This window comes from Ambystoma mexicanum, chromosome 4p, assembly GCF_040938575.1.
Source record: "Ambystoma mexicanum isolate Mex_15411 chromosome 4p, UKY_AmexF1_1, whole genome shotgun sequence".
NCBI lineage: Eukaryota > Metazoa > Chordata > Amphibia > Caudata > Ambystomatidae > Ambystoma > Ambystoma mexicanum.
The window spans coordinates 829,378,207-829,522,385 of NC_090927.1; positions in this window are offsets into that span (position 1 = coordinate 829,378,207).

The following is a 144,179-nucleotide window of genomic DNA, read 5'->3' on the forward strand; positions in this document are numbered from 1 at the left end:
CTAATCTGATCAATAAAAATAATTTCCCTTCCTGCTAAAGCATTTTCCGTCACACGGGGTATATCATCATAAAATTCAACATTATTAGTCCAGTCATGCACATGATCACCTTCTTATATTGGCTCAGCTATAAATGTGGCAGGATTCACTATTTTACATCTTACAGTCTTAATAATTGGGTTAGAAATCATTACCTCATAAGCCGAAGCTCTTTTGGATGTCAATGTGCCTTTGGGTTTTTCTAAAATAGCAAACAGAGCATGCTCCCCAAAGAGAGTCATGGAGCAGCCCATGCCAATACTTGTAGATTTCTCAATCGCGAACGCAGCAGCAGCCAATGATTGTTTGCAAAGGAAGTGTCCTCTCATAATTGGGTCCAAAATTCCACTGTAATGTGCTAAATGTTTGTATGCCAATGTAGTTCTCTGCATAAGCACTGCTGCCATGACTGTCCCATTTGTGTGCAAAAACAAACAAAATTCCTCAGCATAATTGGGAATTCCTAAAACAGGAGCTGTACAAATAGCTTTTTTCAGCTCCTCGAACACTTCCTCCATTTCTTCAGTCCATTCTATTTTTATTTTTTCCAACTGTGCCTTCTTCAAAGCTAGCAGAAGTGGTCTTGTGTACGTGCTATAATCAAACTCCCAGGCTCTGACATAGTTGCATAACCCCAAAAACTGTGGCATCTGTTTCACTGTGTTTGGTTTTGACGTTTATCCTTTCCTTTTTGTTCATCCTTGTCTTCTCTTTGCCTAACTTCCTCGATACTCTTCCCATCTATTGTATGTAATATCTGTCCTCCCATCCATTCGTTCTGCACAAGCGTTATCTCGTCAGCTTTATCCTTCTCTCCTTTCAATCTCTTAATCTCCCTGTCTATTTCTGTCAACAGTTTCAACCATTGACTCCTTTCTTCTTTATCTTGTATGATTTTACAGATCTCTCCTTTTCTTATTCTCCTCTGGACAATCATCACTATTGTAAGCTTGGGGTTGGTACATCGAATTAGCATACCCCGTTACTGCTTTCAACTCCTTTAAAGGATATAAGCCCATTTCTTCCGTACTAACGTCTTTTACTTCAGGCGACTAAGAATCCACTCCACCAGTGGCGGATCTTCCCTTTCTTCTTGGTACATCTTCCAGAGATCTAAAATCGCTAATATTTTCTAAAATTTCTTCCCCATGTACGCAGTGTGCAAGTATGTGATCATGTGTTGCAATACCGCTTTTTACAATGATCCCCCTTGTGGCCATGGCATGAATATTTTATCTGCGTGACTTTCACCCATTCTACACTATACTGTTTGTGCTTGGGCATGTGCTCTGGTAATATTTTACAAATGTGCATCAGGGGAATATCTCCCATAATGACAAGTCTCAATTGACTGTCAATACTTACCAGACTTTATTAAATAACCTATATACTTTTGCTTAAATCACAACTTTTAAACCTCTTTAAAACAACAAATATGAGCATGCACCATCAATCGCTGCTCAGGCCTCTGATTTCTTGATTGGCAATATCTACCTTTTGATTGGCACCAATCACTTCGCTATGCTCGATCATAGTTGCCCCTCAACTTTTTCAATTTTTTCACAACCTCTATCGTTCTTCGATATTTTTACTGAACAAACAACATTCACTAGTCGACATTGCACATTTATAAACACAGTGCTCACCTTTTTCTCTCTCGCTTTTATTTTGTACCCTATACAGGGTTTGAGATGTCACCTTACCTAATTCTATTTATGCATTTTATGTTTCTGCTCTACCCCCGTTGGCATTTGAGACGTCGCCTTCTGAAACTCGGTTGAGTCAGGACTCATAGGCGCTACCTTTTCTTCACAATATTTCCTGTTACTGAAAAATTATCACAATCCCATCCCCTTCATTTGCCATTCCCCTTAGTCTACTCACCATTCATTCATTAATCGACTCAAGGCCATCAGTATCAACTCCTCCTTCAATCCGCCCTCTTTGCCTTCTGTCCCCAGAGTGCCAGGGGAAAACCGGGCAGGGATTTCATCAAAGGGGGACCTGCCCACCATCTCGGTTCTTCTTGCAAGTTTATTTCCATTGGCTGCTCTCCACAGGAAATCCTGCGATCTTCCGGCTAATGGCGGAGGATGCCCGATCGTTCCAAAGACTGGGCAGAAAGTAGTTTGGATCTTTCCAACCATCCGCAGCACTACCACGTGAACTTATGGTTCTTTAGTTATGTGCATGCAATGGATGGGGTTGCAGAATAACTTTGAGTCCAAATGATCTAACCAACTCAGGAAGATGGCAAAGGTTGCTGTTTTATTAACAAATATCTAAAACAGGGAGGTTACAACGAACATCAACGGATGTTCGCTCAGCTCTGAACAATTTTCTCATTAAACATTGACTTTATACTAATAATTTTTCAGAGGTGACGTCATACTACGTGGCAAATAAGAAAAACCTACAAGAGATTATGATTGGTTCAAGGCGAACATCTAAGTATACTTTCTATAAGGACTAGGATTGTGATTGGCTGCCCTACTGTCAGGTGGACAATTTATGCCTACCTCTATAGCATGTCGTCTCCAACAGTATTAAGCACATGGTTTATATATAAGGCCCTTCATTATACAGCCCTCTACAATTGGTTGGCATGCTCGTGCCAGGTTTGGAACATTCTGTTTACTTACCAGCACGTAAGCTGGTAAGTGACCCAGGTGCCAGAAGGTGGACTTGACTTTACCGCCCCACCCAGTTAGCCCAAAATCTCTCATCACCCATGCCTTCTGCCATGAAGATTCTCTTTGAACTTGGCCTTGCAAAGTATCCTTGTCTGTGGGAATATATGGGAGTACAGGCTCTCACTATCATTGTTCCAGGACTTGAAGCTCAACTCTATTTCCATCCTCAGCTCAAGTGATAGGAGACCACAGTTCAGGTCCATTTTGCAGCATTTTAATGTCTTAAATGAATAAAACATGGCACTCTTGGTGTTCTTTCTTTGCCCGTTAATAAGGCATGATTCATCCTTTGCACGTTAACTACTTTCAAGAATAGATAATCAACCTTGGCTGCTTCAGTTTTGATGGCAGGCCAGACAGCCTTGCCAGGCGCTTCCACAATCTCAACTTATTTTTGCTGCGACACAGTTTTCAGCCTTTCTTCTCCATGGGTCCGGGTTTACTAAATTCATGACACTGATGTCCAGTTCCTATATAATGCCGGCTTCGACAGCAAAATCTATTCACTATGTATAGCGAGCTTCTATGAAGACTTATGGGGTCATTACGACCCTGGTGGTAGGGGGTTAACGAAACCGGTAAGGATGCCGGTGCCGTTAACCCCCTACCGCCTTATTACGAGGTCCCTTAGCGGGTCCCACCAGGACCGGCTGGTTTTACCAGCCTGTTTTAGCGGGACCCGTTGAGGGACCACGGAGCTAATAATGGGCCCGCAAATTGCGGGCTCGTTAATAGCTCCTTCCCCATTCCCATTGAGCCCTATGGAGGCTCAAATGGGAATCGGGAATGGTTTTCGAAATGGGGATTTACCGGGTCCGCATAGGTCGGAATGTCCCGTAAAGTCCCCATTCCGACACCACGGACCCGGACCCGAGTTTGGAGGCAGCTCATTTTGGCTGCTCTAGTCTGAGGTTATCCAGGGCTTTCTAGTCCTGGACTAGTGGAAAGGTATCAAGTGAAAATCCCTTTTTCACGTGACCAGGAAAGAAAATCGCTTTAGAAAAGGCCGCACCAAAATCGGCTGAAAAGAAAGAGTCTTTTTTGTGTGCGACCTTCAATATTCGGATATTTCACATAGAACCAGTGGAGCAGGTGGACTGAGGTGACAGCAACATACATTCTGGAGAATGTGTATAGGTGCATCTCAACACTCTCCACTTAGCTCGCAATCCTCGCCTGTCCAGCCCATTACGGCACTCCCTCCTTCTCCCTATCAGTTCCTAAGATCTCTTCCTCCTACTCCTCCACCACCCTGCTTGTTACTTTCCCTCTCTATTTCTTGCTCCCTATTTCTCACTTCCCACTTTTGTATGCCTTCTTTCTCCTATATATTCCTGTGTGCTACCATCTCCTCATTTCGGCACTCTTCTTCTAGTTTTACAGCCTATTTTTACTTCTACCCTTTTCTTTCATCCCCTCCATCCCTGATCTCCTTCCTATTTTTTCTTCCACTCCATTTCTAAGTTATAATGGACTAACTACAGAATATAAGATGCCATGTCCTATCCCAATGGGGAGAGAAGATAGCCTGTTCCCAGTTCTGGTCAAGCCTCTCTATCTGTACTAAACAAAGACGAAACATGCTTCACTCCGTGTTGTTCCCACAGTCCCCAATCTGTTTGTTTGACAATTTATTGGTATTTGCGTTGTAAATGAAGTAGGTACCTGATTTAATGGACACATTTTGGGACTCATTACTAGGTCGGCGGTAAAGGGTTAACGGTGCCAGTAAGGATGCCGGTGCCATTAACCCCTTACCGCCGCATTACGAGGTCCCTTAGCGGGTCCCGGTAAGGCCGGCTGGTAAAACCAGCCGCCCTTCGCTGGAGCCTCTAAAGATCCAGGGAGCTAACAACGGGCCTGTTATTAACGGGCCCGTTGTTAGCTCCCTCCCCATTCCCATTGAGCCCTATGGGGGCTCAAATGGGAATGGGGATGGGTTCCCTGAATGGGGAAATACCGGGTCCTCCAAGCTTGGAATGACCCGGTAAGTCTCCATTCAGGGACCCGGACCCAGTATGCGGTATGGGGGTAGCCATGGCGCTAATAGCACCATGGCTACCTCCATACTCATAATGAGGCCCATTGTGTTGGAGGCAATCCCATTCCAAAGCCCCATCATGTCCCGTCAATGAACGTCTTCCATTATATGGCACTCTTCAAACCCATTGCCTGTCAGCACCCAGAATGGCGCGAGGACGAGCCTCTGTAGACATTTGCTGCTGTGGTAGAATCCAGTGAGATGTTCAGTACATAGGCTGGCAGCCTGTTGTGGTTCCTTCACCCCATTCTGATTCCCAACATATAACTTTACCATTCTGTTCAGGTATTTTAAGTAGCTTCGGTTCACTTTTGCAGAGTAATACGGACTGCCAGGGGGAGCAAATGTTAGAACACATAAGTATCCCTGCCACTTCTTTGGTTAGATCATCCAGCTGGAAGGGAGTTTTATGCCCGCACAAAACATGACACATTTGGTCAGTCCAAATGTGATGTAAACATTGTAAATCAGTGACAATTTCTGATATATATATCGTGCCTACAGCTCCAGGGCCCCAAAGACGCACACAGTATTTAAGGGGTGCAACTCCCTCTGTGGACGACAGTGTTTCCTATTCAGTGCACAATGATAACACAAGCAATAATAACATCACGTGCACTACTTCCCTCGTGTTGATGTTTTGAAATTATGGGCACATGGTCCTAGAATGTCTGAGGGCCTCATTACACGGAAGGCGGTGAGCCATGGCGCTATTAGCGCCATGGCTCATGCCGGTAAAATACCGGCACCGCCTTGGCGGAAAGGAGATTTACCGCCCCATTCCAAGGTTGGTGGGGCGGTAAATCCCCCTTCCGCCATTGCCCCATGGGGCTCTATGGGAATGGGGAAGGCGCTAATTACGGCACCGCAATTTTGCGGTGCCGTAATTAGCTCCCTGGTCCCTTTGCAGGTTGGTTTTTAACGCCTGCAAAAAGCAGGCGTTAAAGCACCAACCCGCTAAGGGACCTCGTAGTAAGGCGGTACTGGTTAACGGTCACCGTTACCATTAACGGTGGCCGTTAACCATTACCGCCTTCCGTGTAATGAGGCCCTGAGTCTCCAATTGCAGGGAATCAAGAAGACTCGGTGAATATGGAAAGCTGTGTTTCAATTCTTAATCGCCGTTTTCTTTTCCTTTTCATCATATTTCTAAAACAGCAACACATGCTAATACAAAAAGAATACAATCTCTTATTTTCAACATGTGTTTGATGTTAGGTATCACAGGAAATTAGCCACACTGATGCTACACCAAATAACCTAATATTTCTAAATACTCTCAAGTAACCCAGGCATTTCAACTGCATTACAACTAATTGATGCAAATAAATACACAATGGTAATTTAAAAAGCAACATTGTAAGTATTGCAAACAAACGTAAACACCATATTGTCAATTGATCGTGCAGCATATTACATCAAAAAGTTATTCCCTGTCACAGATACTGAAACTGATTTTTCCAAATAGACCAACTAAAACAGAATGTGAATAAATTGGCCGGCTATATTTTAAACATTGTGTTTATTTCTATCTAATCATTTATGAACAAATATAGTTTGCAAGCTGTTATTATACTTTCTACTATGGCACCAGCGAGGATGGCAGTGCTGTACATGTTTTGGTGCCATTTCCGTTACCTCCACTTTTTTGGCAGTACCGGATTTACCTCCAGTTTTACTGCACCATGAAATTCCGACTTGGGAGGTGACGTGGAGGATTTATTTCCAGTTATATGCTGGAGATCAATCTCCCACTTTATTACCAACAACAACCCAATTTACCACATGTGAATTACCGCTTGTGGTAAGTCCAACAAAATCCCCACTGAGTCCTATTTAGCCCAAGAATGGAGATTAACGCCTATGTTGCGCCCCCTTGTAATTCAATTGTAAATTCATGGCACCAGGTGGTGATAACAGTAAACGTGCTTGAAGGTAATACCGCCACGCTCATAATAAGGCCCACAGACTTTAGTGGATGGCATCTTACGTCAACACGGGAATTCTCGTTTTCCTGATTCTAAAGCAAAACATGAGGGGATATAGTACTGGTAAGGTGTCCTCCTGCAAACATGGCATAAAGCAGAGAGAACAATGGAATGTGAAGAGCTCCCTAACAGCAAATGAATGAGTGGCTGACCTGGGCTTTCAAAGGGAATTTCTTATTTGAGCTTCCAGCAACATAGATCTTGCGATCCCATGCAATATTCCGTTTGAACGTTTAGAGAGGATGCTTGGCTATCCGTGTTGCTTTTGCGTACTACTTGATTTAGTCATATTACCTCTGGAAGCCACGGCACCCGCAGCATGGTGAACAGCTTGCATTCCGGGATTCCACGTGTAGCAAAGGGACACTTTTTGGATAGGGGAAACATACATATAGAATAATTTACATATGGTGATGCCAGGGAATACTTGTATGAAAGTGATAGGTAGGTTAGTTGGGTTAATAATAGCAATGCGTGCTATTTCCCAGCTTTATTAAAAAGTCATATTGTGCACAGCTTGTGGTGGCCAGATCCTGACATGTGCCTGTCCAAAGCAACAAACATCCCCAGTCTGCGACATTGCAGGATGAAGAAACAGGAATATGTTCTGCATGCAGGTCCAATACATAAGACAATGCCTGGTTTGGAATGTGGGCTCTTGTATGTCCCTCCTTTAAGTTACAAGTGGAGTTACCTGTCTCTTTTCCTCCTATCTGTCCACTTAACATCTTCTAACAGTGCATGCCAACAGGTCCTGCCTCAATTCTTACAACATGCTTTGTTGGTCTCTTCGTAAGCAATATTAAGTCTTTCTACTTCTTTTTCCTTTTGCTTTTTGTCCTTACCACAAGTACCACTGAGTCCTCCCACATTCTCTATCCCCACCTTACCCTATGCATGGGTTTGCCCTCCAACACCCTATTGCATTTAATATCGCAACAATTTAAAGAATTGCTCCCAAAAATGAATGCCTCTGCTTTCGTGACACTATTCTCTCATCTACATACATAAACATTTGTAGAACCGGTGCCTGGAAGCACACACCTATATTTGAAGTAAATGCTTGTTCCAATTCTTTTAGTATACTACAGACCCTATTTTGCCCCAAACTGTATCTGCTGTGTATTGGCTATAGTAGAATAAAAATAAAAAAAAAACACAATAAAGTGAAGGAGGTGTAGGGACACTTAATATTGCAGAATAACAAGTGCTATGTTGCTGTGACACTTAACATGAACACTTTTCATTTGTGATTGCTCCACTGTTTATTTCAAGAAGACAAGCTTGTCTGTGAGCTATTGCACGTCTGACAGGCAGATGCATCCCTCTGGAGTCTGTGAGGTGGGACGAATCTGTACATGTTGTCACTTCTCCCCGGGGGGGAGCCTCTTCCCGTAAGGCTAGGGAGGTGAGGCCACTACCCGATAGTCCTCCTGGGGATGGTACTCAGCGAGAAGATCTCACAGGAAGAGACTCTCCTTCTAGGGACAAAGACAACCATCCAAGGGAAACACAGTTTGCCAACCCATCCTCCTCTCCCTTCACTCAATCCTATGTAGCCCACACTTTTATTTGTGTCTGTAGCATTACAAACCAAAGATTAACTGGGATGAGGAAGAGTTGGGATGACCTTAGAAAGACTTCCTTGAAAGGTACTGGGATGAGGAGAAGTAGGGATGCCTTTAGAAAGACTTGCCTGGAAGGTACTGGGATGAGGAGAACATGCAGAGCAATGAAGAGTCCACAAGAGAACGTACATCAGTGCCTTAAGTGGCACTACAAATCGTGCCGGGGCTCATTGAGGGGGCGTGGCCTAACAGCGGGGGCCCTAATGGCCCATTAGGCCACGCCCCCTTGACGAGCCCCGGCTCAATGGGCTACTGGCACCCCTGCCAGGCAGCCTTTTGTAGAGATTATCGCCCTCTCCCCTATGGGGGAGAGGGTGCTGATCTCTGCATTTATATTCTATAGGCTTGCCTGGCAGGGGACAGCGCCTCCCTATTCAGCCTTAATGGTGGTGCTGCCCCTCGCCAGCTGGGGAGGGGCAGCGTCACCATCAAGGCTGAAAGGGTGAGGCCACTGGAAGCAGAGGCCTTTTTCCTAAAGACTGAAACTCCCGCCAATCCGCGGGAGCTTCAGTATTTAGAAAGCAAGGCCTCTGCTTCCAGCGGCCTCACGTTTTCTCCATAATGGTGGCACCGGCCCACGTGCATCACTTGATTAAAGGGATGCCTCGCAGGTGCTGTGCCACCATTGTGGCTGAAAGGCATTTTTTTCTGAAGCCTGAAGCTCTCGCACACGAGCGAGAGCTTCAGGCTGTAGAATAAAATGCCTTTTCGTGTAGTGGCCGGGGCTGCCAGGGGAGATTAGTGGGCCCCGGCAGGGCCCCGCCTCAAAACGAAATTTCGGAGCCTGCCGGGGCTGAGCCCCGGCAGGCCCCAGCCCACTTAAAGCCCTGACGTACATACACATTCTAGTTGTTTTGCTAGATTCAAAATTAAAACAGACAAAGGACTTACCAAGGAGAGAAGCCCTCCCTGTAGGAACCACGAGCGAGGAAGCAGTTCGGCAGAGCACTTGGATGATGCCTGTGTGAGTGGCAAGAGCGAGAGAACCGAGACGTCTGTAGAGGTACAGTCAGACATTCTCATTCCAAGCTCCGCCCCTATGTTGCCTATATGTGGGGAACCAGAGATGACGACATGTGCAGTCCCAGTCAGTATACCAATACAGCAGAGAACCTTCCAGACAAGATATTCATTGAGGAAACCCTACCTAAATGCACAGAGACATAGCATTCTTTTGGATGAAGTACCAGAAGAAATGTGCATTTAAACAAAGAAAGGAGCCTGATGACGTCACATGAAATAGGAGTTGATGTATCTAGAGGCTGGATGGAAAGAAGGAACGTAACAATATTCTCTAAGAGTTGAAGAACTGATGGTTCAGATGAGCAACATTTCAGGCTCGAGATGAAGATGGTCATGCTACAGAAACGCAGAAAAATATGTAAATCAGTTTACACGTGTACAGTGCTAAAAAGCAAGTAGGGAAAAGTATTCATAAGGCTTGCTATGGAGTGAATTAGATTGTGACGATGCACCATTGTATATACATAGCAATGTATATAACCTGGATTATTCCACAACACACTTTAGCAGGCCTGAACCCCAATGAACAAGAACAAGACTTTCAAAATAAATAGTGCAGTTGGAAATTACTGATGCTGAGGCAAGTTTCAGAGAAGATGGGGCTGGGCCAGAACCAAGGAAATAAGACCACAGTGAAACTGATGCCTGTCAAGAAGGCTACAAGGAATGTGAAAAAGGAACACTTGTCTGTTTAAAGCAGCATGAAAAAACAATAAAGGTTTCTACAGTTCATCATTTAACAGGATTAAATGCTGCAAAAGCTCGAAAAGAGTCGTCTTTAAGTCACATGGGTGAGATCGAAATAGCTTGGGTCAGGCTGTACCGAAACTAAAAGATAGAGTGAAGTTATACTCCCTTTGTCACCCAGACGAAGTCAACAGTTAAAAGGCCAAGTTCAAAAGCTTAATTGTCTGATAGACTGAAGGAGTGTTGATGGATAGTTGGTTAATTGGAGGGGAGGCATGATCACATCGAGCTTCCATGCACCTGGGATGGTAGCCTGTGTGCTGCTAGCATGTGGAAGATTCTAGAGGGGTACAAGGGTGCCAAACCAATCATAGTGGGCCGTGTAATGACGAGCCCTATAATTTGAGGAACCAATTGATCACTGTGTATTTAGTGGCGACAATGATCACCAGTTATTGGGGGTGGGTTTTGATGCCAACCTGACTTAGGTACCCAATCATAGCCAGTGGCTATATAGAATGTGTACGTAGATGTTCACTGAAATCCAACCACAGATTCGTTTTGAAGTTTGCCACGTAGTATGACATCAGAAGTGACACATTTTTGTTATAAAAGAGCTGTTTGTTATGAAATGTTTCAAGATCGAGCTGTGTGGTGTCGGATGATGCCTGTTTTAGATAATTGATAGTAAAACAGAAACACACTTTGCCAAACTTCCTGAGTTGTTTTGATTACTGAGGTTTGAGTAACTTCTGCATCCCTATCTGCCTCTGATTATTGCTATCTTGTCTTAAAGGGCTCTTAGGAGTAAGAGTTCACGTCCCTGTTCAGTCCAGAATGGGGACACTGCAGCCTGTCGGAAAGCCAGAGAAGCCGGGGGAAGATCGAAGCCAAAGCTCTGAGAGCCCCAGACCAACCAGAGGAAGCCAGCAAGAACCCAAAATGTATCTGCGTTGCTGGGAAGGTTGGTGGGGTGTAAGGGAATTGGGGAAATGTCCAAGACTACGGAGCAGGGGCGAGGACAAGGAGGAAAAGCCTGGGAAGGAAATACAAATGCGGGTCTGACACCCACAACCAAATCGGAAGGAGGGGCATCCAAGTCATCCTCTTCGTGGCAGTACCTGGATGGAGAGTGAACCAGGTCTGCCAAAGCCAAACGCTAAAGGAAAGGAACATTTGCAAGCCATCCTCTGTGGAGCAGTGCCTGGCAGGAGAGTGAACCAGGCCTGTCAAAGCCAAACACTTAAGGAATGTTTGCAAGCCATCCTCTTTGGGGCAGTGCCTGACAGGAGAGTGAACCAGGTATGCCAAAGCCAAATACCAAAAGGAAGGTTTGCAAGCCATCTTCTTCGCAGCAGTACATGAATAAGAAAGGGCCAGGGGTAGAGAGTTATTCCTCGTGGTATTGTGAACTGTGCCAAAAGTGTAGTAAGCCTGAGAAAAGATCAGGGTAAGGGAGACATCATTCCCCTGGTGTTATGAACTGCTGGGTAAGCCTGAGAAAAGGCCAAAGGAAGGGAGCCATTCCCTATGGTGCTGTGATCTGTGGAGTAAGCCTGAAAAATGGCTAGGGGGGTCATTGCCCTGGCATTGTGAAAACACTGAGAGAAAGATACCTGGATAAGGAAGTCATTCTCCAGGAACCCAGTAGTGAAGAACCAACTATGGGCAATAAGGAATGTTGATGTTTAAATTGGAACTTTACCTTTTGAGTTTGAACTGAGAAATGTACTGCTTTTAGCATTTCAAACCTGGAACATTTATTTGTGCCTTGGAAAGGGATTGAGATCTGGGTAAAGGAGTCATCCCTCAGGTAAAGCCCAAGAAGCAGCATTTCTTCATTAGTTTAGTTATAAGTGCAAGAAACAGAAGTATGTTTTTTGACACAGTGGTGGACTCTATGTACGTGCACATCCTGACTGAACCTTTAGTATTTTAGATGAGCTAGGGAAACCCCTCTTAGAGTTAGGGAAAGATAGGTTTTCTCTTCATTTCTGGTATAATAGAAGTGTATGCCAACAACCATGCACCTGTGTGTCAGTCTCCTCCTTCTGCACCCTTACACAGGTTAGACTAACACCTAATGAACAAACAAGTTTCCACTCTTCAAGAGTATTCTGTAGCATATATCAAGCCAGTCACAAAAATACTCACATACTTATTTTAGTGCTTCCATGTAAGTACTAGAAACTGCCCACAAGGGTATGAGTTCATCCACAGAAGCATTTAGAGCTTGCCTTTTTCTGATAAGCGATATGCTTTGGCCATCACACACTGACACTATGTGCATGCTAACTATCACAAATTCCATCCCTACCCCTTAATCCCTTTTCTTGTATGTTAAAATCTTGCATGTGAATTTGCCCTTTTGTCCCGTTTGCCCTCTCGCTTCCTCTGGTGCGCTTTTCTATACTCTTGCGGACTAGGGCCTGGATATCCCTGGCAGTTGCACCACACTCCACTCCATGGACTTGTTTACTTGATTTATATCCTGCTAATTGGCATCATAAGTGTTATAAGTTAAGTTTGCTGGGTGAAAGCATCTGTATTTTCATTGTTTATCTCTATACTGATAACAGATGGTTCATTTTCTTGCCCTTTCCAATCGCCTTCAGTGATCAGAATACAATGCATAACAGATAACATTTTAGCCTGGGAAATGCAACCTTTGAAGTGATGTTTGATGGAACAATCAATGAATACAGTGGAGAGCAATTCGTAATCTTTATTGAGCAATTGCTTCTCAAATCTCAGCTTGAATTAAGCTGCTTAATACTTTAAGCAAGAGTTGTGAAGTAGCGGTGTAGTGTAATCTAAGGGTTAATTTGTGAAGTGGTAAACTTTAACATTGGCATTTCTAATATTTGCAGACTTTACCTTTTTATGCGTAGAAAACTTAACATTCCAACTAAAAAACTCAAAGAAAGTTCTCCTTTGTGTGTGTGTGTTTCACTTTGTGTGCCTGTGTTTTCTTGAATGTGAATGGTCCAGTGTGTTTGTGCCTATGTGTCTATCTGTGTGTGTGTGTGTGTATACATGATGCAGGAACAAGCATCGCAGTGTTTAATATATATGTACAGACCGTAGAAGAGGGTACAAGGTTTATGAATGCTAGTGTGTGCACATCTGTCTTTTTGCCTATTTGAGTGTGTGTGTGCTGCTGAATCTCATGTCTCTGTTTCCCAGTGCTGCTGATGATTGTGTGTGTCAAAATGAGAGTGTTTATGCTAATGGGTCTTTGTTTTGCTGAGTGTGCATACAAGATCCCACTGCTGTTGCTGAGTGTGTGCACATGTGTGTGTATGTGTGGGTGTTGTATGTGCACTTGATACAGACATCACACTCAAAAGAGGAGGAAGATTATAAAAGGTTGGCTTTTGTCCGACCATGCGCATATCTGTGTTGTTGTGTGAGTGCGTGTGTGTGCATGTTTCACATTGCTATTGCAGAGAATATGTTTGTGCAAGAGTGTTTGCCAGTGATAAAAGTGCTTTTGTGTTGCCGAAAGTGTGTGTGGATTTCCCAATTCTGCTGTTAATTATGGTTGTGCTGTGTGTGTGTGTGTGTGTTTGCCAATGGTAACTATGTGTTAATGTGTGTGTTTTTGTGGGTTTGTGAGCCTGCTTCTTTTTGTGTGTGTATGTCTGCGTGTGCATGCATGGATGCAGATGCATTTTCCATGTGTGTGAGCGTTTCTGGGGGTATGTGAGTGTTCATTATGTGATTGCTCATGCATGCATGATCTGCAGTGGCGGCTGGTGGATTCTTTAATTGGAGAGGAGTACATGTTTCCCACCATAAATAGCTTACAGAGCCAGACAGATTGCAATCAGTTATGCAGGGTACCTCATGAAAAAATCCAATAGATGAAGTGCACGGTATATGCCAGTATAAATACATTTTCACCCAGGTGATGGCCATACATTTCCATGCAGTGTGGCGGCCCAGTAAAAGGAGTGAGACTCAAGGACATCACTTCAAGGGTGTTTATTTAAGTTAAAAGGAAAACAAACGCCTATATGATCCTATTGCTAAGAAGGCTTTCCCTACCTATAAACTAAACTAAAGATGCTTGTCTTTTATCAAAACAAAAATAGCCCTCGGTCCACAAAACTATTCACTATCTGGCCCATCAATTTAAGTACACAACAAAAAAGTTAAGCCAGAGCATTATTCCCTCAGTTCAAGCTTTATCAAACCCGTATTACTTAGATCTCTCCGGGTTTCTCCCAGAGTTCAGGTGACAGTTCCAATGTTTGTTCATCAAATAAACTTTACTGTGACTTTCTTTAGGTTCCCCAAGGAAAAAGTTCAACACTTCATACAAATCACACGTCTTAAGTTTTTTTTAAGTGAAGGCATGATTCCCCTAAACTGTCTCCAGCAATTTGGCTGTTTTCGTTCGTCGGATTTTATGCAAAGGTAGCCTCTAATTTCCACTGGGTCCTGTTCTTCATTTGACTGATTGAACCCATCCAGGTTCCCCTTTTACTTGTGTACTGCAAAGATCTACCTATCTCAATAGAGCTCTCCAGACCCCTCGGCCCTCCATCTTCCTCGGCTCCTGGGGCTGTCTCTTGCGTTTCTGCCAATGTCCAACACTCAGATTTCTAGGGCTCCCATAGCCCTCCTGTATATTATCTCTCTGCGAGTCTGACTGATCCGCATAGAGCTTCTTCTCCACCAACTGGGTCACTCTCTGTTCACTTGGTTTATACAAAGGAAACCTCCAAGTTTCCCTTGTTTACGTTCTTTGTTTGACTGATTGAACCCTCCAGGTTCCCTTTTTTATATGTTGTAAATCTCCACTTATCCCGTTGGGGCTCTCCAGACCCCTATGTCTTTCTTAGCTCTTGGGGCTCCCATCGCAACCCTCCTGGATATTATCTCTTTGGGGCTCTGACTGACCCGTATGTGGCTTTATTCAACTTCCTCTTCTTTCTCCTTCCTTGCTCTGATCAGCTCGCTTCCCTCCACCCTGGGCAACCCTGATACCTTTACCACTTTTGGGTGTGCTCTCTCTCTTTGGTATCACTGTCATATAAGCATTTGTTTTCCTTATCCTTCCCGTCTCAGCACTTTCTTCAGTTCTTGGACTAGGAGTGGAGGATTTGTTCCTCCGTCACACCCTCGTCATGCAGTTTGTTCGCAGGCCCGAGGCCCACCACAGCTTCTGCGGGTCATGCCAGCAGGTAAGGTGGTCGTTCTCCCATATTCATCTTTCACGGTGCCTCCTCTTACGCCTCTTTGTCTCTCGACACCACTGCTAGCTCTGCCCCTCCAGGACGATGTCACGGCAAAGGCTTCTCTCTGCGTAAGATTCCTCTCTCCATACTTCAAGTAGGCGTGTTGCTCCCCCTCAGCTGTTGTGTCTCAGATAATTTCAGCATTTTCCTGAACCAAAGGTGCAGGAGCAATGCCAGCATGTTTCGAGTTTCTATCGACTGGTATAAGTTCAGTCTCTTCTACTCCATTTAGGCAGTCAATGTACTTCTTATAGAGATTTCCAGGTAGGTATAGGAGTCCTTGTCCCCTTGAGGGGAGTCACTCCCAGTGAGGTCCTTCTTTCCCAAACCTCCAGGGAGGGCTTTTCTGAGCGGATACACCTCCTTAGCCTCAAAGGGAGTGGCTCCCCCTAGAGAGAAATGATGAATTCTCCTAATTTGTCACATATGGCAGCACCAATATTGGCCACCATACCCATATAAAAACATACCCATGTTTGCTTTCCACATAATGCCAGTATCCCCTCATAACAACATACTACTGTTGACTTTGCCATTAAAAATGCAATGTCAAAATAAAAATAAATCAACATTTTCTGCCCGAAAGCAAGGCAGTCTAGGCATGTAATAACACTTACCATGCATGCTTTACAAATGATGGACATAAAAAAATGCCACAATAAGAAATAATAGCTAGACTGGCTGCAGCAACATATGTCAGTCTAGCCTCATTGCAACATTTGTCAGGCTTACTTCTACATTGATATCTAGAAACAAAGTCCATGCCATAGTAAGAAAACATGCCCTTGCTAACTGTGGGCACTGCATGCAGCAGCGAAAACATGTTTTCTTACCTCGGTATTTTCCTGTACTAATGCCTCCACAAGGCCCCAGCCTTTACACATACACACACATGCACAAACACACACACGCACACATACATTCACACACAAACACACACACACACACACATCTCTCAATCATTCACAAGGCACCGACCAGAACACTTACCCATTTGAACACATTCACATTCATATTCATACACATACCCACCATTTATGTACACATTCAGATATATGCATCCATATACACATGCACACCATCCATATACAAATTCAGATACATAGATTCAAATACAAATTCATACCATACATATACACACATTAACACAATTTTCACAAGCAGTCAGTCACCCATAGAGCTTTTTTTATCATTCACACAGCAGCCACCAGAAAATTTACTCACACAGAAACACATATTCAGGGCCTCATTGCAAGATCCATGTAAAATAATGGCAAAGTACCTGAAGTACCACTGTGCCTCCCACGCTGTTCTGGACTCCTGCAACTATCCTTGCTCAACTTCATCTAACGTGTGAAAATAGCCATTATGCGGCTTTAACAATTGAAGCCCCGCCCCCCTGGGCGACAAGGAGTTAAATATGTCATCCCGCTGTTCTGGACTCCTGCAACTATCCTTGCTTAATTTGATCTTACAGTATTTTAACGAGAAGGATTGTAGTGACTTGAGACTCAGGCTCATTGTATACATAATTGGACCCAGTTACAACTTTGTTTCTCTTTCTTTAGTGTACAAATAGCCATTATATGGCTTTAACAATTGAAGCCCCGCCCCCTGGGCGACAAAGAGTTAAATACGTCATCCTGCGCGCACCAGCACGTGCGCACCAGGCGAAGTACCTGAAGTACCTCTTTGCTTCCCACGCTGTTCTGGACTCCTGCAACTATCCTTGCTTAACTTCATCTAATGGTTTTTTCACAAGGATTGTAGTGACTTGAGACTCAGGATCATTGTATACATAATTGGACCCAGTTACAACTTTGTTTCTCTTTCTTTAGTGTACAAATAGCCGTTATACGGCTTTAACAATTGAAGCCCCGTCCCGCTGGGTGACGAGGAGTTAAATACGTCATCCAGCGCGCACCAGGCGAAGTACCTGAAGTACCTCTTCGCCGCTTCGTCGTGTGGGCGCGCATTGAGGTCCTTCTTTGGTGCTTCGAACTTGTGCAGTTTGTCCGTGATGCAGTTGCGATTCCTGAGGACTGGGTTGCCCCTCCCACTTAGTAGTTCTCATTTTTTTCGAGAAAGAGGCATGTCGGCTCCCAGTGGGTGCGCATGCACGGCCCTCCCTCTCAGCTCTACCCTGGCTGCCCATGATGTGCGTAAACTGCCCAAACCAGCCTCTAAAGCACTCAGGAACTCCGACATAAGTGCGTTCTGAAAGAACACTACTGGATCTCTGCCCAGAACAACACTATCCTCATCAAGAGGGATATTTTCAAACACGGCTGTGGGTACAACGGAGACATCATCTGTGCAACCAACTGACATAGTAATTCAAATGGACAACAAATCTGCTCAAGTAGATCTGTCAGAACGATGTAAGTTTTTTACCCCATTTATGATTGTTGTAGATAGTGTGGCCAGCTGTGTTCGTCCCTCGAATCCTAAATCCACCATGGTAAATGCCTCCCTAAGTGATAGCATCATGCTGAATGCACTCCCCCCAACGGCTAAAGTAATTACATCCAGGCAAGCACCAGAAATTGCCATGCATGATGTGGCAGTAATTGATTTGGATGCTGAAGGCTCAGGCTTTTCAGGCCAAACTTTACCCGATAACTTGTCAGAGTCACCTATATTATTCGAAACACCAGAGACTAGTTATACTAGCTCAGTCTCAAGTGTATCCTTTATTAATCCAACTCCTAGGAGGCCTGCTGTTCCGTCAAGTAATGTGAGTCCACCCGTAGCATGCTTACAAAACGATAGGTTATTAGAAGTAACATTACAAGCCATCAATTTTGTGATACAGACACTGGGCAAATTATTTAAGACTTTAGATTTAAAATGATACAAACAGGCTGATATGCTGGAGCGCATGTAAACCTGGCAAAACACCATTGGTCCATCAATTGGTAGTACACCTTGTTTGCCGAGTGTGTGTAAAGATAATTCAAATTGTAACCCCTATAACAATGCCCAATTTGGCTTCTGTTATTCCATGTATTGACAGGATCATCCTGGACACCCAAGAGCTACTTGAAACTCTGCCTACTGCAGACTGCAGACATTTCAAATACGCTAAGCTCTCGATCGGTTGTTACCACTCTCCCAAAAAAAGGCATATACCATATTCAATCCAGGAAGGTTCAAATCTAGTAAAAACACCTCCACTGGGAGATTAGCCAACATTCAGAGTGCAGCAAATGCCTTTCCCAATTCAAGTTCCAAGCAATTCTTCAAGGCCATAACGTTACCAAAGAAAAGTACAATAACTATCTCTCAGGCCATCAAAAAAGTATAAACAACAATCCCAAGTATAAAGCATTGGGTGCAAGTTAACTCATGGCTCACAGATACCTGAGTATGCCCCTCTGGATGCTCTAGTAAAAGAAGTGAATCAATGTAAGACACTCCATCAACAAAAAATAAGGGTAAAGGATGCAACCGAGCTCCCTAAACCATCCAATATTACTCTAGCAACCATGAGAAATGAGGAAGCAATTCAGTCACATAGACAAGAAATTCGGAAGGCATGGATGCTTATATGGCTGGCCATTTAATGGCAATCCTGTGTAGTTTGGGAAATCGAAATGAACAACTCCCACCACCCTTAGCATTAATTAGAGTGCAGGCACCCAAGGCATTAGTAGATGTGCAAGAAAGAAAACCATCTAAGCAAACATGGAGGCCCAGTATAAGGGTGCATGTGGGACATCCATGATCATACCTCCAGTTGTATTGTCCTCACCTGCTATTCCTTTGACAGCAACAGCCAGTACCATGCCGACGGAAGGATCGAGCAAGAAATCAGAGTCTCGAGATTCTCATCAGCAGGGTACGGATATATCAGCTGAAGTGCTGTGTCTAGTAGAAACTGCTTTGAGAAACATACAGACTAAAAGTTAATGCACCTAGTGCAAGGGAAATCATTACTCAAACTGTTCAGCCCAATCCGCCACAGTTGGAAGGGCAAAGAAGACCAGCGCCCTATTCCCTACTGTAGACCGTTACCCTGTAGACAATATGATCTCAACAGAAGATCTGTAATGGCCATATTCTCAGAAGTCTTACAGTTGGAGGACATTAATTCTGCCGACATTGAATATGTTGAATTCACGAAGGATGATAATCTTAACTCAGTGAGATTGTGGTTAAATTCCTGGTTAAATTCCTGTGTTGTCCAAAATCTCATTTGGTCAACAAAACGTTACCTCCACAAATTGGGTTTTGAACTTATAGCTCAGTCACTTCTGCTAGAGTGCTCCATCAGGGGCCCACAACCTTATCCATCACAAAAAACAAGGGGGGCTCACAACCCAGAGGGAAGCATGGCCAATCCAAAATCCAGCAAATGCCAGTGCAAATGCTCTCACAATCAACACTAACTAGACAACACTGACACATATGGGCTGCTTTTGTTGCTGAGCTGGAACACTAGAGGCTTCACTCACCTGCTCAACAATCATCAAAGTCATATTGGAGCTTTTGAACTGGTATTACTTCAAGAGACTTGGCTTACAGTACCACCAGTATGGAATGGATATGATATTTATCTAACCCCTGCTTTTAAGTCCCCTTGTGGAAGACCATTTTCTAGCCTGTTGACCGCCATCAAAATCCTAAAGGGAACTTCATCTAAATTATGGGCTTGCCCAAATAATCATATGCTGTTGGTAAGGGTCATGATTCATAAGATTGGTTATGCCATACTTGACGTATATTGGAATCCAGTTGCAATAGAGGACAGTGTGTTCTATGAGGACTTAATAATCCTTTTAGATATGGTTGCCTTCGATCACACAGTGTCCCATCTAGTAGTAGCTGGGGATTTGAACATCAATGCATTGGATAAAGACAATTCACTCCATGAGGGAAGAGCATACCGTTGGAACATGTTTACAAAGTCTCGTAATCTATACATGTTGAATGGCATGTTCAAAGAAGACACACCTCCACGAGCAACATGGCGCAGTGGTCACAGGGCGTCAGTAATTGATTATATCTATGTGAACAATTTCTTACTGCATCAGGTAAAAGGTTTTGCGGTCATCGACTCTAAGCAAAGCAACCACAACATCTTGTCAATGAAATGGTGGCATGGGGATCAAACTCTCATTGGTGGAGAAGCCAAACGAGATTGCTGTTTACTTGTTAATCCTGGGTTGAATCGACTTTGATGGTCGTAAGATGCATTGCAACATTTTAATCAATATCTGGCAAATTCGCCTATTCATAATATCAGTGCTGTAGGCCATCTAGGCATTGAATATAGCAACACAATGAAATTATTTTAGCATTCAACAACCTAATCTCAAAATAAACCAAAACATCGTCATAGATATAATCAAGTGGTAAAAACAAGAAAAGCATTATATTGTGCCGAATTGAGGCAAGCATCTAAGCATCCTCATGACCTCAAGATCTTTTTCTCAGGAAAAATTTAAACCAATTATGTAAATTCGGTGAAAAGCTATCGTTCACAGATGTACCAGAATGACGGTGCCATCAATTTGAGTACTTTGGTGACAAAGAATACTGCCAAAATGTGGAACATTATTAACCAAGCATTTGGGGGTTCACAGATCACACTTCAGTGTAATGCGGTCGCTGAACAGACCTGGATACAATACTTCACCCATTTATATTCTGTGCTTCAAGGCAGCATAAGTTTGGAATCTCTTGAATTGACACCTCATTTTCATCTCACTTTTGAGTATGAAGACATATTATTACTCATTAAAACAGCAAGCAATTCGAAGGTGTCAGGACCTGTCAAATTACACTTTAAAATCTCATCCCGACTTGTGGGCCTTGATATTGTATACCATATTTTCAGCAATCAATGCTGCACAAGCACTACCAAAAACCTGGAGTCACTCAATCGCTCTAGCAAACTATAAGAAGGGTGACGGGCAAGTTCCAAGTAGCTACCGACCCATCTCGCTCTTGAACGTACCAAGTAAGATCTATGGTAGACTTCTCCTAAAGGAATTTATGTATCACGCAACAACATCTAAAAGATCCTTACCAATCTGGTTTTGTTTCTGGTTTAGGACAGTTTCCAAACATTTTATGCTTAAACAAGATGCAATGTGCTGCCCGAGGTCACTCACTCTATCTAGCATTTATAGACTTCCGGGCAGCGTTCGATTCAATTGATCGTGTATTGCTTTATAACAAACTCCAAAAACATAATTGTCCGAACTCTCTATTAACATTACTCATGTTAGTTCACTCAGAAAATACAATGCAGGTGCGCTTGACGTTTGAGGGCACCCTCTCGGCACCAATTGTCATCAAGAGAGGGTTAAAACAGGGGTGTATGTTAGCGTCATTTTTATTTAATTTCTTTATACTTCACATGGGATAGATCTTTGCCAACACCATTGGGGATCCCCCAAAACAGGGGAATCATACAATTTGATATTTATTGTATGCAGACGATTTGGTTTTGATATCTCAGACTCTATCTGGTGTACAAAATATGTTACATACACTTGACGATTACATCAAAGAAAACAATCTGATAATAAACACAGTAAATCGCAAGTTGTAGTCTGCAATAACATTTCCAAGTGTTGGCAAAAGAGCTTTACATGGTCACTCCAGGAAAAGGTACTGTCAGTGGTTGATCGATACAAATATTTAGGGGCCACCTTTACAAATGCTAACACTCAAACACTGTACAAGTGGGAATTGAAATGTAAATTACAAGCTCTAACTTCCCAAGCCAAATTACTTGCTTTCAGATTTGGTAACTTCTCACTTAAACATACATTATTATTCTTTCAAATGTAAGTAGCTCCTATACTGTTATCTGGGGTGGAGGCAGAATGTCCAAGAAATCAAGCACACTGGGACAAATTGGAGTCCAAATTTTGGAAACAGGTTTTGCACTTACCCAACTGTACCCCTCTACCAATGATACGTTTCGAGTTAGACTCATTCGGCCTCATTCCGAGATTGGAGGTAGCCAAGGCACTATTAGCGCCATGGCTGCCTCCAATACCGGGTCCGGTCTGGTTGCATGGGGACTTACCCGGTCATTCCGACCTTGGAGGACCCGGTAAGTCCCCATTCAACCAACCATTCCACATTCCCATTGAGCCCCCATACGGCTCAATGGGAATGGGGAAGGCGATAATAACGGGCCCGCAAATAGCAGGCCCGTTATTAGTGCCCTGGTCCCTTAGCGGGACTTGTAAATGACGTGTGGTCAGACCAATACGTTCTTTGCGGCTCCCGCTAAGGGACCTCAGAATTGGGCGGTAAGGGTTTACCAGCACCTGTCTCCTTACCAGAACCCGGTATCCCTTGCCGCCCAACTCAGAATGAGGCCCATTGTCTTTGTATGAGCATAATAGCGCATCATCTTTTGTTGGCTACAAGTGGCTTCCCTAATAAGTGGTGCAAATGTCTATTAAGTGCCATGGCAGATGCTTCTATAGACATTGAGCTCTTAATCTCTAACCCTGAGCGAGCTAAAAAAAATATCTTTGAAAACGATTGGATAAACAACTTAGCTGCTTGTGGAACCTATAGAGATTTTGATGTCTTACTGTTCGGGACAAAAAGGTACAGAGTCATGACAGAATATCTAATCAAGTGCCCCTCAGCTCATATTCGAAGGCAGTACATATGCAATTTAGGTTGCACCTATGGCATACACGAGAAGTGTTACATAGGAGGAAACAAATTCCGACAAATCAAAACGTTTGTCATTATTGTTTAAACGAACAACAAAAAGAATATCTACAACACTTGATAGTATCATGTACCAGCTTGAGTTTGCTTTGCAAGAGGTTTTTTCAACACGTCTTTAATTTAAATAGTGAGTGAGATGAGGTGTAAATTTGGCAACTAATCTTCTGGAGCCCAAGATTGGCCGTAAAAGTTGCAATAGTACACTTCCTTGAAGCAACAGTGACTGGTTTTGAGTCTGATGGAGGCAGAGGCAGGCCTTAAAAAAATTATAATAAATAAATAACAAAAAATATCCCTCTGGAAACATAAACTCTGATTGTAAATCTCTATAAAGGGAAATACATAATTAATGGTTTGGAATGAGTTATGCTTACTCATATTTCTCTGTATCTTTGTGAAATAATGTCAAGAGATATTCTTACTTTAAATGGTGCTTATCCATGTATTTTATTCTGTTTATGTATGATAATTCATTAAGATTGCACAATTTGTTTGTATATTGCGATAAATATTTGTTGTAATTGTGAATGTCAAAAATTTGAAAAGTTGATTTTATCAACTAGCCAAATAAAACAAAATAAGAAAAGTGTTATTCCACGCTTTAAAGACGTTTTTGTTATTTGGTCTATGTTCTGATCTTCATAACTAAGCACAGGATAAGGAGCAAATAGGAAACTTGTCTTTCCATCACTCAATTACACTTTTCTAATTTTACATGGCGCTCAGAATCAGGCCATCATATACACATTCACACCAGTCACACAAGCAATCACGCACCCATACAGCTTTTTTCAATGATTGCCAGGGCACCCACTGGAACTCTTACTGTCACGGACAGACACATTCATGAACACATTCAGACAGGAAGTCACACACCCATACAACTTATTTCATTCATTCACTCAGCACCCACCAGAACACCTACTCATTGAGATAAACTCTGTCACTCACATGTACACACCCTTTACAACTAAAATCTCTCTCTCACACATATACTCACAAATGCACATTTATTTTTTTCATTTTAAAAGCTTACTTGTGCTGCAACGGGGATCCTCTCTTGGGCTTCCCTCTTTCTCCATATTTCATCAGGTTGAGAGAAGAGGGTCAGGGGCCAGGAGGCGCCCTTCACCCCTCCTCCTGCCTATTGTTTTATCAGGCAGAGGGCAGAGTCAGCTTCTGACCTCGCCCCCGGCCTGAGGCCGGTAGAGGGAGGGGTCATGAGCCTTCAGGGTGTCTCATGCTCCAGATGTTCAAGCACCCTAAAAGGATCCTAAACTGCGTGAGGTCACCCGGGTTCTCCCTAATACCTTTCACAGAGCTCTACATGAGTGAAGGCATGAGCATTTTATCCGCCGACCTTCACGTGTGTAAAAGTGCTGTGCAGGGCATAAGGGACATCACCGCTCTTTTCATTGGTAAAGCATTTAAATGTTTTTAGATTCTTTGCCTTGCATTAATTTGGAGCCAGTTCAATCCCTCCTCAATGCAAATGCATTTTTTGCTGGTTTTCTACAGAGTGTCTGGCGGGTTTAGAAAAAGAAAGTGGGGCACTGCCCTAGCACCCACTATGGGCAAGCACCCACTAATGATCTGTACTTACAGGATTGCAAAGAAACGTATCCAGCTGGATATTGCATGCATAGTTGCGCATATGTTATTTGTATCAAAGGCATGTGTATGAGCGCGATATAAATAAAATATCAAATCACATCATATACATGGATGTGTTTGGAGTTATCCAGATTGTAGTTTTGTGGTGTGGATGTGTGCCCATTTTCTGTATCCACATCCATGCCTGGAACTGTCCAGTTGACTAATGTGGTCCGCATCTGCAGGAATGTCTATGGATATCTGGGTTAGGAATTAGTGTGTGTTTTGCAAGTTCACTAAATTTAGAATGTGGCCAGACAATTTTCCACATTTGGTAAACCTATATCTACCCAATCTACCCATCAGCTGCAAAGAAGGACCATCAACAGTCAAGATAGAAGTTCCCTGGATCCCTTTAAACCACCAGGGACTGTGAGTCACTTCCTTACATCACTAGGGAGTTATGGCCCTGGCCAAGAGCTAGGGATGGACTTCAGACCTTGCTTCTTCAGAAGCCCAGAACCAATGATGTATTTGAACTCTTGACCAGCTTACTGTTTTGTTTAGATTACTCTGCTGTTTATTTCTCTCCCATAAGGAGCCCTGGAGACTTTACTACCAAACTATATTGGTTGTAACCCTCATAAAAAGGGAGAAAGAAAAGAAACGATTCATATCGGGCTGTCTGTAGACCCCATTGCCATTACACTACATTTCACAAGCTCGAATCTGGGCAGGTCTGATTCATCCCTTCATCAATGCAAAATCGATAGAGCACTTAAAAGTGGGAGGAATCTGGCAAGAAGCAGCATATCAACAACAAAAATACTTTATTTTGGAATCACAACAGATATGAGTGAGATCCAGCTTATCAATGTGCTGTCCCAAGAAATAATCCCATCTGTGTATGATATGCTATGATATGATATGATATGATATGGCATTTATAACACGCCTCTACACAAGTGTTTCAAGGCGTGACGAGGCAAGGGAGGGGGAACAAAGGGAAGACAGACAACGATCCTACTAGGCCAGTTGTCATTCAGATCGCGCAAGTGCATGGGGAGGGGGAAAGGGAAAAGTGTGTGGGGGAAGGGAGAGGGGAAGTGCAGTACATGGGATAGTAGAATAAATAAGATAAATAAAACGGCCAGCTGGTGGCAAGTGCAAGGTAAGTGCAGACATAAGTGCTGGTAGCGGGACTGTAAGGATACAGAAAACAGTCCCCAGGTGCAGGGGTTGCCAGGGAGGCAGTGCAGGTCGGCAACGGGCGGGGCCTGGGCCCGAGATCAGAAAGGGTGGCCAGGTAACCAGTGCAGTTTCTGCCAGGAATTTAGCAGGGGAGAGGGGGAGAGGGGGAGAGAAAGCAGAAGCAAAGAGGAAGGTTTTTGGCGCTTCTGAAGTCCCTTTTGGCCACCATTTCAGAGTGCTCCTATATAGATAAAATGTTTAGCAGGAGAAACCAATTTCTTAATTGTCAAAACCAAGGGAGTGCTGCTTCCATCACGTGTTTCTCATGGGCCCTCACCATGGTATTCAATAACAACCTCACCCAATACTCCAGTGGATTTAACTTGGTAATCACGTTTATTAGTGGTATTTTCAATTCATTCCAATTTAAGAGGGAGCATGGATGTGCTGCCTCTCAAGGTGTCATAGATGTTACGGTGCGAGTTATGTGTACACATGCGCGAGCCTCGTTTGGCTCACGCATACATGTGAGGAATAAAGGCGTCCCGAATGGCAGTTGCCGCCGGGACTTCACCAGCATCAGACGCGTCTCCGCGTATCATTGGTGTGCATGTGTGTATGCATGAGTGAGGCGTCTCGAGGCGCTCGCAGACCATCACATTGGCGACGAGGACGGTCGCTGGAGGGAGGATTAACATTGCGTGTGCGAGCGCATGTATCATTTATCTTTCCCCGACGCGGCCCGAATCCGATGCTGACACGATCGTCGGCCATCTTGAATTGACTTGTGACGCAGTTGGGGCCCGTGAGGGTGCTCGTGCGCTGCCCACAAGTTCATTAAGGAACAATTTTTGGAACTTTTGTGGTTCTCCCAGGAGGGGGGGGCACGATCTTGGCCTGAGGGGCACATCTCTTCAAGACAGCCATAAAAGACAGCCATAATGTGCCAACATCCCATACCTGATGGCCCTGCATTAAAGGGCCACTGAAGGAAGAGCAAAATCGATAATGCACTTAAAAGTGGGAGGAATCTGGCAAGAAGCAGCATATCAACAACAAAAATACTTTATTACTTTATTTTGGAATCACAACAGATATGAGTGAGATCCAGTTTATCAATGTGCTGTCCCAAGAAATAATCCCATCTGTGTATGATATGATATGATATGATATGGCATTTATAACGCGCCTATACACGTGTTTCAAGGCGTGATGAGGCAAGGGAGGGGGAACAAAGGGAAGACAGACAACGATCCTTGTCATTCAGACCGCGCAAGTGCATGGGGAGGGGGAAAGGGAAAAGTGTGTGGGGGAAGGGAGAGGGGAAGTGCAGTACATGGAATAGTAGAATAAATGAGATAAATAAAACGGCCAGCTGGTGGCAAGTGCAAGGTAAGTGCAGACATAAGTGCTGGTAGGGGGACTGTAGGGATACAGAAAACAGTCCCCAGGTGCAGGGGTTGCCAGGGAGGCAGTGCAAGTCGGCAACTGGCGGGGCCTGGGCCTGAGATCGGAAAGGGTGGCCAGGTAACCAGTGCAGTTTCTGCCAGGAATTTAGCAGGGGAGAGGGGGAGAGGGGGAGAGAAAGCAGAAGCAAAGAGGAAGGTTTTTGGCGCTTCTGAAGTCCCTTTTGGCCACCATTTCAGAGTGCTCCTATATAGATAAAAGGTTTAGCAGGAGAAACCAATTTCTTAATTGTCAAAACCAAGGGAGTGCTGCTTCCATCACGTATTTCTCATGGGCCCTCACCATGGTATTCAATAACAACCTCACCCAATACTCCAGTGGATTTAACTTGGTAATCACGTTTATTAGTGGTATTTACAATTCATTCCAATTTAAGAGGGAGCATGGATGTGCTGCCTCTCAAGGTGTCATAGATGTTACGGTGCGAGTTATGTGTACACATGCGCGAGCCTCGTTTGGCTCAAGCATACATGTGAGAAATAAAGGTGTCCCAAACGGCAGTTGCCTCCGGGACTTCACCAGCATCAAACGCGTCTCCGCGTATCATTGGTGTGCATGTGTGTATGCATGAGTGAGGCAGCTCGAGGCGCTCGCAGACCATCACATTGGCGACGAGGACGGTCGCTGGAGGGAGGATTAACATTGCGTGTGCGAGCACATGTATCATTTATCTTTCCCCAACGCTGACACGATCGTCGACATCTTGAATTCATTTGTGATGCATTTGGGGCCCTCGAGGGTGGCCGTGTGCTGCCCGCATGTTCATTAAGGAACAATTTTTGGAACTTTTGTGGTTCTCCCAGGAGGGCGGGCCACGATCTTGGCCTGAGGGGCACATCTCTTCAAGACAGCCATAAAAGACAGCCATAATGTGCCAACATCCCATACCTGATGGCCCTACATTAAAGGACCCCTGAAGGAAGAGCCTGCTATATACACAACCAGGACATCCAGGTCAGTGGTTAGCAATGAGGGGTCTGACCCGAAGAACAGGTTTACAGCCTCAGCCACGTGTGTGGGGTGCTTGTGCAACCTGCAACAGTGAGTGGCACAGAAGAGGAGAAGGCAACACCCGCACGAGGAGCGCGGCGGCAGCATGGCACTCTGGTGCCCATGCCCGAGTTCGACACAACTGGTCCGCCCTCGAAGTTGGGGCCCAAGTGGCTCGTATGTATTAATAAGTTGCACATGTTTTTCAGAGCGACTGGGGAAGATGACGACTACGCCAAAGTTGCCACGCTGCTATATTCTGCAGGAACTGAGGTGCTACGCATCTATGAGTCACTAAACATCCAGGTGACAACGTATGCTGCCGTCAAGACTGCGCTTCAGAACCATTTCATTCCACTTTCGAATGTTGACTTTGACAGGTTTGTGATGTTTGAGGAAAAACAACACGACTATGAGTCCCTTGACCAGTTCTGTGCACTGCTACGTCAGCTATCGAGCACGTGCAGGTGGGACAATGAGGAGGTGATGATCAGGAACCAGCTGATACAAGGATGCAGCTCAAGTAAGTTATGGCGGCAGATCTTACAAGAACCCGGGATGACCTTAGTCCAGATATTAGACAATGGCAGAATATATGAGCTAGCAGAAAGCAGGGGGGCGAAAATGGATGCTGCCGTACGCCTGAGCAGAGGGGAAGAGGCATTCACCCTAGGGAAATCCACTCCGTCGAAGAACCGCTGGAGTCAGAAGCGCCAGGAGGTGCCTCCTGCCCAAGGATCCCCGGCGGTGTGTGAATATTGTGGGTAGGACCTGCCGCAAGCCGAGGACTGCCCTGCGAAGTCGAGGGTATGTGGGAGGTGCAACACACCAGGGCACTACGCAAGAATATGCCGAGCTGCAGCTCCAGTGATGACACACTCGGGTCCTGCAAGGGCGACCAACTGCAGGAGCCTGCGGAGCGTAGCCACATTAGAGCAGGACACACAGAGACTAAATATTGCCGAGGAGGAGGAAGATGACGAAGAAGTCTTCTCCATATCGAACATTGCCACGGGAGCCAAGAAAAGGAGGCAACCCACCTGTGTAGTGGACATTAAAGGCGCCCCTACACCAGTTCTCATAGACACAGGGGCATGGATGTGTGTTCTAGCCACGGAGCACTACATGGCCATCCCAGGCCCACCACAGCTGGGCCAGTCAAAAGCTAGGATTTACACATTCGGAGGCGACATGCCACTGCCAATTCAAGGGGTATTCCTGGCACCAGTCACACATGGCCCCAATGCGATCAAGGCTTGGTTTTATGTAACAAACGTCAGTCCCCACTCTCTCCTGAGCTGCGCAGCATCAGAGGCCCTCAACATCGTGCACTGTACGCTGGCAGTCTACCAGGTGGACATCGAACAGCTCCTGAGCAAGTTTGAGAACATTTTTCAAGGGTTGGGCAAATTCAAAGCTGCGCCGGTTCGTCTACACATCGACGAGACTATAAAACCAACCGCACTCAAACACAGGAGAATACCCTTTCACCTCCGACCGCAGGTGGAAAAAGAAATGCAAACCCTTATCAAGATGGATATCATCAAGAAAGTTGAGGGGCCCACGCCCTGGTTATCACCAATTGTGGTGGCGCCGAAACCAAAACAACCGGGTATCGTCCGCATCTGTGTGGACATGCTGCTGCCAAACGCGGCGATAAAGAGGGAGCGCCACATTACACCAACACTGGATGATATTGTAAGTGAGTTTCAGGGGGCCAAAGTCTTTTCAACATTAGACCTACGGTCCGGGTACCATCAGCTTGAGCTTCACCTGGAATCACGATACATAATGACGTTCACCACCCACGAAGGGCTTTATCAATTCAAGCGACTCAGCTTTGGCGTGTCCTCTGCCGCCGAAGTGTTTCAGAACACAATAAGGGGTGCGCTGGTGGGCCTATGTGGGGTGCTCAACATGAGCGATGACATTCTGGTGTTCGCGTCGTCGGAGATGGAGCATATGAAGCGGCTAGAACTGACCCTGCAGAGACTGAAGGAGCTAGGCCTGACGCTGCACCGCAGTAAGTGCAAATTCTTCAGGGATCGCATAGAGTTTTTCGGATTCATCTTTCATGCTGGGTGTATCTCACCCAACCCAGAAAAAGTCTGAGACATTTGCGAGGCCGCTGCTCCTGAATCACCAGCAGAAGTACGCTGCTTCCTCGGAAGGGTGAACTACTGCGGCCGCTTTATAAAAGGACTAGCGTCACTCTCGGAACCCCTCCGTGCTCTAACTAAGAACGGTGTGCCATGGACGTGGTGTGGAAAAGAACAGGAAGCATTCCATGACATCCAGAAGGCATTATCTGATAAGGACACTATGGCGTACTTAGATCCCACAGTTGAGTTCGAAATCGTAGTGGATGCCAGCCCCGTGGGGCTGCGAGCTGTACTGATGCAGGCGGATGCTCAAGGAAGTATGCGCCCAATCGCATATGCAAGCAAGGCACTGTCAGAGACTGAGAGGAGATATTACCAAATTGAGAGAGAGGCGTTGGTGATCTTGTGGGGCTGCCGGCATTTCCGACTCTCCATCCTTGGGAAGCCGGTGGTCGTTGTCACCGATCACAAACCGCTGATCCCGATCATGGCCGGGGCGTCATTGAAACCCTCTGCTGTCACTCATAGAATATGGGTTGAAGCTGCTCTACAGGCCCGGAACTAACAACCCCGCAGATTACCTCTCCCACCACCCGAATAGCAAGCAGGAGCAGGGCCAAGGGGAAATTGTAGCATGCCAGGAAATCATAAATAACATTGTGGAAGTGGCCATGCCAGTGGCACTGTCGAGGGAGCTCGTCGCCGGAGCGTCCAACGAAGATGAAATCTTCAAGGTAATTCAGTCAGCCATACGGAGTGGGGAGTGGAAAGAGGTCCTGAACAACACCGTGGGAAGGGAGGCAAGAGCCCGGAGAGATCTGCAGGCGCTGTGGAAGGTGAGAGACGAGCTATCCATCTCGGAAGAAGGCATACTCCTACGAGGCAGACAGATAGTAATTCCCCACGCACTGGTTCACAGAGTTCTCAAACTGGCCCATACAGGGCATCAGGGCTCCGCGAAAATGAAGGCGAGACTTAGGCGAAAGGTATGGTTTCCCGACCTTGAGGACCGCGTGGAAGGACATGTGCGGAGATGTCTACCGCACCAAGCTGCAAGCCCGGCAGAAAGGGCCCCGTCCATAAAATCTATGGACAGGAGCGAACTCCCCTGGGGGACAGTACACGCAGACTTTGGCTCTACTGGCAGAGGGATGTATTTCCTGGCCGTTGTCGACCAGAGGTCGAGGTACCCTAAAGCAGCGCTGGTGGACTCCACGGCATGCGACCACACTCTTTTGGCCCTCGAGAAAATGTTTGCGACCCATGGGTTCCCGACCGTCCTGTGTTCAGACAACGGTCCCCCGTTCATGGGGACCAGTTTGCAAGATACCTGGAAGAAAGGGGGATACAACACAGGAAGGTGACACCATTATTGCCCAGGGCGAACGGGGAGGCGGAGTGATTTATGAGGACATTGAACAAGGTATTTTGCATCTCGGCGAATGGAGGGGACGAACTGAGAAGAAACCTGTTTGAGTTCCTAAGGGAATACAGGAACACTCCCCACCAATCAACCGGAGTGTCTCCAGCAGAAGCCCTGTTTGGACGCTGCCCAAGAGGGCTGATTCCAGAAATGGAAGGACGTGCGCCAGGCGTCATTGACAACGACAGGGTACTACAAGAAAGAGTGACGAGGAATGCGAAGGAAAGTGAGATGAGAGGCCTGCAGGAAAAAGTGGTCTCTGTGGGTGACCTTGTGCTGGTCAAGAACCGCCGCCCAGACGGGAAGCTGTCGCTGACATATGAGCCACAACCCTGGACAGTCACTCACGTCAAAGGAGCGATGGTAACAGCAGTCAGCGAAAAAGGAACTGTAACCCGAAACAAATCCTTCTTCAAAAAAGTGGATTTGAGTCCCAGGGAAATGACACCGGAGGAGACGTCAAGAGCAGAAGCAAGTGGAGGGGTCCTCGAGGCCGACACGCAGGCAGAACAACTGCCAAGTGAGGTCGCACCGCTGCCGACCCACGGGAGCAGCAGCCGGTACCCGGTGAGACAGGGGCGACAAGCCCCGGTGCGATTCAAGGACTACATAATGGACTCGGGAGACTGAGCCTGGAGTAAACTGAAGTGAACGACTCACGTTGAGTCCTGTTTCAGTTACATGTGGTTAATTGTTTCTGTTTAAACAAAAGGAGGGATGTTACGGTGCGAGTTATGTGTACGCATGCGCGAGCCTCGTTTGGGCTCACGCATGCGTGTGAGGAATAAAGGCGTCCCGAACGGCAGTTGCCGCCGGGACTTCACCAGCATCAGACGCGTCTCCGCATATCATTGGTGTGCGTGTGTGTATGCATGAGTGAGGCGGCCTGAGGCGCTCGCAGACCATCACAATAATGATCTCAGGAAATTATTCTAAGCTACCAAAAACCTAAGGAAGGACACATTAACTCATAGATCTGCATCAAATAAGGCCACACACACACCAATTTAGCTCAATACGCTTTTGCGGGAGCTCCAACAGACCTATCTGCAAAGTGCACACTTAAGTGACATATTTCTTCCCCACACTTGGGCAACGGTAAGAGCAGATTTATGCAACTGGTCCCCTCACCTACCAGAGGTGGAAAATGTTGCCCGCGGATAGTCAACCGAAGACACATCTCCACTTCCTTCTCTCGCATCTTCAGGCACATTCTAAAGCTTTGGTTTTGGTCTTAGCAACAATAACTATGAGGCTTTTTAGCACTACAATACTTCTTAAATGACAAATGCATTGTCTTTCCTGGCCGGGTGAAGAAATGTCTGCAAAAAGAATAACTGGCACTGGTGTCCTCTGCTCTAAGATGGAAGTCAGAGCCAGAAACCTTCAACCGGAGATCCAAGTCATAGATAAGCAATGAGAAAAGATTTGGCACAAGGACACAATCCTGTCTGACTGCCACCTCCACTGGGAAATCAGACATTGCCATGTCACACACGGGCATAATTATCCTTGTAGGCAGGTAAAATAGCCTTCAGCAGCTATGGGGCACCCCAAGCTGGATCAACGAGCATCAAAGGAGTTATCTGTCTGCAGAATCAAAAGACATCTTCAAATCAATGAGGTGACATACAGAGTCCTCTTCATCAAATCAACATATTAATTTTAATTGGGGTCAACTGGAAGCATTGCTAAATAGTCCAGACCATGTTACTAAAGTCTGCTTGAACCTGAGAGATGACATCAGGGCTGCACAGCCAACCCTGGACCCCATGAAGAATCATCTTCACATATGATTTTGTAGTGGCGTTAATTAGCGGGAGGAGTATGTAATTTGCAGGAACACACAGATGGCCCTTTTTATAAATCAAGATAATGTAAGCCCCTTTCCAGGAAAAGTGGAACAAATTAGCCACAAGACATGCATTCAAGACTTCTACGAACATGGATGCCCATACCTCTGGATTTGAGTCAAAGAGACTCCCTGGGACTGTATCCAGCCGCAGGGTTTTTATGGAGCTCTTCGGTTTTAATAGCAAGTGCGACCTTCCTCACTGAACATCCCGGGTTGCATTCCCTGCAGGGTACTAGCACACCTGACTAAAGTAACCTTTCCACCTTTCAGCACTATTTACCATCCCTCTTTTTGAGCATAATCCTTCTATGCCACCAACTCCCAGAAGGCATTTCAGTATTTACTAGCAGTGACCTTCTCTAATTTTAAGCCATGGCTACTGAGCCACGTCCTTCTTCTTCTGCCTGACCAAGGTTGTATACCCTCTTCTAGACACCCTAAAATGTGTCACCCCATATACCTCGGGTTTTGCTCAGTGACTGCTTTTAAGAGGCGTCGATTGGCAGTCCAGCATTCTTTGTCAAACCACTGATCGTTAACCTTTGGGCCCCTATGTTTTCTCTTTATGAGGCATGGAGGAATAGTAGCCAGTAGGTAGCCAAAGGCCATAATAGCATCCATTCCTGCCACATCAGCTGATATGATAGGTTTCAGTGCTGGGAGACCCTCAAACCTCAGGAAAGCCCCCACCTAATTGCTACACAGTTTCCACGTCCTCGGACAGATCTGACTCTTTGTCACATCCAACCTCATGCCCCTCTGTAGTGTCACCACAAAAAAGGTTATGGTCGCTTTTCACACGCAGGACCACCCTCATGTCCACTACAATCTCCCAGAACTGTACATTGAAGCAGTATATCAAAATGTGATATTTGATATGTATATTTATATAATATAGTGTTGCAATATCAGCACTATAGTCAAGGGTACATGATTCTTTTAATAGGAAAATGGAATAATGGTTTCATATGTAATGTTTGACATCATTCATGCAAGTTCACCAATCAACAGATCTGTCCATATCCAAATGCTCATGCCAAATTTGGCGAAGTTTTCCCAAACAAAAAACAACGCTACAAAAATCAGTGTTTTTTGCAAAGAGGCTCTACATACAACTACAAAAAACTTATTTTTGAAGCGCACATCTCAAAATTGCCTGCTTTCATTTTTCAGGATTTTGGTGTGCATATCTAACCTTTACATTGAACCATCAAGCTGCAAACATTTCAAAAATCAAATCAGCCAATGTCGAAAAGCAATATATATCGATACTAGCCGTTCCTCATAGGTCTGTCCCCCTTCTAAAATATTGGAATTACCACTGTTGCTTCCAGGAAGGGGGCGTAGATCCCTGTGACTTTTTAATGGTCATTGAAAAGACAAATGTATAGGTGACTGTCTTCTTTTGGATTTGAAAGACATATTTGTATCAGATGGAGTGAGAATTATGCACGGTATAAGAACAGTACCTAAGTTCCACTGATTACACAGGCCTCTATGATGTGTCTTTGTAGACGCGTAATTGGCAACCTTGTTCCATTGCAGAGTCCCCGTGATGGCATAAGATTGCGTAGTAGCATAATTACAGCATCTACCTTCAGTTTTAGCTTGTAAGGAGGCATTCGTCCTACAGTCTTTCGCTCTTTAGAGATTGCAGCGTTGAGCTGGTAATTAACTGTGTCTGGTATTCATCTTACTCGAACATTGACTCTTTTTTACCTTGTACAATTTATTCAACAAAAACCTTAAATTTGCATAAAGAGTTTTGCATGATAACCACACCTAAACGTGCCTTCTGCACAGTGACTGCATGATACCTGTGTTAGAAATATGATTCTTCTACATACGCTACCCTAAACAAAATAACATACATCATTATATACCACTCAGACAATAAACAATGGTTTGTAATATGTCTGATTCTAACTCACGCATTCATAAGCTATCACTGTTACTCTGTCCCTCATATGCAGAGCTTTCGGTTTCAGGTTGGCACCCCCCTGCAAGTCTACAAATACTACTCTTGAGCCAAGGATCCCTCTTTCCCCTACCTCATAAGCAACACAGGTGATTTATTCTGTGGCGCTTCAAGCGACTGGCTGTGATTGTGAATTGGAGGGACCTGCATTCCATTCAAAAGATGTAAAATGAAGGCTTCTAAGGTAATGAGAAGTCGTCCCCTACTGCAGCAGGACAGCCCAAACATCACACCTGAAAACTGTGTCTATGGTTTGTGTTTTGCAGACATTTTACTTTGCAGGGTGAATGTGGTGTGGCAGAGGGCAACCTAACACTGATGAATTGCATCATCTGTGTACAGAAACATACCTAGGCTTTTTATATATAGAGATATTTTCAAATGTACAATATATCCAAAGTAGCAGCAACATGTGGATGAGGCCTACTGAGATAAAAGTTTAGACCACTACAGACCACTTTCAAAGTGAAAGAGAACACTGATCTCCAGATTTAAATAATGAAAACCCCACAAACATACGTTGACATTCCGTTGATGCTAGTGAAAAAGCACAGAAACACACAATTAACGCCTCTAAATATCACACATACATAAAAATGTCTACATGCGGCTGGAGGCATATGCATACAGAGTATGCATGGATCATCAAGGAGACCCACCACAAGAAGACTTTTTGAAGACCCTCTACTTTAATCAGGGCAGAAAACACGCCGTAAAACAAATATGTATCTACTTAATCAAAGGGCACAACACTTAAGAGTGTTATCAAAAAAAAGATGAGGTCCCATCAGACAAATGTGCATCATATCTCTGAAAATAATGCAGATTGTTGTTGCAGATGTTAAACTATCTAATGTGTACTATAAAATATAAAGCACACATGCCTTCATTTATGTTTTGCTTGTACCTATCTAGTGTATGTTGCACACTTGGCCCCTCATCCAGGATTCCGTGGCAAAACTGAAGAAACTATTAGGTGGCACAATAGAAATATTGTGAACAGAGAGAGACGTCTCTCAAGTCATGTATGTGGCCAGTGCCCTTGTGGTAGCCAAAATCACAAAAATGCAGAACAAGCACATATGGACTGGAGAAATTGCATAATCATGCCCATTTTGCACCATGGCGTCCATGCCAAGTGACATTAATATTTTCAAATTAACTTGCCCAGTCCAGGCTCATTTTGGAAATAAAGCATTGGAGTCAAATCACCCACTAATCCCTGACTAGCCACAAGTTTCATGCCGCAGGTGCAACAAATAAACAGAACAAACGTTAAACATTGAACATATACATTCAACATGTACCTTGACTGCAAATGGACACCTTCACAAAAAATAATTTACAAAAAAAATGCATGTCATTCTTAACATACTATCTGTTACACAGAAAGACGATCTGGAAAAATCATCTGCATAGACACACAAACAACAACAAGCACGTTGCTCTACAAATGATTGCTACATTCATTCAGGATTATGGTGCACATAATATTCAGGCTTTCAAGCCAATGAACTGAGCACGTGCATAAGCAGACAGCAGTGCATGCACTTCCCCTTCAACACCGCTCTGGACCCGACAGGTCAGTTTCATTCTTTACTAATCTCAGTGTATGTTTCCTTTACTGAACATGCTTAACTGTACATATGCTTGTTTATGCTTAGATGATTTGGTTTTTAGATCATCCCATATCAATAGTAATGCTGTTTCCCTTCTTCTCATTGGTCTGAAGCCGACTTGTGCCTGGTCTAGTGTCCGATTGTTTTCTACATGCGCCAGAATTAGTTCGTAGGTGTAGTTTTTTAGGAGATTCGACCGGTATGGGATGTTTGAGATTCGTCGGTAGTTGGTTAGGTCTTCAGTGTTTCTGAATGGGTCTTTAAAGAAAGGCCTGATGTATGCCATGTTGAAGGCTCATGGCACAGTTCCTGTTGCTAGTGAGTGGTTGAAGAGGTTGAGGAGATATTCTCCAGGTGTTTTCTGTGTGGGGATGGTCTTGCATATGTCTGGTGGGCAGGGGTCTGCAGGAGAGCCAGATGTGTTGCTTTTGCTTCCTAGGCTGTTGAATTGTTCTGTTGTGATTGGTGGGAAGTTGTTTAGTCTTTTAGATGGTACCTGCATTAGCTGGATTTGGGGGTTGTTGGTGTTTATAGGCATGCTCCTAATGATTTGCTGGATGTTTATGATTTTGTTTTTGAAGTGGTCTGCCAGGTCATGACATACTTTTTGTGATGGTGTGGGTGTGCTGGTGCATGGTTTTAGGTTTCTTAGCTCGTTATTGATGTTGAACATCTCTTTCTGGGTGTTGCTTGAGTTTTTTATCCATTCGTTGTAGTATGTCTTTTTTGCTTTGAGTATTACAGCTTTGTAGAGTCATGTCTGTCTTTGGTATGTGTTTTTTTCTGTTGATTGTAGTTTTTCCTCCATTCTGGTTCCAGTTTCCTGTTCATTCTTTTCAGTGATTTTAGGTGTCCTGCAGATAAGAAGGAATGATAGGCTAGTTTGGTGATCTAAGTCTAGGTGAAGGAGGCGTGAATCTCAATTTGTGATGCTTAGTGGCAGTGGTGGTGTCATCTTTAGGTGTCCCTTGTATGCAACAATTCATCTCTAGTCATTCAGTAGACTAGGTACAATAGTCCTATTGACACATTAATGTAGTATATACAGGAGAAAAAAATATCGGTCAATGACGACCCAAATACACAGACCAGTAGATTTAATCCCTGGTAGTATGCCTCGACATGTTTCAGTTCATGTGATTTCTTGAGAACTTTCTTCAGGAGGAAGTATTTTGATCTGTCACTTTCTTTTTAGCATTCACTGCAGCACTTCATAATTCTAAAGTGCTAAAAGGAGGTGCTGCTAGCCTTTGGGGTCGAAGTAGTATAGGGGAAAGCTGGACAATGTTCTGTCTTCAAGCACTTTGTGACGGAACATTGTCCAGCTTTCCCCTATACTACTTGTGGGAAGAGAACACCTAGAGTCCAATATAGCGAAGGGTCAGGTACTAGCGGGTGTGAGAGAAAAGAGAGTGAGACTGGGTGTAAGAAGGCACCATCCCTACCTCCCTGAGTCTACTAAGCTGGTTAGGCTAGGGAACGGCTAGCAAACCCCAGGGGAGTGAGTCAGCCATCGAATCAGGGACAACACACTATTAACCTATTAACCTGGGACCTGGTCGAGTTCTTGGGGAACTGTCGCTAGCGCAGTGCCTCTCCTGCGTGACTTCCCCAGTCTTGTCCACCTCCCTAACCCAGGCATCCTTATCAGGATGTTAGTGCTATTCAAAGGCAAAACCTGTCTGTTTGTTCTGATTTAGGTTAATACACGGGCACACAGCAGTTTCAAGGGACGGCCCAGCGCAGATCCCAGCCCCCTGAGACCGGAAGCACGATTGTGTTTCCCTGCCTGCACACTATCGACCAGGCACCTTGAACAAGGGACTGGTCCCCTGCTGCATACAGCCCAGAACTCTCTACAGGCTGGACACCACTGTGCCCCAGGTAATTCTTGGTCCCGTTTCCGGGACAATAATCAGCTTTGGGTTTTTTACTTAATTCTCAGCATCACTGAGACACACATTGTTGTCTTCTCTCTCTATTTCCTTTTTTTCCATCCAGTACTGTCAGTGGATTTACCATCTACATTCAACTTCCTCCCTGTTGAGACTCGATGTCCAACAGTTCTACAGAACTCCCCGTCTTTAACAACGAGAAGTTAATTTGAAGCCCGGACTTCTGTCCAGGTTAGTAACTAAGTGCCAGCAAACGACAGGACAACTCTACTGTTGTACCCCCAATTGCTCCTAATTAGTTTTTAATGCATGCAGGCCACACTAGCACTAGACTCATCTCTCTATTCAGATGAACTCTACAGCAAGTATGCCCCGCCATTTTTACTCAAATCTTTTTTACTTTTTCCCTTTCTGCTACACACAGGGGAGACCAAGTCGAGGCCCATGAAGAAGGCTCATTGCCGAAACGTCACGGGACTACATAACTATGAGGGCTTCACTCCCACAATCCCGTTCCATTACTTGATCTCATTCCTGATGTTGACCAACGACTAGGTCCCTGTCTCTTCAAGAGCTCACAGACACCATGCTGTCTTGCACATATTATCCACTCAAGACAAAAAAACATTATTGATGGTGGTTCAGTTTACTATATTTGTTAGATTTTTTGTATTTGTTAAACCTTTGCTACAACTATGTTTGTTACCCCCTCTTTTCCAATGCATTTCTAAAATAAGATGAATGTATTTTGATCCAAGACCAGGTCCCAGAATACCTGAGCACTCTTGGCCCAAGCTGTTTGTAAAATCCCAAATAAACACCCTTGGCCTTCAGATGCGAGTCAGTGTGGTTCTTTCACAATACATAGTTTGCGCGTTCACTACAACAACTGCTGTAACATTCTCACCTTTCTGTGGGAATTATATTGATCATGTGCATTAGCCAAAGTTGAAATACATGCTGATAAATTTGAAAGCTGGCATGGTTCAGAAGATAGCTCTGTGTTTTGAGTGTAATTAAAGCTTTAAAATACAAACGAGATACCCAGGTGAAATCTTTTGCAGTCGCATAAATCAGTATGCTGGTACTTAGACACTTCCCCTGATGATGGAGACAATGAAGCTAGAATCATTCCCATTTTGCATTTTTCCACTTCAGTCACATTTTGTTTTTTTAAATTGTTATGTTAGGTTATGTGATTTTTGTACTTTCCAAATCAGTTCTATAAAATGTGATTATTTTATTTCATGGTAAAATCTGAAAAGAAAAGTGTTAAAGTGCATGAATTGCAGTGGGCACACATTCCAGCTTTATCGCTTAACTGATGTGTGATCCTGGGCATCTCATTTAATCTTGTATTGCCTAACCTGTCAAAATTGTCATTACCTAAATCTTGTAAAATTGTCACCCTTCAAAGTGATTTTATTCTCAGGGTATGATCCTCAAAAAAAGGCTCACTGATGGCTTCACTTTCTATAGGGTTTGATTCCTCCATAACATGGCTCTGAAAACTTTGACTCTCCAGATATTTCGGATTATACCTCCCATTAGCCCAAGCTTGAATGTTCATTGATGAGAGATCATGGGGATTGTAGTCCAACATAGTAAGTATTGATGAAGATGAAGATGAGGATGATCTCCATCCGAGTTTAAGGTATGTACAACTTGCACCACATCTGTGAACACATGCCACAGGCACGGCCACCCATCCATGCATTATAGAATGCAGCTACGGCTATGCAAATCTAGTCTAGTAGCTTGCATAGCTATCCACACTGAAAGCCCTGACATGCCTCAACACCTCTGGCATTAGTATACTTCAACAACCTACGAAACAAGTTAGTCTAGCTGAACACACATCGAGTCTCCTGAACTAGCACTTTATCCTAAACCACCGACAGCACTCGCCCACATGCCTGACCTCTGGGCTGGGTATGACATGATATGATATGATATGATATGGCATTTATAACGCGCCTACACATAAGTGTTTCAAGGCACGACGAGGCAAGGGAGGGGGAACAGAGGGAATACAGAGGACGATCCTACTAGGCCAGGTGACATTCAGATCGTGCAAGTGCATGGGAAGGGGAAGTGGAAAGTGTGAGGGGAAGTGTGGTACAAGGGATAATAGAATAAATAACAATAAGTAAAGTATGGCCAGCAGCTGGCAAGTGCAAGGGTAAAGGGTAAGTGCAAGCATCAAGTATCAAGTGCTGGTAAAGGGACTGTAGGGATACCGAAAAACAGTCCCAAATTGTTGGGTTACAAGGAAGGTAGTGCAGGTGTGCAACTGGCGGGGGAGGGGACCTAGGCCAGAGGTGAGAGGGTGGCCAGGTAGCCAGTGCAGTGTCAGGTTCAGCCAGGAAATCAGCAGGGGAGAGGAGTAGAGAAAGCGGAAATAAAGAGAAAGGTTTTGAGGTGCTTCCGGAGACGGTTCTCCTCAAGTTTCAGGGGGGCAGGAAGGCTGTTCCAAAGGGAGGCCCCAGCCTAAGAAAGAGATCTACCACCAACTCGTTGCTTGGAGAAGTGACTGACTCTGAGGGAATTGGAGGCAGAAGTGCGAAGAGCTCGAGAAGGAAGACATTTAGGAAGAGAGAGTTGAAGGTGTTGAGGCCCAAAGCCTCAGAAGGCCTTGTGGACAATGCACAGGGTTTTGAACTTAATCCTTGCAGCCACTGGGAGCCAGTGCAGATATTTCAGTCCTGGAGAGATACGATCCCTGGGCTTGAGGCCAAGTACAAGTCTTGCAGTCCTGTTCTGGATGAATTAAAGAGGGTGAAAGGCAGAAGCAGGCAGATTTAGAAGAAGGCTGTTGCAATAGTCCAGCCTAGAGAGAACCAGAGCACTGGCGACAGTGAGCTTCTGGACGAAGGAGAGGAAAGGAAGAATACCTCTGAGGAGGTGCACCCGGTAGTGTGACTTCTTAGAGACGTTGGAGATGTGAGGAGAGAAGGAGAGTGTGGAGTCGAAGATGACCAAAGGTTTTTTGCCTGACAGGTGGGAGGAGGAAGAGGGCCAAGAGTGGCCAGCCAGAGAGTGACAGGAAAGGAGGGTGTGGGTGTGCCGATGAGGAGAATCTCGGTCTTACTGGCATTAAGGCAGAGATCATTGGCTGCACACCACTCCTGGATGGCGGACCGACAGTCAGAAATGAGAGAGAGAGAGGAGGTGGTACCGGAGCCTAGTCAGCCTTCCTAAGCCCTAGCCTGGCAGAATACACATACGCATCTTAAAGTTAACTCTTAGAATCTTCCATAAATGGACTTCGGTCCCTGAGGGCATTCCAACCACAAAGTGCATTGAGGCCATATAAATGGGGAAATGCGCTATATAAATGACAAATATAATGCTTATATATTGCACAGCACAGACACTTGTTTCTTTGCTCTCTAATGGTACCAATATTTGAAAACCATGTCCCTCTTCTAATCGCAGTCTGTCTGGATGTGGACACATACCTGGTAGCCTCTACTCTAATCTGCATCCACTACCTATACTATGGTATGTATAGCTTTCTCCTTGCTTCCAGTTGGTCTCCTCTATCCATGCTTGGACACTTTTGCATTCTGGGTCTCTTCTAGACTATGGGCCTGATCACAACTTTGGCGGTAACGCCGGCGGTATTACCGCCGGCGGAATTAGCCCTACCGCCAAACTCCCCGGCGCTAATAGTGCCGGATCACGAGTTCGGCGGTAATGTAATTCCCCATTCCCCATTGAGCCCATTCGGGAATGCCCCATTCCCCATTGGGCTCAATGGTGAAAATTTGCGCTCTTACCGCCGGCGGATTTCCCAATGGCGGTAATAGCGCAAATTTTCGGCAGATTTCCCCCCAGCCAAGAGCTGGGGCGAAATACGCCGAAGTCCTGATTTGGCAGACCCTTAAATCCGGCGGTAATAATGCAACCACCGAAATGTTCGCTCACTCAACGCCCACGCTTTAGAAGTCAATTATATTATTACCAGCCAAGACTTAGATATGTTAGCCATAACAGAAACATGGTTGCATTCTGCATCTAGCCCTACTATCAGCCTAGCTGTACCGTCAGGTTACTCGATCTTAAGACAGGACAGACTAGCTAAAACGGGAGGTGGGGTCGCACTAATTTTTAGAGACACCCTAGCCTTAAAACAGAATCCCACCACCGGGGAAGACACCACTGACATCCTCTCAGCCAAACTCACCCTCTCCCCTAAAGATACAGTAAACATTCATGTCATATATAGACCCCCAGGCCCTGTCAATAACTTCACAGGCATAGTCAACCATCTCCTTGGAAAAACCATCAAACAAACTTCCAAAACACTGCTTCTAGGAGACCTAAACCTTGGATACAATGATACACTTGACAAAGCAGCTACCACTCTCGCCAGAAACCTCACAGATCTAGGATTCACACAGATAGTTACTGCCCCGACCCATAATAAAGGCCGTATCTTAGATTGGGTGGCAGATCACAACTGTGGCTCCACCCTCAACTCCAACACAGCCCTTCCATGGTCTGATCACAACTGCCTTCAATTCTGCATCCCCATATCCCCATACTCCAAACCACTTATACCCGCACCGGCCAAGCTAGCCAGAAGTGCCAAAAAACGTACAGCAGACAATATACGTCCATTTCTCAACAACCCCTGCCTAGCACCTCCTTTCTCCTCTGACCCCAACATTCTAGCAGAGATCTTAAAAGACACCCTCACCCATGCCATCAACGCCGCAGCTCCTCTTGAAAACAAAAAAGAAAAAAAATCGTTTCACTCCAACTCATGGTTCACGGAGGACTTATTAAATCTACGCCAATGCAAGCGCCCAGCCCTCAAAACATGGCAGACCAATCCCTGTGATGCCACCAAAGTAGACTTTCTTTGTATTTCCAAAAAATACAAAAGTGCCATATTTAAGGCGAAGTCAGAAACCTACAATAAACGTATCATGGAAGCCAACTCCCACTCAAAAGAACTTTTCACCATCTTTAAAGAGCTCACCATCCCCCCAATCTGTACAGATGAGATTGTTAAGAATGAAGCCTGGTTCAATAGCATCCAAACAGAGATGTTAAATACAATAGACCTTCTTCAAAATAAAATAGCAGCACACTTCAAGGCTCTGCACCCCCAACGGACCCTCTCCGCCAATACCGCTAAAGATAAGCACACCTCCAAATTCAATATTTCTCCAATCACCGAATCAGATGGTCTCCACATCCTCAAACAGCTCAAACCATCTCAATGCAAAGGCAATATATGCCCCCCCAACATCATTAAAGAGTGTGCGGCACCCCTCACACCGATCATCACAGCATTCATTAACGCCTCATTCAAGACGGGCAAAGTCCCTGACAGCCTTAAAGAGGCGTGGGTGCGCCCGCTCTTAAAGAAACCAACCCTGGACCCTGCCCAACCTAACAACTACCGGCCCATTACAACGGTTCCATTTCTTCTAAAAATCTTAGATAAAGCTGCACACATGCAGATACAGTCATACCTGGAAAACAACTCTGTCCTAGGTAAAAGGCAGTCCGGATTCCGCAAAGGTCATGGCACTGAAACCGCTTTACTAGATCTGAAGAACCAAATTACCCTCATTTTAGATAAAGGCAAGCCGGCCCTTCTGCTCCTCCTAGACCTCATGGCGGCATTTGATTTAGTCGATCATGCCATCCTCACGAACCATCTCACTCAGGCTGCACATTTCTCCAAACAAGCCACAAACTGGATCACCTCCTTCCTCGAAGGAAGAGTGATGAAAGTGTTTTCCAATATAGCTAATGCAGAGCCTACCACCATCAGGTATGGAGTCCCTCAGGGCTCATGTACAGCTCCTACCCTCTATAATCTTTTTACCAAACCTCTCTTTGATAAACTGGACACACTTGGGATCACATACACCAATTACGCTGACAATACCCAAGTACTCCTCCCGCTCACAGGACTCTACCATCAGGACGCAGCCACCCTCCAGAATATATACGCCACCATCCAAGCATGGATGGCCACGAACGGCCTATGTCTTAACGGAGATAAGACCGAAATTCTCATCCTTGGTCAAAAATCCACTCTTACAAACCTCGACCCACTCTACACCAACTTTTGCATAGACAATTGTGTCATCCCAGTTCTACCTTCTGTCAGAACACTAGGAGTCCACATTGACGCCTCACTCTCCATGGACAAGCAAGTCAACTCCATTGTTTCTGCCTCTGCCCTGAGCACTAAGCTCATTAATGCCATCAAACCTTTCCTAACCAAAGATAATTGCCTTTCTATTGCCAGAGCCACCATTGGAGCCAAACTAGATTATTGTAATGCGCTATTGGCTGGCCCCTCCAACTACAATCTCAATAAACTCCAAACAACACAGAATAATGCACTAAGAGCAGCTCTCAATATACCAAGAAGGGACCACATCGTGCAAGCCAGAAAGGCAGTACACTGGCTACCTGTCAAAGAACGCATTACATTTAAAATACCACCGCACACAAATGGATCAATCTGTCTGCACCCTCATACCTGTCTGATACGCTAGCCAGATCTCACTCCACCAGACCAACTAGGCAATGCCACACCAACCAACTTAGGGTCCCACGCATCAAACGAGCTAGAGCAGGTGGAATAAGTTTCCCCTACATTGCCCCTAAGCTATGGAACGCACTACCTAGCACGCTCAGAGCAGAAACCTCTCTCACTGCCTTCTGAAAAAAACTGAAAACCACCTTGTTTAACTAATTCCTCTTCCTTCGTGTAGTTTACTCTATCCTCCTCCTCTCCTCTCTTCTCCTCCTTTCCTGTAGCTACTACTCTTCTTTTGCAACTAAGTAATGACTGTATGTACAACAAGTCATTTTCATATTTGTAACAAGCGCCACGATGCCCTCTGGGCTGCCTGTGCGCTAAACAAATGCGAATAAGTAAATAGATAAATAAATAAATTCAAGGGTTACCGCCAAAGCCGTGATGAGGCCCTATGTGTACCTTTTTCATACAATCTGTGTCCTGCATTTATATTTTTGCCGGTATATCTTCCTCATGGCTGCTATTAATAAAAATTGTCCCATACCTATGTTATAACACAAGTTCCTTTGTCATGGACTGCTAATGTTGCTCGTGAAATGCTTCTTCCCTTTCTTTCTGATTAGAGCAAGAATGAAGATGGTGAGTGAATTGAAAGGGAGTACCCATGCTTATTTTGATTGCAGTGAAGCAACATATGAAGCTAGGTGTTTCGAGTGTGACAAGGGGGTGTGACCAGATATTCTGGATCCCTTAATTCCTTTGGTTCGGTGGATGGGAGGCTGCAAAGGTGTCTGTGCCCCAAAAGTACTTAAAATGGCCCTGATTTGTCTATATCTTTGACATGTGAGCAATTCTGGTAATGTTAAAAATATACAAATAAGATAAATACTCATTATGCTACAAGCACAAACACAGAACACTGGTAATGTGTAATATTACAACCAACCAAAAGGATATGAAATTGCAGAAGACCCGTAATGTGTAATTTTATGGGCTTGCATTAGCATACATAAATTGTGAAGTTTAATATTATGAACATAAATGGGCAAAGGAATAGGCTGAGCACTCATAAGGTGTAAAACACGAACACGAACAAGCACATTTATGAGCAGAACACTAGTAATGTGCTCTATTATGAACAGGAAGACAGATACAAATAATCAAAACCCGTCTTATGTGTAATATTATATACAAACATGCTAAGGTTACCAAAAAGGGTCATTGCCCATACCACTGCATTCCTACTCCTCCTCTGCCCAGTACGTCATTACCCTTCCCGAGTATCTCCCATCCTCATCACAGTCTCTCATAACCCCCCACATGCCCCATCCTCATCACAGCCCCCATGATCACTGCCTCCTATTCCAGTTCTGCATCAACCTTACCCAGTTATCCACACTCCTCACCACAGTTCCTTGATATCCTGGCATCCACCAATGAGCACATAGCAGGAAGATACAGACAACGTGGTACCAACTTTCTGTCCTGTGGAAAATTAACACCTTTATCACAGCAAACAATGCCCAAACTGTTTCCCAAGCCTTATTCCTCTACTATCTGGATGGTGGCAATGCCTTCTAGAAGGTCTTCTGCTGGCCACCCTGGCATCCATGCGATCTGTGCTATGTCCTGCAGCATGGCTTATTAAAGGACACATTTGGCCACATCACCCTGACTATCATCAAAATGGCACTGGCTCCCCCTGTAAGCACATATCACTGTCAAACTGTGCTGCATTCATAAGGGTGCCATCCGCAAGTCCCCAAGTAACCTCAATGAGAAGCTCAGCATTTACTGAGGACTACGATCCACCAGAAGAAAGAGATGTGCAGGCTTGAACTCTGCCATTGCAGAAGGGAAAAAAACAGAAGGTAGGCCTTCTCTGTCTATGCCCCCAGACTCTGGAACCTCCTCCCTGTCAACCCAAAACTCAGCTGTTCACTTCTACGGAAGGATCTCAAGACTCTCCTCTTCAAAAATGTCTCCTCCCTAACACCTAGGTCCAGACCTACTCTCCACTCCCTACCTAACCTGCGACTGGGTGATCTGCCTCCCTATGTTTCCTCCCCTGGTTGCTTGTAGAGACCTTGCTGAAAATGTGCCTGCTCTCCCGCCCTTTTCCTACCTCCCCTCTGCCTTGCATCGCTGCTGTTCTTACTGTGTACTTTCCTTTTGACTTGTAAAGGGCTCCCTTTCTTCTTGAAACTAGGTCCACACTCATTAAATGTCCCAATTATTATAATAATAACAATAGTAAATAAATGATATTCAACCATCCTCCTCGTCACAGTCCCTACTTGCCCCCGCCAGAACACTTGCAATATTTAATGTCATGAGTGTACATACAAAGGATACCTGAAAATAAGATATTTTGTCTGTGCCATGAAAAGCACATTGCTTCCTATTGTAGAGCATAGGAACATGTGTAATGTGTGATGTGTAATATGAACTACCGCAATCACACGAATAAGGAGACCACTTCCACGTGTAACATTGCGAGTGAGCATAAGCAAAACACTTTAAATGTGTAATATTTTGAACAAGCACATGAACAAGCTGAATGTTAGTAGTGTGTAATATTATGAGCAAATATAAGCATATGAATAAGCCGAAAATGTGCAATATTATAAACAGAAATGGGAAACTGAATGAGCAGAACACTCGTAATGTGTGATGTGATGAACCACAATCAAGATGCAGAACAGTGTTTATTATTATGAAAAAAATGAAAGCATACCAATAAGCAAAATACTCGTATTAATGTGTAGCTTCATGTGCAAAACATTCAAAGGCTACCCGAAAAGGATAATTGTAGCCTGACATCCCACCTCATCTTAGTTCCTCATTATTTTTTCTATTTCTATTTCTATTTGTTTATAACGTGCCGAAAGCCTGCGGGCATCAGGGCGCGGTGGACTGAAGAGCTCAGAACTTACACTGGTCAACTGAAACAAACTCGCAGATCTCCAAGGTGCGAGTAAAGGCGTTGAGATTAGATATTCTAATGGAATAAGAGGGTTTTCAGCTGTTTCCTGAAACACCGATAATTTCCCTCTTGCCTCAGGGCCGTGGGTAGTTGTTATAGTGGGTACTCTACGTAATCTATGTATCACATCATCAGTATACGTGGTATGGTTCTGGAACGTAACCATTCCAGAACTATTGTATGTTAACGTGACCCGGCAGCCATACGCTCCGGGAGCTCCATGAATAAATCTTGTTATCCATTTATCCAAGCCTCGTATGTATTTACTACACATGGCGACGAGGTACCTGTGAGGCAGAGCTCCCGGAGCTGGTAAGGCATCACAGCCACATCGGAGAGACTGCACAGCCCGCCGAGACAGAACGAGGGCCTGCCAATGCTGATGCAGTGGAAATAAGTGCTGTTGTGCTCCGGACAGCTCGCAGCAGGAGTGTACTTGTCCCTATGTTCCCATGACGAAAAGACTTTGGGTGAGCCTCCCCTTCGTCTCAAATTAAGGGAGTTTGCCAAGATTCTAGCAGCGCAAGAGGGCCGCATCATATGAAATGCCCGCACAGAAGTAACAGAGACATTAGAGGAGAGGACCCTAAGGCGTACCAAAACCTAGCGGGCATGTTGTAAACAACATTGCTTTCGATGGGTTGCCTAGGCAACTGAGTTACAGAGCAGACAGAAACCTCAAATGCAGATGAATGGGCTGATTAGCACAACGTACATGCGCAAACAACAAAGTGAACCACAATACATGTGAATATGTGAACTCTAAATACTGCATGGACAATTTGAAACTCAAAAGACATATTTTGAAGAGATTTGGGAATTTGAACCACCATCTTCAGTGAACATCTTACATATATATAAAAGCAAAAAGGGAAAAAATAGAAATAACAGAAAGGGAAGTGAAGAAGCAAGTAGAGACTAAAGCACTCAGGTTTCATTCACAGATTCACAGTTTCATTCACACAGTAAGACTGTTTGCCTGCCGCCATGCAACATGTTGCAGCACCTGTACAATTTCTTCCACTTCCTGGGAATCCCACATGCCCATCGGAGCAGTGGATTGATGGATTCCAGGTATACTTGAGGGCAGTTGGAGGGAGCAAATATTATGACGATCTCAAGGAGGCCACTCTGCTGAATTGCATTGGAGCATAGGCTCTAAGGATTTTCAGGACGCTCCCTGACCTGGATGGTGCTGAAGGAGGGTCAGGTGACAGCAGTCGTAAATTTGAATGTGCACTAGGAAAGTTAACTAAACATTTTGGTAACAAAACCAACGTAGTGCTAGAAAGATACCAGTTTTTCACAAGACGTCAGTTAAAGGGCGTATCAGTGGACGCCTACATCGCAGCTCTGAGGGGACTCATGTCCACGTGTAGGTTCACTGATGTTGATGAAGAATATTTAAGGGATCAGTTGGTGCTAAATGTGGCTGATTCACACATGCAGCAGAGACTGTGGCAAGCCAAAAACCCATCGCTGGAGCAAGCGTTAGAAATAGACAGAACTATGGAGCTGGGCAATCGCTGTATGAAGGAGAGGTTTGACAAAAGTGAAGACAGAAAAATTAAAATGATCCGAGAGGAAGGAAGAAAGGACACTGATGAATCTTTGGTGGAAATGGTAAGGAGAATGACCACTAGCAATACCAGGGCAAACTTCAAGAGAGGGAGAGAAATGGGTTATAAGAACCAGAAACTAAACCTCTGTCAAAAATGTGGCTGGTATAAACACAGTGATACCGAAAAAGAATGCCCTGCAGCAGCTGTCGAATGCTACAAATGTGGTCATATAGGTCATTTTGCCAAAGTGTGTAAGAACATTCATGGAAGAGGAGGCAGATTTAGTAGATACCCCATGAACAGGCCGCCAAGAAACGTGGTGAGGGCCATTGAGGAAGACCATGGACCCAACAACATGTTAACCGTCAGCAGCGAAAAACACACAACATGTACAGATACTCACGGTCACTTCGATGGAAGGAAATAAAGGTCCCTGGGTGAACATGCAGATAAAGGGGATATCATTACCTATTATGGTTCACACTGGGTCTCCGTACACTATGGTAGATGTCGATACATTTATCAAGGTACTATCTGGCAACCTTCAGGAAATACAATGCACTGGGGTGAGAGCAACTGGATATGGTAAAACTCCCATAGATAGCATTGGATGTACCTGGGTGAAGCTGTTTTTCTGTGACAGAGAAACATACTGTAGGCTATATGTAGTGAAGAATGGTTTATCTGTAGTGAGATGGGAAGAACAAGCTACCCTAGGTGTTAGGATTCACCATATTGAGTGTTTTGAAAGACAAGAGTGACATCAAGGCGCACTTGCTAAACAATTCCCCAAAATGTTTAGTGAAAAAATTTGACTCATCGAGGGCTTTCAACATAAGATAATTCTTTAAAAAGGAGTGGTACCTATAGCACATAAAGTAAGGGATGTCCCCATTGGCACAAAAGAGGCATTAAGAGAAGAACTCTCTCGATTGTGTGAGCAGAATATAATTGAACCTATAGAAAGCTCAGAGTGGTTGGCACCTATAATGTTAGTGAAAAAGCCAGATGGGACCATAAGGATGTGTGTGGATCTCAGGCATCTCAACAGGAACATCTGGATAGATAGGCATCCTCTTCCAAATATAGGGGCGCTGTTGACAACCATGAAACCAGCCAGATTTTTCACCATGTTAGACCTATCCTCGGCAGACCACCATATAGCGTTAGAAGAGGAGTCCAAAAGTTTAACATCATTTGTCACTCCCCTTGGTGCTTTCATGTTTAAGAGGATGCCATTCAGCCTTGCTTCGGCTGCGGCGGTCTTTCAGAGACTAATGTCACTTTTGTTCAAAGGCCTTGAGGGAGTATATTGCTTCCAAGATGACATTTTAATATCTGCGGAGACGGAAGAGGAACATGACGCAAACCTGATGGGAGTGCTACGAGTGATCCAAAAGAGTGGAGTAACCTTGAAGTTGGAAAAGTGCAAGATTAAATGTGTCAAAGTATCATATTTGGGCCATTCTATCAATGCAGATGGTATAAGTCTTAAGAAGGAATTGATGAATTCTATTCTGAGCATCCCAGAACCAGAAAACAAAGACCAGTTGAGGAGTTTTTTGGGCATGACAGAGTACTACTCCAAGTTTGTGAGTGATTACACCAGCAAGACCAAGAACATGAGAGAACTTGTGAAAAAATCTACAAAATGTTTATGGTCAGATGAGTGCAAGAGTGAATTTGATCAGATAAAAATTACCATCAATGTGGCCCCAACGCTACAGATGTTTGACTGCAAGGAAAAAAAAACATAATTTCGGTGGATGCCAGCAAGATCGGTCTATGGGGAGTTTTGGAGCAGCTTCAGGACAAAGGCTTAGTCACCATTGCGTTTGCATCAAGAACCCTGAGGGGCACAGAACTAAATGCCTCCACTATAGAGAGAGAAGCTTTGGGAGTAAAATAGGTTTTGAAACTCTTTAGGAATTTCATGTGGGGGTTGCCCATCGTCATCAAAACGGATCATAAACCACTAGTACACGTGCTGCAATCCAAGACTCCACATCTAATTTCACCAAAAATTAGGCTTTGGATCTTAGATATATAGGAGTCCTTGTCCCCTTGAGGGGATTCAGTCCCAGTGAGGTCCTTCTTTCCCAAACCTCTAGGGAGGGCTTTGCTGAGCGGATACACCTCCTTAGCCTCAAAGGGAGTGGCTCCCCCTAGAGAGAAATGATGAATTCTCCTAATTTGTCACATATGGCAGCACCAATATTGGCCAGCATACCCATATAAAAACATACCCATGTTTGCTTTCCACATAATGCCAGTATCCCCTCATAACAACATACTACTGTTGACTTTGCCATTAAAAATGCAATGTCAAAATAAAAATAAATCAACATTTTCTGCCCGAAAGCAAGGCAGTCTAGGCATGTAATAACACTTACCATGCATGCTTTACAAATGATGGACAGAAAAAAATGCCATGCCACAATAAGAAATAATAGCTAGATTGGCTGCAGCAACATATGTCAGTCTAGCCACATTGCAACATTTGTCAGGCTTACTTCTACATTGATATCTAGAAACAAAGTCCATGCCATAGTAAGAAAACATGCCCTTGCTAACTGTGGGCACTGCATGCAGCAGCGAAAACATGTTTTCTTACCTCGGTATTGTCCTGTACTAATGCCTCCACAAGGCCCCAGCCTTTACACATACACACACATGCACAAACACACACACCCACATGCACACATACATTCACACACAAACACACACACACACACACACATCTCTCAATCATTCACAAGGCACCGACCAGAACACTTACCCATTTGAACACATTCACATTCACATTCATATTCATACACATACCCACCATTTATGTACACATTCAGATATATGCATCCATATACACATGCACACCATTCATATACAAATTCAGATACATAGATTCAAATACAAATTCATACCATACATATACACACATTAACACAATTTTCACAAGCAGTCAGTCACCCATAGAGCTTTTTTTATCATTCACACAGCAGCCACCAGAACATTTACTCACACAGACACACATATTTAGGGCCTCATTGCAAGATCCATGTAAAATAATGGCGAAGTACCTGAAGTACCACTGTGCCTCCCACGCTGTTCTGGACTCCTGCAACTATCCTTGCTCAACTTCATCTAACGTGTGAAAATAGCCATTATGCGGCTTTAACAATTGAAGCCCCGCCCCCCTGGGCGACAAGGAGTTAAATATGTCATCCCGCTGTTCTGGACTCCTGCAACTATCCTTGCTTAATTTGATCTAACGGTATTTTAACGAGAAGGATTGTAGTGACTTGAGACTCAGGCTCATTGTATATAAAATTAGACCTAGTTACAACTTTGTTTCTCTTTCTTTAGTGTAAAAATAGCCATTATATGGCTTTAACAATTGAAGCCCCGCCCCCCTGGGCGACAAAGAGTTAAATACGTCATCCTGCGCGCACCAGCGCGTGCGCACCAGGTGAAGTACCTGAAGTACCTCTTTGCTTCCCACGCTGTTCTGGACTCCTGCAACTATCCTTGCTTAACTTCATCTAATGGTTTTTTCACAAGAAGGATTGTAGTGACTTGAGACTCAGGATCATTGTATACATAATTGGACCTAGTTACAACTTTGTTTCTCTTTCTTTAGTGTACAAATAGCCGTTATACGGCTTTAACAATTGAAGCCCCGTCCCGCTGGGTGACGAGGAGTTAAATACGTCATCCAGCGCGCACCAGGCGAAGTACCTGAAGTACCTCTTCGCCGCTTCGTCGTGGGGGCGCGCATTGAGGTCCTTCTTTGGTGCTTCGAACTTGTGCAGTTTGTCCGTGATGCAGTTGCGATTCCTGAGGACTGGGTTGCCCCTCCCACTTAGTAGTTCTCATTTTTTTCGAGAAGGAGGCATGTCGGCTCTACCCTGGCTGCCCATGATGTGCGTAAACTGCCCAAACCAGCCTCTAAAGCACTCAGGAACTCCGACATAAGTGCGTTCTGAAAGAACACTACTGGATCTCTGCCCAGAACAACACTATCCTCATCAAGAGGGATATTTTCAAACACGGCTGTGGGTACAACGGAGACATCATCTGTGCAACCAACTGACATAGTAATTCAAATGGACAACAAATCTGCTCAAGTAGATCTGTCAGAACGATGTAAGTTTTTTACCCCATTTATGATTGTTGTGGATAGTGTGGCCAGCTGTGTTCGTCCCTCGAATCCTAAATCCACCATGGTAAATGCCTCCCTAAGTGATAGCATCATGCTGAATGCACTCCCCCCAACGGCTAAAGTAATTACATCCAGGCAAGCACCAGAAATTGCCATGCATGATGTGGCAGTAATTGATTTGGATGCTGAAGGCTCAGGCTTTTCAGGCCAAACTTTACCCGATAACTTGTCAGAGTCACCTATATTATTCAAAACACCAGAGACTAGTTATACTAGCTCAATCTCAAGTGTATCCTTTATTAATCCAACTCCTAGGAGGCCTGCTGTTCCGTCAAGTAATGTGAGTCCACCTGTAGCATGCTTACAAAACGATAGGTTATTAGAAGTAACATTACAAGCCATCAATTTTGTGATACAGACACTGGGCAAATTATTCAAGACTTTAGATTTAAAATTATCCAAACAGGCTGATATGCTGGAGCGCATGTACACCTGGCAAAACACCATTGGTCCATCAATTGGTAGTACACCTTGTTTGCCGAGTGTGTGTAAAGATAATTCAAATTGTAACCCCTATAACAATGCCCAATTTGGCTTCTGTTATTCCATGTATTGACAGGATCATCCTGGACACCCCAGAGCTACTTGAAACTCTGCCTACTGCAGACTGCAGACATTTCAAATACGCTAAGCTCTCGATCGGTTGTTACCACTCTCCCAAAAAAGGCATATACCATATTCAATCCAGGAAGGTTCAAATCTAGTAAAAACACCTCCACTGGGAGATTAGCCAAAATTCAGAGTGCAGCAAATGCCTTTCCCAATTCAAGTTCCAAGCAATTCTTCAAGGCCATAACGTTACCAAAGAAAAGTACAATAACTATCTCTCAGGCCATCAAAAAAAGTATAAACAACAATCCCAAGTATAAAGCATTGGGTGCAAGTTAACTCATGGCTCACAGATACCTGAGTATGCCCCTCTGGATGCTCTAGTAAAAGAAGTGAATCAATGTAAGACACTCCATCAACAAAAAATAAGGGGAAAGGATGCAACCGAGCTCCCTAAACCATCCAATATTACTCTAGCAACCATGAGAAATGAGGAAGCAATTTAGTCACATAGACAAGAAATTCGGAAGGCATGGATGCTTATATGGCTGGCCATTTAATGGCAATCCTGTGTAGTTTGGGAAATCGAAATGAACAACTCCCACCACCCTTAGCATTAACTAGAGTGCAGGCACCCAAGGCATTAGTAGATGTGCAAGAAAGAAAACCATCTAAGCAAACATGGAGGCCCAGTATAAGGGTGCATGGGGGACATCCATGATCATACCTCCAGTTGTATTGTCCTCACCTGCTATTCCTTTGACAGCAACAGCCAGTACCATGCCGACGGAAGGATCGAGCAAGAAATCAGAGTGTCCAGATTCTCATCAGCAGGGTACGGATATATCAGCTGAAGTGCTGTGTCTAGTAGAAACTGCTTTGAGAAACATACAGACTAAAAGTTAATGCACCTAGTGCAAGGGAAATCATTACTCAAACTGTTCAGCCCAATCCGCCACAGTTGGAAGGGCAAAGAAGACCAGCGCCCTATTCCCTACTCCTGAGCTGTAGACCGTTACCCTGTAGACAATATGATCTCAACAGAAGATCTGTAATGGCCATATTCTCAGAAGTCTTACAGTTGGAGGACATTAATTCTGCCGACATTGAATATGTTGAATTCACGAAGGATGACAATCTTAACTCAGTGAGATTGTGGTTAAATTCCTGTGTTGTCCAAAATCTCATTTGGTCAACAAAACGTCACCTCCACAAATTGGGTTTTGAACTTATAGCTGAGTCACTTCTGCTAGAGTGCTCCATCGGGGGCCCACAACCTTTTCCATCACAAAAAACAAGGGGGGCTCACAACCCAGAGGGAAGCATGGCCAATCCAAAATCCAGCAAATGCCAGTGCAAATGCTCTCACAATCAACACTAACTAGACAACACTGACACATATGGGCTGCTTTTGTTGCTGAGCTGGAACACTAGAGGCTTCACTCACCTGCTCAACAATCATCAAAGTCATATTGGAGCTTTTGAACTGGTATTACTTCAAGAGACTTGGCTTACAGTACCACCAGTATGGAATGGATATGATATTTATCTAGCCCCTGCTTTTAAGTCCCCTTGTGGAAGACCATTTTCTGGCCTGTTGACCGCCATCAAAATCCTAAAGGGAACTTCATCTAAATTATGGGCTTGCCCAAATAATCATATGCTGTTGGTAAGGGTCATGATTCATAAGATTGGTTATGCCATACTTGACGTATATTGGAATCCAGTTGCAATAGAGGACAGTGTGTTCTATGAGGACTTAATAATCCTTTTAGATATGGTTGCCTTCGATCACACAGTGTCCCATCTAGTAGTAGCTGGGGATTTGAACATCAATGCATTGGATAAAGACAATTCACTCCATGAGGGAAGAGCATACCGTTGGAACATGTTTACAAAGTCTCGTAATCTATACATGTTGAATGGCATGTTCAAAGAAGACACACCTCCACGAGCAACATGGCGCAGTGGTCACAGGGCGTCAGTAATTGATTATATCTATGTGAACAATTTCTTACTGCATCAGGTAAAAAGTTTTGCGGTCATCGACTCTAAGCAAAGTGACCAAAACATCTAGTCAATGAAATGGTGGCATGGGGATCAAACTCTCATTGGTGGAGAAGCCAAACGAGATTGCTGTTTACTTGTTAATCCTGGGTTGAATCGACTTTGATGGTCGTAAGATGCATTGCAACATTTTAATCAATATCTGGCAAATTCGCCTAGTCATAATATCAGTGCTGTAGGCCATCTAGGCATTGAATATAGCAATACAATTAAATTATTTTAGCATTCAACAACTAAATCTCAAAATAAACCAAAACATCGTCATAGATATAATCAGGTGGTAAAAACAAGAAAAGCATTATATTGTGCCGAATTGAGGCAAGCATCTAAGCATCCTCATGACCTCAAGATCTTTTTCTCAGGATAAATTAAAACCAATTATGTAAATTCGGTGAAAAGCTATCGTTCACAGATGTACCAGAATGACGGTGCCATCAATTTGAGTACTTTGGCGACAAAGAATACTGCCAAAATGTGGAACATTATTAACCAAGCATTTGGGGGTTCCCAGATCGCACTTCAGTGTAATGCGGTCGCTGAACAGACCTGGATACAATACTTCACCCATTTATATTCTGTGCTTCAAGGCAGCATAAGTTTGGAATCTCTTGAATTGACACCTCATTTTCATCTCACTTTTGAGTATGAAGACATATTATTACTCATTAAAGCATCAAGCAATTCGAAGGTGTCAGGACCTGATGGCCTGTCAAATTACACTTTAAAATCTCATCCCGACTTGTGGGCCTCGATATTGTATGCCTTTGCCCTAAATAATCCATCTTCTAACTCATGCAGAGACTGTTACATACTGTAGTTGGACTGTTACTGGATAATTGGATGGTGATTAACGATCTGCACCCCGTAGGACCCCTACATTAATGGAGAGATATGTTTTTATTTATTTTTTCTTTCTCCTAGTGTTTTCAACATATGGATGAGACCGGAGGAGTGCTTGAGTAGTATTCTTGCTCCTGCAGTGGCTTTACTCACGGGTTGCTGGGGTAGCTACACTGGTTTTGGCGTCGGCGCGGCGTTGTACTGCACGCGATGACGTCATCGCGTCACGTTTTTACGCGATGACGTCATCAATGGGCGTACGACCACGGCGCTCTCAATAAATAGAGAAGCTCGCGCTCGCGAGCAGATCAGCAGCAGAATAATAATACTCTGCGGATGGTTTACGGCTGTAGCACTACTAATGGTAAGCTGGGGGACCTAGATTTGGGGAACTGATGGGGTGCTTTATCAGGATTTTTACCTTGATGTATTTACTTGCTAAAAGTGAGTGATGGTACTTAATACATCCTCTTTCTAGGGGAAGACCCTTGCCACGGAGTACTATAAAATAAAAAAGCATTGGGGCTCAGGAAAATCATTGACAAGACTACAGACCCTAGAATAGTACTTTTTTACAAAAGGTATGATCATTCACATTTGTTTCCTTCTATTTGGATGCTATTTGTAGTTTCGGCACGTTTTTCTGCATTCTGAGAACTTACAGGGTGTCCTATTTCTTGACAGAATACTAACTGCATATTTGACCTGGTTTGGAGGCTGGCTTATGTACTTTGCCCACAAGACAGGAAAATCATTATTGGAATGGAGGTGAGGTGTTACCCCAGTTGGATTGTATGAGGAACGTTCTGAGTTTTGAGAATAGATGTGTGTACTCTCTGATTTGATCATTCATTAATTGCCATTATGATTTGATGAGTACAACAAAGAATGTGTTGTGATAGGCTTTATATCCCTCCCAAACACTGTGTATAGTGAAGGACAAAATTGTGATTGTCTAAATAAACTTGTACTACATGAAAGAGATTACAAGTTTTAAGCACTAGTATCTTATAGTATATATACTTGATGTATCCTAATGGTGATTAGGACTGGCTGGGTGAAGTAAAAAAAACCTATTATGCCAAGGTAATAATTGTTTTTATATTGTATGTATCCTCAGCTCTAGAAATTGGAACCATAGAGACAAGTCTACAAGAAGCACAAGTCAATTTGTCGCCCCTGAAGAATGTCCAGTTAATAATAAACATCCAGGACAGAAACTTATATAAGTTGGGCTTAGTTGTGATACACAGTAGGAAATAAGAACAATTGAATTAGCTACTGTCTAGAATGTTTAAATGTGTGTATAATTTGAATATGTGTGGAATAATTACCACTTTTATAACATTGTATATTTTGTATGTGATGTAATGAATGTTTTTAGTGAATGTTTTTTGATATTTGTGCTGTTTAGCAAATGAATTAAATATGATATTTTAATACTGGATACATGACATTTATTGTACATGACATAACTTGCATTTGGTTAGATAGACTGTGTGATCGGGTTTCAGATTGCTGAGGGCAAACATGTTGTGTTAAATAAATATGTCCCTTCTTTTTGATTAAATTTTGAGTATATCCCCACTTGGTAGGAGGGTTTATCACCGTCGTGTGGGGCAACCCGCATATGTATTTATGCCTCGATATTGTATACCATATTTTCAGCAATCAATGCTGCACAAGCACTACCAAAAACCTGGAGTCACTCAATCGCTCTAGCAAACTATAAGAAGGGTGACCGGCAAGTTCCAAGTAGCTACCGACCCATCTCGCTCTTGGACGTACCAAGTAAGATCTATGGTAGACTTCTCCTAAAGTAATTTAATCTATGGATCACGCAACAACATCTAAAAGATCCTTACCAATCTGGTTTTGTTTCTGGTTTAGGGACAGTTTCCAAACATTTTATGCTTAAACAAGATGCAATGTGCTGCCCGAGGTCACTCACTCTATCTAGCATTTATAGACTTCCGGGCAGCGTTCGATTCAATTGATCGTGTATTGCTTTATAACAAACTCCAAAAACATAATTGTCCGAACTCTCTATTAACATTACTCATGTTAGTTCACTCAGAAAATACAATGCAGGTGCGCTTGACGTTTGAGGGCACCCTCTCGGCACCAATTGTCATCAAGAGAGGGTTAAAACAGGGGTGTATGTTAGCGTCATTTTTATTTAATTTCTTTATACTTCACATGGGATAGATCTTTGCCAACACCATTGGGGATCCCCCAAAACAGGGGAATCATACAATTTGATATTTATTGTATGCAGACGATTTGGTTTTGATATCTCAGACTCTATCTGGTGTACAAAATATGTTACATACACTTGACGATTACATCAAAGAAAACAATCTGATAATAAACACAGTAAATCGCAAGTTGTAGTCTGCAATAACATTTCCAAGTGTTGGCAAAAGAGCTTTACATGGTCACTCCAGGAAAAGGTACTGTCAGTGGTTGATCGATACAAATATTTAGGGGCCACCTTTACAAATGCTAACACTCAAACACTGTACAAGTGGGAATTGAAATGTAAATTACAAGCTCTAACTTCCCAAGCCAAATTACTTGCTTTCAGATTTGGTAACTTCTCACTTAAACATACATTATTATTCTTTCAAATGTAAGTAGCTCCTATACTGTTATCTGGGGTGGAGGCAGAATGTCCAAGAAATCAAGCACACTGGGACAAATTGGAGTCCAAATTTTGGAAACAGGTTTTGCACTTACCCAACTGTACCCCTCTACCAATGATACGTTTCGAGTTAGACTCATTCGGCCTCATTCCGAGATTGGAGGTAGCCAAGGCACTATTAGCGCCATGGCTGCCTCCAATACCGTGTCCGGTCTGGTTGCATGGGGACTTACCCGGTCATTCCGACCTTGGAGGACCCGGTAAGTCCCCATTCAACCAACCATTCCACATTCCCATTGAGCCCCCATACGGCTCAATGGGAATGGGGAAGGCGATAATAACGGGCCCGCAAATAGCAGGCCCGTTATTAGTGCCCTGGTCCCTTAGCGGGACTTGTAAATGACGTGTGGTCAGACCAATACGTTCTTTGCGGCTCCCGCTAAGGGACCTCAGAATTGGGCGGTAAGGGTTTACCAGCACCTGTCTCCTTACCAGAACCCGGTATCCCTTGCCGCCCAACTCAGAATGAGGCCCATTGTCTTTGTATGAGCATAATAGCGCATCATCTTTTGTTGGCTACAAGTGGCTTCCCTAATAAGTGGTGCAAATGTCTATTAAGTGCCATGGCAGATGCTTCTATAGACATTGAGCTCTTAATCTCTAACCCTGAGCGAGCTAAAAAAAATATCTTTGAAAACGATTGGATAAACAACTTAGCTGCTTGTGGAACCTATAGAGATTTTGATGTCTTACTGTTCGGGACAAAAAGGTACAGAGTCATGACAGAATATCTAATCAAGTGCCCCTCAGCTCATATTCGAAGGCAGTACATATGCAATTTAGGTTGCACCTATGGCATACACGAGAAGTGTTACATAGGAGGAAACAAATTCCGACAAATCAAAACGTTTGTCATTATTGTTTAAACGAACAACAAAAAGAATATCTACAACACTTGATAGTATCATGTACCAGCTTGAGTTTGCTTTGCAAGAGGTTTTTTCAACACGTCTTTAATTTAAATAGTGAGTGAGATGAGGTGTAAATTTGGCAACTAATCTTCTGGAGCCCAAGATTGGCCGTAAAAGTTGCAATAGTACACTTCCTTGAAGCAACAGTGACTGGTTTTGAGTCTGATGGAGGCAGAGGCAGGCCTTAAAAAAATTATAATAAATAAATAACAAAAAATATCCCTCTGGAAACATAAACTCTGATTGTAAATCTCTATAAAGGGAAATACATAATTAATGGTTTGGAATGAGATATGCTTACTCATATTTCTCTGTATCTTTGTGAAATAATGTCAAGAGATATTCTTACTTTAAATGGTGCTTATCCATGTATTTTATTCTGTTTATGTATGATAATTCATTAAGATTGCACAATTTGTTTGTATATTGCGAAAAATATTTGTTGTAATTGTGAATGTCAAAAATTTGAAAAGTTGATTTTATCAACTAGCCAAATAAAACAAAATAAGAAAAGTGTTATTCCACGCTTTAAAGACGTTTTTGTTATTTGGTCTATGTTCTGATCTTCATAACTAAGCACAGGATAAGGAGCAAATAGGAAACTTGTCTTTCCATCACTCAATTACACTTTTCTAATTTTACATGGCGCTCAGAATCAGGCCATCATATACACATTCACACCAGTCACACAAGCAATCACGCACCCATACAGCTTTTTTCAATGATTGCCAGGGCACCCACTGGAACTCTTACTGTCACGGACAGACACATTCATAAACACATTCAGGCAGGAAGTCACACGCCCATACAACTTATTTCATTCATTCACTCAGCACCCACCAGAACACCTACTCATTGAGATAAACTCTGTCACTCACATGTACACACCCTTTACAACTAAAATCTCTCTCTCACACATATACTCACAAATGCACATTTATTTTTTTCATTTTAAAAGCTTACTTGTGCTGCAACGGGGATCCTCTCTTGGGTTTCCCTCTTTCTCCATATTTCATCAGGTTGAGAGAAGAGGGTCAGGGGCCAGGAGGCGCCCTTCACCCCTCCTCCTGCCTATTGTTTTATCAGGCAGAGGGCAGAGTCAGCTTCTGACCTCGCCCCCGGCCTGAGGCCGGTAGAGGGAGGGGTCATGAGCCTTCAGGGTGTCTCATGCTTCAGATGTTCAAGCACCCTAAGAGGATCCTAAACTGCGTGAGGTCACCCGGGTTCTCCCTAATACCTTTCACAGAGCTCTACATGAGTGAAGGCATGAGCATTTTATCCGCCGACCTTCACGTGTGTAAAAGTGCTGTGCAGGGCATAAGGGACATCACCGCTCTTTTCATTGGTAAAGCATTTAAATGTTTTTAGATTCTTTGCCTTGCATTAATTTGGAGCCAGTTCAATCCCTCCTCAATGCAAATGCATTTTTTGCTGGTTTTCTACAGAGTGTCTGGCGGGTTTAGAAAAAGAAAGTGGGGCACTGCCCTAGCACCCACTATGGGCAAGCACCCACTAATGATCTGTACTTACAGGATTGCAAAGAAACGTATCCGGCTGGATATTGCATGCATAGTTGCGCATATGTTATTTGTATCAAAGGCATGTGTATGAGCGCGATATAAATAAAATATCAAATCACATCATATACATGGATGTGTTTGGAGTTATCCAGATTGTAGTTTTGTGGTGTGGATGTGTGCCCATTTTCTGTATCCACATCCATGCCTGGAACTGTCCAGTTGACTAATGTGGTCCGCATCTGCAGGAATGTCTATGGATATCTGGGTTAGGAATTAGTGTGTGTTTTGCAAGTTCACTAAATTTAGAATGTGGCCAGACAATTTTCCACATTTGGTAAACCTATATCTACCCAATCTACCCATCAGCTGCAAAGAAGGACCATCAACAGTCAAGATAGAAGTTCCCTGGATCCCTTTAAACCACCAGGGACTGTGAGTCACTTCCTTACATCACTAGGGAGTTATGGCCCTGGCCAAGAGCTAGGGATGGACTTCAGACCTTGCTTCTTCAGAAGCCCAGAACCAATGATGTATTTGAACTCTTGACCAGCTTACTGTTTTGTTTAGATTACTCTGCTGTTTATTTCTCTCCCATAAGGAGCCCTGGAGACTTTACTACCAAACTATATTGGTTGTAACCCTCATAAAAAGGGAGAAAGAAAAGAAACGATTCATATCGGGCTGTCTGTAGACCCCATTGCCATTACACTACATTTCACAAGCTCGAATCTGGGCAGGTCTGATTCATCCCTTCATCAATGCAAAATCGATAGAGCACTTAAAAGTGGGAGGAATCTGGCAAGAAGCAGCATATCAACAACAAAAATACTTTATTTTGGAATCACAACAGATATGAGTGAGATCCAGCTTATCAATGTGCTGTCCCAAGAAATAATCCCATCTGTGTATGATATGCTATGATATGATATGATATGATATGGCATTTATAACACGCCTCTACACAAGTGTTTCAAGGCGTGACGAGGCAAGGGAGGGGGAACAAAGGGAAGACAGACAACGATCCTACTAGGCCAGTTGTCATTCAGATCGCGCAAGTGCATGGGGAGGGGGAAAGGGAAAAGTGTGTGGGGGAAGGGAGAGGGGAAGTGCAGTACATGGGATAGTAGAATAAATAAGATAAATAAAACGGCCAGCTGGTGGCAAGTGCAAGGTAAGTGCAGACATAAGTGCTGGTAGCGGGACTGTAAGGATACAGAAAACAGTCCCCAGGTGCAGGGGTTGCCAGGGAGGCAGTGCAGGTCGGCAACGGGCGGGGCCTGGGCCCGAGATCAGAAAGGGTGGCCAGGTAACCAGTGCAGTTTCTGCCAGGAATTTAGCAGGGGAGAGGGGGAGAGGGGGAGAGAAAGCAGAAGCAAAGAGGAAGGTTTTTGGCGCTTCTGAAGTCCCTTTTGGCCACCATTTCAGAGTGCTCCTATATAGATAAAAGGTTTAGCAGGAGAAACCAATTTCTTAATTGTCAAAACCAAGGGAGTGCTGCTTCCATCACGTGTTTCTCATGGGCCCTCACCATGGTATTCAATAACAACCTCACCCAATACTCCAGTGGATTTAACTTGGTAATCACGTTTATTAGTGGTATTTTCAATTCATTCCAATTTAAGAGGGAGCATGGATGTGCTGCCTCTCAAGGTGTCATAGATGTTACGGTGCGAGTTATGTGTACACATGCGCGAGCCTCGTTTGGCTCACGCATACATGTGAGGAATAAAGGCGTCCCGAATGGCAGTTGCCGCCGGGACTTCACCAGCATCAGACGCGTCTCCGCGTATCATTGGTGTGCATGTGTGTATGCATGAGTGAGGCGTCTCGAGGCGCTCGCAGACCATCACATTGGCGACGAGGACGGTCGCTGGAGGGAGGATTAACATTGCGTGTGCGAGCGCATGTATCATTTATCTTTCCCCGACGCGGCCCGAATCCGATGCTGACACGATCGTCGGCCATCTTGAATTGACTTGTGACGCAGTTGGGGCCCGTGAGGGTGCTCGTGCGCTGCCCACAAGTTCATTAAGGAACAATTTTTGGAACTTTTGTGGTTCTCCCAGGAGGGGGGGGCACGATCTTGGCCTGAGGGGCACATCTCTTCAAGACAGCCATAAAAGACAGCCATAATGTGCCAACATCCCATACCTGATGGCCCTGCATTAAAGGGCCACTGAAGGAAGAGCAAAATCGATAATGCACTTAAAAGTGGGAGGAATCTGGCAAGAAGCAGCATATCAACAACAAAAATACTTTATTACTTTATTTTGGAATCACAACAGATATGAGTGAGATCCAGTTTATCAATGTGCTGTCCCAAGAAATAATCCCATCTGTGTATGATATGATATGATATGATATGGCATTTATAACGCGCCTATACACGTGTTTCAAGGCGTGATGAGGCAAGGGAGGGGGAACAAAGGGAAGACAGACAACGATCCTTGTCATTCAGACCGCGCAAGTGCATGGGGAGGGGGAAAGGGAAAAGTGTGTGGGGGAAGGGAGAGGGGAAGTGCAGTACATGGAATAGTAGAATAAATGAGATAAATAAAACGGCCAGCTGGTGGCAAGTGCAAGGTAAGTGCAGACATAAGTGCTGGTAGGGGGACTGTAGGGATACAGAAAACAGTCCCCAGGTGCAGGGGTTGCCAGGGAGGCAGTGCAAGTCGGCAACTGGCGGGGCCTGGGCCTGAGATCGGAAAGGGTGGCCAGGTAACCAGTGCAGTTTCTGCCAGGAATTTAGCAGGGGAGAGGGGGAGAGGGGGAGAGAAAGCAGAAGCAAAGAGGAAGGTTTTTGGCGCTTCTGAAGTCCCTTTTGGCCACCATTTCAGAGTGCTCCTATATAGATAAAAGGTTTAGCAGGAGAAACCAATTTCTTAATTGTCAAAACCAAGGGAGTGCTGCTTCCATCACGTATTTCTCATGGGCCCTCACCATGGTATTCAATAACAACCTCACCCAATACTCCAGTGGATTTAACTTGGTAATCACGTTTATTAGTGGTATTTACAATTCATTCCAATTTAAGAGGGAGCATGGATGTGCTGCCTCTCAAGGTGTCATAGATGTTACGGTGCGAGTTATGTGTACACATGCGCGAGCCTCGTTTGGCTCAAGCATACATGTGAGAAATAAAGGTGTCCCAAACGGCAGTTGCCTCCGGGACTTCACCAGCATCAAACGCGTCTCCGCGTATCATTGGTGTGCATGTGTGTATGCATGAGTGAGGCAGCTCGAGGCGCTCGCAGACCATCACATTGGCGACGAGGACGGTCGCTGGAGGGAGGATTAACATTGCGTGTGCGAGCACATGTATCATTTATCTTTCCCCAACGCTGACACGATCGTCGACATCTTGAATTCATTTGTGATGCATTTGGGGCCCTCGAGGGTGGCCGTGTGCTGCCCGCATGTTCATTAAGGAACAATTTTTGGAACTTTTGTGGTTCTCCCAGGAGGGCGGGCCACGATCTTGGCCTGAGGGGCACATCTCTTCAAGACAGCCATAAAAGACAGCCATAATGTGCCAACATCCCATACCTGATGGCCCTACATTAAAGGACCCCTGAAGGAAGAGCCTGCTATATACACAACCAGGACATCCAGGTCAGTGGTTAGCAATGAGGGGTCTGACCCGAAGAACAGGTTTACAGCCTCAGCCACGTGTGTGGGGTGCTTGTGCAACCTGCAACAGTGAGTGGCACAGAAGAGGAGAAGGCAACACCCGCACGAGGAGCGCGGCGGCAGCATGGCACTCTGGTGCCCATGCCCGAGTTCGACACAACTGGTCCGCCCTCGAAGTTGGGGCCCAAGTGGCTCGTATGTATTAATAAGTTGCACATGTTTTTCAGAGCGACTGGGGAAGATGACGACTACGCCAAAGTTGCCACGCTGCTATATTCTGCAGGAACTGAGGTGCTACGCATCTATGAGTCACTAAACATCCAGGTGACAATGTATGCTGCCGTCAAGACTGCGCTTCAGAACCATTTCATTCCACTTTCGAATGTTGACTTTGACAGGTTTGTGATGTTTGAGGAAAAACAACACGACTATGAGTCCCTTGACCAGTTCTGTGCACTGCTACGTCAGCTATCGAGCACGTGCAGGTGGGACAATGAGGAGGTGATGATCAGGAACCAGCTGATACAAGGATGCAGCTCAAGTAAGTTATGGCGGCAGATCTTACAAGAACCCGGGATGACCTTAGTCCAGATATTAGACAATGGCAGAATATATGAGCTAGCAGAAAGCAGGGGGGCGAAAATGGATGCTGCCGTACGCCTGAGCAGAGGGGAAGAGGCATTCGCCCTAGGGAAATCCACTCCGTCGAAGAACCGCTGGAGTCAGAAGCGCCAGGAGGTGCCTCCTGCCCAAGGATCCCCGGCGGTGTGTGAATATTGTGGGTAGGACCTGCCGCAAGCCGAGGACTGCCCTGCGAAGTCGAGGGTATGTGGGAGGTGCAACACACCAGGGCACTACGCAAGAATATGCCGAGCTGCAGCTCCAGTGATGACACACTCGGGTCCTGCAAGGGCGACCAACTGCAGGAGCCTGCGGAGCGTAGCCACATTAGAGCAGGACACACAGAGACTAAATATTGCCGAGGAGGAGGAAGATGACGAAGAAGTCTTCTCCATATCGAACATTGCCACGGGAGCCAAGAAAAGGAGGCAACCCACCTGTGTAGTGGACATTAAAGGCGCCCCTACACCAGTTCTCATAGACACAGGGGCATGGATGTGTGTTCTAGCCACGGAGCACTACATGGCCATCCCAGGCCCACCACAGCTGGGCCAGTCAAAAGCTAGGATTTACACATTCGGAGGCGACATGCCACTGCCAATTCAAGGGGTATTCCTGGCACCAGTCACACATGGCCCCAATGCGATCAAGGCTTGGTTTTATGTAACAAACGTCAGTCCCCACTCTCTCCTGAGCTGCGCAGCATCAGAGGCCCTCAACATCGTGCACTGTACGCTGGCAGTCTACCAGGTGGACATCGAACAGCTCCTGAGCAAGTTTGAGAACATTTTTCAAGGGTTGGGCAAATTCAAAGCTGCGCCGGTTCGTCTACACATCGACGAGACTATAAAACCAACCGCACTCAAACACAGGAGAATACCCTTTCACCTCCGACCGCAGGTGGAAAAAGAAATGCAAACCCTTATCAAGATGGATATCATCAAGAAAGTTGAGGGGCCCACGCCCTGGTTATCACCAATTGTGGTGGCGCCGAAACCAAAACAACCGGGTATCGTCCGCATCTGTGTGGACATGCTGCTGCCAAACGCGGCGATAAAGAGGGAGCGCCACATTACACCAACACTGGATGATATTGTAAGTGAGTTTCAGGGGGCCAAAGTCTTTTCAACATTAGACCTACGGTCCGGGTACCATCAGCTTGAGCTTCACCTGGAATCACGATACATAATGACGTTCACCACCCACGAAGGGCTTTATCAATTCAAGCGACTCAGCTTTGGCGTGTCCTCTGCCGCCGAAGTGTTTCAGAACACAATAAGGGGTGCGCTGGTGGGCCTATGTGGGGTGCTCAACATGAGCGATGACATTCTGGTGTTCGCGTCGTCGGAGATGGAGCATATGAAGCGGCTAGAACTGACCCTGCAGAGACTGAAGGAGCTAGGCCTGACGCTGCACCGCAGTAAGTGCAAATTCTTCAGGGATCGCATAGAGTTTTTCGGATTCATCTTTCATGCTGGGTGTATCTCACCCAACCCAGAAAAAGTCTGAGACATTTGCGAGGCCGCTGCTCCTGAATCACCAGCAGAAGTACGCTGCTTCCTCGGAAGGGTGAACTACTGCGGCCGCTTTATAAAAGGACTAGCGTCACTCTCGGAACCCCTCCGTGCTCTAACTAAGAACGGTGTGCCATGGACGTGGTGTGGAAAAGAACAGGAAGCATTCCATGACATCCAGAAGGCATTATCTGATAAGGACACTATGGCGTACTTAGATCCCACAGTTGAGTTCGAAATCGTAGTGGATGCCAGCCCCGTGGGGCTGCGAGCTGTACTGATGCAGGCGGATGCTCAAGGAAGTATGCGCCCAATCGCATATGCAAGCAAGGCACTGTCAGAGACTGAGAGGAGATATTACCAAATTGAGAGAGAGGCGTTGGTGATCTTGTGGGGCTGCCGGCATTTCCGACTCTCCATCCTTGGGAAGCCGGTGGTCGTTGTCACCGATCACAAACCGCTGATCCCGATCATGGCCGGGGCGTCATTGAAACCCTCTGCTGTCACTCATAGAATATGGGTTGAAGCTGCTCTACAGGCCCGGAACTAACAACCCCGCAGATTACCTCTCCCACCACCCGAATAGCAAGCAGGAGCAGGGCCAAGGGGAAATTGTAGCATGCCAGGAAATCATAAATAACATTGTGGAAGTGGCCATGCCAGTGGCACTGTCGAGGGAGCTCGTCGCCGGAGCGTCCAACGAAGATGAAATCTTCAAGGTAATTCAGTCAGCCATACGGAGTGGGGAGTGGAAAGAGGTCCTGAACAACACCGTGGGAAGGGAGGCAAGAGCCCGGAGAGATCTGCAGGCGCTGTGGAAGGTGAGAGACGAGCTATCCATCTCGGAAGAAGGCATACTCCTACGAGGCAGACAGATAGTAATTCCCCACGCACTGGTTCACAGAGTTCTCAAACTGGCCCATACAGGGCATCAGGGCTCCGCGAAAATGAAGGCGAGACTTAGGCGAAAGGTATGGTTTCCCGACCTTGAGGACCGCGTGGAAGGACATGTGCGGAGATGTCTACCGCACCAAGCTGCAAGCCCGGCAGAAAGGGCCCCGTCCATAAAATCTATGGACAGGAGCGAACTCCCCTGGGGGACAGTACACGCAGACTTTGGCTCTACTGGCAGAGGGATGTATTTCCTGGCCGTTGTCGACCAGAGGTCGAGGTACCCTAAAGCAGCGCTGGTGGACTCCACGGCATGCGACCACACTCTTTTGGCCCTCGAGAAAATGTTTGCGACCCATGGGTTCCCGACCGTCCTGTGTTCAGACAACGGTCCCCCGTTCATGGGGACCAGTTTGCAAGATACCTGGAAGAAAGGGGGATACAACACAGGAAGGTGACACCATTATTGCCCAGGGCGAACGGGGAGGCGGAGTGATTTATGAGGACATTGAACAAGGTATTTTGCATCTCGGCGAATGGAGGGGACGAACTGAGAAGAAACCTGTTTGAGTTCCTAAGGGAATACAGGAACACTCCCCACCAATCAACCGGAGTGTCTCCAGCAGAAGCCCTGTTTGGACGCTGCCCAAGAGGGCTGATTCCAGAAATGGAAGGACGTGCGCCAGGCGTCATTGACAACGACAGGGTACTACAAGAAAGAGTGACGAGGAATGCGAAGGAAAGTGAGATGAGAGGCCTGCAGGAAAAAGTGGTCTCTGTGGGTGACCTTGTGCTGGTCAAGAACCGCCGCCCAGACGGGAAGCTGTCGCTGACATATGAGCCACAACCCTGGACAGTCACTCACGTCAAAGGAGCGATGGTAACAGCAGTCAGCGAAAAAGGAACTGTAACCCGAAACAAATCCTTCTTCAAAAAAGTGGATTTGAGTCCCAGGGAAATGACACCGGAGGAGACGTCAAGAGCAGAAGCAAGTGGAGGGGTCCTCGAGGCCGACACGCAGGCAGAACAACTGCCAAGTGAGGTCGCACCGCTGCCGACCCACGGGAGCAGCAGCCGGTACCCGGTGAGACAGGGGCGACAAGCCCCGGTGCGATTCAAGGACTACATAATGGACTCGGGAGACTGAGCCTGGAGTAAACTGAAGTGAACGACTCACGTTGAGTCCTGTTTCAGTTACATGTGGTTAATTGTTTCTGTTTAAACAAAAGGAGGGATGTTACGGTGCGAGTTATGTGTACGCATGCGCGAGCCTCGTTTGGGCTCACGCATGCGTGTGAGGAATAAAGGCGTCCCGAACGGCAGTTGCCGCCGGGACTTCACCAGCATCAGACGCGTCTCCGCATATCATTGGTGTGCGTGTGTGTATGCATGAGTGAGGCGGCCTGAGGCGCTCGCAGACCATCACAATAATGATCTCAGGAAATTATTCTAAGCTACCAAAAACCTAAGGAAGGACACATTAACTCATAGATCTGCATCAAATAAGGCCACACACACACCAATTTAGCTCAATACGCTTTTGCGGGAGCTCCAACAGACCTATCTGCAAAGTGCACACTTAAGTGACATATTTCTTCCCCACACTTGGGCAACGGTAAGAGCAGATTTATGCAACTGGTCCCCTCACCTACCAGAGGTGGAAAATGTTGCCCGCGGATAGTCAACCGAAGACACATCTCCACTTCCTTCTCTCGCATCTTCAGGCACATTCTAAAGCTTTGGTTTTGGTCTTAGCAACAATAACTATGAGGCTTTTTAGCACTACAATACTTCTTAAATGACAAATGCATTGTCTTTCCTGGCCGGGTGAAGAAATGTCTGCAAAAAGAATAACTGGCACTGGTGTCCTCTGCTCTAAGATGGAAGTCAGAGCCAGAAACCTTCAACCGGAGATCCAAGTCATAGATAAGCAATGAGAAAAGATTTGGCACAAGGACACAATCCTGTCTGACTGCCACCTCCACTGGGAAATCAGACATTGCCATGTCACACACGGGCATAATTATCCTTGTAGGCAGGTAAAATAGCCTTCAGCAGCTATGGGGCACCCCAAGCTGGATCAACGAGCATCAAAGGAGTTATCTGTCTGCAGAATCAAAAGACATCTTCAAATCAATGAGGTGACATACAGAGTCCTCTTCATCAAATCAACATATTAATTTTAATTGGGGTCAACTGGAAGCATTGCTAAATAGTCCAGACCATGTTACTAAAGTCTGCTTGAACCTGAGAGATGACATCAGGGCTGCACAGCCAACCCTGGACCCCATGAAGAATCATCTTCACATATGATTTTGTAGTGGCGTTAATTAGCGGGAGGAGTATGTAATTTGCAGGAACACACAGATGGCCCTTTTTATAAATCAAGATAATGTAAGCCCCTTTCCAGGAAAAGTGGAACAAATTAGCCACAAGACATGCATTCAAGACTTCTACGAACATGGATGCCCATACCTCTGGATTTGAGTCAAAGAGACTCCCTGGGACTGTATCCAGCCGCAGGGTTTTTATGGAGCTCTTCGGTTTTAATAGCAAGTGCGACCTTCCTCACTGAACATCCCGGGTTGCATTCCCTGCAGGGTACTAGCACACCTGACTAAAGTAACCTTTCCACCTTTCAGCACTATTTACCATCCCTCTTTTTGAGCATAATCCTTCTATGCCACCAACTCCCAGAAGGCATTTCAGTATTTACTAGCAGTGACCTTCTCTAATTTTAAGCCATGGCTACTGAGCCACGTCCTTCTTCTTCTGCCTGACCAAGGTTGTATACCCTCTTCTAGACACCCTAAAATGTGTCACCCCATATACCTCGGGTTTTGCTCAGTGACTGCTTTTAAGAGGCGTCGATTGGCAGTCCAGCATTCTTTGTCAAACCACTGATCGTTAACCTTTGGGCCCCTATGTTTTCTCTTTATGAGGCATGGAGGAATAGTAGCCAGTAGGTAGCCAAAGGCCATAATAGCATCCATTCCTGCCACATCAGCTGATATGATAGGTTTCAGTGCTGGGAGACCCTCAAACCTCAGGAAAGCCCCCACCTAATTGCTACACAGTTTCCACGTCCTCGGACAGATCTGACTCTTTGTCACATCCAACCTCATGCCCCTCTGTAGTGTCACCACAAAAAAGGTTATGGTCGCTTTTCACACGCAGGACCACCCTCATGTCCACTACAATCTCCCAGAACTGTACATTGAAGCAGTATATCAAAATGTGATATTTGATATGTATATTTATATAATATAGTGTTGCAATATCAGCACTATAGTCAAGGGTACATGATTCTTTTAATAGGAAAATGGAATAATGGTTTCATATGTAATGTTTGACATCATTCATGCAAGTTCACCAATCAACAGATCTGTCCATATCCAAATGCTCATGCCAAATTTGGCGAAGTTTTCCCAAACAAAAAACAACGCTACAAAAATCAGTGTTTTTTGCAAAGAGGCTCTACATACAACTACAAAAAACGTATTTTTGAAGCGCACATCTCAAAATTGCCTGCTTTCATTTTTCAGGATTTTGGTGTGCATATCTAACCTTTACATTGAACCATCAAGCTGCAAACATTTCAAAAATCAAATCAGCCAATGTCGAAAAGCAATATATATCGATACTAGCCGTTCCTCATAGGTCTGTCCCCCTTCTAAAATATTGGAATTACCACTGTTGCTTCCAGGAAGGGGCGTAGATCCCTGTGACTTTTTAATGGTCATTGAAAAGACAAATGTATAGGTGACTGTCTTCTTTTGGATTTGAAAGACATATTTGTATCAGATGGAGTGAGAATTATGCACGGTATAAGAACAGTACCTAAGTTCCACTGATTACACAGGCCTCTATGATGTGTCTTTGTAGACGCGTAATTGGCAACCTTGTTCCATTGCAGAGTCCCCGTGATGGCATAAGATTGCGTAGTAGCATAATTACAGCATCTACCTTCAGTTTTAGCTTGTAAGGAGGCATTCGTCCTACAGTCTTTCGCTCTTTAGAGATTGCAGCGTTGAGCTGGTAATTAACTGTGTCTGGTATTCATCTTACTCGAACATTGACTCTTTTTTACCTTGTACAATTTATTCAACAAAAACCTTAAATTTGCATAAAGAGTTTTGCATGATAACCACACCTAAACGTGCCTTCTGCACAGTGACTGCATGATACCTGTGTTAGAAATATGATTCTTCTACATACGCTACCCTAAACAAAATAACATACATCATTATATACCACTCAGACAATAAACAATGGTTTGTAATATGTCTGATTCTAACTCACGCATTCATAAGCTATCACTGTTACTCTGTCCCTCATATGCAGAGCTTTCGGTTTCAGGTTGGCACCCCCCTGCAAGTCTACAAATACTACTCTTGAGCCAAGGATCCCTCTTTCCCCTACCTCATAAGCAACACAGGTGATTTATTCTGTGGCGCTTCAAGCGACTGGCTGTGATTGTGAATTGGAGGGACCTGCATTCCATTCAAAAGATGTAAAATGAAGGCTTCTAAGGTAATGAGAAGTCGTCCCCTACTGCAGCAGGACAGCCCAAACATCACACCTGAAAACTGTGTCTATGGTTTGTGTTTTGCAGACATTTTACTTTGCAGGGTGAATGTGGTGTGGCAGAGGGCAACCTAACACTGATGAATTGCATCATCTGTGTACAGAAACATACCTAGGCTTTTTATATATAGAGATATTTTCAAATGTACAATATATCCAAAGTAGCAGCAACATGTGGATGAGGCCTACTGAGATAAAAGTTTAGACCACTACAGACCACTTTCAAAGTGAAAGAGAACACTGATCTCCAGATTTAAATAATGAAAACCCCACAAACATACGTTGACATTCCGTTGATGCTAGTGAAAAAGCACAGAAACACACAATTAACGCCTCTAAATATCACACATACATAAAAATGTCTACATGCGGCTGGAGGCATATGCATACAGAGTATGCATGGATCATCAAGGAGACCCACCACAAGAAGACTTTTTGAAGACCCTCTACTTTAATCAGGGCAGAAAACACGCCGTAAAACAAATATGTATCTACTTAATCAAAGGGCACAACACTTAAGAGTGTTATCAAAAAAAAGATGAGGTCCCATCAGACAAATGTGCATCATATCTCTGAAAATAATGCAGATTGTTGTTGCAGATGTTAAACTATCTAATGTGTACTATAAAATATAAAGCACACATGCCTTCATTTATGTTTTGCTTGTACCTATCTAGTGTATGTTGCACACTTGGCCCCTCATCCAGGATTCCGTGGCAAAACTGAAGAAACTATTAGGTGGCACAATAGAAATATTGTGAACAGAGAGAGAAGTCTCTCAAGTCATGTATGTGGCCAGTGCCCTTGTGGTAGCCAAAATCACAAAAATGCAGAACAAGCACATATGGACTGGAGAAATTGCATAATCATGCCCATTTTGCACCATGGCGTCCATGCCAAGTGACATTAATATTTTCAAATTAACTTGCCCAGTCCAGGCTCATTTTGGAAATAAAGCATTGGAGTCAAATCACCCACTAATCCCTGACTAGCCACAAGTTTCATGCCGCAGGTGCAACAAATAAACAGAACAAACGTTAAACATTGAACATATACATTCAACATGTACCTTGACTGCAAATGGACACCTTCACAAAAAATAATTTACAAAAAAAATGCATGTCATTCTTAACATACTATCTGTTACACAGAAAGACGATCTGGAAAAATCATCTGCATAGACACACAAACAACAACAAGCACGTTGCTCTACAAATGATTGCTACATTCATTCAGGATTATGGTGCACATAATATTCAGGCTTTCAAGCCAATGAACTGAGCACGTGCATAAGCAGACAGCAGTGCATGCACTTCCCCTTCAACACCGCTCTGGACCCGACAGGTCAGTTTCATTCTTTACTAATCTCAGTGTATGTTTCCTTTACTGAACATGCTTAACTGTACATATGCTTGTTTATGCTTAGATGATTTGGTTTTTAGATCATCCCATATCAATAGTAATGCTGTTTCCCTTCTTCTCATTGGTCTGAAGCCGACTTGTGCCTGGTCTAGTGTCCGATTGTTTTCTACATGCGCCAGAATTAGTTCGTAGGTGTAGTTTTTTAGGAGATTCGACCGGTATGGGATGTTTGAGATTCGTCGGTAGTTGGTTAGGTCTTCAGTGTTTCTGAATGGGTCTTTAAAGAAAGGCCTGATGTATGCCATGTTGAAGGCTCATGGCACAGTTCCTGTTGCTAGTGAGTGGTTGAAGAGGTTGAGGAGATATTCTCCAGGTGTTTTCTGTGTGGGGATGGTCTTGCATATGTCTGGTGGGCAGGGGTCTGCAGGAGAGCCAGATGTGTTGCTTTTGCTTCCTAGGCTGTTGAATTGTTCTGTTGTGATTGGTGGGAAGTTGTTTAGTCTTTTAGATGGTACCTGCATTAGCTGGATTTGGGGGTTGTTGGTGTTTATAGGCATGCTCCTAATGATTTGCTGGATGTTTATGATTTTGTTTTTGAAGTGGTCTGCCAGGTCATGACATACTTTTTGTGATGGTGTGGGTGTGCTGGTGCATGGTTTTAGGTTTCTTAGCTCGTTATTGATGTTGAACATCTCTTTCTGGGTGTTGCTTGAGTTTTTTATCCATTCGTTGTAGTATGTCTTTTTTGCTTTGAGTATTACAGCTTTGTAGAGTCATGTCTGTCTTTGGTATGTGTTTTTTTCTGTTGATTGTAGTTTTTCCTCCATTCTGGTTCCAGTTTCCTGTTCATTCTTTTCAGTGATTTTAGGTGTCCTGCAGATAAGAAGGAATGATAGGCTAGTTTGGTGATCTAAGTCTAGGTGAAGGAGGCGTGAATCTCAATTTGTGATGCTTAGTGGCAGTGGTGGTGTCATCTTTAGGTGTCCCTTGTATGCAACAATTCATCTCTAGTCATTCAGTAGACTAGGTACAATAGTCCTATTGACACATTAATGTAGTATATACAGGAGAAAAAAATATCGGTCAATGACGACCCAAATACACAGACCAGTAGATTTAATCCCTGGTAGTATGCCTCGACATGTTTCAGTTCATGTGATTTCTTGAGAACTTTCTTCAGGAGGAAGTATTTTGATCTGTCACTTTCTTTTTAGCATTCACTGCAGCACTTCATAATTCTAAAGTGCTAAAAGGAGGTGCTGCTAGCCTTTGGGGTCGAAGTAGTATAGGGGAAAGCTGGACAATGTTCTGTCTTCAAGCACTTTGTGACGGAACATTGTCCAGCTTTCCCCTATACTACTTGTGGGAAGAGAACACCTAGAGTCCAATATAGCGAAGGGTCAGGTACTAGCGGGTGTGAGAGAAAAGAGAGTGAGACTGGGTGTAAGAAGGCACCATCCCTACCTCCCTGAGTCTACTAAGCTGGTTAGGCTAGGGAACGGCTAGCAAACCCCAGGGGAGTGAGTCAGCCATCGAATCAGGGACAACACACTATTAACCTATTAACCTGGGACCTGGTCGAGTTCTTGGGGAACTGTCGCTAGCGCAGTGCCTCTCCTGCGTGACTTCCCCAGTCTTGTCCACCTCCCTAACCCAGGCATCCTTATCAGGATGTTAGTGCTATTCAAAGGCAAAACCTGTCTGTTTGTTCTGATTTAGGTTAATACACGGGCACACAGCAGTTTCAAGGGACGGCCCAGCGCAGATCCCAGCCCCCTGAGACCGGAAGCACGATTGTGTTTCCCTGCCTGCACACTATCGACCAGGCACCTTGAACAAGGGACTGGTCCCCTGCTGCATACAGCCCAGAACTCTCTACAGGCTGGACACCACTGTGCCCCAGGTAATTCTTGGTCCCGTTTCCGGGACAATAATCAGCTTTGGGTTTTTTACTTAATTCTCAGCATCACTGAGACACACATTGTTGTCTTCTCTCTCTATTTCCTTTTTTTCCATCCAGTACTGTCAGTGGATTTACCATCTACATTCAACTTCCTCCCTGTTGAGACTCGATGTCCAACAGTTCTACAGAACTCCCCGTCTTTAACAACGAGAAGTTAATTTGAAGCCCGGACTTCTGTCCAGGTTAGTAACTAAGTGCCAGCAAACGACAGGACAACTCTACTGTTGTACCCCCAATTGCTCCTAATTAGTTTTTAATGCATGCAGGCCACACTAGCACTAGACTCATCTCTCTATTCAGATGAACTCTACAGCAAGTATGCCCCGCCATTTTTACTCAAATCTTTTTTACTTTTTCCCTTTCTGCTACACACAGGGGAGACCAAGTCGAGGCCCATGAAGAAGGCTCATTGCCGAAACGTCACGGGACTACATAACTATGAGGGCTTCACTCCCACAATCCCGTTCCATTACTTGATCTCATTCCTGATGTTGACCAACGACTAGGTCCCTGTCTCTTCAAGAGCTCACAGACACCATGCTGTCTTGCACATATTATCCACTCAAGACAAAAAAACATTATTGATGGTGGTTCAGTTTACTATATTTGTTAGATTTTTTGTATTTGTTAAACCTTTGCTACAACTATGTTTGTTACCCCCTCTTTTCCAATGCATTTCTAAAATAAGATGAATGTATTTTGATCCAAGACCAGGTCCCAGAATACCTGAGCACTCTTGGCCCAAGCTGTTTGTAAAATCCCAAATAAACACCCTTGGCCTTCAGATGCGAGTCAGTGTGGTTCTTTCACAATACATAGTTTGCGCGTTCACTACAACAACTGCTGTAACATTCTCACCTTTCTGTGGGAATTATATTGATCATGTGCATTAGCCAAAGTTGAAATACATGCTGATAAATTTGAAAGCTGGCATGGTTCAGAAGATAGCTCTGTGTTTTGAGTGTAATTAAAGCTTTAAAATACAAACGAGATACCCAGGTGAAATCTTTTGCAGTCGCATAAATCAGTATGCTGGTACTTAGACACTTCCCCTGATGATGGAGACAATGAAGCTAGAATCATTCCCATTTTGCATTTTTCCACTTCAGTCACATTTTGTTTTTTTAAATTGTTATGTTAGGTTATGTGATTTTTGTACTTTCCAAATCAGTTCTATAAAATGTGATTATTTTATTTCATGGTAAAATCTGAAAAGAAAAGTGTTAAAGTGCATGAATTGCAGTGGGCACACATTCCAGCTTTATCGCTTAACTGATGTGTGATCCTGGGCATCTCATTTAATCTTGTATTGCCTAACCTGTCAAAATTGTCATTACCTAAATCTTGTAAAATTGTCACCCTTCAAAGTGATTTTATTCTCAGGGTATGATCCTCAAAAAAAGGCTCACTGATGGCTTCACTTTCTATAGGGTTTGATTCCTCCATAACATGGCTCTGAAAACTTTGACTCTCCAGATATTTCGGATTATACCTCCCATTAGCCCAAGCTTGAATGTTCATTGATGAGAGATCATGGGGATTGTAGTCCAACATAGTAAGTATTGATGAAGATGAAGATGAGGATGATCTCCATCCGAGTTTAAGGTATGTACAACTTGCACCACATCTGTGAACACATGCCACAGGCACGGCCACCCATCCATGCATTATAGAATGCAGCTACGGCTATGCAAATCTAGTCTAGTAGCTTGCATAGCTATCCACACTGAAAGCCCTGACATGCCTCAACACCTCTGGCATTAGTATACTTCAACAACCTACGAAACAAGTTAGTCTAGCTGAACACACATCGAGTCTCCTGAACTAGCACTTTATCCTAAACCACCGACAGCACTCGCCCACATGCCTGACCTCTGGGCTGGGTATGACATGATATGATATGATATGATATGGCATTTATAACGCGCCTACACATAAGTGTTTCAAGGCACGACGAGGCAAGGGAGGGGGAACAGAGGGAATACAGAGGACGATCCTACTAGGCCAGGTGACATTCAGATCGTGCAAGTGCATGGGAAGGGGAAGTGGAAAGTGTGAGGGGAAGTGTGGTACAAGGGATAATAGAATAAATAACAATAAGTAAAGTATGGCCAGCAGCTGGCAAGTGCAAGGGTAAAGGGTAAGTGCAAGCATCAAGTATCAAGTGCTGGTAAAGGGACTGTAGGGATACCGAAAAACAGTCCCAAATTGTTGGGTTACAAGGAAGGTAGTGCAGGTGTGCAACTGGCGGGGGAGGGGACCTAGGCCAGAGGTGAGAGGGTGGCCAGGTAGCCAGTGCAGTGTCAGGTTCAGCCAGGAAATCAGCAGGGGAGAGGAGTAGAGAAAGCGGAAATAAAGAGAAAGGTTTTGAGGTGCTTCCGGAGACGGTTCTCCTCAAGTTTCAGGGGGGCAGGAAGGCTGTTCCAAAGGGAGGCCCCAGCCTAAGAAAGAGATCTACCACCAACTCGTTGCTTGGAGAAGTGACTGACTCTGAGGGAATTGGAGGCAGAAGTGCGAAGAGCTCGAGAAGGAAGACATTTAGGAAGAGAGAGTTGAAGGTGTTGAGGCCCAAAGCCTCAGAAGGCCTTGTGGACAATGCACAGGGTTTTGAACTTAATCCTTGCAGCCACTGGGAGCCAGTGCAGATATTTCAGTCCTGGAGAGATACGATCCCTGGGCTTGAGGCCAAGTACAAGTCTTGCAGTCCTGTTCTGGATGAATTAAAGAGGGTGAAAGGCAGAAGCAGGCAGATTTAGAAGAAGGCTGTTGCAATAGTCCAGCCTAGAGAGAACCAGAGCACTGGCGACAGTGAGCTTCTGGACGAAGGAGAGGAAAGGAAGAATACCTCTGAGGAGGTGCACCCGGTAGTGTGACTTCTTAGAGACGTTGGAGATGTGAGGAGAGAAGGAGAGTGTGGAGTCGAAGATGACCAAAGGTTTTTTGCCTGACAGGTGGGAGGAGGAAGAGGGCCAAGAGTGGCCAGCCAGAGAGTGACAGGAAAGGAGGGTGTGGGTGTGCCGATGAGGAGAATCTCGGTCTTACTGGCATTAAGGCAGAGATCATTGGCTGCACACCACTCCTGGATGGCGGACCGACAGTCAGAAATGAGAGAGAGAGAGGAGGTGGTACCGGAGCCTAGCCAGCCTTCCTAAGCCCTAGCCTGGCAGAATACACATACGCATCTTAAAGTTAACTCTTAGAATCTTCCATAAATGGACTTCGGTCCCTGAGGGCATTCCAACCACAAAGTGCATTGAGGCCATATAAATGGGGAAATGCGCTATATAAATGACAAATATAATGCTTATATATTGCACAGCACAGACACTTGTTTCTTTGCTCTCTAATGGTACCAATATTTGAAAACCATGTCCCTCTTCTAATCGCAGTCTGTCTGGATGTGGACACATACCTGGTAGCCTCTACTCTAATCTGCATCCACTACCTATACTATGGTATGTATAGCTTTCTCCTTGCTTCCAGTTGGTCTCCTCTATCCATGCTTGGACACTTTTGCATTCTGGGTCTCTTCTAGACTATGGGCCTGATCACAACTTTGGCGGTAACGCCGGCGGTATTACCGCCGGCGGAATTAGCCCTACCGCCAAACTCCCCGGCGCTAATAGTGCCGGATCACGAGTTCGGCGGTAATGTAATTCCCCATTCCCCATTGAGCCCATTCGGGAATGCCCCATTCCCCATTGGGCTCAATGGTGAAAATTTGCGCTCTTACCGCCGGCGGATTTCCCAATGGCGGTAATAGCGCAAATTTTCGGCAGATTTCCCCCCAGCCAAGAGCTGGGGCGAAATACGCCGAAGTCCTGATTTGGCAGACCCTTAAATCCGGCGGTAATAATGCAACCACCGAAATGTTCGCTCACTCAACGCCCACGCTTTAGAAGTCAATTATATTATTACCAGCCAAGACTTAGATATGTTAGCCATAACAGAAACATGGTTGCATTCTGCATCTAGCCCTACTATCAGCCTAGCTGTACCGTCAGGTTACTCGATCTTAAGACAGGACAGACTAGCTAAAACGGGAGGTGGGGTCGCACTAATTTTTAGAGACACCCTAGCCTTAAAACAGAATCCCACCACCGGGGAAGACACCACTGACATCCTCTCAGCCAAACTCACCCTCTCCCCTAAAGATACAGTAAACATTCATGTCATATATAGACCCCCAGGCCCTGTCAATAACTTCACAGGCATAGTCAACCATCTCCTTGGAAAAACCATCAAACAAACTTCCAAAACACTGCTTCTAGGAGACCTAAACCTTGGATACAATGATACACTTGACAAAGCAGCTACCACTCTCGCCAGAAACCTCACAGATCTAGGATTCACACAGATAGTTACTGCCCCGACCCATAATAAAGGCCGTATCTTAGATTGGGTGGCAGATCACAACTGTGGCTCCACCCTCAACTCCAACACAGCCCTTCCATGGTCTGATCACAACTGCCTTCAATTCTGCATCCCCATATCCCCATACTCCAAACCACTTATACCCGCACCGGCCAAGCTAGCCAGAAGTGCCAAAAAACGTACAGCAGACAATATACGTCCATTTCTCAACAACCCCTGCCTAGCACCTCCTTTCTCCTCTGACCCCAACATTCTAGCAGAGATCTTAAAAGACACCCTCACCCATGCCATCAACGCCGCAGCTCCTCTTGAAAACAAAAAAGAAAAAAAATCGTTTCACTCCAACTCATGGTTCACGGAGGACTTATTAAATCTACGCCAATGCAAGCGCCCAGCCCTCAAAACATGGCAGACCAATCCCTGTGATGCCACCAAAGTAGACTTTCTTTGTATTTCCAAAAAATACAAAAGTGCCATATTTAAGGCGAAGTCAGAAACCTACAATAAACGTATCATGGAAGCCAACTCCCACTCAAAAGAACTTTTCACCATCTTTAAAGAGCTCACCATCCCCCCAATCTGTACAGATGAGATTGTTAAGAATGAAGCCTGGTTCAATAGCATCCAAACAGAGATGTTAAATACAATAGACCTTCTTCAAAATAAAATAGCAGCACACTTCAAGGCTCTGCACCCCCAACGGACCCTCTCCGCCAATACCGCTAAAGATAAGCACACCTCCAAATTCAATATTTCTCCAATCACCGAATCAGATGGTCTCCACATCCTCAAACAGCTCAAACCATCTCAATGCAAAGGCAATATATGCCCCCCCAACATCATTAAAGAGTGTGCGGCACCCCTCACACCGATCATCACAGCATTCATTAACGCCTCATTCAAGACGGGCAAAGTCCCTGACAGCCTTAAAGAGGCGTGGGTGCGCCCGCTCTTAAAGAAACCAACCCTGGACCCTGCCCAACCTAACAACTACCGGCCCATTACAACGGTTCCATTTCTTCTAAAAATCTTAGATAAAGCTGCACACATGCAGATACAGTCATACCTGGAAAACAACTCTGTCCTAGGTAAAAGGCAGTCCGGATTCCGCAAAGGTCATGGCACTGAAACCGCTTTACTAGATCTGAAGAACCAAATTACCCTCATTTTAGATAAAGGCAAGCCGGCCCTTCTGCTCCTCCTAGACCTCACGGCGGCATTTGATTTAGTCGATCATGCCATCCTCACGAACCATCTCACTCAGGCTGCACATTTCTCCAAACAAGCCACAAACTGGATCACCTCCTTCCTCGAAGGAAGAGTGATGAAAGTGTTTTCCAATATAGCTAATGCAGAGCCTACCACCATCAGGTATGGAGTCCCTCAGGGCTCATGTACAGCTCCTACCCTCTATAATCTTTTTACCAAACCTCTCTTTGATAAACTGGACACACTTGGGATCACATACACCAATTACGCTGACAATACCCAAGTACTCCTCCCGCTCACAGGACTCTACCATCAGGACGCAGCCACCCTCCAGAATATATACGCCACCATCCAAGCATGGATGGCCACGAACGGCCTATGTCTTAACGGAGATAAGACCGAAATTCTCATCCTTGGTCAAAAATCCACTCTTACAAACCTCGACCCACTCTACACCAACTTTTGCATAGACAATTGTGTCATCCCAGTTCTACCTTCTGTCAGAACACTAGGAGTCCACATTGACGCCTCACTCTCCATGGACAAGCAAGTCAACTCCATTGTTTCTGCCTCTGCCCTGAGCACTAAGCTCATTAATGCCATCAAACCTTTCCTAACCAAAGATAATTGCCTTTCTATTGCCAGAGCCACCATTGGAGCCAAACTAGATTATTGTAATGCGCTATTGGCTGGCCCCTCCAACTACAATCTCAATAAACTCCAAACAACACAGAATAATGCACTAAGAGCAGCTCTCAATATACCAAGAAGGGACCACATCGTGCAAGCCAGAAAGGCAGTACACTGGCTACCTGTCAAAGAACGCATTACATTTAAAATACCACCGCACACAAATGGATCAATCTGTCTGCACCCTCATACCTGTCTGATACGCTAGCCAGATCTCACTCCACCAGACCAACTAGGCAATGCCACACCAACCAACTTAGGGTCCCACGCATCAAACGAGCTAGAGCAGGTGGAATAAGTTTCCCCTACATTGCCCCTAAGCTATGGAACGCACTACCTAGCACGCTCAGAGCAGAAACCTCTCTCACTGCCTTCTGAAAAAAACTGAAAACCACCTTGTTTAACTAATTCCTCTTCCTTCGTGTAGTTTACTCTATCCTCCTCCTCTCCTCTCTTCTCCTCCTTTCCTGTAGCTACTACTCTTCTTTTGCAACTAAGTAATGACTGTATGTACAACAAGTCATTTTCATATTTGTAACAAGCGCCACGATGCCCTCTGGGCTGCCTGTGCGCTAAACAAATGCGAATAAGTAAATAGATAAATAAATAAATTCAAGGGTTACCGCCAAAGCCGTGATGAGGCCCTATGTGTACCTTTTTCATACAATCTGTGTCCTGCATTTATATTTTTGCCGGTATATCTTCCTCATGGCTGCTATTAATAAAAATTGTCCCATACCTATGTTATAACACAAGTTCCTTTGTCATGGACTGCTAATGTTGCTCGTGAAATGCTTCTTCCCTTTCTTTCTGATTAGAGCAAGAATGAAGATGGTGAGTGAATTGAAAGGGAGTACCCATGCTTATTTTGATTGCAGTGAAGCAACATATGAAGCTAGGTGTTTCGAGTGTGACAAGGGGGTGTGACCAGATATTCTGGATCCCTTAATTCCTTTGGTTCGGTGGATGGGAGGCTGCAAAGGTGTCTGTGCCCCAAAAGTACTTAAAATGGCCCTGATTTGTCTATATCTTTGACATGTGAGCAATTCTGGTAATGTTAAAAATATACAAATAAGATAAATACTCATTATGCTACAAGCACAAACACAGAACACTGGTAATGTGTAATATTACAACCAACCAAAAGGATATGAAATTGCAGAAGACCCGTAATGTGTAATTTTATGGGCTTGCATTAGCATACATAAATTGTGAAGTTTAATATTATGAACATAAATGGGCAAAGGAATAGGCTGAGCACTCATAAGGTGTAAAACACGAACACGAACAAGCACATTTATGAGCAGAACACTAGTAATGTGCTCTATTATGAACAGGAAGACAGATACAAATAATCAAAACCCGTCTTATGTGTAATATTATATACAAACATGCTAAGGTTACCAAAAAGGGTCATTGCCCATACCACTGCATTCCTACTCCTCCTCTGCCCAGTACGTCATTACCCTTCCCGAGTATCTCCCATCCTCATCACAGTCTCTCATAACCCCCCACATGCCCCATCCTCATCACAGCCCCCATGATCACTGCCTCCTATTCCAGTTCTGCATCAACCTTACCCAGTTATCCACACTCCTCACCACAGTTCCTTGATATCCTGGCATCCACCAATGAGCACATAGCAGGAAGATACAGACAACGTGGTACCAACTTTCTGTCCTGTGGAAAATTAACACCTTTATCACAGCAAACAATGCCCAAACTGTTTCCCAAGCCTTATTCCTCTACTATCTGGATGGTGGCAATGCCTTCTAGAAGGTCTTCTGCTGGCCACCCTGGCATCCATGCGATCTGTGCTATGTCCTGCAGCATGGCTTATTAAAGGACACATTTGGCCACATCACCCTGACTATCATCAAAATGGCACTGGCTCCCCCTGTAAGCACATATCACTGTCAAACTGTGCTGCATTCATAAGGGTGCCATCCGCAAGTCCCCAAGTAACCTCAATGAGAAGCTCAGCATTTACTGAGGACTACGATCCACCAGAAGAAAGAGATGTGCAGGCTTGAACTCTGCCATTGCAGAAGGGAAAAAAACAGAAGGTAGGCCTTCTCTGTCTATGCCCCCAGACTCTGGAACCTCCTCCCTGTCAACCCAAAACTCAGCTGTTCACTTCTACGGAAGGATCTCAAGACTCTCCTCTTCAAAAATGTCTCCTCCCTAACACCTAGGTCCAGACCTACTCTCCACTCCCTACCTAACCTGCGACTGGGTGATCTGCCTCCCTATGTTTCCTCCCCTGGTTGCTTGTAGAGACCTTGCTGAAAATGTGCCTGCTCTCCCGCCCTTTTCCTACCTCCCCTCTGCCTTGCATCGCTGCTGTTCTTACTGTGTACTTTCCTTTTGACTTGTAAAGGGCTCCCTTTCTTCTTGAAACTAGGTCCACACTCATTAAATGTCCCAATTATTATAATAATAACAATAGTAAATAAATGATATTCAACCATCCTCCTCGTCACAGTCCCTACTTGCCCCCGCCAGAACACTTGCAATATTTAATGTCATGAGTGTACATACAAAGGATACCTGAAAATAAGATATTTTGTCTGTGCCATGAAAAGCACATTGCTTCCTATTGTAGAGCATAGGAACATGTGTAATGTGTGATGTGTAATATGAACTACCGCAATCACACGAATAAGGAGACCACTTCCACGTGTAACATTGCGAGTGAGCATAAGCAAAACACTTTAAATGTGTAATATTTTGAACAAGCACATGAACAAGCTGAATGTTAGTAGTGTGTAATATTATGAGCAAATATAAGCATATGAATAAGCCGAAAATGTGCAATATTATAAACAGAAATGGGAAACTGAATGAGCAGAACACTCGTAATGTGTGATGTGATGAACCACAATCAAGATGCAGAACAGTGTTTATTATTATGAAAAAAATGAAAGCATACCAATAAGCAAAATACTCGTATTAATGTGTAGCTTCATGTGCAAAACATTCAAAGGCTACCCGAAAAGGATAATTGTAGCCTGACATCCCACCTCATCTTAGTTCCTCATTATTTTTTCTATTTCTATTTCTATTTGTTTATAACGTGCCGAAAGCCTGCGGGCATCAGGGCGCGGTGGACTGAAGAGCTCAGAACTTACACTGGTCAACTGAAACAAACTCGCAGATCTCCAAGGTGCGAGTAAAGGCGTTGAGATTAGATATTCTAATGGAATAAGAGGGTTTTCAGCTGTTTCCTGAAACACCGATAATTTCCCTCTTGCCTCAGGGCCGTGGGTAGTTGTTATAGTGGGTACTCTACGTAATCTATGTATCACATCATCAGTATACGTGGTATGGTTCTGGAACGTAACCATTCCAGAACTATTGTATGTTAACGTGACCCGGCAGCCATACACTCCGGGAGCTCCATGAATAAATCTTGTTATCCATTTATCCAAGCCTCGTATGTATTTACTACACATGGCGACGAGGTACCTGTGAGGCAGAGCTCCCGGAGCTGGTAAGGCATCACAGCCACATCGGAGAGACTGCACAGCCCGCCGAGACAGAACGAGGGCCTGCCAATGCTGATGCAGTGGAAATAAGTGCTGTTGTGCTCCGGACAGCTCGCAGCAGGAGTGTACTTGTCCCTATGTTCCCATGACGAAAAGACTTTGGGTGAGCCTCCCCTTCGTCTCAAATTAAGGGAGTTTGCCAAGATTCTAGCAGCGCAAGAGGGCCGCATCATATGAAATGCCCGCACAGAAGTAACAGAGACATTAGAGGAGAGGACCCTAAGGCGTACCAAAACCTAGCGGGCATGTTGTAAACAACATTGCTTTCGATGGGTTGCCTAGGCAACTGAGTTACAGAGCAGACAGAAACCTCAAATGCAGATGAATGGGCTGATTAGCACAACGTACATGCGCAAACAACAAAGTGAACCACAATACATGTGAATATGTGAACTCTAAATACTGCATGGACAATTTGAAACTCAAAAGACATATTTTGAAGAGATTTGGGAATTTGAACCACCATCTTCAGTGAACATCTTACATATATATAAAAGCAAAAAGGGAAAAAATAGAAATAACAGAAAGGGAAGTGAAGAAGCAAGTAGAGACTAAAGCACTCAGGTTTCATTCACAGATTCACAGTTTCATTCACACAGTAAGACTGTTTGCCTGCCGCCATGCAACATGTTGCAGCACCTGTACAATTTCTTCCACTTCCTGGGAATCCCACATGCCCATCGGAGCAGTGGATTGATGGATTCCAGGTATACTTGAGGGCAGTTGGAGGGAGCAAATATTATGACGATCTCAAGGAGGCCACTCTGCTGAATTGCATTGGAGCATAGGCTCTAAGGATTTTCAGGACGCTCCCTGACCTGGATGGTGCTGAAGGAGGGTCAGGTGACAGCAGTCGTAAATTTGAATGTGCACTAGGAAAGTTAACTAAACATTTTGGTAACAAAACCAACGTAGTGCTAGAAAGATACCAGTTTTTCACAAGACGTCAGTTAAAGGGCGTATCAGTGGACGCCTACATCGCAGCTCTGAGGGGACTCATGTCCACGTGTAGGTTCACTGATGTTGATGAAGAATATTTAAGGGATCAGTTGGTGCTAAATGTGGCTGATTCACACATGCAGCAGAGACTGTGGCAAGCCAAAAACCCATCGCTGGAGCAAGCGTTAGAAATAGACAGAACTATGGAGCTGGGCAATCGCTGTATGAAGGAGAGGTTTGACAAAAGTGAAGACAGAAAAATTAAAATGATCCGAGAGGAAGGAAGAAAGGACACTGATGAATCTTTGGTGGAAATGGTAAGGAGAATGACCACTAGCAATACCAGGGCAAACTTCAAGAGAGGGAGAGAAATGGGTTATAAGAACCAGAAACTAAACCTCTGTCAAAAATGTGGCTGGTATAAACACAGTGATACCGAAAAAGAATGCCCTGCAGCAGCTGTCGAATGCTACAAATGTGGTCATATAGGTCATTTTGCCAAAGTGTGTAAGAACATTCATGGAAGAGGAGGCAGATTTAGTAGATACCCCATGAACAGGCCGCCAAGAAACGTGGTGAGGGCCATTGAGGAAGACCATGGACCCAACAACATGTTAACCGTCAGCAGCGAAAAACACACAACATGTACAGATACTCACGGTCACTTCGATGGAAGGAAATAAAGGTCCCTGGGTGAACATGCAGATAAAGGGGATATCATTACCTATTATGGTTCACACTGGGTCTCCGTACACTATGGTAGATGTCGATACATTTATCAAGGTACTATCTGGCAACCTTCAGGAAATACAATGCACTGGGGTGAGAGCAACTGGATATGGTAAAACTCCCATAGATAGCATTGGATGTACCTGGGTGAAGCTGTTTTTCTGTGACAGAGAAACATACTGTAGGCTATATGTAGTGAAGAATGGTTTATCTGTAGTGAGATGGGAAGAACAAGCTACCCTAGGTGTTAGGATTCACCATATTGAGTGTTTTGAAAGACAAGAGTGACATCAAGGCGCACTTGCTAAACAATTCCCCAAAATGTTTAGTGAAAAAATTTGACTCATCGAGGGCTTTCAACATAAGATAATTCTTTAAAAAGGAGTGGTACCTATAGCACATAAAGTAAGGGATGTCCCCATTGGCACAAAAGAGGCATTAAGAGAAGAACTCTCTCGATTGTGTGAGCAGAATATAATTGAACCTATAGAAAGCTCAGAGTGGTTGGCACCTATAATGTTAGTGAAAAAGCCAGATGGGACCATAAGGATGTGTGTGGATCTCAGGCATCTCAACAGGAACATCTGGATAGATAGGCATCCTCTTCCAAATATAGGGGCGCTGTTGACAACCATGAAACCAGCCAGATTTTTCACCATGTTAGACCTATCCTCGGCAGACCACCATATAGCGTTAGAAGAGGAGTCCAAAAGTTTAACATCATTTGTCACTCCCCTTGGTGCTTTCATGTTTAAGAGGATGCCATTCAGCCTTGCTTCGGCTGCGGCGGTCTTTCAGAGACTAATGTCACTTTTGTTCAAAGGCCTTGAGGGAGTATATTGCTTCCAAGATGACATTTTAATATCTGCGGAGACGGAAGAGGAACATGACGCAAACCTGATGGGAGTGCTACGAGTGATCCAAAAGAGTGGAGTAACCTTGAAGTTGGAAAAGTGCAAGATTAAATGTGTCAAAGTATCATATTTGGGCCATTCTATCAATGCAGATGGTATAAGTCTTAAGAAGGAATTGATGAATTCTATTCTGAGCATCCCAGAACCGGAAAACAAAGACCAGTTGAGGAGTTTTTTGGGCATGACAGAGTACTACTCCAAGTTTGTGAGTGATTACACCAGCAAGACCAAGAACATGAGAGAACTTGTGAAAAAATCTACAAAATGTTTATGGTCAGATGAGTGCAAGAGTGAATTTGATCAGATAAAAATTACCATCAATGTGGCCCCAACGCTACAGATGTTTGACTGCAAGGAAAAAAAAACATAATTTCGGTGGATGCCAGCAAGATCGGTCTATGGGGAGTTTTGGAGCAGCTTCAGGACAAAGGCTTAGTCACCATTGCGTTTGCATCAAGAACCCTGAGGGGCACAGAACTAAATGCCTCCACTATAGAGAGAGAAGCTTTGAGAGTAAAAAAGGTTTTGAAACTCTTTAGGAATTACATGTGGGGGTTGCCCATCGTCATCAAAACGGATCATAAACCACTAGTACACGTGCTGCAATCCAAGACTCCACATCTAATTTCACCAAAAATTAGGCTTTGGATCTTAGATATATTGCAATACAACATCTGTGTATGCTATACTCCAGGCAATCTAAATCAAGTTGCCGGCTGCTTCTCCAGGTTGCCATGGGACTGTGAAAATGTGAATACTGAATCAAAGAAGGAGTCTGAGCATGATGACATTATAGCTACCATAAACCCGGGTATAACAAAGGAAGAGTGGATGAATTTGGCTGAAAATGACCCGGAGCAGACAAGTCTCAGGAAGGCTATTAACAGCGATTGGAGTGACCATGATCAAAGCTTGGGAGCCTGCGCTCAGATAAAAGATGAGATATCTATGGGCTTGACACACATTTATAGAGGAGATCGTATCCTTCCTCCCACGAGGTTGAGAGAAAAGATATTCACATTGGCCCATGAGGGACATTTGGGCAGAAGTCTAACTAAGAGAAGGGTGAGGAGTATTTACTGGTGGCCAGGAATGTGTAGGGACATGGAAGAAAGTGTCAGGAACTGTACTGCATGTGCAGCAAGTGATAAAGGGAAAACTGTGAGGAAAACACCTTTACAACCAGTGGAGGTTCCCAATAGAGTGTGGTCAAAACTGACGATTGATATCATGGGACCATACACAAATCTGGATACCGTGAAAATATATATTGTGGTCCTAATAGACTACACCTCTAAGTGGGTGGAGTGGGGAGTTCTGGAAGGGAATGTCACCACTGAGAAAATGTTATGTTTTTTAAATGAGATCTTCAATAGGGAAGGTGATCCCAAAGAGATAGTTTCTGATAATGGGGCTCAGTTTACCTCATTAGTATTTCAAGTATTTTTAAAAGACAGAGTGATTGAGCATGTAACTACATCACTGTACCATCCCATGGCCAATGGAATTGTGGAGAGAATGAGCAAATTTGTAAAGAGTGTAATTCAATTGGCAGTGGCCAACTCACTCCCATGGAGAGAAGCCCTAAAGAGGCTCTTTGTACCTATAGAACAACTCCACATTCCATCACTGATGTAGCGCCATTTACCATGCTGCGTGGCAGATTGGCTTCTAATCGTTTGAGACCTGCATGGATGTTCATGGATACAGGTAAAAGTTCATTTGGACATTGAGCAAATCATAAGAAGAGTGAGAGAAAAACAAGCAAAGTACAAAGAGTACTATGATCGGAGAAATGGAGTGAAGGAGAATACAATCAAAAGCGGAGACTGGGTTTGTATCAAAGAGCCCAAGAAAAGGTTGAAAAGCAAGTCCAGCTTCAGACCACCACAAAGAGTGCAAAGTTGTTCTGGTATATCTGTTGTGTTGGAGGATGGAAAGAAGTGGTCATGCGATGATATTGTGAGTGTGGAAAAGGATTCCAATATGCCAAGTACCAGCAAGTCTAGCCCCCAAGTGGGGGCAGACCACATTGGCAGGAGGATAGAGGACCACGACTCTGACATAAGAGACAATGTGGTGGTAAGTAGGAGTGAAGTTTCTAAAGGAGTGTTATCCAAGAGAAACCGCAGGATGATCCAGAACTTCAACAATGACTATGTTTACTAATAAGTGGTGTTGCACATGTTGGGAAGTAGGAGTGAAGTTTCTAAAGGAGTGTTATCCAAGAGAAACCACAGGATGATCCTGAACTTCAACAATGACTATGTTTACTACTAAGTGGTGTTGCACACCCTGTGAACACAGATGTATCCTTTTTCTCTTGTTCCAGTTATGCTTTTGTTTATTCTGTTGTCTCACATAGCTTCACCTCTTATTTTATTTCTACGTTTCGTTCATTTTTCCTCTGCATAATATAAGGGAGGGGGATGTTATAGTGGGTACTCTACATAATCTATGCATCACATCATCAGTATACGTGGTATGGTTCTGGAATGTAATCATTCCAGAACTATTGTATGTTAACGTGCCCTGGCAGCCATACGCTCCGGGGGCTCCATGAATAAATCTTGTTATCCATTTATCCAAGCCTCGTATGTATTTACTACAGTAGTTTGTTCCAACTTGTAGTGGCCTGAAACGGGAAGGATCTGCCCCTTCCCATCACAAAATTTGCATCAGATATATTCAGCAGACTTGCTTCACCTGATCTCAAACATCTCCGGGGAGCATACAGTGAAAATTCCTTTTTAAAATAGCTAGGTGCCTCACCAAACAGGCATCTATGAACTATGGTCATAGCCTTGAAGTTGACTCTGTATTCTATTCTGAGACACTTAAGCTCCTTTCTGCCTGCTGATATATGTTCTCTGTTTTTTATTTTCTTTACACAGCGAACTGCATAATTTTTGCATCTCTTGGCATCTTTGGAGCTCTTTCTTCGTGGCTCCCAACAGAAAGGCGTTTCTTAATCCAAACGGGACATTATGATTGCTCTTGCAATCGTTGCAGTGTTTTCTTCATTTATAAAAGGTCTTATCGCTCTTAATAGATGCAGGTAGTGCACATTGTTTTTGTGCAGGTAGTTGACCTGTGCTTTAGAGCCGACAGACGCATCTACCATCATCCCCAGTGTTTTTACTTGGGGCATACCAGGATGATGGCTTCTTTAATGGAGAAAGCTTTATACTTGACTCCGAGTTTGGATCTTGCCTGGTGAGACTGAAGATCATGAGTTCAGTCTTTGTGTTGTTTAGGCACATCCAATGTTTTTACATCCATTTGTCAATAACATTGAGGACTCCGTGATTAAGGCGCTGTCTGTACCATGGTCTCCGCTCAGTTCGAAGATGAGCTGAGTGTCATCGGCGTAATTTGTAAAAAATACGCCGATGTTTTCCAGCTAGTCACAGAGACTTCTTAGATATAAATTGAAAAGCAGAGGGGATAGACTGGCTCCCTGTAGAACTCCAAACATAATTGGAGCTGCCTCTGAAAATTCTTCACCCCAGTGGATTCTTGCTTTCCTGTCCTTAAGAAATGAAGTTAGCCATTTCATTGCTGTGGTAGTAGAGCCGGCTATTTTGTCAAGTGCTGATTGAAGTAGCTGATGGTCAACCAGGTTGAAAGCACCTCTGAGATCAAGCAGCATAAGCATCCCGGACTTGCCTTTGTCAATCAGTTCCAGCATGTGGGTCTGCAAGTCAAGCATGGCTGACTCAGTACTGTGGGCTGCCCTAAAGCCCGATTGGTGCTCGTGTAGAATCTCCCGGGATTCCACATGTTTTTGCAGTTGGTTAGTAGCAATTTTGTCCAAGATCTTCAAAATGAAGTTGGAATTAGTAATTGGACGTAAATTGCTAGGATCTTTCTGGTCTAAGCCCGCCTTTTTGACCAGTGGAGTAATCGTAACGCCCTTGATGGTCTTAGGTAATACTCCCTCATTGAATGAATAGTTAACTATCCTGGTCAGTACAGGCACAAACAATTCCTTGTGCTCCAGGATGATCTTGGTAGGTATAATGTTTTCTGCACAGGATGTGGGCTTCATTTTGGACAGTACCAGGAGTAATTCCTCTTCAGAAACCATTGAGAAAGTACATTTCTCTTTAATTTCCTGCGTGCGAATTTCTACCCGAGGTGTTTCTGTACTATCAGCTACCTTCGCTGCTATGATATTATTTCTAGCTTTTGATATTTTGGCAGCAAAAGCTTCCTGCACCTTTTCACAGTCTTCCTTGGTGGGAGTGTGTAGTGGGGAGAGCAGCTTGGGTTTTTCAATACCCTTAAGAATCTCAAAAAGTTTGCTCGTCGAGTTAGGAGCTGCTTCAATTTCCTTATTATAAAAATGATTTTTTGCTTCTTTGACTCCCTTCCTATATGCTTGATCTGAGCGTTTCCAAGCCTCCCTATTTTCATGGGTAGGATTCTGGAGCCATGTTCTTTCTTTGGCTCGTTTTGCCAGTTTCAGCTTGTTGGTTTCTTCGTTATACCATTTAGCTTGGTTGTCGTTTTTCCTGACTGACCTATTTTTTAAAGGTGCATTTATTTCCACCATCTCCTGTATGAGATGGGTATATTTAGATAGCATGCTTTCACAGTTATCATTGGGAGTAAAGGACTCCATGATCTGCTTTAGACATGGTTTCAACTGTTCGGGTCCTATCTTTTTAAAATGTCTACTCCTTACTTTCACTTGTGGGTTCTCTTGTTGTTTGGTATGAGGGTTAAGCTGTATCTCAAAAGTGACCAGTCTATGGTCGGACCATATGCACAACTCTGTTATTACCCTTGAGCATTATAAATTGTTGGCACACACCCAGTCCAACTGGTTTCCCTGCTTGGTAGTGGGTTAATTATTTATTACTTGGAATCCCAGGTTTCTTATTGCATTTTCCAATGCTGTGGCTTCTTTATCAGCAGGCTTACCCTTCCAATGATTCATATCCCCAACTAGTAAAGTGGACGTATTTATTAGCTTATTTATTTATTTATTTATTTATTTATTTATTTATTTTGCATTTTTACTTGCGTGAGATTTTATTTTCGAAATCTGAAACCAGTGAGGAGGGTCTGTATACCACAATTATATTTAGGCAGTCATTTGGTGTATGAGTCAATTTCAATTGGAGTGACTCAACGCCCATGCATTTAAAGTTGGCATTAAAATGTTTTAGGGAGCCTTTAGCCATAACGGCTACTCCACTCCCCACTCCTTTTTCTCTATTTTTATTATATAACCTTCTGGCACAGCATTTATTCCGGTTGGACCTACGGGGTCCTTCAGCCAGTTTTCAGTTCTGCACATGATGTCTAACTCCCTGTCTTTAACAAGGTCGTGTACATTGTGTGCATGTTTGTTTAGTTTAGTGAATGTGTGTTCAACAGTCCAACTTTCAGGATTGTTGTATCATTTATGTGGTTTTTCTTTTGTGTTACATTCCTGTTAGATTTGGACATGGGGCTCTCCTTTTTATCTTTGCTTTTATCCTTGCTCTCAATCACATGTCCCTGTTCGGGGTTACTAATTAGCTGATGCGGGTGACCTCTACTAATTTGCTCACTCACATCATTATCTTTGCCCTGCCGTCTTTTGTTGTAGTGACAGCACCTCATTACTCTTACTCCATCCTCCTCCATCCTCATCACATTCCCTCATTAACATGGCATCCTCAAGCCTCATCAGAGCCCCTTATTAACTAGGCCACTCGTCTCCTCCTCACAGTCACTCATACCCACTGCATCCTGTCACTGTGCCTCATTAACCTTATACTGGCATCCCCCAACTTTGCCAAGCTCTCTCATTATGACTGCATCCCTCAACTTCTTCACAGACCCGCATTACCCTCCCTTTGGGATCCATCTCATCCTCATCACAGTCCCTCAGTGCCCTTACCCCAGCATCACTCATCCTCAACACAATCCCTCATTACCTCTGCAACCCTTATCCCATCACAGTCCCTCATTACAACTGAAACCCCCAGCCCCATTACAGTCCCTCATCCTCCATTATCATCACAGTCCCTTACTGTGACCACATCCCTCATCCGTGTCACAGTGTGTCATTACTAGGGCTGTACCGAATAGCATGTTTAGTATTTGTCCGAATACCGAATAGTTTGTCAACTATTTAGCTGAAGCCGAATATGAAGCTGAATAGTTGCTTTATTTCATAAATCATGTCCCAAACCTGAAAAAACACACCTATTAAAAAAAATAAAGCACCATTCTAAATCCATTCTATACTTTTATTTCTCTTCATTATAATCAATGCAGCATATTTATTTAAAGTATAAAAGCCAGAAAAAAAGCAGATTTAACCAAAATGAAAGGACCAAATGTATAGAAGGTTGTTGCATATTCAAAACCAGTGCCAGTCAAAGTAGGAGGCTTCACAATTGAAAAAGGACTAGTTTGCAATGAACAAAATGGATATTGCAAATTGCAACTGCCTTTGTGAATCAGACGCATTGCATTCTCTATCAAGTTGCAAAGTCGCTGCGGTGGAGTTTCGAAACTTCTTTGCAGCCTACATAGAAATGTTTAAAATGGTTCATGTCGGCTCATGCAGGACACAAGTCAAGAGGAAATCTGAAATGCATGAACTCCATCCCACAGAAATTCACCTCAGTCCCTCATAGGCCAAACAAAGGAGAGCACTCTCCCAGGGAGGCTCTTGGTGTTTGGGGAATGGGTAAGCACTAGTTCATTTATTACAATTGATTTTGCACATCAGGTCTAACTATTCATTGCATTAAAAAAAGATTTAAAAAAAAATAGAACAATTCTGGATCACACATGGGGGACATTCGTTTATGTAACTCTAATGGCCACCAAAACAATTAAACAAATTATAGTAGTACTAAAATATACCTTAACATTTACTTCACACTTGATAGAAATATAGTCATATTCTAACCAATATATCTGCTGCACTTTTCCACCAAATTTGCTTTTTTGCTTTTGTCAACTTCGTATTTTTGCCCATGTAGTGGTGTTTTTGTTTTGTTTTGATTTCTTTGGGCAATAAAGAAAGCTCTTGGATAGTCTGGAATGTTAAAGCAGCCGCGAACCTGAATTAATTGGCTTGCTGGTCTCACACGATTCAGCCTTTCGTTCTTCAAAGGGTAATTTCACAAGCGTCTCAGTTTTACTACAAAGCAATATATATAAAGCATAGACAGGTGTGCAAACCTACAAGGAAATCTGCCCCATATATTGAACTGCAGCCCTCTGGTGGCTTTGAGAGAGAGCTTTGCAAGATTGTTCTGTCTCCACTCCCTCATCCATTTGTGTTTATGCTGAATGATCCCCTCTAGAGTTTATACCCATTTCTTTAAAAACAGCTAGTCTGACCTGACCCCTTCTCCCGAGCGCTGCCGATATCCCTCTTGACCCAGCATTCAAATGCTGCTAGAAGTGATTAAACAGCAATTATGACCTTCTCCCATTTTTGAGTAAACAATGATCCGCAATCAATGGTGCTGATGGAAAGGTGTTGTGTCTCAGTCTGGTCTGTTCCTTTGTCACCTTGGCAGTACCTAGAGAAGCTGTTAATGTTTGTCAAAAGAGCAAAAGGCTCATTTTGAGAAACAAGCGTGTCAAGGAGCTTAACATTTAGGAGAGACAAAGCACACATCGAAACTGACTTGGCCCATTCCAGGAATTTTCTGGCTCTCCCAACTCTACATCATACAAATTCCACCAACACAGCATACCTCTCATACTGTCTCATACAGAGTTCTCACACCTATCTTTACCCGCTGTCACACTTTGGAACTGGAGAGATTACCCAACATAAATCCTCTGAGAGGCCTGTCAGCTGGGGGCATATTACTATGCCTGACATAACCGAGTCCTGCTAGTCTCCACTACCTATTGTGAATTCTTAATGTTTCTCCATGGGCATTGCCCATAGGAACAAATGCTGCTCACTTTTCTCTTATCCTTGCCACTCCTTCTCGCCAATACACAAACAGATGCCCCTTATAATTCCTGATAAAATATCAGATAATGGTAAACTCAGCACTCAAGTCCTTAAAAAAAAGGGGGGACTACGACGTAGGCAATGGGAAGTGACATGACAGGAACTGAAAGAAATGTGTATATTTCACTTTAGGATACATTTATTTTGTCTTTTCCAACTGAAGAAAGTGCACATTGCATATAAACATTTGCCAAAAGGAAAGGGTTTCCTGTATTGTTGCTGGCTAAGTGTAAAAGGTGAGCACATTTTATGTCTAAGAATCCGTAACAAAACATGCCCTAAAGAGCAGATTACAATACAAGATATTTTACAGCTGTGTGATAACAATTTGTCTGGTCTTGTGGCTAAGTGGCTGGTCTAATTCTATTCAGTTTTGCAAATTGAAATCTATATTTGCCTTTCTGAGTCCAAGTTGCATTGTATTTAAATGAGAATGACAAAGCAAGGAACTATTTGGCCGGAGCCGAATAGCTTTTTTTTCAGACAGAATTTGGCCAAATACTTACCCAAAGCCGTAGTTTGGTACACCCCTAGTCATTACCTCTTAATCCTCCTCCTTCTCATGGTCTCTCATGACCCTGCAACCTTCCCTCATGTCACATCCCTCGTTACACCTAATACTACCATCATCATTACAGTCCCTCATTACCACTGCATCCCAATCCGCCTTTCAATCCCTTGTTGTCACTGCATCCCTCCTCCCCGTCACAGTCTTTCATTATCCGCACATCACTCATCCTTATCAGTCCCTCATTACCTCTGCATTGATCATCAGCGTTAGAGTCCCTTATGATCCCAGCATCCCACACCTTTGACATAGTCCCTCATTAATCCAATAACCCTCATCCTTGTTACAGTCTGTCATTGCCACTTCATTGTTCTTCATCCCCATGGTTCATCATTACCCCCACTTCCCTCATCCGTGTCACAGTCCTATTTTACCCCTACATCCTGCAACTCTCATGTTCATCAAATTCCCTCATCACCCTGCAGCTCTCTTCCTCTCACCAAGAGACCAGGATTCCTCAACCCTCATCCTTATTACAGTCCATCAGTAACCCTGCAACCCTCATCCTATTCACAGTCCCTCATTACCCATGCACTCCTCATCCATATCACAGTCCATCATTAACCCACATGCCTCATCATAATCCCTCATAACCACCACATCCATTATCCTTGTTGCAGTCTCTCATTACCCCTGCAGCCCTCATGCTCATCAAATTCCCTCATTGCCCTGCAACTCTCACGCTCATGACAGTCCGTACTCTTCCTCTCACCAGGAGAACCGGATCGGATGGTCCTACAGGCCAATGATCACTCATGAATCCACCTATCCGACATCCAACTCTTGGCTTTATCACCTGGAGTGACAGGCAGCTGAGGTTCAGAGTGAAGACATTCAATGAGAGGATACACATGGAGCATGATGGAATGCATGTATGCATGGTGAAAGAGCTGCTTGTGAGATGTGGTAAAGGTGAAACTGGCCAGGCAGATGAGGATAGGGGGATCAGGGTTTTCAGATGTCCTTAGATATATAGAGGTTTGGTCTCATTCCATCAAGTTGTCAGACGAATGCATCTGCAACACATTCCATAAGGTAAACACTGAAGTGATGGGTTGTTGCTCCTCTCTAGATTTGTGCACCTGGACCCAAGTTGGATATGTTGTTAAAAAATGATTTAATGTAAAGGAGGGTGGTGTGTTAGATTTCACTATTGCATTATCCCCCTGGTCGATGGGTGTGCCTGGACGATAATGGCCTGCTTGCCCCGGTGGGCTCCCATGAGGGCCTAGGGCCATTACCGCAAAGACTGCAGCCCCAACCAGGTGCACAAAAACTATCAGCATCCAGGGTTTAAAAAGAAAGGGAATCAGGGACACCTATAGAACACTAACCTGATTCCCTTTAACAGAAAAACTGAATTATGGCTGCCAAAAAAAGTCCTATCTCTATTTCGATGGCAGCCATTGAGTGTGTCAATGTTCCAAGTGTTTTTATGACTCATTTGAGATCTCAATATAAGTGCTTTAGTGCTGGGATTCATTTGTTATATTGATTTATCTGAAAAACTCTCCCGGATGATTTCTACAAAGCTTACCTGCTATGCAAACATGTTTTTTCTGCTGCTAAGGTAAATGATCGCCTCTCATCATTTGCCCCTTCTTGGCTCTAGATCAGAGATGTGAGTCTTTCCAAAAGCTTTTAACAGAGATCCCAAGACTAGGCCATGTTACCCCATTGATTAAGGAACCTCACTGGATCCAGATTCACTCTAACTAATAGCCTGTGAGATCTTTACACTTTATGGTTATGTTTTCTGAATGGGTCCGGTCTTATCAAATGAATCATTGCGCATTCAAGAATAATCTTTTGGTCCTGTGACAGGCCGACTGATTGCAGGAATGAGACCGCTTCTCTGTAGGCCCTGTGCGACGTCTACCATACGCTGGATTTTGTGAAGGTCTGCCTGCTGGTCCCCCGGAATCTTTCAATGGCAATTGACACAATCGACTGCCAGGTTGCCTATGACACCCTTTACCATCAGTTTGCTGCGAGAGGCCATGTTCTTGACGGGATCACAACCTTTCTGGCCTTGTTACTCAACAGTCTCCGGACTCTGGTTGATCAGCCACATGTCCCAGCACGTAATCGCTGAGGTAAACGGGTTTCCCTCGCCCAGCCCTCTGGGGGTACCTCCCACTTACCTCCAGCACAGGAAGTCCTTCCACAGACATCCCCCGGACAGGGGACTCGAGTATGCTAGGGGAGCCTCCTCCATCGTCCGGCATGTCCATTAAGTCCGGCTCCGAGGGGGGTTCAGTTCTGGGATCCCCCAGCTTCTTGAAGAAGCTGACATTCCGGGTGACGGCAGACCTTCCGGTGCTGAACCCCGCAGCTCTCCATCAGCTCAGAGAACCGTTCACTCTGGAAGGGCGAGCCGTTGTCCGAACACAGGGTGTGGTGGAATCCGTGGGCCACGAACACCTTCTTCACGGCCACCACCATGTGCTCGAAAGCCACCGACTCCACAAACTCCACCTCCGGATACCGTGAATCCTGATCGACGATCAGCAGGAAGTGGGTGCCTACGGTCGTTAATCCAAAGTCTGCATGGACCACCTCCCAGGGCCGCGTGCCCCGGGGCATCGCTTCGATGGCCGGCTCTCGCTGCCCCAGAGATCCCGCTTGGCACCAGACACATGCCGGCACGAAGTCGTCGACCTTCCGCTCCAGTTCGGGGAACCAAACCTTCAGCCGCAGCCTTGCCTTGGTCTTTGCGGAACCCTGGTGTCCCCGGTGGGCCAGGGTGATCACATCCTTTACCTTGGACTGGGGGACCACTATCCGGTCGCCTCGAAGCAGCAGACCCGACGCCAAGAAGGACAGCTCTTCCTTGATCTTCCATAGCTGCTCTAGCCCCGTCTTGGCCTCCTGAGTGCGTCCTGCCAAGGACTCCAACACCGACTTCCAGGAGCCCTGCTGCATGGAGTGCTTTAGGATTTGGAAACACTCATCCTCGGCAGCTGCCGCCTCAAGCTCCGACAAGGGCATTGCATTCGGCGTGGCCGCCTCCACCACCATTCGGATATGATCATCAGCCTCCTCAGCACAGGTGTCATAATCTACTCACCCACGGGCTCCCGGATGCCAGGAGAGATAGTCTGCTACATTGTTGGCCCCCGGCCGATACACCAAGGTGACTTCATACTCCAGAAGAGCGAGCATCCACCGCTTGATCCTGGCCAGTGGCTTTGAGGATGACCCTGCCAGAATGGGAAGCAGGGGCTTAGGGTCAGTCACAACGGTCTCCGGGCGTCCCAGGACATAGAGCCGGAAGTGCCTGCAGCCCCAAAGGGCCGCCAGCAACTCACGGACAATCTGTGAATATCTCTATTCGTCTCGGACAGCGCTTTGCTGGTGTACGCCATTGGCCGGACACCCCCATCACGGTCTACCTGGGTTAGCATGGCGCCCAGACCAAATGGGCTGGCGTCCACGATGATCTCGGATGGCAGCGCCGGGTCGAAAAAAGCCATTGTGTCCTCAGCTGCCAGGGCACCCTTGATGTCTTTGAATGCCGCTTGCTCAAGTGGGCCCGAGTGCCAGGCAGATTCCTTCTTCGTTAGAGCCCTCAGGGGTTCAGACCTAGAGGCGAGGTTTTGAATGAACCGGCCACCAGATATCGACTCAGGCGGCTGCGCCTTCTTGATGGCCTGGACCTTCTTCGGGTCCGGCGATACCCCTCCATCCTTGAACACGAATCCGAAGAATTCGATGGAAGGGCGCAGGAACTCACATTTGTCCCTATGAAGGGTGAGGCCTAGAGATTGCAGTCTCTCAAACGTCTTCGCCAGCTTTCTCAGATGGTCCACCTCGGTCCTTGCTAACACCAAGATATCATCGCTGATATTTAGCACACCCTCCAGATCTACGAGGGCGCCTCGGATGATATTCTGAAACACCTCCGCTGCCGGTGACACCCCGAAACTCAGTCTCTTGTAGCGGTATAACTCCCGGTGAGTGGTGAATGTGGTGATATACCTCGATTCCGGGTGGAGGACTACCTGATGATAGCCCGCCCGGAGGTCCAGCTTGGAAAAGAAACAAGCCCCTTGTACCTCTGCAATAATGTCATTGATGGTGGGGGTGAGATGCCGCTCCCTCTTGATGGCCTTGTTGGGCAGCCTCATGTCTACACAGATCCGGACAGAGTCAGGTTGTTTGGGCTTCCTCGCCACCACAATCGGGGATACCCAAGGAGTCGGGCCCTCCACCTTCTCAATAATGTCGAGGCTCACAAGGTTGTCCAGTTCTCTGTCCACCTGCTCCCAGAGGTGGAACGGCACCCTGCGGTGTTTCAGGGCAATGGGCTGCACAGAGTCGTCAATATGCAACCTCACCGGGTCACCAGTCATCCGTCCAATTCCACTAAAGAGGGCGGCATACTTATCGAGCATATCATTAATGTCCTCAAGGTACACTGAATATGCAAAACTGACAATTCTGAGAGCCTCAGCGGCGGCACAGCTCAGGAGAGTGTTGTTGCTTACTGGCGTTACGTAGAATCGGGCCTTGATCTGCGAGCCCTCATGTTCCACCTTTGCCACGAAAGCACCGTCCAGTGGGATTGGTTCCAGTCCCCCAAATGCAAAGATGCGAGCTTTCGGTGTGAGTAGCTTGGGGGCGAGTCCAGAGCATCATAATGCCCCCGGGCGATGCTCCAGTGTCTACCAGGACCGGGACTGGCGATTAATTGACTTCCACCACGCACCTCGGTTGTCTCCTGTTCTTGCCCTTCAGGATCTCCACACTGGAGACAAAGAAAATGTTCTCTTCGTCTTCCTCGTCAGCCTCCTCCACGTGGGCATCTTCCCCGCCTTGGTCCACCTGGGCCACGTTTGGTGGGCGGTGTTGGCGCTGAAACCCGGTCCGAGCCGGGCCTCTCGGCACCATCACGGGCAGGGCTGCCTTGCACACCCTTGAGAAATGGTCAGGCAGTCCGCACCTATCACACGTTCTTACGGCCGCCGGACACTCAGTTGGGTGCGGAAGGTCGTATCCGCATTTCTGGCAAGATTCACCTGCTCTTCCTGCTCTGTCACAGGGTCCTGCCCCAGGCCTTCTCAATCCTCTGCCACCCCGCCACATGGCACACACCTCCTCAGACCTGACTGAGCGGGACCCCAGCTCCATCCTGGCTGCCCGAGCCTCCGCCACCTTGTGGCACCGGCCCAGCTCGAGGAAGCGGGGTTGGGTGATTCCCGACTCCCTCAGGACTTGCCTCCTGAGTTTGCCCGAGGAGCAGGCCTGGATCAGCATGGTGCGTATCATGTTCTCCGCGTCTCCCCACGCGCATGCCAGGGAGAGGCGGCGCAGGCGTCCATAGAAAGTGTCCAGCGTTTCGTCCTCCTTTTGTTTGGCCGACAGCATTACAAATCCCTCATAGTCCGAGTTGGCAAGAGGCAGAAAGTGAGCCTGGAGGGCAGTCTTTGCCGCATCGTAGGAGCCATCCCCTGTTGGAAGCGACTCAAAAATTTCCTGGACCGAAGGCCCCGCCGAGTACAGCATCATTGCCACCCTACTGTCATCATCCTTCACCTGTGCGGCCCTAATGTACATATCAAGGCGGTCAACCCACCTCTTTCACCTGGGCCCAATGCTAGATGGTGGGCCCAACAAGTCAAACCCGGGGATGGGCTGCAAGGCCGCATGGGCAAGTGCATGGGCCATGAAGGGAGGTCCTTGCTGAGCAATCGGCTGTGCCACGGGCGGTATTGGAGCTTGACCACCCACCTGGGCTTGAGGGAGTTGTTGTGGAGCAGTCACCTGTGGCTGCACTGGAGGCACCGGAGGCTGAGGGGCCTGTTGTTGAGCTGCTGCTTGACCACCGTCCTGGTCCTCCGAATCACTCATGGGCTTGAGCGCACAGGCACCCCCTCTTTGAATCTTGGGGGCCGCAACTCAATCACCCACCACCTCTGCACAGTCTTGATGCCCCACCCAGGCAAATACAGGCTCAGCCGGGGGAAGATGGTGGAACTCGAAGGGTCTGCCACTGCGGCAGTCCACCCTGATGATGAAGAGGATGAAGATGAGGCCTCAGCAGTCTGATGATGAAGGAGATGAAGAAGCACCTGCCTCCTCGCTGCAGTAGCACCCATTGGGTGTAGGAGTCCCAAAAATTGAGCCAAGACAAGAGGATTGGGCTAAGCAGGCCCAGCCATTATAGCCCCTCTCCTAGCTTACAATCGAGGTAGGAAGCCCAAATGTTGGAAAAATTACAAAATTCGGGCATGGGCATGCAGGTAGAACTGCCTGCTAGCAGTGTATCCAAAAATTAGGCCTGGATGCCACTCACCGACCAAACCGGAGCTCAGTGAAGTTCCACGGCCTCATAGACAAAATGGCCGCCAGCCGCGTGTGTGACGCACGGCCAAGGCATGAAACGAAACGACCGTTCGTTCCGTTTCAGGGAAGAAAAAAAAATTGCACAGCGTTTCACCGCCGGGCCCGGGCATCAGCCTCCACTCGTCGCCACTGTTGGGGGTGGGTGCAGCACCCCCGCGCGATGCCCGTAAGCCCCCACCCTGTAAGGACCACACAGCACACGTCTTTACAGTTCGGGCTTCCCGGTCGCTCTGACGCGTCCGGGAATGCCCTGTTTATTTATACAGCACGCGGCGGCATGCAACATCACGCCCCTGCGTGCGCGTCCCGTCACGGGGCAGCGCCACAAGTGTGAGAAGCTTTTAGTACAAACAAACAAACATAAGAGCTCCTTGTCACGGATCCAGAGGCAGTGAAAAAGAAAGTTCGCGACGATGGCTGGATTAACACACGTGATTTAAGAGGCTCCTACGAACTGTGTTATGACCTTAGGCGGAAGAATAGCGTCTGATGGCCGAAGCACACTTACGGATGACGATAAGTGTAGATTCTGCCAGCAAGAAACAGAATCATTACAGTATATTTTCACACTATGTCCAGGATTACAACCTGTTAGATTGCGAGGCCAATCCTCATTGCTTTGTGTTAGGCAGAAACCTGTGCAGTTCCCTTAGGGACCACTGCAAAAGGTTTAGGACTACAGGTGTTAGCAGTAAACCCAATTGGTAGCAGTCTACACCACCCAGATTTACCTGGTAGCAGTGGCTGAGCAGTCAGACTTCTCTCAAGAAGAGTTAGGCAGTGTATAGAGTATACACAATAGGGATAAAAATACAGTAGCACAAGCAAACACTGACCAGAGCTCTGGTATCGAAGTATATAATTATTTATTTAAAAACACACTTGTAAAAATACACTGGCACTAATATGTCAAGCAAGTTCAAACACAGTCACTAGAAATATATACACCTCCCTAATTAATTATTTGACAAGTCTAGGTTAAGACACCACTTATTTAGAAAAACAGAGGTGAGCGTGTAACCATAGATGGCACTCCAATAATTTGTTTAAAAAGGGAGAGAAAAGGCAAAATAGGAAAATCACACAGTACCAACACTTTTAAAGAACCACAGCAAATCAAGAAAGGCAGGGTCTACTGTAGAGCAAAAAGTTCATAGGCCAGGCCCACTCTTGGAGAGAGCAAGGCGGAATGTGCCCAAGATCACACAGTGGAAATGCACTCAAAGTCTTTGCAGGAAAGTCAAAAAGAGGTTGGATCAAGTTAGAAAGGTAATGTTAACGGGTCCGAGGTCACCCCAGGATAGAGAGTCAAGGATTTACGGGACAACTTGGACAGTCTGTTGCAAGGGAGACCAGGCGGGACCCAGTACCTGAAATGGTGAGAAAGCTCCAGCGAAGGCAGTTGTTCCTGGCAGTGGGTGCAAGTTGGGGCTTCGTCCAGGGGAAGAGAAGATCTTGAAGTGGAGGAAAGCTGAAGGTCGTTGCACTGCCAGGGAAGAAACCAGCCGCAGAGTTTCCCGGTTAAAAGGTACTACCCTTTTATTTGCGGTAGTGGTGAAGCGTGGCTATCCGGCCGCCGGGGTGCTTGGCACGGGCGATTCGACCACGAGACGATCCAGGAGGCAAAAAAAGGCAAACTGGTTGGTCCCACCAGCTCAAAGGGAAGAAGACTCACCTGGAAGAAGATCTTCTCTGTCGTCGGGAAAATGGTGAGTTTCGCACAGCAGGGCTCCACCGGTGGTGTAGTCATTGTAGATGGCTCAGCTTCTCCCCTCTTTGGATTCTTAAGGTCCTGTGGCGACTTCTGAAGTTCCAGTCCCCAAAGCCCTGCTTTTATGCAGAAAACCCCCATTCATCAGTCTAGCTGTCAATCAAACATGCTAAGTGGTGAGCCGGGCGGCTCACCACTGGGCCAATCACACAAGAGTGTGACTTGAGTTGCCAAGGCAACTCAGTCCAGGGTGCCTATTCCCCCCTCCCACACATCCTGTAGACCCAGACAGAGTGGAACCACTTTTGGAGGCTTCTGTGCAGAAGCCCGCCAAAAGTGGAACAAAGGGCTCGACTTGGGTTGGAGTTTCAGAGGCGAACACAAACACCATTTTAAAACCGAGTCCAGGCAAAAAGACCCAACCGGGGAATAAATATTAAATAAATAACCCGGTGGTATCTTTAATATTGCACCAAAAAGTGGTGCGTTTAAAATGAATGGGAAAATCCCATAGGGAATATTCCGGGGGAATATTTTGCGTGGTATCCACTGCCACCAGCCAGAAACTCTACAAGGGGGGACTGGAGAGTGCCCCCTTGAAAAACAGACCCAAGGGTAATCGAATTACCCCTACCAGTACTTCCACAATATGATGGTTTGTACTGGTTCTGTTCACAATTTAAGACTGGTAAAGCAAATGGTGACTTTATATGCCCTGGGAGACAGTAGTCAGTCCCAGGGTATGGGGTCTATGTTTGCGGGTCACTATGATACCCCTGTGTTACTGCACTGAGGGTGCTGTGTAACACATATACCAAAAACACATGAGGCCCTATGGAGTAAAAGACCCCATAGCCCATAAAACACATTACATAGTCAAAGGACATTCTCAAATCATGCCTAAAAGCAGGAGAACAAATTAAACCCCAAAAATCCAGCAAAGCTGCTGGGGGACTACCTAGGTTTGGGAAATTAGCCTTAACAGAGAATTCTCCCTAACACATTTAATTGCGCTAACCAATATTTAAAACAGTTGAAGTTGATTGATGAATTGCAAGTGTTGTAATGAGTTTTATGGACTATGCTGTTCATATACTGATGTGTTTTAAGGATCCTGTCAAAGGGATAGGAATATTGCGATTTAATTTGATGTTTGTTCTATAAACTGAAAATCTGTTTTATTTTAACTTGTTGAAATGTATTTTAAGTTCTGGTGTTTGTATGAGGTGTCAATAAACCAATTCCATTTATTTTTCACTTTTTAAATACCTTTCCGCACAAGTATATATGGGGGGTTGGGTTTGGGTATTTAACTATGTGTGGGATGCAGAGGGGTTGTGGGGCATCTCGCATTTTATTTGTGAGGACGTGCTTCAAAAACCAATTGCGAACAAACGGGCCTCGATGAAATCTCTGCGAACAAACAAAACATACAACCAATTATGTCACATCTTCACTGAGGACATTTGGTTCTTGATGGCCTTCCTCAAACCTCACTTTCTCCAATGAGTTTGCTTGCCATGGTTAGGAAGCTTGATCTTGACATCCCTATTATGGGGAAACGAATCCCAATAAATACCATTAAGGACCAAGTTTCCATTTAAAAAGTGTATGTTTGTCACCCATAGTTATTCGTACAGGCACCTGCTTATCTAGCCCCGAAATTGGGTATTTGTGGAGGTCGACCTGGGTTTCAAAACTGACAGAGCCTCCAGTTGGAAGTTTCCGGGTTTTGGCGGTCCTTCGCTCTGAAAGGTTCCTTCTCTGGCACGCCTGCGCCTGTGCCGTGGCAGAAAATCAGTTCTCCTTGTTTTTCATAAAGCTGTAGAGCTCTGGTTAGGGTCTTAGGCCATATGTTTGGCCATAGATGAATATGGTGATGTGCAATATTGTATAAACCACATTATCCGAATCTCCCTTTCTTCCATTCTTATCTTGCCAGTAACTCCCTCACACGTGATCTCAACACGTGACCTGTGAACTGTGCCACGGGAGCCTTCCTGCTGGCCCAACGGCCACATGGCTTCCTCCCTATCACTGACCTCGGGCCAACACACTGTAAAGCACCAGCTAAACACAGGAAACGCATTTGCTTTAACAAAAGTATTTAAATGATTTAAAACAGTGGGGGAAGGAAATAAAAAAGAATTAACGGGAAATAGTAAATGTAATTACATTTGTATGTGTCAACCAATAAGATATTAAATGTAAATGGAAAAATGTTGTATAACATTTGGGTACACTGCGATAAAATATTGGAGGAATAAATGTAAATATTTACATTGAAATAAATGTCGGCAAAACAGTAAATAAGGACTATATTCAGAATTATTCAGCCCCCCCTCCTCCTCATACACCATGGGGGGTAGAAATCACACATCACATGTGAGCAAATACTTGCATAAAGACTGAATCTAAACAAACATATTGTACCAATTTACATTATAATAACTTTACATACAAATTACATAAAATGGTAAAAGAAAATGTGGTAATAAACGTACAACGTAACATGATCATTGATATAAAAATAAAATGTGTCACAAAATTAAACCATGATGATTGCTATAAAATAAGGGAACATGTATATGAAACAGGACACCAAACTATATCTCCATAAATTACACTGAACTGTAAGTGTGAGTGTTCCAGTGTGCAGATGAAAGGGCGGGGCCCCAGGAAACAGCTGTGTGGTTTCCATGGAGCGGCACATTGCATGCTGTCTTCATCATGAATTGTAGAAAGTAAGCAGAAGAGAGATCTTAGTATGAGGATACACAGGTACGGGCATGGGAAGGAGCCACAGAGGCGCAGGAAGGGGGGACACCAAGACCGGTGTAGTGGAGATATAGAGATCAGAGAGATAAAGACGTAGAGACAGCGGAAGGAAGCCCTAGGGATCAGGGAAGGAGGCCCATCAAGGTGTCCGCGGATGCAGAAACTGAGGAAGGAGTGAAAAGATACAGAAACCAGGAGTTGAGAATTGCTGGTGCACCACAGCATTTACAGATATCACTTGCTTGAGTCTGATTGGCTAGTCACTTGAGCACGGATTTAGCAGGTGGTATGCGTTAAGGTAGGATACTCGTCAGTGCCTTGTCAAGGAGTGTTAAAAGAAACTAGCACGAGGTGGCTCACAAATACCTGGATAAAAAAGGATCAGAAAGATCAGGGAAGGAGGGACACAAGCTAAGGAAAGAGACAGAGAGAGAGATGGGCTATAGAGGCTAGGAAAGCAGGTGCAGAGAGATTGTACATGGAGGGGCAGTGACCAAAAACAAAGGGTCACAGGAACCACGGGAAGATCATTCCACAGCAGGCAGAGGAGGAGGAAAGTCTAAATGATGACACAGAATCTTGCGAAGGAGGGACACGGATCCCTGAACAGGGGGACATAGAGACTTCGAACTTAGTAATAAGGAGACTGGGAAAGGAGAAAAAAAAAGACTGGAGAATGAGAGGCTTGAAGACAGACGAACAGTGAATAGATAAATCCATGGAGACCTAGCGCTGCGTGCACAGCATGTGCCACAATTAATCAGCATACAAAAGAACCAGGGCAGGGATGGGTGGAGATTCTACCTGTTTGCTGTTTGGATGCTGGAGACCAATCAGTGTTTGCACATTGTTACTCTTTGAGCCAATGGTGAACAGGCTCTGCAGAGAGAAGCGGAGGGGAGCGTTGCCTGATCACCAGGTTCTAACCTTAGGACGAACAAACCACGGATGGGGACACTCTCAACGGTAGCTATGGTAACAGTCTCAAACATTGGCCATAGGAGGAGGTGTGGGCAACAAAGTGGGAAACGAGAGGGAAAGTGTTTCAATTAGCAATAAGCCATGCGCTAGGGGGGCATTAGCATGTCAGGTTATTCCCTGGGGCCCATAGTTACATGAAGGCCCAGTGCATTACCAGACACTGCAAGCCCCCCCAGCCCCCCAGTGAGGGGCTTATTGCTATTAGTACCCTGGCCCATTAGACTGGGGTGCTGTCATTGCCACAGGCCCCAGAACACAAAAACCACACCATCTAGTGATGGGGGAAATGGGTCAATTGACTCACTTATGTCCCTTTGGGACCCATAAACACAGGGGCCCTGGCTGGACTCAGTCCTAGTGCCTTTGGCACCAGGCTCATATAGAGATATGAGCAGGAACTCTTTATTTCAGTGCAGGGGTGCTTTTACTTTATTTCAGTGGAGGAGTGCTTTTATTTTACAAGAACTTTCCAGGATCTGGAAGCCTTTATTCCAGAGAACATCCTCATGTGCTGACTCATTGGGTGTGGCTCCCTAGGCCTGGTCTTCATGTGCTGACTCATCGGGTGTGGCAGGGTGTGGCAGGCAGTCTGAACCTGGTGTGCGTGGCTTCAGAAGCTCAGCTATATAAGCTGCTCCATCCTTAAGGCCGGTGCTTCGCGTTACTCTGGACTCACGTGCAACGTGACGCTCACCGCCGCTTTGACTAGTTTACTTACCTTTGAAACCAGGCGCTCTCCTGCATACTCACCTCCAGGAACCGGTGTTTCATCGCTTCATCTGCAGACTTATCTCCTGACATCCAGTGATCTTGATCCCGATGCTGCAGCACTGCGCTTCGCATCCACGAACTCGGACCCTGTGAAGAAGAAGAAAGAAAATGTTAGAACATCCATCCTAGGGCCGTGCCGCATTTAAACCCCATGCGGCCCTTAGTTAACAATTTACCAGCTACTGTACTGCTGCAGCTTCGTTCCTTGTTCCCTCAGGCTGCCGCCTCGAGCTCCGCAGCTTCTGCCGGGGCGGCAACTTGATCTGCAAGGGAAGAAAGCAGAGGAGCAAACATCAAAAGCGGAACGGACAGCAATACAAGACAACGAACTTTAGAATACAACAAAAACAGATGAGGAAAGACAAAGGCAAACAGGTACACTTACCTGAAGTATAGTGGCTTAGTCACAGCAGGACTGGACTAGCATGTGCAAGGGATCAGTCAAGGAACGCGGTCCAGATCATACAAGTGCCCCTGCCAGAAGCAGCAGGACGGAGTGCTCACCAAAACTAATCAACAGGTGAGCTTTCCAGGGACAGCGCATCCCACGGGTACCACGGTTTGGGAGAAGGGGTCTGGAAGGGGATCAGGCGCAGAAGCTGGCATACTCACGCCCCCTATTCTCCACGCAGAAGCAGTTCCGAGCAGCATCACCTATTACCACCAGTCACCGCATAAGCGCAGAGGGCGAAGTCGGACCTGAGCGACCTCACCCCCAGGAGGGCTGCAACCATGCCCCAATGCCTCCACAGACACCAGGTGAGCGTAACAGGTACTAATAGTTACTTTTTTTTGTTCTGTGATGCCTTAGGCAACTGTGCAACTGAAAAAAGAAGAATAAAAATGGTCACCACGGAACTGGGAGATGGGATTTACATGGCAGCCATTGAAAAAAGTAAACAAAAAAGATGGCCGCCATGGAAGGGGAGAAAGGACTACATTAGTCCCATCTCCCTTTCCATGGTGGCCACTGAAAAAAGCAAACAAAAAAAGATGGCCGTCAGAGAACGCAGGCGCAACCAGCTCGGCAAAGGCTTTGTCAGGCTGGTAACAACCCAGTGAGGGCCAATGAGCCTGCTTGTTACAAGCTCATTGACCATTCCCGGGTACTTCTTCTAGTTAATGATGTTAGTAGAGCGTACAGCACATTTCACAACAGAAAGAGGGTGGGGCAACCATTGGATAACTCTCTATGTTAATTATAGGCATACCATTGACCACACCACCTCACTAGACTGCATAAACAATGCAATGGGCCTCATTACAACCTTGGTGCTAAGTGCACCAACTTTACCACCATGGTGTAAACTCTGTTTACACCATGTTGGATGGCGGATTTACCGCCCCATTCCAAGGTGAGTGGGGCGGTAAATCCCCATTTCCCATTTTCCCTTCCCCATTCCCATTTTTGCCCCATAGGGCATAATGGGAGTGGGGAAGGCGCAAATTACGCCGCCGTAAATTACGGCGGCGTAATTAGCACCATGGCAGGTTAGCGCCATGGATTTTAACGCCTGCTAAAAGCAGGCGTTAAAATCAGAATCAGGCGTTAAGGGTTAACGGTGGCGTTAACCCTTAACGCCTGAGTTGTAATGAGGCCCAATGCCTATTGATGACACCACATGTAAGTGGTTTATGGCATCGCACTAGCACCACACCCAAATTGTGAATGTAGCATCTAATTTGACCTTGACATGCAAGATCAGATGTGATGTATTCAGGGGATCAGTATCTCTGGGGTGCTTTAAGTTTACCTAGCAAACGCACCCTTTCAACACCTAGCTAAGCTTGAAGCTACATGAGAGTGAGTACTGTTGTCAGCTGGCTGTGGATTACCCCCATACATACAAATGATGAATGCCACATATCTCTGATTAAATGCATGTTCTTGGCCCATGGTCCCAAGAGTCGTCGCTTTCATGTGGCAAATTTTCATCAGCTTATTCGCCATGCCCATAATCGAGGGGCAACCGTCGAAGCAGATCTGATGTTGCCAGTTGAGTCTTCTTACACTTAAGTGCCCTAAAGTGGACTTCAGAAAGTATGCACGATTTTCAAACATACATAAAGATACACACTGGAGGTGTACTTATGGTAAAAACAGCGTGTGTGGTTGACGAGGGGTTCATTGGGTGTGTAAAAAGCATTGCCGTAGTTTCATAATGCACTATGGGATGGCTTGCACAGGTACCCCCTCAAATCTCTTTTATATGGGCAGGCGCAGAGTTGCTCTGCATGTGCACATAATAGAACTTAAGTCACATGACCGTGCCCCCCATATTCGTCAGATTTGCTGTAATTAACAAATCTAAAGTGATGTGAACAGAGCCTGCTGTTTGGGAGATTGGGTGGTGTCCTAAGTCTCTTAGAAAAGTAATACATCGTGGACACATACCCTAAGCATGACTGTACTCACCTGAAACCACCTGCTGTGTGCTAGCCATTGGCAGGCACTGCTTTTTATTAATGCTCTCGTGGGTAGAGGGGCTACAAGTAGAGCAGCTCTGTGCCTTGCAACCACTAAAACCATCCTTCTGCACCCACCAGTAAATAGGGAGGCAATGACAAGCAGTGTATTAACTGCTATGCACCAGTGCTTCAAGATCCGTCCCAAGACCTGGCCCGCTCTGTGTTCTTGATGCAACATTCAGAATAATGATCCAGAGAAATAATGATTCAGACGGGCTGAGAACGTGTTAATTTACCATTTATACTTCCAGAGAGGGCTGATATCTTTTGGACCAGCACTGACCGCTAGCTTGGGGGTCTGATAACCTAGGACATTTTTACAAAAATGATGTAAACTAGCCCAATGTTTAGACATTACGAGATGTCCCAGGCGTGCTCCACAGCATCAATCACACTGGGTCTTCTTGCACAGTAGTTTAAACAGCGGTTTTGTAATACGGGCTGCAGCATGCGGCTCAATCAGTGGTGAGTCAAGGGTGGAAGAGATGCTGTTCTCTGGTAAGTTGCTGCATCTGTTCTGTGATACTTTTTGGTAATCAGCATTGTGATGCCAAATATGAATATAAAAGTCTCCAGTTTACTTTTCAATCTGCACCTCCCTCAAATTTAGCTGTAAGCATGCGTCAAACAATGACTAAAATCAGGTGACTATATTGCAGATGCTCTTGTAGGCTGTGTCTTTATATATTTTAAAATGGAGTAACCAATAGAGCAGTCTACAGCCACTGCGTGTGAAATAATCATCCAGTCCTGGCTTTTTGGCTCCTTTCAAACTGCATCTTGATGTGTGAAATCCTACATGTATATTATTTTAAAAAACACAAGTAATATACAACAAAAAAAAGTGACATGCTAAAAAGCTAAGAATGCAAATACCGGTGCCGGCGATTCATTATTTCCCATCCATGGACTCCTATGGGTCTCCATGCTATGGGAATTTACCGCCATTACGGGCACCCATAATATCCCGGTAACATCGGGATATAGGGCACTGGGAATGGCAAGGCGGATTTGCCGGTAGCCCACCTGTAGCGTAAGATTGGCTTCCCATTTGTTAGCTAGTTCAGCATCCTTTTCATTGGTAAGCCTCTTGGTAATTTGTCATTTTCTAAATAGTTGGTGAGGGATGCTTGCTCCCAGTATTTGTTGATTTCTTTTTTTGATAAACGCTCTAACACATTTTTGTCAAAGTGTCTCTATTGAACTCAAATGAATTCTAAAGGCATAGACTGTGCTACCTCGTGGTGCAAAAAGGGCAGCTCGGTCTTGATCTCTCTTAAGTAGGTAGTCTGCCATAAGCACAAGAAATAAAGGCAGCTGTCAGCAGCACTATTCAAATGAAAGTAAAGAAATAGCAACTAGGGGTCGTTATGCTGTATAGTGCGCTATTAGTTGCTGCCACAGAAGTGAAGTTTTGGTAGCAAATCTAGATAGTAAGCTGCTAGTTGGAAGTGCTGCGTCAAAAACACTTCTGAAGGTACCCCCTAGTGGGAACCAGGAAAGATAAAGTTGACAATGCAATGAAAGTAGATTTGACACGCAGATCACACGTTGATTAGTTGACTGGGTAATGATATTGTGCTATGTCTAATAACAGCATTGCATTAAGCACATCAGGTTGCAAGTACCGGTCTCCGAGATTATTTTTTTCCTCCCCTTTGCCTGCTCACAGAACAACATAGCATTATTCGCTATTATCTTTTGCATGTATCCAAATCACCACATGAGAGCATCTCATTTGGCCCCACTGCCCAGTCCTTTCAACCTATCATGTTGACACATTGGGGGTCATTCCGAGGTTGGAGCTAAGGGAAAAATGATGCCGGTAATGGATTACCGCCATCGTTTACCGCTACGGGCTATTCTGACCAACCAGACCGCTATTTACGGCACCGTAAAGTACGATGCAGTAAATAGCGGCCTTGGGTCGCGCACGCGACACGCCATGCCGATATTTGTGGCGTGGCGTAAACTGGAGCTGATCACAAGTAATGCGCACACGTAAATAACAGCCTTCTTAAGCCTGTAAAGTACCTTACCGGCATGGAGTACATACAGGCATCTCAGAGAAGGTGTTAAGAACCCTGAGCAGTGGTTCTCAGAAGCACAGATGCACACAATCAGCACAGGTGTAGGCAAAGGTGTCTGCCACAGCAGAAAAGGATCACACCCACACACCACACCCCCTCCCACACCAAGATGATACCAATAGTGGTAGCATCACTGAAGTAGAAGGCCTTGCTTGCAAGGCATCAACTACAATAACAACACCAACAACACCAGGCCCCTCCACAGAGGAGACAAAGGAGGAGAAGGAGGGTGAGACAGGCCCAGCATGCACCACCAGTGCAGCCACCGTTACCACCCCGGCAGCCCCCAATCTCACACATCAGGTCCAGTCCCTCAACCTAACACCTGAGCAGATCCACACCCTGTACCAGCTTGACTGTGACATCATCACCACCATGACGACACAGTGAGCATCATAGAAATACGCACTGCCATCCCCCCTCAACTGAAAGTGGTGTCATTGCTCCACTTCCATGCCACAGGCACCTACCACCACACAGTGGGGCACATGCATGGCTTATCACAACCGTTCATTTCACGGACACTGAACCAAGTGGTGGATCACCTCCCCAAGCACACAAGGGACTACATATCCCTAACATGGACTACCCAGGAGATATACGATACAAAAGTTGCCTCCCATGCACTGGCAGGCATGCCAAATTGCATAGGTGCCCTTGACTGCACCCACATGGAGTTGGCGGTCCCGCATGGCATGTAGGTGGCGCATCGCAACCGCAAGCAATACCACTCCACCAACGTGCAGACGGTATGCAACGCAAGCAAGATCATCACCCATGGGTGGGGTCGACATCCAGGATGAACTCATGACTGAACTCCACGCCACCTTGCTACATGGAGCGACATGCAGGACGACGTGCCTGGCTGCTTGGTCTGTTGCCTGACTGTGCCATGGCAGTGCATCGGTGTCATGAGGTGGTTGCCTGCATACTCAAATCGGGTGGAAATGTCAATGCCAGTGCACGATGTGCACCCCACCAAACACTGTGCCACAGAGCCAGTGTAACGCACATGACTACAGAATCCCACATTGATGAAGTAAGGCCCACACCTAGCACTACATGACCAACAGTTGACAAGGCCACATCCCACAACACATGCAACACTCATTGGCGGCCCTCACACACCATAAGGGCATGTAGGAAAACAAACTGCATATGCACTATGTGGCTGCCTCCAGCATATCACCACACCAGAGATTCATCCCTGGGAGTGGATTGAACTGAGGCCAGCAGGGATGCCACACCGCATCACCGGTTCGGCACACCCATAGGAGTGCTGGAAGTCACCATAGTACGGATCAGTGCAGTATGATGAATATGCTACTGACCGCAGCCAACACACCCAACTACAGAATCTCACAGTACACAGCACTTCAAGGATCTTACCCCAAGACTGCTGCATGCATAAACGATGCTTGTTCCACAAGATGTGTGTGCCATAGTCTATAGACCATCTCGAAGATGCTACCCCCTACATCATTCCATTGCACAGGACGCATAGCGGGGCCAGGAATGGGGTCAATGCATCCATGGATATGTGCGTATGGGTAGAAATGACCTGCTGCCATGTAAGACTAGTTCAGTTGTCCACCATGGAAGTCCAAACACTTACCTTCATTCCCTACACTTGCAGGTGATGGTGGCTGTCCCTTCATGCCGTGGCTCAGGACCCCTGTCAGAAACCCACTGAACAGGCCCGAGGAGGCCTACAAATTTTGCCCATACCCGTGCACGTGTGGTGATGAAGCAGGCACTTGGCCTGGTGAGGGCACAAATAAGTCGCCTCAGCCGGTCGGGTGGGGCACCCATCTACTGCAATGGGAAGGTGTCCAAGCCCCCCATGTCATGTGTAATGCTGCACAATGTGTGCATCCCTTGGAACGTGCCCCTGTCCCCTGACATGGGACTGCTACCACCAGATGATGATGAAGGGTAGGAGGAGGAGGAAGGGGCAGGACAGCATCATGGTGCCGATGCACAGGAGGGACATGCCGTGTGGCAAACATTGATTGGACATTAAAACTGAAACACAAGTCAGCAGAGGGTGTCATGACATGGGGACATAGTGCACTGGGTGTGGGGATACATGTACACCATGCACTGTCAGATATCAGAATACACATGCTCAATGATGAATGTCCACACAGGTTTACCTTTACAACACAAACGGTGTATTGAAATTGTACGTGCATAAGTGTATAACAAACCCTCCACCACCCAACCCCCTTCCCCCTCCCCCCAAACTCCCGAACACACCCTCACCCCCCTCCCCCCAAACTCCCCAACACACCCTCACCCCCTTCCCCCCAAACTCTCCAACACACCCTCACCCCTCTCCCCCCAAACTCCCCAACACACCCTCACCCCTCTCCCCCTCCCCCCAACTCCCCAACAGTAGTCCCATGGTGTCCATCCAGGCCACATGTGGCAGGTATGCAAGTCACTCCGCGCTCTCGGGGCCCGGGGGAGCCATGTCCCGCGGCGCTGGGAACATAGTGAACGACGCAGTGGACTTGTCCGGGTTGAGTGACTGGTGGAGGGGGTGTCCTCCTGCTGAGCTGGCTGAGAAGGACGCGCAGCCTCAAGAGCATCAGCAATGCGTCTGAGGACTTTGCATAGGCGGTTTGTGCTGTCCGTCACCAACTGCCGCATTGCCCTTAGTTCCTCCCACAACTCCTCCCTGCCCTGGCGATTGTCTTGCATCACCCCTGTGATGAGGGCAGTGAGCTGTGCTGCACGCTGTGCATCAGCGGATGGGGTGTCATCCCTGCAGGGGATTGGCCTTCCATGCCCTGACAGGGCTTCGGCTGGGGGACTGGGCACAGGATTGGCCTGTTCCTGTGCTTCTCCACAGGCACATTAGCCAGGTGTGTCCGGCTCCTCTGAGTCGCTGCACGACACCTGTGGGTAGTTGCTGGGCTCTGGGGTGTGGACGATTGGGTATGAGTTCTCCTCTGCCGCTCCACAGATGGACAAGGGGCTGTCCACTGTTTCCAGGGGGGCCGTGGCTGCCACCTCCCCAGCGATGCTGGACTCCGCGGATCTTGGGGTGGACAATGTACCTGCCGCCAATGCAGGGAGGGATGGGGGTGGTGCACCCTCCATGGGCCTTGCAGGAGCTGGTGTAGGTGTGTCCTTCCTGGCTGGGATGTGGCGGACCCTGCCTTTGCCCCTGGAGGTGGTGGGACAGCTGGTCTTGTGGTCCTCGCTGTCATGCTCACTGCCTGTGGGGGTAGAAGAGAGGGACGGCATGAGTGATGATTTGAGACGCAACTTACATTCATGGCTATATTCACATATTCAGTCATTTGGGGTTTATGGGCATTTGTGTATGCAGCAGCACTAAATTCTATTTATGGGTGTGATAGGTATGCAGGTGTCGGTGTCACTCATCCTGGCCGGGTACTGTGCAGTCTGACTCGCACACTGGCCACACCAGCTGCACAGTGTGCATCATGGGATGTGTCAGTTTGTGCACTATGTGTGATGTGCGTTATGCCCTTGCACTTGGAAGTTGCTCGGGTCGCAGTTGGTGTGGCAGTGTTGACTTTGGACACTCACCTCCATCATTGGACGACGGTGCCCCACACTCCATGTTGCCGACTCCTTCTATTGATTCCTGTCCGATCAGGCCGGCACACGTCTCCTCCCATGGCATAAGTTTCATCTGGGAACTTGCGCTCCCTCCGGTCTCCTGGGCCTGTCTGCGGTTGGCAGAGAGGATGCTCCTCACCCTCAGCCGCAGGTCATCCCACCGCTTGAGGCAGTCCTTGGAGGTGCAGGGGGTGGTGTCGACTGCGCTGACCCTCTGGGCCACTAGTGCCGAGATGTTCTTTTTCCGGAGCACCGGCTCTCTGCGCATGTCCCCGCTGAACACGATGTCAGCGTGCTCCTCAAGGGTGTCAACCATGACCTGCAACTCATCCAGGCTGAATCGCTGCTTGCGGAGCCGGTCTGCTGTCTTCTTAGGTGCTTTTGGCATTCCTCCAGATTCTGATGGCCTTTTCCAGGGTTCAAAATGCTCCCAAGGGTGCTGCCTGTTGAGCATGGCAATGGATTGTGTTTTTAAAGATGGCCGCCGCGCTCCTTCCCGTTCCTGTGCAATGACATTATTTCCGGTTCCGTTATTTAACGGTCTGTTACCAAATCGGACACATTGTTTGTTCCATGCTGGTAAAGCCCAGTACTTACCTCCAACCTTGGAATGACCCCCATTGTGTGCCCCATACATCCACCACGAACCATTCTAATTTCAGCAATCTTGGAGCACCATTATGTTATTAATTTACTTCACATTTCCCCCCTTCAGATTCCGTTATCCCTTGTTTGCAGGCATCATGGAGAACCAGTACCTCTTATTTTTTGCTCAATACTTCTTTGTTTACCATTTCGCCGGCGCTTGCCGTGTGCGTGACGTCACTCCCATCTACGTGCGTCTGGCATCACGCGCGTGACACGCGTATGACGTCACTGCTATTTGCGCCATTTTTTACCTACATACGCTCCGGCCACAGGTTTGGACGAATACTGCTCTTTCCACTTCAGAGCTGGGGATTTATCCCCTTTACTTGACACTTAGGTTTTCCTATTTACACTAGGTTAGTTTGTATCTATTATCTTGCGCACATCGTGTTTTTTTACAATAGCACTTATATACATTTATTTACTTACACATAACAGTCGACTTCTCTTCTTTCTTCTTTTTCTATTTGTAGTTATCCTACTGAAGAGTTCATATTTCAACTACTTCCTTTTGTCTAAATATGTTACCTGCCATTTAGGGTAAGTGGGCTTGTTCCCTCGACCATAATCCCTTTTGGATATCTTACAGACCCTGATCTTCAACCTATTGATTTATTTTCTTTTTCTAAGTAGGACAATATTGCAACCTACCCTTCAGGGTAGATACTACTCAGACAGCCATATTTGGGTATATCCCTTATCGTTTCTGTTGGATTGTTTCATTTACTTTTCATGGCTCACCACAGCTTTATTTACTGATCACCCACTCTCGCCATTACTGCAGTCATTTCCTGCACATATTGGCGATATCCACTTGTGTCCATCTCATCAGGCATATAATGTTCATTCTATACCATTCAGGGCTCTCAGGTTCATTCGATACTCACTTCCCCTTCTTAGGGTGGCCCATGATATGCTACCATGTGGGCGATAATATGATCATTTCACTGAGCATAATGTCAACTTACACTGACTCTCATTTCATTTATTTACTATATCATATTGGATTTGGTTTCACTATGAACATTTCAACATGTGTTGTTTACATTTCCCGCTCCACGGAATCATGGTACTGTTTTGTTATCTTCATTTCATTTTGATTTGCTGATGAATTGTGACACAACAATGATATGACAATATTTTTGACCAACCCTGTTATGTCATGGTATGACCAAATACTATTCTCTTATGTTTGTAATCCAACTTTGAAAACACCACATATAATGGATTCTCCTGCAAAAAAATGTATTTTCTATTTTTTCTGTTATTTCCTGTTGTCTTATGTTCAGCCTTGACAACGACCCAGAGGGTCGAAACACTTGTCGGCTGATTATTCTCTACAAGCAAAATAAACATCAAATGCCTTTGAACTCTCAGACTTACTGCGAATTTACAAACACAATATCATTACCCAGTCAACTAATCAACGTGGGATCTGCGCGTCAAATCTACTTTCATTGCATTGTCAACTAACTCTGTTGGGTGTATTCATTCTTCGCAGGGTTTAAGTTTCAGAACTCCAAAAGCCTATCGGCATAGAGGGGTTTGACCTTGGGGAGGAGTGGACCATAAGAGGTCCAATGAAAGTTCAAGTCTAATAAGTTAACACCGCCTGATTTTAATATTACGGAGGTGTGAATTAGAGGTTCAAAAAAGTGGCCACACAAGCCAGAGAGCGACAGATGTGCCGAAAAATCATCTGACTGAAATCCTGAAAGGACAGCTGCCTGAATATCATCTGGGTGAAATACTGAACAAAGGTGGCAGAATGTAACCTTGCCAGGACAGCTGCCTGAATATCATCTGGGTGAAATCCTGAAAGAAGGTGGCAGAATGTAACCTTGCCAGGACAGCTGCCTGAATATCATCTGGGTGAAATCCTGAAAAAGGTGGCAGATTGTAACCTTGCTAGGACAGCTGCCTGAATATCATCTGGGTGAAATCCTGAAAGGTGGCAGAATGTAACCTTCCCAGGACAGCTGCCTGAATATCATATGGGTGAACTATTGAAAGAAGGTGGCAGAATGTAACCTTGCCAGGACAGCTGCCTGAATATAATCTGGGTGAAATCCTGAAAGAAGGTGGTAGAATGTAACCTTTCCGGGACAGCTGCCTGAATATCATCTGGGTGAAATCCTGAAAGAAGGTGGCAGAATGTAACCTTGCCAGGACAACTGCCTGAATATCATCTGGGTGAAATCCTGAAAGAAGGTGGCAGAATGTAACCTTGCCAGGACAGCTGCCTGAATATCATCTGGGTGAAATCCTGAAAGGTGGCAGAATGTAACCTTGCCAGGACAGCTGCCTGAATATAATCTGGGTGAAATCCTGAAAGAAGGTGGTAGAATGTAACCTTTCTGTGACAGCTCCCTGAATATAATCTGGGTGAAATCCTGAAAGAAGGTTGTAGAATGTAACCTTTCCGGGACAGCTGCCTGAATATCATCTCGTTGAAATACTGAACGAAGGTGGCAGAATGTAACCTTGCCAGGACAGCTGCCTGAATAACATCTGGGTGAAATACTAAAGGAAGGTGGCAGAATGTGACCTTGCCAGGACAGCTGCCTGAATAACATCTGGGTGAAATCCTGAAAGAAGGTGGCAGAATGTAACCTTGCCAGGACAGCTGCCTGAATATCATCTGGGTGAAATCCTGAAAAAGGTGGCAGATTGTAACCTTGCTAGGACAGCTGCCTGAATATCATCTGGGTGAAATCCTGAAAGGTGGCAGAATGTAACCTTCCCAGGACAGCTGCCTGAATATCATATGGGTGAACTATTGAAAGAAGGTGGCAGAATGTAACCTTGCCAGGACAGCTGCCTGAATATAATCTGGGTGAAATCCTGAAAGAAGGTGGTAGAATGTAACCTTTCTGTGACAGCTGCCTGAATATCATCTGGGTGAAATCCTGAAAGAAGGTGGCAGAATGTAACCTTGCCAGGACAGCTGCCTGAATATCATCTGGGTGAAATCCTGAAAGAAGGTGGCAGAATGTAACCTTACCAGGACAGCTGCCTGAATATCATCTGGGTGAAATCCTGAAAAAGGTGGCAGATTGTAACCTTGCTAGGACAGCTGCCTGAATATCATCTGGGTGAAATCCTGAAAGAAGGTGGCAGAATGTAACCTTGCCAGGACAGCTGCCTGAATATCATCTGGGTGAAATCCTGAAAAAGGTGGCAGATTGTAACCTTGCCAGGACAGCTGCCTGAATATCATCTGGGTGAAATCCTGAAAGAAGGTGGCAGAATGTAACCTTCCCAGGACAGCTGCCTGAATATCATCTGGGTGAAATCCTGAAAGAAGGTGGCAGAATGTAACCTTCCCAGGACAGCTGCCTGAATATCATATGGGTGAACTATTGAAAGAAGGTGGCAGAATGTAACCTTGCCAGGACAGCTGCCTGAATATAATCTGGGTGAAATCCTGAAAGAAGGTGGTAGAATGTAACCTTCCCGGGACAGCTGCCTGAATATCATCTGGGTGAAATACTGAAAGAAGGTGGTAGAATGTAACCTTCCCAGGACAGCTGCCTGAATATCGCCTGGGTGAACTATTGAAAGAAGGTGGCAGAATGTAACCTTGCCAGGACACCTGCCTGAATAACATCTGGGTGAAATACTAAAGGAAGGTGGCAGAATGTGACCTTGCCAGGACAACTGCCTGAATAACATCTGGGTGAAATCCTGAAAGGTGGCAGAATGTAACCTTGCCAGGACAACTGCCTGAATAACATCTGGGTGAAATCCTGAAAGAAGGTGGCAAAATGTAACCTTGCCAGGAAAGCTGCCTGAATAACATCTGGGTGAAATCCTGAAAGGTGGCAGAATGTAACCTTGCCAGGAAAGCTGCCTGAATAACATCTGGGTCTAAGGACCAAAATAATGCTGCAGGGTTAACGTTGACTGGGAAAAAGCTATTGGGAAATACTAACGCTGACAGGGACCCACACCAGGAGGGGGGCAGAGGCTGAATAGAACGATTGAGCCTGGATGATATCCATGGCAGATGGTGAATTCTGATGTCCCTGTCCTGTTCCCGTAAGAGGAGCTCTGCTGACTTTCCTGAACACCAAAAACAGAGATTTCCAATGAAAGTACTATAAACAAGACCAGGGGCCGTAGATAGTGCGCTCTTAGTACCGCCAGAGATTTGAGCAAAAAAGATGATATATGTATTATTCTGGTCACATGCTTACCATGTTCTAATTAAGTTATGCGCCCAGATGCCCTTGGGCCTGGTGCGCTTTACAAATAAAACAAATACAAAATACAAATACGAAAGCTCTTATATTTGTCTCACAAATTTATCGACAAGTCTTATGAGAGATTTTCACTAAGACTGCTTATTAATTTCTATAAGTCAAAATTAGTTCCTTCTCTACATTATAGGTGTGAAGTCTCTTATCAAGCTTATGATATCGATTTTGGGAAAACAGGCATATGTTTGGAAAAGAACCTTGAAATTACCAAATTCTCTCGCAATAGCAAGGGTGCGCTATGAACTTGGCTTACTTCCTTTGGTAGGCTGGTTTAAATGGAAAGTGCTACTTTTTAAAAATAAACTTTAATAAACCTCGAGTTCAGTGTATATGGATTTCCAAGACTAAGAGCCTGATTCAGCAGCACCCCAGCGACACTGCATACGAACCCCAATAACCCAAAACTGCACCCCGATAGTCTGCGTACCATTTCCCGTAACTCAAGGCAGTGGCTGGTAAACCTGCATGCGAACCCCCATAATTCAAGGCTGAACCTCACTAATCTACATACCAACACCCCTCAACTATGTGCCGTCACTCCTAAACTGCTATGTAAACCTTGCCTTTGCGTGTCAAATCCTATGCGCACAGTGCTCTGCAACTTCTATCATGTGGCGGTGAGTCTGAGGTTTGTGTGTAACTTTACCCGACGTGAGGTTGCACGTTGGGTTCCATGAATTCGGTTTTGGTTTGTCCTTGACTGGGCGTGTGCGATTACACTGATAGCAGTATGAGATCTTCAATATTGGGCCACAGTATGTGGGGTGAAAAGAGTTTGGATGATCCTCCACAGTACCTTTGTAAATTCCCTAATGCTTACTGGAGATTTGTTTTTGGGGTACAGAGTCTATTACCAACAGGGGAAATTGGAAGTATTTGTTCTAAATTAAAAGACCCACATCCTTGCGGTTCTTACTGTGATCAGAAGAACACCACAGAAACCATATATCATTTACTAATACAGTGTCCATCAGTAATACATTTGAGGATAACCTTATTTGGAAAATGTGCACATGAAGTAAATTGGCTTTCCGCTAACGAATTTTGGCAACCCATGCCACCAGAACATGAAACACCTTTGTATCGAGCGGTAATTAAATGTTGGTATACATTTGAGATGGTAAATGTATGCATACTGTTTTTATAGCATCTGTTCTTAAATTGTAATTATTTAGTAAGAATTGTTTTAATAGTCTGTTTTTAATTGTAACTGTGTGTGCCATTTATATACTTGTGTAAGATTTTATTTTAATAAACCATTTCACACGAAAGAAATCAGTGGGTTGTGGAAATGGACAAAACATGTGAGGTAAACGTATATGGTTTTAATTGTAATCTGGAGCAGTGTTTTACGCATTACATACATGTTAAGGGTTTCTGTTTTAGCCTTCATTTTGGAGAGTAACATTGGATGCTGCCTGTCATGTGAAAGGTGCAGTGGGAAACATTATGTTCCAAGGAAGGGGAGTTACATGAATAGCAGGCATGTTCCTGAAGTGCCTCTTCTGGGTTCTGTTGTACAGTTTGTATTGTGCTGGTGACTTGAATTTTTTTTGCATGCTGCATTTTATTTGTACTTGCAGATTATTTGTATGTATCATGAATCTTCATTGTGGTTTAGGACTGTATGATAAATGCTTTCAGTGGATACCTCCTGAGGTGAGAATGCTTGGGCTGCAGGCAATAACAGTAGTTATTGACTCCATAACATGCATTCAGTTTGGCCAAGAGGATGTCAATAATGACCTCCATTCGCCAATCACGTTGATGGGCTTTTACATGTGAATAATGAAGAGTCACTTCACGTGCACATCATTATTGTGTGTACCACAGAAACACATTATTGAAGGGGAAGGATTGGGTTCATTATTGGGGTCTCTGAAGATATGCAGAGATCTGTGTGCAAGCGGCAAGTGTATCTTTGAATTACTTGCGGGTTGACTGGTTATTTGTAACGTTAGTTATTTGCCACGCCGTAAAGCAGCAAATCTGTGGTAGCGAGCAGTAGGCAAAAACAAGTTATTACTGATGTTATTGGAATTGAAGAGAAGTGTGCGATATAAAGGTGTTGCTGCCATAAGGTGGTTGTACTTTAGGACGTAAACCGGAAGCTGTGCATTTGAATGTTGACCAGACATATTTATTTATTTATGTATTTATTTGTATGGTGCACCAAACCCATAGGCATCAGGGCGCTGGTTACAGGAAGCACAGTAGTATAGTGCAAATTGCAGGAACATAGGAGATAAGTCATTTGTGGTATCAAGGTTACAGGTAGAGCATCACTCTAGAGAGAGGGGCTACTGGAGGTTATGGTGGTGCTGGTTACAGGACGCGCAGTCATATGGTACACAGTGCAGATGCATAGGTGATCAGACATTTTGTGGTAACAAAGTTGCAGGTGGTACTGCGCTGTAGAGAGAAAGCATACTGGAGGTTATGTGTCTTGTGAGACAAGCCAAGTTTTTAGGCTTTTGCCGAAGGCCCAGAGGGAGGTTGCAGCCCTGAACTGGGGAGGTAGCGCATTCCAATCTTTAAATGCTACTAGAGGGAAGCTACGTCTTCTAGATTTGTGTAGTTTGGATGTGTTTCTGAGCAGGTTGGATTGAGAGGCTCTCGTTAGTCTATTCAATTCAGTTTTCTTAAACCTATTGGCGAGGTATTTAGGGGCAGTGTTTGCTAGTCATTTCTATGTGAGGGGGAGGGGTTTGAAGTGGGCATTACCTCTGGCGGCAGAGATATGTTCTGTTTTCGGGATATTTAATGCTGCCCTCAGTGCATTATTTTAAATGACTTGCTGTTTTCTAAGTTGCTAGTGGAAGTTCCGGCAAAGAGGGCATTGCAGTAGTCAAGTCTCGACATAATGAGGGCTCTTGCTAAGGTGAGGCAGCTGTCAGTGGAGAGGAGGTGTCTGCTTGCATTGATCAGTTTGGTAGTATAGGCGGAAGATGAGGCTATCGCGCTCACCTGTCTTGTTAGTGTGAGGGACGCATCCAGGTAGACACCCAGAGTCTTTACTGCTTTAGAAATAGGTGTGGTGTTTCCGTCGATGGTGAAGGATGTGAAGGCCCTTTAAGGTGCTCTTGGCATTTATTGTGGTACATGGGATTGTGTGATTTAAGAACATGAGATTACCTGATGAAGATACTTAACTGATGTTTGTGGACATTCCTAGGGGGCAATGGGTGATCGCTCGCATCGCCTTCTGAGCCCCCCCTCGCCCCGCTCCCATCGCCAACACACGGCAACTGTCTCAGCCCCAGGACATCTTTAGCCCTGTCGAACACTGCACAGGGCGGAATTTTCAAGGGTCTTTTTGTTACAGCCTCTGACTTTCTGAAAATAAAATTGACAGTAAAAGGCCTGTCCTGTAAGTGACTGACAAGGACTGGGGTCAATTATCGCCGTTTTGAAGATGGAACACGTCACTCTCAGTGGAGACGTCATATTCGCCACTGACTGCAGTACTAGAGTTACCAAGCAAGGGATGTGCTGGAATGTTCTGAAACTAGTGGCGGTATAGATGGCCCATCTACGGTTAATCTACCGGGTGCAGGTCATTTTGCCTTTATCTTGATACAGGAAGTGATACCACGTCGCTCTAGAGTACCCAGAAGGTCACCTGACATGACCGGAAGAACGTTCAAATGCCTGCCAATTAATGTCATAAATGCAACATTTTCAGTGCAAGTTGGGGGGCATGTTGACGGGGACATTTGAAATGCTGATGAACATTTCTAAAATGCCAATGAAGGTCATACAATAAAGTAAAACGTTGATGGCATGAACCGCCCCAGAATGCACAGTGTGTCTCCATGGTAAATCACGACACAAAACCGGACTGAGATGATCAAGATGGTCAATACGGTTTTCATAATATACGTGCATGAAAGGTTCATCATTAAATTATTGTTTTTAAGTGTCATCTTTTAGGAGCCAGTTCTATAACCAATCTGGGTGCTTTTTTTCTTTTGTTTTCTTCTCTAATTTCTTAATTCTGTTTTGCTCTGCGTACTCGCCTTACTGAAAATCTCCTGCTTGGCATTCAGACAATGGCCGTCCTGCAGGGGGCAGTATTGTACTGGAGTTGTGATTGCGAGCTGCCCTCACGCATCCCTGGCCACGGAACCGTCTTCGACAGAAAGCCGAGCCCGCTGAATGCAGGCAGGGTCGGTTAAGTTGCCGTCAGTCAGAGCACAGAGTTAACAGTGATAGAAGTACACAGGCAACCACTCAGTAATTTATAAGGGAGTCCCGCCTTCAAACACGGTAACAGAATTAGAGACTAGCTATGGGGAAGGGACATGAAAACTAAACGCAGTGGGTTACCATTTTATATGACCATTGCCATCACTTTCAGTGGGAGGACTTGGCGTCCAAATGCAATGGAGAGTTGACAGCAGGTGAAGTTCATTTGCAGCTTAAAAAGAAGAATACCTGCTACTGGAAATGGGTTGGACTTGCTTTCCATTTCACTGTGGTGTTTATTTTCATTCAATTTAATTTATTACAACTCTTTAATGGTGTCTATGCGGTATGAAAGTTGCCAAGGGCCAGTTTATCTAACACGTGCACCAGTGCTAAAAACATCAACCTATCAGCATAGCTATGAACACAAAGGGAGACCCCAGGGTTGTTTGTTAGCAGAGGGCTACCCCTGGTTTGACAATAATCGATAACGAAGCACAAAACCTTCTCTGCTGGCGCCTGCAGCATACATAACCAGTACTATTGCCCTTTATTGCATGTCACTAGTGGTGGAAATGGAAAAATGTTGGTGGGGGATCTCACAAGGGCCGGGGTGGGGGTTGGTGTCCGAGGAAGCAGGGCTTAGTGGGGGCAGAGCTGGCAGTTGACCTCCGATCAAAGGAAATGTCCAAAATAATAGTTTAAAACAGCAATATCAAACATTCTGGCACAAAAGGAATGAATGGCCATGTGCAACTGTGGGCCACTTTAGCATTGGAGCCGAGAATGTTCTGCCCCAGTCCGACCCTGGCAGCCAGTGTGCAGACACATAAAATGTGCTCACAACATAACTCACAAACCACACTTTTACTCCGTGTACGAACCTAAACAAGGCAAATTACACAGAGTCACCGGAGTCAGCACACATTAAATCTGGCCTCTAAAAAATGCAGCACATCACATAATATATACCGTATCTGATGTGCTGCATTTTGTAGAGGTTAGATTTGAATGTGTGCTGGCTCCGTGTGTCTCTCTGGTGTTTGTTCTTAGTTGGTTATACAAATAAGAATAACCAACTAAGACTAAACACCAGAGAGAGGCAAAGGAAACGGGTGCACAATGAAAATGAAAGCACCAGAGGGCTGCACATCTGGTACCGGATCTTGGAACGACCACCACTGCATGTCACCATTCTATTCATTTTTCATTACGGGAGTACAATAACACAAGCCCAAGTAGCCCTACCGTAAAGAATCACATCAAGGCGCAGTAGATATGAGCAACGTGCTCACCTTGGAAGCAAGATGACATGGAGCAACACAGGTTCGAACCCCAGGTCCGCGCTTAGAAACCTTTGGGTATTAAGCACGTTATAAATAATCAATTATAATAATAAATACAAAATGACATTTGACAATGCATGTTAAAATCATTTTTACCGAAGTTAAAATCATGAAAAGTATACTACGAATCGACCTTTTCCAAAGTGCCTAGTGCAGACAAACTGTACAAGTGCTTGTAAACATACATGTTGATGCCACTTCACCTAGAGTGCACATTTCATTCTGTAAAACCTTATGAGCGCCCCAAAATGTGAACTTGCTTAAAGAAACATGTTATATTCACGCACGTTCTTGTCCTTACTCATTTCCCGTACTTAGTCCGGCATGTTTCCAGTGGTGGAAATGGAAAAAATGTGGTGGGGGATCCCACAAGTGCCGGGGTGGGGGAGGAGTTGGGGGCACAGGGGGCGTGGTCTAGAGGGGGCGGGGTTGGTAGTGCCCATCCAATCAAATAAATACTTTTAAAAAAAGAAAGAAAAATAAGTGCCCACAACGGTAACATTGCCTTTTACGCCGGCCAGGGCTTTAAGTGGGACGGGGCCTGCCGGGGCTCAGCCCCGGCAGGCTCCGAAATTTCCTTTGAGGCGGGGCCCTGTGGGGCCCACTAATCTCCCCTGCCAGCCCCGGCCACTACACAAAAAGGATTTTTTTCTGAAGCCTGAAGCTCTCGCTCGTGTGCGAACGCTTCAGGCTCCAGAAAAAAATGCCTTTTAGCCGTAATGGTGGCGCCGCACCTGCGAGGCATCCCTTTAAGCAGGAGATGCCCGTGGGCCGGCGCCACCATTATGGAGAAAACGCGAGGCCGCTGGAAGCTGAGGCTGTTTTCCTGGAGACTGAAACTCGTGGAGTTACAGTCTTCAGGAAAACGGCCTCAGCTTCCAGAGGCCTCACCCCTTCAGCCTTAATGGTGACGCTGCCCCCACGCAGCTGGCAAGGGGCAGCGCCACCATTAAGGCTGAATAGGCAAGGCCCTGTCCCCTGCCAGGCAAGCCTATAGAATATAAATGCAGAGATCAACACCCTCTCCCACGTGGGGAGAGGGTGTTGTATCACTACAAAAGGTTGCCTGGCAGGGATGCCAGTAGCCCATTGAGCCGGGGCTCGTCAGGGGGGCGTGGCCTAACGGGGCCGCAGGACCCCTGCAGTTAGGCCAGACCCCCTTGATGAGCCCTGGCTCATTTTGTTGTGCGAAAAAAAGAAAAACAACGCCCGTGAGGGCGGCATTGACTTTTACGCGGCTCTGGCACTGGTGTGTAAAGCACAATGCTCGCTACATGTACAACTGATTCCTTTCAGTTGTACATGTAGTGAGCATTGTGCATTACACAAGGCGCATTTCAACAAAGCACAGGGTTTCCCTTCAGCGCCAACATTGTAATCACTCACCAGTCAAGTGCTAATGTACTTTGTTATATTTGTTGTGAAGTATCTCCAAGCATTGATGGTTTTGCCCATATCTGGCAGAGGAAGCAGAAGTATGTCGCGAGAGAAGGGGCAATATGCCCCTGATCTGACTTCAAGACCCCGACGGGGCCCGCCACCAGCCCCCTAAACGCTCTGCATAGAAAGTGGTGCTGCAACAATTAACATTGAGAACATCAGCCAATGGGAAGAGAAGAGTTAAATAAGGGATCCTTATAACACCCATGCAGGGAACTCCAGAGACAGCACCTGGGCCTTTCATGTCTATCAGTTGAAATGGGTCTTGAGCATCAGGGGGCGCCCCAGAGCAGCCAGCTAACCCCCATGTTGGCAGTCTTATCAAACAGTACAATACGTCTTCAATCTGTGCATTACATGTGTACTTTTGTAGAACCCATTTGTTACGGCCTGCCTTTGCTGGCGCCCTCAGGCAGTCACCTCCCTTGGGCCTTGAAAGTATCCAGCAGCATTCCTATCGCCTTATGGCCTTTTACTCCGTCTGGGACTACATTGGCACCTTGCTGACAAAGAGCTTGATAGATTTTCAGTGGATATTTAGTGTTTCAGCTCCCTGCCCGCTGCCTTCCCCGTGATCATTTACAGCTATTAACAGCCCACCCTAATTTCTTTTATCTGTCCATTATACTCTATGGACCTCACAGATGCCTGAGGCTGGTCTTCCCAAACATCATTTTGAAATCGGCATCAATTAGCCCTGACACATACTTAGCCTGTCCTAAACTCAGGGATATAGTAATGGACACACAGCACCTTCTAACTGACATACAGCGGCAATGTAGGAAAACATCTTAAAAATAAAAACATTGACGTAATTTCCGTTGCAATATTTTTTCATGCAACAATTGCAGCATTGCCAAATTAAAAATGGAAAAGATACTGTTTTGCGAGCTGTTACTGGGGGTGGACCGGTTGCTAAAAATATAAGCATAATAGTGCAAGGAATGCTTAGGAAATGTAGTGGTTAAAAACAGGAACTTTAGAAATCCACCATTCCAAAGAAGAAGACGAAAGGTGCAGATGAGCAGGGCCTGCAGAGGAAAATGGGCTCACGTGGGTGGCTGCCCCCGCCGTGAAGAAAAAAACTTTACGGAAAGCCTCCTTGGCACCACCAAAACCCATGTAATAAATGTTTTTATTAAATACAATGATATTTTCACATTCAACATTTTAACCAAGACCCTCATAATGTTGGGATGTCATCTGAAGAAACTCTGAACATCAAACAATTGTGGGTAGGCCTAACAAAACCATGTTTATGTTCGAATTAGATCACTTTCGGCAACCAATAATATCTTCAGCACTAATTCTCATGCACGTGTTTCTAAATTCTAAAATTGTATTCATTGAATCAAATGTCCTACAGTAAGAGTTTTTTTAAAAAATGTAATATTATGTAAATGCCTCAATATTTAATAATCTCTTTTAATTGAATATTTTCTGATTCATAATTAACAGATATTTTCGAATATATCGATTACATAGTCTAGAGAAGTTGAAACACGTAAGCACGTAACTATTGACATAACAGATGGGGCAACACATACTTCAGCATAAAACTATAACGTCACAGATTCATGAGGCAGTTTCCTTTGTCTTCTTGAGAACGTCACCAGTTTCTCAATTTCAACACACATTATGTGATACGTGTAGCAGCATCTGCAAAGGGAAGGACTTCAATTGTGTTTACTATCTATTGGCCATTGCTAATAAATGGGATGCCATGTGATATTAATATAATACATGGCAGCCTGCAACACCCATATAAAGGCCTGTAAATAACTGTCTTATTACAGACTGGTTGTGACATCACTACTGTTCTATAATCGGTTATTGTGCTTCAGTTGTGATATCGCAATGCCTGCATCTTGCGCCAGCACAGAATTCCAGCTGCCACTGCAGCACGTAATTGAAGCTTTGACACGTTTTCCAAATTCCATTCTTGTAAAATGACTTTCTGCGTCTGGCGATAGGTTTATTTTCTACATGGAGCAAGAATCTACATGCTATTTCTTATTTTAAAGCACAACACGAACACGTTTTTAGATGTGCTTTGTTTAACTGCTTAACATATTTTCAGCAACACAGCAGAAGCTATGTGCTAGCTTGTGTAGTCCAGACAGATTCTTCATTGATTATATGTATCAGCAAAGAGAAGACCACTTACATTTCATTGAGCAAGAGGCCAAGCATTAATGGGTATGAGAGCGTAGGGCCATGTATAATAAGGAAGGCACAATGAAAGGATATTGCAAGTCACTTTGGAGTTCTGTGACCCTATAAAGGAATCCCGCCTTTGGCCTTGCTCCTCTAGCCGGTCACGGGACTCTTCGTTGACTTGGAATTTCCTTCTAACATATGGTCGGGGGCAGTTTATCCCATATATTAAGAGTCTTTGAATGTCATCTTTGAGCAATGTATTTCACAGTGAAGTTGCTGCTGTCTCCTGTGTTGCCTGCTCTACTGCTCTATTGCTTTCGTTTATGACATCACCTTCCCGGTTGTACTGATGCAACAGTTTGTGGTTGCGTCCCACTATATAGTGGACATCAGTCTTCCCCTCAAAGTACGATCTCAAAGTCGCTCCTGAACATTAAAGTAATGTTTGGGCCTTTTTAATAAGCGATTCAAAGCTTTCAAAGATTTCTAAATAATGCAAAGAATTTACTTTAGGGGTTTAATAGGGTTGCTTTTAAAATACAGTTTTGCTGCGCTTTCCGAGACAGCTGTTTATGGTATGAAGAATGTGGAGCCAATGAAGTCTCCAGATCTGAATAAATCTTTCACTGTTATCTCCTACATCTATCTTTTCAATTAAAATAAATGTTAATGCTATGCCTGAGTGTTCTTTGATATTGAAAAATAAAACTAGCTGTGTGTAACTTGATCTCGTTTGGATTCTTGAGTGATGCACCCCAAACGAGGTAGTCATCCTCCTAGTTGGAAGTCGGATATACATGAGTATTAGGGGGGTTCCTCTTAAGCCCTGTGGTCAGGGTCCCTAGGTGTGTCTTCCTGACCAGTGATTCCCTTAACCTCAAAGTGACATTGCAGCAGCGCACCCCTGTCCTAACTCTCAGGAGGTGGTGGTTAACAGGTACAGTGCAGGCCTTTCATTAATAACAAATGATAGAATGTTCACACACTACAGTCGTAGTAAAACTATTCTTTGTATAATAAAGGAAAGAGGAAAAAGTCACTAAACTTACTAGTCCCTAAACTTTGTACAATAGATGCAGCATTGAAACATGTTAGTAACAACTGTTTAAACAACATTAAAGAGTTCAACAAGGAGTCTTTCCTAGTAAGAAAAATGCACTCACAGGTAAATAAAACAATGTTCCTATCTAGGCCAGACACACGTTTTGGGGGGAGACCACTTGTGCAGATTTGGGCAGTCTTTTGTGAAACAGAGTTCTCTTCTGTAAAAGGTCCAAAGAAGTAGTTTCTGGAGTTCCGATGGGCTTCAAGCCATTGGTGACACTTGGTAATAAAAAGGGGACCCCGGGAAGAGTATCTTGGTGAGACAAGGACCCACCAGCAGCTGCATCGATTTGGGAAAGCGATAGCCTGAGCACAAAAATGCAGCTCTGCAGCAGGTGGTTTGTGGTTTCCAGAGGCAGCCACTGCGCACATTGTTTGGTGACAACAACAGGTTCCAGCGAGAAATCCTGCATTGACCAATGGAAGAGTTATGATGGCCTTCAGTCACATATTGCTATTGCTGGAGAGCCTCTACCAATGTTCATTGGTTTCTTAGAAGAAGAAGATAGGGTCTGGGACATATCAGACTTGCCACTACGCTTCCCAAAGAGACAACATAAAAGTGCCCCTGGCTACGCGTGTCCCCTGTCTAACCGCGGCTTTAGAGCCTGCAACGGGAGGTCCAGGGGTAATCGTCTTGCAGCATTTACCTTTGCCATGGGACATAAGTAGTGTCATATTGATTACATCTTGATCGAGTTAAAAGATGGTTCATTAGTTAATGATTCAAATGTTGTCGAAAGGATGCATAGCGATAATCACTCATTGGTATTGTAGTTAAGGAAATTGCCGATGATCCCTCTCATGTTCATGATATACCTTTCAAAGTCAATGGTCAATCAAGACGTATCATTAAGTGGAAACATTTGGACTTGGACAAAATGGCCTCTATGATTTATACCCCAATGTTGCACTATTTAGAGGAATCGTTTTCTGATTTGTCCTTCCCTAATTGAAATGTTATTAGCATCTATTATCAAGTTTTGAAAACGATTGACCCTTTTGTCACTAGACCAATTACTCTGGTGGAAGAATGGGCGGCTAAGAAAACGAGTTGGCTTGTCATTGAATGTAAGCCAGCAAAACAAGACCTAGTGAACTCTTTTAAAAACCAAGTCACTATGGGTAAGGATAAACCTAGATTGGTTGAACTTAAATATGAAAATACGATTGCAATAAAAAAGAGGTACGCAGAAGAGAGATGGAACAGCGTATTAGAAGCTGTTAATGACAATGATGGCTTTAGATTGTGTACATTAGTTTCACTGGGATTTAGGGAGACTTTGGGCCTCATTATGAGTGTGCCGGTGCAGTAATAACGTGCTGATATTACCGAATACCAGCACGTTACAGCACCAACACACTCAGTTTGCCAATAAGGTGGTGGATTTATCTCCAGCTCTGAGTTGGAGGTATATCCGCAACCCTACCAGCACAAAACTGCTGGTATTACCGGCTCGGTAATACTGGTGCCCGTAATACTGGCAAATCCCCCCATGGAGTCCCATGGGTTTTCATAAAATAGGGATTTATGAGCATTTCTGGCACTTGGAATCTGCCGGTAATTCCCCCTGACCAAGTGGCAGAAACGGTATTCCATTTTTCCGGTATCCCATTCGTAATACCAGCGGGATACCGGCAAACTTGTAATGAGGCCCGATACATGGGAATATTTCCCAACAAAATTTATTTTTCGCATTTTACACATGTTTATAAGGAGACCAGGAACTTAGTAAATAGTAGTTGTGGTAATCATTTTTTGAGTGGGCCAGGAACTCCCTCTTTAGTGTTTACTGAAGAAGAAGTGTGCAAAGCAATCAACTTACAGAATAAAGCTCCTGGAGCTGATAAGATCCCTGTGGAGATTTTCAAGAGTGGAAAAACGGTGTTTACAATTTGTCATTCACTTATTGAATGCAATCTCAGCTTCATCTCCACCGGTAATACAGCTCAGAGGGTTGAGCGCTCGCTGCTACGATCTGCAGGTCACAGGTTCGAATCCTGGCAAGGCCAGCTCAGCCTTTCATTCTTCTGAGTTCAATAAATGAGTACCAATTTCGGTTGGGTGATATTGTATGTAAATACGTGCTTTGTAAAGCGCTTTGGATAAAGGTGCTATATGAATAACACATCATTATCATCTCAAGTCTCTGAGTTGTGGACAAAAGTTAAAATTCTCCCAATCCACAAAAAGGGTGTCAGAGAGGGCTTGTCGAATTATTGGCCAATATCTTTACATCGTGCTGCTGGTAAGATGTACGTGAAGGTGCTTTCAGGTCATCCCAATGCCTGGATTTGGGAGATTCATAATATCAATCATTTACAAGCTGGCGTCAAATCCGGCTTGAGTACTGTTGACCAATGTTTTGGTTTTTTAAAATTATACAAACATATGTTATATTAAGGAAGAAAAGCATGTATCCCTTATTCGTTGATGAAAACAGTGGGATGGACAATAAAAACAAGAGAAGGGAGGTAAGGCCACATTAATCAACAGACCTGTGTATAGTGGCATCAGCAAACATACACAACAGCAGAAAAAACGGATTCATAGATCCTTCAAGAGAAATTCAGAGGCACAACTTCAAAGGAATTCACAACAAGGATGAATTTTGGACAATATATATATATATATATATATATATATATGGAAATGTAAAGTTAGACTAAATCGGGACACAAGCTCATCCTAAACGAATAAACATACACAGCAGGCACCAAAAGATGCCTAATGCAGCAAACAACACAAGTGCCAAACCAGAGAGAAAAGAGCCATAGCCGGCTAGAGACGGGATAAACCACCATCAAAGGAGTACGTGGTATAACCAAAAGGTTATTGCAAGGAAGAAAAAGGAAAACAGAGTTTAGCAACCTGAAAAAGTTTTACAACGTGCGCTACACTTATGTGTTGGCTCACCAAACACAATGGTAAACGTTCCATATAGCTCACACAAAAAGACGAATGCATGAGTCACAATGAACAGAAACCTCCTACTCGAGTTTTGGCTGTCAATGGCCAAATTCCTTTTCAACAGCCAGCCTGCCTCAGGGCGAGAAACAATGTGACAGAGTGTAAGGTTGGCACTCCTTGCCTAATGTTAAACAGAGGACACAGTTGTAGAAAAAGAATGTAATTGGAGCCTGATCACAACCTGCTGGCTCAGGTCCCCCGGGTTATCCTCGAGCAGTGCCTCGAACTTATAAAAAGTTTGCCAACGTCCAAAGCACATGGAGGACACTTGAATATTGAAGATCAGTAGAACCATTCTTAAAGATGTCACACAATCCAGGCCACAGTAAACCGTGTTAGTCATTGAGTTCCCGCATCTGAAACCTCGGAACACCTGATTCCTGATCTTCTAGTCTTTGAGTCATCGAGGCTCCCGCATTATCGTGATTACAGCTTTTTCCTTGTACACAAAGGTGAATGATCTCAGACAAGAATCAGTCTTTCCTCAACTCTGAGACATACGTGAAGGTGCTTTCAGGTCCTACCAATGCCTGGGTTGGGGCGAGTCATAATATTAATCATTTACAAGCCGGCTCCAAATCCGGCTTCAGTACTGTTACAAAAATATGTTATATTGAGGAAGAAAAGCATGTATTCCTTTTTCGTTGATTAAAGCAGCTTTCAGGTCAGTACCACGTCACATTTTATGTAAAAGCTTAAGATATTTTAACATTTCCCCATCTTTTTGAGTGCACTGGTAGCACTTCACTCTGAAAATGATGCCAGAGTGTGGTGCAGCCTGGGGGCAGAGCCTAGCTGTATCTCCTAAAAAAGTGATCCCTTAAGGTTGCGTTTTGGTACCCACGCTTGTTTCCGTATTTATAAATGGTGTAATAGAGAAGTCAATCTCAATCATCACTGATGCCCCAGTACTTGGCTATGCTAAAATTCCACTTTTCCTATTTGCATATGATGATGTCTTCACCTAGAATTTGGAATCTGGAATTCCAGAACTGCAATGAATGGGACACAGCTGGAAGAAGGGCTGCTTAGAGAAGGAGGAGGACAGTGGCTGTCTGATGTATTCATAATAAATGCTTAAAAACCTCCCTGCTGTGGATTTTCTGATTGAATCTACACCAGCGATATGAAGATATAATATTGTCCTTAAAGGCATGGTCTAGTAAAACATTTTATTGTCCCTACGGGTCTGCCATGTTTTTTTAAGCCTAAGTGGCTCGATTTTAGAAAACTTTCCTACGGACCTTACCCGAGTTTTCGTCCATTAAACGCACGTGAAAACAAGCACCAGGGAGCTGCCATTTTCTGATAATCCTATATTTTCCCCGATCGCCCTGGCTGACCTGCTTTTGCGGCACTAAATCAATTCCCCCGCCCCTGAGCCTGACATTATCAAAACATTCATATTCCCCGCCTCTCTCCGTGACGTTACTGTGCTGCGTAGGCAAACGCGCCCAGTCGTCTTCTGCGCGACTCCACACAGAACCCGGAAACCAGCACAGATCAACTCACAACACAGCGTGCCACAATTCGGAATATGAAACTGTACTTTAAAATGAAACAGCAACACGGTACATTTGGTAAAGTACATTTATTTGACATTAAATGTTTAGAGAATATTCAGCAATTGCCATATGAACTCCGAAAGCCATTTATTTTCTTTTATCTGTATCCGCAATAACTGTTCCGTTTCATCTTGAGTCACGCGCTGTTCCTTTATGGTACACAGGGTGTTCATTTTCGTAAAAAGAATCACTTTGGAAGCACAGTGAACCACAAGGCTGTTCCATCAAGTAGGCACTAGGCCAGCATAAAGGTTGATATGTTGCTTCTAGCCACTAGTACAGCGTAAGGGCATGTGGGCCCTTGGCGATCGTCCCATAATATGGTGATCGTGCTCCAGTTGTTGACACGAAGCTGCAGGTGTCTGCTGAAGAATCCATCCGCCGGTGTCTCAGACAGATGGCAGTGGCAGAATGGGATCAAATACCTGTTATGAAAACAAAAAAATTATAATTAGTCTCGCTAGCCGAACTTCATTAATATTACTCATTTAATTTATTACGGCCGATCAGAAACTATTTGCTTGCAAGGATAGTTCAATGGAGTATGTTCGTCTCTAAAAATCAATGCGAAAAGTAACGAGATAAATCGAGGCCAACACACAATGATAAACGACAGTTAGTCTGCATGCGTGAGGAATGATATGATATATGATATGGCATTTGTAACGCGCCTATACTCAAGTGTTTCTAGACGTGACGAGGCAGGTGGGGAACAAGGGCAGACAGACAATGATCCTACTAGGCCAGGTGTCTTTCTGATCGCGCATGGGGAAGGGCTGTACATGGTTAGTTGAATACAAATTAAATAATAGGGCCAGCTGGTGGCAAGTGCAAGGTAAATGCCGGGAGAAGGGGCTGAAGGATACAGAGACAGTCCCGTAGTGCAGGTAGGCAGTGCAGGGAAAAGTGGCTGGGGCAAGGACCGAGATCGGTGAGACCAGTGGACCTGCATGCCCATGTGCCCACTATGAACACGTTTTACTTGCTTTTCCTAGCTCTTCATTCATTCATTCATTTATTCATGCATCCATTCATTAAATCTTCATTCCGGTATAAAAGCGTGTAAAGATTTACTTACATTATATTTGAAATTTCCATTGTGTCTCTTCGTAATGCAGTCTGTAAAACGGACTGTGCTCTTGACAACGATTTTACGTATACTGAACTAAAATGAAACTCGGTCTAGTTTCTGAATTTTCTGCCTTATCGTCTCTTACGTTATTGCGCACTCCCTTCAAATGTAGTTCTTTCGGCATGGTCCCTGTCTCAAGGTCAAAAAACAATAGACCCTTATACTTCCAGTGCGACTTGTGGGCCTCATCTGGGCGCTGTCCTTCGCATTCTTTATTTGCAACATCACGTAGTATAGGCATCTGTGAGAACTTGAAGTTTAGAATCCGTCTATGTAGTGCGCCTCAATGTGCAAATGCGAACTGGCTTCTCTCCCAAATGCCACGGCCCGCTTGGCTGGCGCGTTCTAAGTGCCCCAATTTTGTCCCCCTTGTCTGCGCGCTTTGCAGCCCAAATTGAGACATTTAATTTTTTGCGGAAGGTCAGGGAAAGTATAAAGTACCACACGAGTTGAGTTAAAAGTGAGATTTATTGTTTGTTTGTTTGTTTTATTATTTGCAATACGCAAGCCTCCCCTCCGTTAACAGTGCACAGCATTTACATTTACATGAGATGAGACATGAGAAAAATATATACATACAATTTTGTGAGGTGAATAGAGAGAATTCAAAGATGACACCCAGCTTGTTCGCCACCCATGATGGTGAAGGTAGGGGTTAGGTTTACAGGTACACTGTACAATAACATTTATTTACAAAAAGACAATCGTATTGCAATTATTTAAACCGGGATTTGTACTTCACAATCAGCTGTGCTTCGTGTGGGCATGGCACAGTCGCAATGTTCGGTGACAATGGATCACTGCTCTGCACAGAAACGTCCAAAATTCCATATCTGTGCTTCTGTAACACAGCAACAATAAGGCCTTTCACAAAGTCGAACTGCATTATATCATAGACTGGTTTGATCACCCATTGCTTACTTCGTTTTGAAAACACCTTAGTGTAGCGAGGCATCCTTACTTTACCCCTAGTCCTAGATTGTTCACGTCCGACATTGCTGTTATAGGCCAAGGCCGCTAGTAGAGTGCAATGTTTCATGCCCCGAAAGCTAAAATGCAAGCGCTTTGGCCTGTACTTTAGGCACATATTGTGGAACACCTCCAAATCTCCTGTGTGACAGAATTCTGTCAATCCTCTCTTGATAGAGTTTTGTCGAAAACAATCTTCTCAATGGCTTTGTGTGTCGGTGAAGATGGAATCAACCACTTCTTCTTCCATGCCTCCTCTGGGGACAAAGGGCCATGTTCACATTGGTGGAAATGTTCATTTGCTGTCCAGCGGTTAACGTTGGTACAGTGGTGCATCAGTGACCGCCATTTTTCAAGTAGTATTTCCACTGACCCCTCACACGTTTTTGAGCTCCACCAAAGATGGTTGGTGATAGAATGTGACCACTGCAAAATACTTTCAAAACCTTTTTTTTTCCCTGCAGCTGAGATTTTCTTATTGATTGATTTAGCAAGATGCCATACGTCAAATTGATGTTTAATATGTGGGAACTGCTCTCTCATTGTCTTGGCAATTGAAACGTGTCTATCCGTGGCTATGAGGTCGATATGCATTCCCCTTGATTGTAGATATTCCACTGATTTTATAAATCCTAGTTTCTCCATGGCCACTGACGATGTACATTGTGTTACCTGCACGACCACCAAACTCACAATTTTCTTACTATCCATGTCCTGAAAGTGGTAGGTGCAGTACTTGGCAGAAAATCCAGGTCTGTCGCACTGTCCATCGCCGGCTAGCCTGAATCGTTTGCCTTCGAATGTACTTGCTAGAGACAATTGTTCAATTTTCCAAGCATCACTAATGGCCGGAAACAGATAATCACGTTGGTATATGTAGTACAGCGCTTTAGAAATGAAATGGAGTCCCACAAACTGAAAGAAAGCCTCTAACTTTCTAAAACTGGAGCCACTAAAAAGTGATGCAGCTGCACACAGTAGATTGCCTGCTGGTAGTTTCCCCAGCATCGGTTGTGCAGACCATGAGAACCTATGATTTAATCTACAGGCGGCAATTATTTTGACGTTACTGCCTTTTATTTGACGAGTCGCATTAATCAATGGCTTCCCACATACTTTCCCTCTAATGGAATGCACACATTTCAGCATACTTATAATTTCCATCAAACAACTGTCGAATACAATGTATTTGCTCTCTTTCATTAGACTGTCATCCTGCATCAACGTTGTTTCGGCCTGTGACGTTGTGGAGATTTCAACACATTGGAAAGTAATATCGCTGATATCAAGTTCTGATGCGTCTATGGATGCTGCGGCTGGTTAATTCTCTGTCATTTCGACATCTATTACTTCAACATTGATGGGAGAACACAACAATGTCGACAGGTTTTTTTGGTGGCAAATTGTTGGCGGGTGTAGATTGTGTAAATTGATCTGCAACTACTTCAGAGCTACCTTCAATACATTCAATAACATCTTCTTGTGGTGGTGCGGTCGCACTGTAGCTATGGTCCAATGCAACTTTGCTGTAGTCTCCAAACACAGTTAATTCATGTTCTGGCCATTGGACATGAGCATCTCGAGCCTGAACACGCCTCGCCTCAATTAATAGTTCCTCCATAGTGTACACGGTCTGGCAAGCCACATCTCTCATTCGCTTCACTGTCTGTGTGTGTATAGTTCTGACACCCACGGGTAACTGGAGGAGAGATTGGAAAAGGGATGTTCAGTTTAAACACAAGATGGAGTGTAGTAGAATTGACTGGAAAAAAACATAAAATAGTCCCCAGCACAAACATTTTTTTAAAGTTATGAACTGTTTGTAACGAACCTTTTTTTATTTTTTTTTCTTTGCAACTTTTTTGACTCGACCTTCAACATCTGCACGCTGTAGCTCCGATTCGTTTCCGCATGTCCTCTCTTCCTCTTGCGCTGCAACGACTATATTTTCTGTATCCGCATAGACAGCACGGAATGAGGCTCCATCATCTCCCTGAAACATAGTACTTTCATTACTATGGGCCTCATTACAACTCAGGCGGTAAGGGTTTTACGGCGGCGTAAACAGCGCCGACCCTTACCGCCTGAGTACGAGGTCCCTTAGCGCCATGGCGTACTTAACACCTGCTTTTAGCAGGTGTTAAAATCCATGGCACTAAGGGACCATGGAGTTAATTACGCCACCGTAATTTACGGCGGCGTAATTAACGCCTTCCCCACTCCCATTATGCCCTATGGGGCAAAATGGGAATGGGGAAGGGAAAATGGGAAAATGGGGATTTACCGCCCCGCCAAGGTTGGAATGGGGCGGTAAGTCCGCCTACCACCATGGCGTAAACGTAGTTTACGCCATGGTGGTAAAGTCACGGCCCAGGCGGTAACTTATCACCTGGGTCGTAATGAGGCCCTATGTATCAAAATATTGTTAGCATAAAACACACGTGAGGACGAACACACAGGTACATCTCAATAGCCAAACACGATTTAAACATTGTGTGCAACAATCAAACGACAAGTATTCGACCAGTGATGATCTATTTCGATGGAACTGTCAGTATCCATACCTCTGGCTCTGCATGGACTGCCATGAATGGTTGTATTGGACAGGAGGCATCCGCATCTCCCTGAAACACAGTACTTGCATTAGTATGCTTTTCAATATTGGAAACACAACACACACTTGGGGGTCGACTTCACAGTACATATAAAGAGATAACCACAAATGATGCATTGTCCAAAAGAATCAAGGAAAATCCAAATATGATCAAATTTCATCGACTGATTTCAACGATTCCTTTACATCTGCATCATCTAAATGAGATGTTGTGATTGTGGTGGAAGCTCCGTCGTCTCCCTGAAACACAGTACTTGGATTAGTATGGTTTTCAATATTGGAAACATAACACACACTTGGAGTCGAACGCACAGGTACATATAAAGAGATAACCGCAAATGATGCATTGTCCAAAAGAATCAAGGAAAATCTAAATATGATCACATTTCATCGACTTATTTCTCCGATTTATTTACATCTGCATCATCTAAATTGGATGTTGTGATTGTAGTGGAAGCTTCGTCGT